General features: G+C 41.0%; 3 protein-coding genes across 3 annotated transcripts; all 3 read right to left on the reverse strand.

The window, feature by feature from the left end:
• Positions 1-720: 720 nt before the first annotated feature.
• On the reverse strand, positions 721-7174 carry LOC123484968 (up-regulator of cell proliferation-like). The gene is made up of 2 exons (XM_045215789.1): positions 7047-7174; positions 721-6010 (listed from the first exon to the last, which is right to left on the reverse strand). The coding sequence occupies exon 2, from the start codon at positions 5997-5999 to the stop codon at positions 1386-1388; it is 4614 nt and encodes a 1537-aa protein (XP_045071724.1). The 5' UTR covers positions 6000-6010; positions 7047-7174; the 3' UTR covers positions 721-1385.
• Positions 7175-13997: 6823 nt separating this feature from the next.
• On the reverse strand, positions 13998-74508 carry LOC121535903 (interferon-induced very large GTPase 1-like). Its single transcript, XM_045215790.1, is given in 12 exon segments — positions 13998-14023; positions 14122-14388; positions 14512-14781; positions 14980-15022; positions 18088-18325; positions 19158-19325; positions 53505-53633; positions 53814-54709; positions 55079-55464; positions 55467-57938; positions 58317-58460; positions 74238-74508. Coding segments are annotated over 12 exon segments (5310 nt in total).
• A 1483-nt stretch (positions 74509-75991) lies between these two features.
• On the reverse strand, positions 75992-84403 carry LOC123484967 (tripartite motif-containing protein 29-like). Its single transcript, XM_045215788.1, has 3 exons — positions 84298-84403; positions 83214-83514; positions 75992-76030 (listed from the first exon to the last, which is right to left on the reverse strand). The coding sequence occupies exons 1-3, from the start codon at positions 84345-84347 to the stop codon at positions 76007-76009; spliced, it is 375 nt and encodes a 124-aa protein (XP_045071723.1). The 5' UTR covers positions 84348-84403; the 3' UTR covers positions 75992-76006.
• Positions 84404-144179: the final 59776 nt, after the last annotated feature.

Raw genomic sequence — 144179 nt, forward strand, 5'->3', positions numbered from 1 at the left:
GTGAGTCTGGAAGGAGAGTTTACAGTCTAACCAGACACCTAGGTATTTGTAGTTGTCCACATACTCTAGGTCAGACCCGTCGAGAGTGGTGATTCTAGTCGGGTGGGCGGGTGCCAGCAGCGTTCGATTGAAGAGCATGCATTTAGTTTTAGTAGTGTTTAAGAGCAGTTGGAGGCTACTGAAGGAGTGTTGTATGGCATTGAAGCTCGTTTGGAGGTTTGTTAACACAGTGTCCAATGAAGGGCCAGATGTATACAAAATGGTTTCGTCTGCGTAGAGGTGGATCTGAGAGTCACCAGCAGCAAGAGCGACATCATTGATATACACGGAGAAAAGAGTCAGCCCAAGAATTGAACCCTGTGGCACCCCCATAGAGACTGCCATAGGTCCAGACAACAGGCCCTCCGATTTCACACATTGTGGAGAGGTTGGAGTCTGTTTGATTGAGTGTGTGGACAGGTGTCTTTTATACAGGTAACAAGTTCAAACAGGTGCAGTTAATACAGGTAATGAGTGGAGAACAGGAGGGCTTCTTAAAGAAAAACTAACAGGGCTGTGAGAGCCAGAATTCTTACTGGTTGGTAGGTGATCAAAAACGTATGTCATGCAATAAAATGCAAATGAATTACTTAAAAATCATACACTGTGATTTTCTGGATTTTTGTTTTAGATTCCGTCTCTCACAGTTGAAGTGTACCTATGATTTTTAAAAAAGACCTCTACATGCTTTGTAAGTAGGAAAACCTGCAAAATCAGCAGTGTATCATCTACTTGTTCTCCCCACTGTACATGGATATGCCAAGATAAAGGCTTTTCTTTCTGCAACTATCTGGTAAGAGTTCTGTGGTATCTTTTGGATGGTCAGTATCCTAGTTTAGTCTAAAATGTTTCTAGTTTTTTTATGATTGTGAAAGGTGGTACATTTTGATCAACAGTTTCTTCCTTCAACAAACCAATCAAGGTAAGTGAAAGATAAAACAAAGTTTCCGATCAGCTGCGATGGTGAAATTGTATTGGAATTGAGAGATGAGCCATTTTTACAAGTTCCTGGTTGAAGTGACTGGCTTCTGGCTTTAAAAATAAATAAATAATAATATTCATGCAATATATATATATTAGTCATTTCCATAGCCCCATCCATCAGCTGAAAACCAAAACAAGTGGTGGGCCCCTTTCTGTTGTTTTTCAAATCACAAATCGATTTGGAAGTGCAAGATTAGCAATTTATTAAAACATGTTATTGATTGAATTGACTGGATCCTGGCTTTGTATTGCTGTGTTGTCACATTCATGCTTGGTGAGTCATTTCTGGTTGCCATGTCTGACATCTTTGATTGGCCAATTCTATGTTTGGGTCAGGAAGAGTCATGCTATCGTTTTCCACTTTATTTCATGTTGAATGCGTTTTTCAAGCTCTTCAATGCATCATCACTTGTTAATGCCTTCCAGTCCTCTGGGATATCAGCAGGGAGTGCATTTGTGTCTCTAGCAATTCTCTCATTGAATGTGGCCATCACGTACTTCCAGTAGTCTGAAGCCTCCATACTGGAATCTCCAGTTATGATCCAGTCAGGGTAATATGTCTGGTAGTCCTTGTAGGGGTGAGGTTTGCCTTCAGTCAGGTTTGTGTTGAATTTTCTGTCACTAATCACAGAGGATGAACATATGTCAGTTCTTAACACCTTTGTCTTTAAATTCATCCAACCCGTGACTCCTTGTGGACAGTGAATGGAGGTAAAGTGTTTGGCATGCTCCTTACCTCCTGCTTCACAGGGTGCACAGCAGAAGGGACATTGCTCTCCACATCCAAACAGACTGGTGAACATCTTATCCTGAGGCTTGAATGGCAGAGATCTGAGTCTCTCTTTGATGTCTCCTCCCTTATCATACTCAGTTGCCAGTGACTGTTCCATTTTTCCCACAAACACTGTGAGGTCGTCAGCAAACTGTGCTATGTTAGCAGAGTAGTTCAGAGTCATGATGGAATCCAGAGCATCCTTTGGAAAAACAAGCTTTTCTTCAAGGGCACAGCAGATGTTCTGAATGAATGTCTTGATATCTTTTACAGTGCTGGTTGTGTTTCTAATCTTTGAAATTGCTTCAGTGATTATCTTGACTATCTCTGAAAGATGTTTCTTCTCCAATTTCTCCACTCTGCTGTCCTTTGAGAGTTGTTGGGCAATTCGGTCCAACAGCCAGTCCTTCACAAACCTTTGATAATGGTTTATGTATTCTCTGTATTTCTCATATTCTCCATCCATCAGGAGCTGTTGTAAAATGGAGAACTGGAAGGCCGTCCGTGTGCTGTAATCCTGTGATCCTTTACCTGTCTTCATTTTATCAACCACATCAGGACCAATCATTTTGGTCACATAGTCCTGTACAGCTGGCTGTACGAGCTTTGAAAACTCCTCAGCTTTCTTTTGGCACTGGTCTTTGTTATGAAACAAGTCTATGAAGTCAGTAAGGTACTTTTCCTTAGACTGTTCCAGACATTTTCGGGGGTCATTGTCTGCAATGAAATCATCATGCTTCTTTTGATATGTTATCGCTGCTATGCCACAGATGTGCAACTTCAGTTTAACCTCACATTCCTCACAAACTTTACGTTTCTTGTTTTGTTGCAATGTTTCATCAATGTTGTTCAGCAGCTCTTTGATGTAAGTGTCATGGTAATCTGTTTTGCTTCTCAACCTCTGGGTTATTAAGTCCTGACAATGTGTTATGATGTCATCACACAACTTTTGTAGTTTCTTCCTGTAATGGTCACTATCTCTATTCCGGTGCCTGACAAAGCCTTTAGTCTTCTTCCACCAATTACCTGACTCTACAACAAACGGTATCTTCCCACAATCAACCAAGCTGTTTCCAACCAACATACTATTGACATAACCTGGCCTTGTAGAGAAATGGTCATGTAAAATGTTGAAGGCATCCTGAGCAACATCTCTTCTTGTGAGTCCTCTGAATTTGATCTCAGACAGAGTTTCCTTCCACATTCTTTCAAACTCTTCTATGAGGTCCTGTTCTGATAAATCAGATTTGTTCTGTCTACAGGTTTGCAGCAAAGCCAGTACCTTCTTCTCCATTGTATTTGCCTGTGAACTTTTTATGTCATCCAGTTTGGCCATTCCCTCTTTGATTTCAACAGCTCCATGTAGAGTGTTATTCACTGTGTTTTCTGTCTCTCGTCTCAGTGTTTTAGCACTGGCCACAAAGCCTTCCCTGTATTTTTCCACCAGATTGACATGGCCATCTTGCTTTCTAAAGTATGTAATTAGATTGTTTTGGATTTCCTTTTCCCCCACTGACAGCTTCTCCGATGCTTCCCTCATCAGGTCATTAAGCATCTCTCTTATGGTGATCTGGTGATTAAGAACTGTCATGTCAAAATTAGAAATTTTGGTTTCAGCACCAATCATCCAGTTGTACATCTCTTTCTGGAAGGCCCATTCCCAATCACTGTACTCAGTGCATAATCTGGAGTATGCATCTGCAACCAAGCTGTTTCTGAAACTGAAGATGAAGTTCTCAAATTTAACAGACACCCACAAGCTTTGTATCCACTTCATGAAATGTGTCAAGACATAATTTTTTCGGCATTGTCTGAAATCCTCCATCAAGCTCTTCTTGAAGTCATACACAGCCTCACTATAGCCTGCATTGACTGGAGCCATCGGGGGAGTCCCATGCCAGAGTCCTGGGATATAGCAGCTGCTTGTGTCTGGATCATAGTCCATCACGTCAGTGAACTTGGTGATATTCTCCTTCTTCTCCATTCTGGCTGCTGCCAGGGTCATTTCATTCAACTGTTCCAACAACTTCTTCCTGTCCCTCATGTTGTTGTCATGAGCAGATATGTCAGCCACATTCTGGTGCACAAAATGACATACTGGCTTCTTCCCCACTTCCTTCATCCTGATAAAAGCATGAACCACAATCTGTAGAATGTCTTTCATCTCTGTGGAGTTCTCCATGGATATGTTGATGATAGTGACATCACTTAGTCCTATCACCAGTGTCGCCAATTCATTGTCATGTTCATAGCTATCAACTAGTTGAGCAAGCTCTGGTGATTTCAACCCCTCTGTGTCAATGATCATGATGAAGTCATATTTCAGCTCCTCCTTGAGTTCTTTGTTGACTTTAATCAGTAGCATGAAAGCCCCTCTGGTGCATCTTCCACTGCTGACAGCAAACTGGACCCCAAACATGGTGTTGAGGAGAGTGGACTTCCCAGTGCTTTGGACCCCTAAAACTGAGACAACCAGGATCTTGCTGTTAGAGTCCACAAGAGTATGAAGCTGAGTCAGTACAGCTGATATCCATTTTAGAGGGATATTTGATGCATCTCCATCCACAAGCTCAATGGGGAAACCATCCAACAGCATCTGAGCACACAATCCAGGGAGATGCTCCATCTGTCTCCTTTGAGGGCTGTCTTCAGGGAGGGAGCAGGAGGCTTCATACAGCTGGCCCAACTCACGAAGGAAGTGTTCAAGTCCCAGGGAACAGTTAGATATTTGCCTATCCAAATCTGCAATGTCTTTTTTATCTGCAGATTCTTTTCCCTGAAGCATTTTATACTTTTCTCGTAAACCAGACAGATTCTGCCGTGACAGATTGTCCAAATATATCCGCATCCATTTGAGGAAATAGAGTCGCTCCACTTCTGAACTTGACATGCCGATTATGAAATGTGTCATTGCATCTGTCATATGAAAGCTTTGTTGCTGCTCTCTCAGTTCTATTTCCCTTTTCTTCAGAGAGCTCTTGTAGTGTTCAATTTCTTGTTTGCCTGCATTTCTCAGTCTACATCTCTCCTTCTCCAACTGGGAAAGCTCTTTCCAGGCTTGCCCTTGTAAGGGTAGTTGCTTGTCTTTGAATTGTACTGTGTCTTTTATGTTGCTGGTGATTTGATCTGCCATCTTCCTGGCACTCTGACACTCTTTACGGTCTTCATCAACCAGAATCCCACTCTGACGAGCAATACCAGACATTTTTTCAATTGTCAATTTGTTTTGCCATTTTTCAATGATGTCACCCACAGATGACTGCAGGGTTTTGACAAATGCTGCTTCATTCCGCCCCTTCTTTTCTATTACATGTGTTACTTTGTCTCCTGTGAATGTTTTTCTCTGAGAGTTAACAACCAGAAATAACTCTGTGTTTATGTCTTTCAGAACCTCAGAACCTGCCTCTAATTCATCACTAAACATGTAAATTGCTGCTGATGTTTGACACAGAAAGGAAAACTGTGTCTTAAAGGACCTGATGTCTCCTCTGAGATTGGCAACAGCCACAGGCTTAGTGAACCTGTCTATGTTTCTTTTCCCACATGGGAGGTACCAGCTGATTTCAACTAGGCCATTTGAAATCTTCCGAGGCACATCACCACAGTCCATATCATGATGGACAAATGTGTCAGGATTACTTAGCAGTTTGTTCAACATATTAGACTTGGACAAGCTGCTCTCTCCAAGCCTAACAAAGGACACCATTGGGATATCAGAGAGTACAATTCTCTCCTCTATGAAGGACTTTGAGTCAGCTTGTGAAGGCAGCCTGAACTTCTTAACTATGTCCCTCAAGGCCCACAGCATCAACGTGCTTTGTTCTGTGTCACAGTTTGGCAGCAGGAGAGGGACAGCAAACTGACACATGGACATTTTCTGGACCATCTCCTGCTGCAGGAAACCATCTGAGCACAGAAACAGGGCTGTAATCAGGTCCAGTGGATTAATGACATTGCTGCTATCAGAGTCAGTGTCCAGGTTGTCTACACCATCATAGGGAACCTCCTGGTCAGTGGTCAGACATTTTACACTCCTAGCGTTCACATTTGCCATCATTAATTTCTTAAGGAAGGCCCCTGGAAGTGACTGCATAGTGGTAAGTGGTTCATCTGATGTAGTATTATCATTTATCTCAAGGACAGTACTTAACGTCAGCTTGTTTTCATAATGATCTTCTAGTCCATTCTTTGACAACAGCTCCATGAGACAGGGTTCTGTAAATAGAAAGGAAGATCAGGAAATAGGAAATATCCAGGGAATTCACCATCATATATTTCTCATTAGGGAAGATACTGTACCTTTACATCCCATGCAGACACATGCTTTATGATTAGTTTATAGTTATTTTGATAACTACCCACTGGGCAAACCACATCATTTCAACATGGACAATTGGATAGTATTTGGTTGAGACGTTGATCAATGAGATTATAACCTATATTCACCCACTCAAAAAGACTAAATGTAGTTGAATTCCCAATGTGTTATCACTATGCTTTCAACCATCTAAAAGCACAACCAAATTCCATTTGAACAACTGGCTTAATCCCATCCTTTAACGTTTGTTTTTGGTTGATTTAAAGAGTCAAGTTAATAGGCAATTTATTGTATTTCAAAAGGAATATTGAATTGTGTTTGGTTGTCAACGCAATCAAATATCAACATGTCAAGGTGATTTATCTTCTGCCTGGATAGTTCCATCTGTGCCACCGTCTGGCTTTAATTCCAGTTTGACTAGAAATTATTCATTGATATGTTGGATTCACGTCTCCATCTCAACCAAAAATCTAAGTTAAAAACCATGACTAAATCAAAAATTAAATGCACTTTAAATAGAGTTTGATTTAATTTATTCCTGTTTTTTTACTTAGATTTTTTGGTCAGTGACAAATATCATAGCTAAGAAGGTTAAAACACTGAGAGACAAAAGGGTAGATCAATTCTCCAGTCGGAGGTGCTGCCCAGACGATTATTTATTTATTCTGATAGTGGATATTACATTAAAGATACGACGTTGTTTTAAAAGGTAAAAATTCAACATATTTAAAAAAAGGTTTTTCTATGTTGAAATTTTGTTACCATGATGACAATCCTGTGGTATAATTTTTATCCTCAAAACAACAGATTGTTGATTACTTTTTTCAATTTCAATGTAATTCCATGTCACAATACATTGACAAATTATGTTTAAATATAGTTGATTAAACCAGTTTTTTGCCCAGACAATACTTAAGTAGGATACTTCCTTACTTATGGTGAGGGTTCTTGACACCAGTTGACTTTGCTTTCCATGAGAACCACCTTGCAGGTCAGAGAGAGTGATGCTGTGTGTAGATGTGGTAGTGATGTGTGGTTCTGTCCCTGGACAGTGGTAGGAGATCTGGTAATGATGTTGGGTTTGGTCCAATCCTGGTGGCTGGCTCCAACTAACAGCAGCTGATGTGGTGTCCACTGAGTCAACAGTCAGCTGGTCTGCAGCAGGAAGTACTAAAGGAAAATACATTATTGTTAGGGCTACAGTTTAACTCCAGAAATAAACTACAGGAGAAATAGTAGAATAGTAGTTGAAAAGTAGAAAAGGTTAGCTTGCAATTCCTTTTGATATGGGAATAAATAAGCTAAAAACAGAAGTCTCACAACAGAAGTTGTATTTGTAGTGTAACAAAAACGAAGGGTTTCTGCTATATTCATTTAGTAATAGTGTTTGCACCACTGCTAAATTGTTGCCACCACAACAAAAATAAATAATTATAAAACTGGTTTGGATCCTGGATGCTGATTGGTTGATAGCAGAGAGTAAAGCCACATTCACGTGCTAGTCGGAACTAGGAAACTAGGAACTATGAAACTCCAACTTGTTAACTCGTTGCAGAAAGATGAATCAACCAATAGGAAGCTCTACGTTAATTTTAACTCTGAGGTTCCTAGTTTCGACTAGCATGTGAATGCGGCATTATTACCAACAATCCCGGGTAATGCCTTTTAACAGTTCCATTTGAATGATACATTTGCAGCCACTGTCCAACATCCTGGCCAGTCAATTCATAAACGGTAATCTTCCCTGGAAAAAAGCATCTATAAACTATTATATTTCCATGCTACTGGGCTAGGATTTGGTTTGCAACAGTTGGGGTTTGTCTAAACCATTTTGTCTGCCTTTACGACCTGTGCAACAGTATCTACTTTTCCATGAACTTGTCCAGTGATTTTTTGACGACATTTAGAAAGTTTGCATAGAAAATAGTTGTGACAAGTGCCTGCTAGGGTGTGTTTCCATTGAACGACCCTGTCTTGATAAAACCAGCTTGACGTAATGACGTCATATATAAAACAAAATATTGTAGTAAAAAACGAATAATGCCATGTTCCCATGCTATCAGAGTTATTGGAAATTCCTAGTTTCGACTTGGAAGTTTTACTTGAATGACCCTCTATGTTGGAATTACAAGTGGGAAGCTGCCCGAGTTGCTGAGTTGTGACGTTTCACCACTGACCTTTTAACATTTCAACCAAAAGATGACAACAACAAAAAATATTTGACATCTACAACCTTGTCAATATGTATAATGTAGCTAGTTTGACCATATTGTCAATGTTAGGCATATAGCTGACTTTATTATTAGCAACGCTAGCTAGCTTATCAAGCTAGGTAAATTGTTATTGGTTGAAGAATTGTATGCCCTTTCGATATATCTGTTTCATGTCTCAGGTAGCCTGCTAAAGCCAGCATGGATAGAATGCAAGAATTGACTAATATTTTCTAATAATTATCACAGTCTATAAAATGGTGAAACCATAGAATAGCAATAGAAATAGTAATGATTTAATAGAATTTCTATCAGTGCAACTTGAACTCCTGTACCGTAGATCTGAAATAAACGGATGTTGAAACTTGCAACCAGCCAACCAGAAAAGCAAAGCGAAGCAATTCAGGCATTCTTGAAAGTTAAGACAATCCTTGTCCTGCAAAGTAACATTTTTATAGAAAGTAAGCATTTAGAATTAATTGTAGACGGTGCTTTTTAATTATGCGATGACATCACATGCCCCGCGTACCTTCAAATTTATTCTGCAATCATTATTCTTTCCCAAAAACACAGTTTCAATTAGAATGTTTTGCAATAAAGAAAGTTAGACAAAATAAAAATCCACCCGTCGAACGGATACAGAAGTTGTCGATCTTTAGAAAATTTTTCCTATAGCTGTTGCCATTACACATGTCGCTATGTTTTCATTTGCGACATTGCTTTTGTAGAATAAACACGGATCAACGCATTGTCTCATGTCAGATAGCGAGTTGATTCTACCTGCACTGATCGATTGAGGGACGACCGTCCCGTAGGAGTGACGCCATCTGACATAAGACAATGGTGTCAAAGCAAACCTGCCTACTGTTGTGATATCCACCGTGCCATAGTAGGCTAGCCTAGAGAATGAACATGCAACTAATAATTCACCTTGGAAACCTGTAAACACTCAGAATTCTATTAATTCATAGACCAGCGCAGTGCGGCTACTACAAACACAAACAAAACATGGAGGAGTTCATAATTCATTTTAACATTTGGGGAGACATGGATTTAAAAGTATGGTGGGAACAGGATATGGGAGGGGGAGGAAATCCCAAAATAACCAACCGGCACGCACAGGTGGAGATAAAGGGTTATGTATGTAACCACGGCTATGTTAGCCATTGGATCTCTCCAATATGGTATCCTTCCGCACGGCAGGATACATTCCGAGTAAGGATTTCAGATTAGTCCCGTGTACCGGGTAGTGCTGAGGCTGACCCTCCGCCGCACTACTTCCACCTCTTCCCTTTCTCTGCTCATTCCAGAGAGGATTCGCTTGGTAAGAGCTCTATGTTAGTGTTTATAAGCGCAGAAGTATACATGCAGCTATTCAATAGCTTGGAGCAGCTAGCTAGCTATCCTTACCATCTGGGTGTTCTGCCGACACACTCAAGTAGACAAACTGGGCTGAGATGTTTCATGGACTGGCTTAGTGAAAAGGAGACAACTTTCTCTTTTCAGACAACAGCAAAAGAAGGGTTGAATACTATTCTGTGGGAGTTTTATGGCACTGAGAGGAATAATAAGGGTTAAATGTACGGGCTGAGCAGCTACACGGGTCTCTGTGCCGAGTTAAACCGCTGCATAACGCCCCCCTCAGAGCCTTTCCTGGTGTCTAATGAAAGACTCAGAGTTCACGACATCCAACAACATCTTACTGGGCACCGTTAAGCAACTGCAGCGACAGAGGAAGGACAAGACAATGCACCGTGCAGCCATCAGTGAGCAGGACTACTAGAAGATAAAGAAGTCAACAGCAGTAGAACCACACACCTGGGGCTTGTAAAAAAAAGTGTGGTTCAACATACAACTTTACAAGAAGAGGCAAGGAGGGTAACTAACAACTGGCTTTTGCCCAGACTATATTTTCTAGAGTTATACATTGCATGCTGACAAATCCATTATGATTATTTAATGTACATTAGAGTGATTTGAAAAAATTTGACACTAGAAATAATACTTAAGTAGGGTATTTCCTTACTTGTGGTAAGGGTTGTTGACACCAGTTGACTTTGCTTTCCATTTTCCAACACAGTGCAGACAGTGACAGAGTACTGTGTACCACCTTGCAGGTCAGAGAGAGTGATGCTGTGTGAAGATGTGGTAGTGATGTGTGGTTCTGTCCCTGGACAGTGGTAGGAGATCTGGTAATGATGTTGGGTTTGGTCCAATCCTGGTGGCTGGCTCCAGCTAACAGCAGCTGATGTGGTGTCCATTGAGTCAACATAAATCTGGTCTGGAGCAGGCAGTACTAAGGGAAAATACATTAATGTCAGGGTTACAGTTTATCTCCAGAAATATGCTACCGGAGGAAAAAGTTTAATAGTAGTCGAAAAGTAAAAAAGGCCGGCTTGAAATTCCTTTTGATACGGGTAAGAAATATGCTAAAAACATAAGTCACACAACAAAAGTTGGATTTGTAATGTAACAAAAATGAAGAGTTTCCTCTGCGATGCGGGGGCTAAGTTTTTTGGGCATTCTTGCATTGGAATTATATTGAATTCTGCTTAAATAATCACGTTAACCACAATAAACATAAAGTTAAAATGTCGAGACTCTGCGATCAATGCATGCTTTTGAAATCTTTAGCCTATCTCTGCTGTTCTGTATCAGCACCATGGACAGCGCCCTACAGCAATGCTGTTTTGGTAAAGAATACAGGCTGCCAGATAGATAGGGTAATTCACCTATTACAAACAGCCTATGTGAATGCACTGTACACACAGCTGTTTTACCAAAATAATGCTAACTAAATGCTGAAAGTTGTAGCCTAGTTATTCATGCAGGCAAAGAAAAATAATGAAAAGTTTGGCTTAGAATACCAACACAACTGCAAATGTGAACGAATGATTGGGAACAGAACAAAACAGGGGTAACAAGTAGTAGGCCAAGTAACATTAATATCAGATCGATAAAGGCATGACACCATCTATATTCAGGCTAGTTAGATTAACAGTAAACAAACGCAGTAAACAACAGGTGAATGGAGATCCAAAGAGCCAAAACATAGCCTACAGCCTATTACAGTGAGATGCAGCCAAGCACAGCTGTTTAGCCAAATAAATAGGCCTATAGGCCCACTTCAACATGGACAATCATGCCGCTCATGAGTTCAGCAACACCTTGTGAAATGGCATAATACACAGCTGTCTTACCAAAATAATGCTAACAATTCACATTATATTTCATGAATTTGCTAGATGTACAGTATGTAACAAATTAGCAAAACGTACAATATATTTAATGAAAACATGTTGTTAATCTTTTTTTTATATGTTGGAAACTGTTTTATAAAAGCAATAAGACCCTCGAAACCGGAAATGATCATGAATAATACCCTCCTAAGAACAGCACTTAGTCAAGAGTTATTCACACTATAGTCCCCAGGTTATCATGCCTTATTACTTAAATATAAATGAAAAGAATGGTGTGATTAGAAATCCTCTACACAATAAGTGTTTTACACTGTACTACTGATAAAGTTTTAAGCAAGCAGAGGCAGATCAACTCCTTGACATAATGACTAACACGAATGGAGGAAAGCATGAATTCAAATATGATAAAAAATACATTTGATTGATTTCAGCACCTAACAGCACGATGAGATCTGGGAAATTCACCATCATGTATATCTCATCAGGGAAGATACTGTACATTTACATTGCATGCTGACAAATCCATTATGATTATTTAATGTACATTACAGTTATTTTGACAACTAGTCAGTTTGACAACAGACATACAGTGCCTTGAAAAAGTATTAATCTCCCTTGGCGTAATTCCTATTTTGTTGCATTACAACCTGTAATTTAAATGGATTTTTATTTGGATTTCATGTAATAGACATACACAAAATAGTCGAAATTGGTGAAGTGAAATGAAGAAAATAACTTGTTTAAAAAAAATCTTAGAAATAAATTACGGAAAATTGGTCCATGCATATGTATTCACCCCCTTTGCTATGAAGCCCCTAAATAAAGATCTGGTACAACCAATTACCTTCAGAAGTCACATAATTAGTTAAGTAAAGTCCTCCTGTGTGCAATCTAAGTGTCACATGATCTCAGTATATATACACACCTGTTCTGAAAGGCCCCAGAATCTGCAACACCCCTAAGCAAGGGGCACAACCAAGTAAGCGGCACCATGAAGACCAAGGAGCTCTCCAAACAGGTCAGGGACAAAATTGTGGAGAAGTACAGATCAGGGTTGGGTTATAAAAAAATATCCCAAACTTTGAACATCCCACGGAGCACCATTAAATCCATTATTAAAAATGGAAAGAATATGGCACTACAACAAACCTGCCAAGAGAGGGCCGCCCTCCAAAACTCACGGACCAGGCAAGGAGGGCATTCATCAGAGAGGCAACAGAGACCAAAGATAACCCTGAAGGAGCTGCGAAGCTCCACAGCGGAGATTAGAGTATCTGTCGATAGGACCACTTTAAGCCGTACACTCCACAGAGCTGGGCTTTACAGAAGAGTGGCCAGAAAAATGCCATTGCTTAAAGAAAAAAATAAGCAAACACGCTTGGTTTTCGCCAAAAGGCATGTGGGAGACTCCCCAAACATATGGAAGAAGGTACTCTGGTTTGCTGAGACTAAAATTGAGCTTTTTGGCCATCAAGGAAAATGTCTGGAGCAAACCCAACACCTCTCATCACCCCGAGAACACAATCCCCACAGTGAAGCATGGTGGTGGCAGCATCATGCTGTGGGGATGTTTTTCCATCGGCAGGGACTGGGAAACTGGTCAGAATTGAAGGAATGATGGATGGCGCTAAATACAGGGAAATTCTTGAGAGAAACCTGTTTCGGTCTTCCATAGATTTGAGACTGGGACAGAGGTTCACCTTCCAGCAGGACAATGACCCTAAGCATACTTCTAAAGCAACACTTGAGTGGTTTAAGGGGAAACATTTAAATGTCTTGGAATGGCCTGGTCAAAGCACAGACCTCAATCCAATTGAGAATATGTGGTATGACTTAAAGATTGCTGTACACCAGTGGAACCCATCCAACTTGAAGGAGCTGTAGCAGTTTTGCCTTGAAGAATGGGCAAAAATCCCAGTGGCTAGATGTGCCAAGCTTAAAATGTTTTGCATCTTCAAAGTGGTAGGCATGTTGTTTAAATCAAATGATACAAACCCCCCCAAAATCGATTTTAATTCCAGGTTGTAAGGCAACAAAATAGGAAAAATGCCAAGGGGGGTGAATACTTTCGCAAGCCAATGTAATACTTTAGTAGGGTACTTACCTGTGGTGAGGGTTGTAGACACCAGTTGACTTTGCTTTCCATTTTCCAGCACAGTGCAGACAGTGACAGAGTACTGAGTACCAGGTTTCAGGTCAGAGAGAGTGATACTGTGTGAAGATGTGGTAGTGATGTGTGGTTCTGTCCCTGGACAGTGGTAGGAGATCTGGTAATGATGTTGGGTTTGGTCCAATCCTGGTGGCTGGCTCCAGCTAACAGTAGCTGATGTGGTGTCCACTGAGTCAACATGAATCTGGTCTGGAGCAGGAAGTACTAAGGGAAAATACATTATTGTTAGGGCTAAAGTTTAACTCCAGAAATATATTACAGGAGAAAATGTAGAATAAGGCCAGGGAAAAACATGTCTTTGCAATCACTTATAATATGGGAAGAAATAAGCTAAAAACAGAAGTCACAATAGAAGTTGATTTGTAATATATCAAAATGTCTGTTCTGGTAGAGATGATGAACTGTAATAAGGTGAGGAGATCTCTTACTAGTGCAGATAGTTGTAGAGACAGGTTCACTCTGTTCCCCATTGGTCAGCACAGTTGAGACACTGATGGTGTACTCAGTACCAGGCTGCAGGTTTGAGAATGTTTTGTGGCAGTCTTTAGTATTCTCTGCATGGAGGTCTGTTCCTGGGCTGCAGTAGGATATGAGGAAGCGTTGTGGGACTTTTTCCATTCCTTCAGCCTTGGACCAGTGGAGAGTGAAGGAGGACTCTTCCAAATGGTCTACCTTTAAGTCTCTGGGTGGAACCACTGGAAAAAAAAATCAAGATTTGTTGTAAGAAGATCTTCCTTGACAGATGAGTCCATAACAATATCGCTCTTAAAACACAACAAAGTATGTCAGTAAAACATGACTAAAACCAAACTCTCTACCTGTGGATAGGGATGCTGAGACACATCTGCTTTGTCTGCCATCTTCTCCCTCTGTGGCCACACTGAACTGGTACTTTTCACCAGGTTGGAGACTACTTATTTTAAGATGATACCCGCCTTTCACTTTTGATGAGTCCGTTACCCCCAGGTCACACCCCCAGGTCACTCTGAACATGTGTGGTGCCTTCAGCCCCTCAGGAGAACCCCAGCTCAGAGACACGGAGTCTGATCTCACTAACAGGACCTGGATCTTCCCAGGAGGGGGCAGCACTGGAGAGAAAAAACGGACTTAATTGGAACCACAAATGCATACTAATTTACTTATATCAGAATAGGAGTAACAAATTATATCTGAAATACTTTTTTACAAACGTTATGTACATCATTGTTCACAAGTTATGAGCTATCACTAAAGATCTCAAAGAACAACTTTTGGGTTAATTAATTATTGATTGTACATGCACTTACCGTCGACTGACTCTGGCCTTTGGTGTTGCTCTCCATCAAAAGTCTTCAGCAGTGGAAACAGAGTAAGAAACAATCTTTTCATTGAAAAAACTAAATGTTTATGTTGCAAAACAAGCAATGACAAAGCTTGTAGCATGAACTTGAATTAACAGTATTATCAAATCTACATTGCCAATAGTACAGTTGAAGTCGGAAGTTTACATACGCCTTAGCCAAATACATTTAAACTCAGTTTTTCACAATTCCTGACATTTAATCCAAGTAAGAATTCCCTATTTTAGGTCAGTTAGGATCACCACTTTATTTCAAGAATGTGAAATGTCAGAATAATAGTAGAGAGAATTATTTATTTCAGCTTTTATTTATTTCATCACATTCCCAGTGGGTCAGAAGTTTACATACACTCAATTAGTATTTGGTAGCATTGCCTTTAAATTGTTTAACTTAGGTCAAACATTTTGGGTGGCCTTCCACAAGCTTTCCACAATAAGTTGGGTGAATTTTGGCCCATTCCTCCTGACAGAGCTGGTGTAACTGAGTCAGGTTTGTAGGCCTCCTTGCTTGCACACGCTTTTTCAGTTCTGCCCACAAATGTTCTATAGGATTGAGGTCAGGGCTTTGTGATGGCCACTCCAATACCTTGACTTTGTTGTCCTTAAGCCATTTTGCCACAACTTTGGAAGTATGCTTGGGGTCATTGTCCATTTGGAAGACCCATTTGCGACCAAGCTTTAACTTGCTGAATGATGTCTTAAAAGTGTTGCTTCAATATATCCACATAATTGTCCTTCCTCATGATGCCATCTATTTTGTGAAGTGCACCAGTCCCTCCTGCAGCAAAGCACCCCCACAACATGATGCTGCCACCCCTGTGCTTCACGGTTGGGATAGTGTTCTTCGGCTTGCAAGCACCCCCTTTTTCCTCCAAACATAACGATGGTCATTATGGCCAAACAGTTCTATTTTTGTTTCATCAGACCAGAGGACATTTCTCAAAAAAGTACGATCTTTGTCCCCATGTGCAGTTGCAAACCGTAGTCTGGCTTTTTAATGGCGGTTTTAGAGCAGTGGCTTCTTCCTTGCTGAGCGGCCTTTCAGGTTATGTCAATATAGGACTCGTTTTACTGTGGATATAGATACTTTTGTACCTGTTTCCTCCAGCATCTTCACAAGGTCCTTTGCTGTTGTTCTGGGATTGATTTGCACTTTTCGCACCAAAGTACGTTCATCTCTAGGAGACAGAACGTGTCTCCTTCCTGAGCGGTATGACAGCTGCGTGGTCCCATGGTGTTTTTACTTGCGTACTATTGTTTGTACAGATGAACGTGTTACGTTCAGGCGTTTGGAAATTGCTCCCAAGGATGATCCAGACTTGTGGAGGTCTACAATTTTTTTCTGAGGTCTTGGCTGATTTCTTTTGATTTTCCCATGATGTCAAGCAAAGAGGCACTGAGTTTGAAGGTAGGCCTTGAAATACATCCACAGGTACACCTCCAATTGAATCAAATGATGTCAATTAGCCTATCAGAAGCTTCTAAAGCCATGACATCATTTTCTGGAAATTTCCAAGCTGTTTAAAGGCACAGTCAACTTAGTGTATGTAGACTTCTGACCCACTGGAATTGTGATACAGTGAATTATAAGTGAAATAATCTGTCTGTAAACAATTGTTGGAAAGATTACTTGTGTCATGCACAAAGTAGATGTCCTAACCGATTTGCCAAAACTATAGTTTGTTAACAAGACATTTGTGGAGTGATTGAAAAAACGAGTTTTAATGACTCCAACCTAAGTGTATGTAAACTTCCGACTTCAACTGTATGTGGACACCTGCTCGTCGAACATCTCATTCCAAAATCATGTTAATAAATGTGAACGGGGGCATTGTCAAGCTGAAACAGGAAATGGCCTTCCCCAAACTGTTGCCACAAAGTTGGATGCACAGAATCGTCTAGAATGTCATTGTATGCTGTAGCGTTAAGATTTCCCTTCACTGGAACTAAGGGGCCTAGCCCAACCATGAAAAACAGCCCCAGACCATTATTCCTCCTCCACAAAACTTTACAGTTGGCACTATGCATTCGGGTAGTGTTCTCCTGGCATCCCCCAAACCCAGATTCATCTGTTGGACTGCAAGATGGTGAAGCGTGATTCATCACTCCAGAGAACGTGTTTCCACTGTTCCAGAGTCCAATGGCGGCGAGCTTTACACCACTCCAGCCGACGCTTGAAATTGCGTGTGGTGATCTTAGGCTGGTGTGCGGCTGCTCTGCCATGGAAACTCATTTCATGAAGCTCCCGACGAACAGTTCTTGTGCTGGCGTTGCTCCCAGAGTCAGTTTGGAACTCGGTAGTGAGTGTTGCAACTGAGGACAGACGACTTTTACGCTCTACGTGCTTCAGCACTCAGTGGTCCCGTTCTGTAAGCTTGTGTGGCCTACCGCTTCGCGGTTGAGCCATTGTTGCTCCTAGACGTTTCCACTTCACAATAACAGCACTTACAGTTGACCGGGGCAGCTCTAGAAAGGCCAAAATTTGACGAACTGACTTGTTGGAAAGGTGGCATCCTATGACGGTGTCACGTTGAAAGTCACTGAGCTCTTCAGTAAGGCCATTCTACTGTCAATGTTTGTCTATGGAGATTGCATGGCGGTGTGCTTGATTTTATACACCTGTCAGCAACGGGTGTGGCTGAAATAGCCGAATACACTAATTTGAAGGGATGTCCACATACTTTTGGCAATGTATATTCAGTGTATACACAGGTATAATGAGGGGGGGAATCAACGACCTGTCTTCCTGTTTGTTTTATCTCTTCAATGATCAGGTCATGACCTTTGTGCTTTGTCACTGAACACTCAGCAACATGTCTTCCATGAAATCATCAATGTGAAATAGTTTTCAGAACAAGTGGTATTTTATGGAGAAACAAACATTTTGTATAGTGGGATGCAAAAAAATTTGCACTACTTTGTATTGGACAATGATGACAACAGAGGAAAGTCAGCATGTTTTCTGATAAAGGGGAGAAGAAAGCATAAACTATACCTGTCTTCCTGCTTGTTTTATCTCTTCATAGACTACATCATGTCCTGTGTGTTCTGTTACTGCACACAGACTGCAGATCAGCTTCTGGTCTGTCCTGCAGAACACCTCCAGAGCTCTGTGGTGCTCCTGACAGAGTCTCTCCTCCAGGTCTCCAGTCACCTCCACCAGGGTGTGTCTCTGTAGTTTAGGTACTGTGTAGTGCTTCCTAACATGGGTCTCACAGTAGGACTGAGTGCAGGTCAGACAGAACTTCACAGCTTTGACCTCATCACAGACATCACAGGGTACCTCTCCTGGCCTGGTTGGGAATTGGAAAATAAGATTTATTAAATTTTAGTCATTTAGCAGACACTCTTATCCAGAGCGACTTACAGTTAGTGAGTGCATACATTTTCATACTGGCCCCCCGTGGGAAACGAACCCACAACCCTGGCGTTGCAAGCGCCATGCTCTACCAACTGAGCTACACGGGGCCAAATTTATCAAATACATTGATCAAAAGAACATGACCCATACAGGTTAACACATAATGGCCTGATAATATAACACATGGTAACCTACCTATAACTATCTGTTATCATGGTAACCTACCTATAACTATCTGTTATCATGGTAACCTACCTATAACTATCTGTTATCATGGTAACCTACCTATAACTATATGTTATCATGGTAACCTACCTATAACTATCTGTTATCATGGTAACCTACTCATCATTATGTGCATTTTTGTCTCACCTTCAGTCACAAATAATTAAGAAAATGTTCTTATTATGACATAGGCTCAAAGGAGTATGTAAAATATTACCCTTTGAAATGAAAAGGGAGTTCCATGGATTGGTCACTCTTCATTGATAAATAACCAGAGGAAACAGACTCAGCTATCTCTGGATGGACACTGCAAATAATACAAGACAGACATGCACCTTTAGTAAATACTCAAATCACATGCAGCATTACCTTTGGACTTGGTCTGTCCTCAGTCATTTACGCTTACCAAATCTTTTATATTTTATGTTAAATGTACTATGCAGTAACTCAGTATCCTTCTAAAAATGCATTACTTTTAAATAGGATACAGATCTAAAAGTCTTCAACGAGCAGTTGTGCGCGCGCACAAACACACACACCTCTTCATATCAGGGTCCATGGTCTCATCAAGATCCTTGTTTGGTGACCCATCCTTCTGTCTTTCTTTAAGGATGGCTCCACCCTCAGCCCCCTGATGATAACTCATTATAACTCTCAGAGAGGTGGTTTCACAATCCTGAAGAGGACTGGTCTGGTCCCATATCAATCTGTAAATAAAAAAGAGTGAAAAAAAAATACCATTACATTAAAACGTTTAAACAAAAAAGCAGAGTAGGCCTAGTGTTGGCCTGCTGTTTTGGGGATTTAAATTGACATTATAATGTCCTTCTGTGTGCCTAATTTAATTGTGAAAATACAACAGCCTAAACACGTAGTGATAAATGCATTGGTAAAAATCACAATACACTGTAAACTCGTCTTGTTGTATCATCGTATCCTCCTGAGACCCAGCAATTCATTTTTGTCCTTTCTAATGAACTTTGTTTTTTTGGTCGATATCTCAAAGACCATACATGGCATGCCACTGTGTATTTGTATTTATTACGGATCCCCATTAGCGGCTGCCAAGGCAGCATCTACTCTTCCCGGGGTCCACTCACAATTTACATACAATAAAACAATACATAACACAACACATTATTACACACTACTCTACCATAACATATTTACAATACAAAATCAATAATACAGCAAAATAACAACATTAAAATGTGTGTGTGTAGAGGGTGTGTGTTAGCATGTGTTTACGAATGCTGTGTGTGTGCCTGTGTGTGTGTGTGTGTGTGTGTGCCTGTGTGTCTCTTCACAGTCTGCGCTGTTCCATAAAGTGTAGGTCTATCTGTTTTTTTATCTGATTTTACTGCTTGACTGAGTTACATGATGTGGAATTGAGTTCCATGTGGTCATGGCTCTATGTAGTACTGTGTGTTTCCCGTAGCCTATTCTGGACTTGGGGACTGTGAAGAGTCCCCAAGTCTTGCGGGGTATGCATGGGTGTCCGAGCTGTGTGCCAGCATTCCAAACAGACAGCTCGGTACATTCAGCTTGTCTACACCTCTTAAAAAAACAAGCAGTGATGAAGTCAATCGCTCTTCCACTCTAAGCCAGGAGAGAATAACATGCATGTCATTAATGTTAGCTCTCCGTGTACTTTTAAGGGCCAGCCGTTCTGCCCTGTTCTGAGCCAACTGCAATTTTCCCAAGTCCCTCCTTGTGGCACCTGACCACACCACTGAACAGTAGTCTAGGTGCGACAAAACTAGGGCATGTAGGACCTGCCTTGTTGATAGTGTTGTTAAGAAGGCAGAGCAGCACATAATTATGGACATACTTCTCCCCATCTTAGCTACTGTTGTATCAATATGCTTTGACCATGACAGTTTACAATCCAGGGTTACTCCAAGCAGTTTAGTCACCCCAACTTGCTCAGTTTCCACATTATTCATTGTGTTAGGTCCTGTTGTACCTTTGAGAGACATTCTGGGCTCAGTGACCAATGTGGTGGTGTCACCGTGATACTTTATTCTTTCTGGTTCTTTCAAATGGCTATCATCACAATTATCATCACACTTAGGTCATTTTATGGTAAGTGTGCGTAATTGTGTCATTATAATTTTTCTAATTGTTTCTAATAGGTAAATATCTCAGGAATAGTTTGACGAGTTTTCAGAAAAGTGCAACCATTTTTTCACATTAAATAACAGCTAAATAGTCAGGATGTGCTAACTATGTTGTTTAGTGTCCCCATTTACTGTAATGTTTCATATTTACTACCAACCGAGTCCTAATGGCCACTACAGTGCACATACAATGAAAAATAAATACAAATATTTGTTCACATTTTGCTCTTTATAGGGTAACATGGGGTAAAAGGGATTATTAGATTGTAGGTCGGGTGTCTGATTTCGAAAGCATTGTGGAGATACATAGATAGCCTACATTGTTGTTCACTAGCCATGTAGCTCAACTAATGCAGGAGTAAAATATGGAATGGAATGGTGACTGCATCAGATAACAGTATAAAGAAACCATGGACTAGATTACAGTAATGTTCACTATTAGACTACACTACAGTAGTTATCAGTATAATGAAAACATGGACTGGACTACAGTAATGTTCACTAGTAGACTACACTACAGTAGTTAACAGTATAATGAAAACATGGACTGGACTACAGTAATGTTCACTACTAGACTACACTACAGTAGTTATCAGTATAATGAAACCATGGACTGGACTAACAGTAATGTCACTAGTAGACTAGTAGTTATCAGTATAATGAAACCATGGACTGGACTAGAGTAATGTTCACTAGTAGACTACACTACAGTAGTTATCAGTATAATGAAACCATGGACTGGCGTTACAGTAATGTTCACTAGTAGACTACACTACAGTAGTTATCAGTATAATGAAAACATGGACTGGACTAAAGTAATGTTCACTAGTAGACTATACTACAGTAGTTATCAGTATAATGAAACCATGGACTGGACTAAAGTAATGTTCACTAGTAGACTACACTACAGTAGTTATCAGTATATTGAAACCATGGACTGGACTATCAGTAATGTTCACTAGTAGACTACACTACAGTAGTTATCAGTATAATGAAACCATGGACTGGACTACAGTAATGTTCACTAGTAGACTACACTGCAGTAGTTATCAGTATAATGAAACCATGGACTGGACTAAAGTAATGTTCACTAGTAGACTACACTACAGTAGTTAACAGTATAATGAAAACATATACTGGACTAAAGTAATGTTCACTAGTAGACTACACTACAGTAGTTATCAGTATAATGAAACCATTGACTGGACTAACCTGGTGGCCAACTACAAGAAATGTCTGACCTCTGTGATTACCAACAAGGGTTTTGCCACCAAGTACTAAGTCATGTTTTGCAGAGGGGTGAAATACTTATTTCCCTCATTAAAATGCAAATCAATTTATAACATTTTTGACATGCGTTTTTCTGGATTTCTTTGTTGTTATTCTGTCTCTCACTGTTCAAATAAACCTACCATTAAAATTATAGACTGATCATGTCTTTGTCAGTGGGCAAACGTACATAATCAGCAGGGGATCAAATACTTTTTCCCTCACTGTATCAGTATAATGAAAACATGGACCAGTCTACAGTAATGTTCACTAGTAGATACACTACAGTAGTTATCAGTATAATGAAAACATGGACTGGACTAACAGTAATGTTCACTGGTAGACTACACTACAGTAGTTATCAGTATAATGAAACCATGGACTGGACTAAAGTAATGTTCACTAGTAGACTACACTACAGTAGTTATTAGTATAATGAAACCATTGACTGGACTAACAGTAATGTTCACTAGTAGACTACACTACAGTAGTTATCAGTATAATGAAACCATGGACTGGTCTACAGTAATGTTCACTAGTAGACTACACTACAGCAGTTATCAGTATAACGAAACCATGGACTGGACTAAAGTAATGTTCACTATTAGACTACACTACAGTAGTTATCAGTATAATGAAAACATAGACTGGACTAAAGTAATGTTCACTAGTAGACTACACTACAGTAGTTATCAGTATAATGAAACCATGGACTGGACTACAGTAATGTTCACTAGTAGACTACACTACAGTAGTTATCAGTATAATGAAACCATGGACAGGACTAAAGTAATGTTCACTAGTAGACTACACTACAGTAGTTATCAGTATAATGAAACCATGGACTGGACTATCAGTAATGTTCACTAGTAGACTACACTACAGTAGTTATCAGTATAATGAAAACATGGACTGGACTACAGTAATGTTCACTAGTAGACTACACTACAGTAGTTAACAGTATAATGAAAACATGGACTGGACTACAGTAATGTTCACTACTAGACTACACTACAGTAGTTATCAGTATAATGAAACCATGGACTGGACTAACAGTAATGTCACTAGTAGACTAGTAGTTATCAGTATAATGAAACCATGGACTGGACTAGAGTAATGTTCACTAGTAGACTACACTACAGTAGTTATCAGTATAATGAAACCATGGACTGGCGTTACAGTAATGTTCACTAGTAGACTACACTACAGTAGTTATCAGTATAATGAAAACATGGACTGGACTAAAGTAATGTTCACTAGTAGACTATACTACAGTAGTTATCAGTATAATGAAACCATGGACTGGACTAAAGTAATGTTCACTAGTAGACTACACTACAGTAGTTATCAGTATATTGAAACCATGGACTGGACTATCAGTAATGTTCACTAGTAGACTACACTACAGTAGTTATCAGTATAATGAAACCATGGACTGGACTACAGTAATGTTCACTAGTAGACTACACTGCAGTAGTTATCAGTATAATGAAACCATGGACTGGACTAAAGTAATGTTCACTAGTAGACTACACTACAGTAGTTATCAGTATAATGAAAACATAGACTGGACTAAAGTAATGTTCACTAGTAGACTACACTACAGTAGTTAACAGTATAATGAAAACATATACTGGACTAAAGTAATGTTCACTAGTAGACTACACTACAGTAGTTATCAGTATAATGAAACCATTGACTGGACTAACCTGGTGGCCAACTACAAGAAATGTCTGACCTCTGTGATTACCAACAAGGGTTTTGCCACCAAGTACTAAGTCATGTTTTGCAGAGGGGTGAAATACTTATTTCCCTCATTAAAATGCAAATCAATTTATAACATTTTTGACATGCGTTTTTCTGGATTTCTTTGTTGTTATTCTGTCTCTCACTGTTCAAATAAACCTACCATTAAAATTATAGACTGATCATGTCTTTGTCAGTGGGCAAACGTACATAATCAGCAGGGGGATCAAATACTTTTTCCCTCACTGTATCAGTATAATGAAAACATGGACCAGTCTACAGTAATGTTCACTAGTAGATACACTACAGTAGTTATCAGTATAATGAAAACATGGACTGGACTAACAGTAATGTTCACTGGTAGACTACACTACAGTAGTTATCAGTATAATGAAACCATGGACTGGACTAAAGTAATGTTCACTAGTAGACTACACTACAGTAGTTATTAGTATAATGAAACCATTGACTGGACTAACAGTAATGTTCACTAGTAGACTACACTACAGTAGTTATCAGTATAATGAAACCATGGACTGGTCTACAGTAATGTTCACTAGTAGACTACACTACAGCAGTTATCAGTATAACGAAACCATGGACTGGACTAAAGTAATGTTCACTATTAGACTACACTACAGTAGTTATCAGTATAATGAAAACATAGACTGGACTAAAGTAATGTTCACTAGTAGACTACACTACAGTAGTTATCAGTATAATGAAACCATGGACTGGACTACAGTAATGTTCACTAGTAGACTACACTACAGTAGTTATCAGTATAATGAAACCATGGACAGGACTAAAGTAATGTTCACTAGTAGACTACACTACAGTAGTTATCAGTATAATGAAACCATGGACTGGACTATCAGTAATGTTCACTAGTAGACTACACTACAGTAGTTATCAGTATAATGAAACCATGGACTGGACTAAAGTAATGTTCACTAGTAGACTACACTACAGTAGTTATCAGTATAATGAAACCATGGACTGGACTACAGTAATGTTCACTAGTAAACTACACTACAGTAGTTATCAGTATAATGAAACCATGGACTGGACTAAAGTAATGTTCACTAGTAGACTACACTTCAGTAGTTATCAGTATAATGAAACCATGGACTGGACTAAAGTAATGTTCACTAGTAGACTACACTACAGTAGTTATCAGTATAATGTAACCATGGACTGGACTAACAGTAATCTTCACTAGTAGACTACACTACAGTAGTTATCAGTATAATGAAACCATGGACTGGACTACAGTAATGTTCACTAGTAGACTACACTACAGTAGTTATCAGTATAATGAAACCATTGACTGGACTAACAGTAATGTCCACTAGTAGGCTACACTACAGTAGTTATCAGTATAATGAAACCATGGACTGGACTAAAGTAATGTTCACTAGTAGACTACACTTCAGTAGTTATCAGTATAATGAAACCATGGACTGGACTAACAGTAATGTTCACTAGTAAACTACACTACAGTAGTTATCAGTATAATGAAACCATGGACTGGACTAAAGTAATGTTCACTAGTAGACTACACTTCAGTAGTTATCAGTATAATGAAACCATGGACTGGACTAACAGTAATGTTCACTAGTAGACTACACTACAGTAGTTATCAGTATAATGAAACCATGGACTGGACTAACAGTAATGTTCACTAGTAGACTACACTACAGTAGTTATCAGTATGATGAAACCATGGACTGGACTACAGTAATGTTCACTAGTAGACTACACTACAGTAGTTATCAGTATAATGAAACCATTGACTGGACTAACAGTAATGTTCACTAGTAGGCTACACTACAGTAGTTATCAGTATAATGAAACCATGGACTGGACTAAAGTAATGTTCACTAGTAGACTACACTTCAGTAGTTATCAGTATAATGAAACCATGGACTGGACTAATAGTAATGTTCACTAGTAAACTACACTACAGTAGTTATCAGTATAATGAAACCATGGACTGGACTAACAGTAATGTTCACTAGTAAACTACACTACAGTAGTTATCAGTATAATGAAACCATGGACTGGACTACAGTAATGTTCACTAGTAGACTACACTACAGTAGTTATCAGTATAATGAAACCATTGACTGGACTAACAGTAATGTCCACTAGTAGGCTACACTACAGTAGTTATCAGTATAATGAAACCATGGACTGGACTAAAGTAATGTTCACTAGTAGACTACACTTCAGTAGTTATCAGTATAATGAAACCATGGACTGGACTAACAGTAATGTTCACTAGTAAACTACACTACAGTAGTTATCAGTATAATGAAACCATGGACTGGACTAAAGTAATGTTCACTAGTAGACTACACTTCAGTAGTTATCAGTATAATGAAACCATGGACTGGACTAACAGTAATGTTCACTAGTAGACTACACTACAGTAGTTATCAGTATAATGAAACCATGGACTGGACTAACAGTAATGTTCACTAGTAGACTACACTACAGTAGTTATCAGTATGATGAAACCATGGACTGGACTACAGTAATGTTCACTAGTAGACTACACTACAGTAGTTATCAGTATAATGAAACCATTGACTGGACTAACAGTAATGTTCACTAGTAGGCTACACTACAGTAGTTATCAGTATAATGAAACCATGGACTGGACTAAAGTAATGTTCACTAGTAGACTACACTTCAGTAGTTATCAGTATAATGAAACCATGGACTGGACTAATAGTAATGTTCACTAGTAAACTACACTACAGTAGTTATCAGTATAATGAAACCATGGACTGGACTAACAGTAATGTTCACTAGTAAACTACACTACAGTAGTTATCAGTATAATGAAACCATGGACTGGACTACAGTAATGTTCACTAGTAGACTACACTACAGTAGTTATCAGTATAATGAAACCATGGACTGGACTAACAGTAATCTTCACTAGTAGACTACACTACAGTAGTTATCAGTATAATGAAACCATGGACTGGACTACAGTAATGTTCACTAGTAGACTACACTACAGTAGTTATCAGTATAATGAAACCATTGACTGGACTAACAGTAATGTTCACTAGTAGGCTACACTACAGTAGTTATCAGTATAATGAAACCATGGACTAGACTAAAGTAATGTTCACTAGTAGACTACACTTCAGTAGTTATCAGTATAATGAAACCATGGACTGGACTAACAGTAATGTTCACTAGTAAACTACACTACAGTAGTTATCAGTATAATGAAACCATGGACTGGACTAAAGTAATGTTCACTAGTAGACTACACTTCAGTAGTTATCAGTTTAATGAAACCATGGACTGGACTAACAGTAATGTTCACTAGTAGACTACACTACAGTAGTTATCAGTATAATGAAACCATGGACTGGACTAAAGTAATGTTCACTAGTAGACTACACTTCAGTAGTTATCAGTTTAATGAAACCATGGACTGGACTAACAGTAATGTTCACTAGTAGACTACACTACAGTAGTTATCAGTATAATGAAACCATGGACTGGACTAACAGTAATGTCACTAGTAGACTAGTAGTTATCAGTATAATGAAACCATGGACTGGACTAGAGTAATGTTCACTAGTAGACTACACTACAGTAGTTATCAGTATAATGAAACCATGGACTGGCGTTACAGTAATGTTCACTAGTAGACTACACTACAGTAGTTATCAGTATAATGAAAACATGGACTGGACTAAAGTAATGTTCACTAGTAGACTATACTACAGTAGTTATCAGTATAATGAAACCATGGACTGGACTAAAGTAATGTTCACTAGTAGACTACACTACAGTAGTTATCAGTATATTGAAACCATGGACTGGACTATCAGTAATGTTCACTAGTAGACTACACTACAGTAGTTATCAGTATAATGAAAACATAGACTGGACTAAAGTAATGTTCACTAGTAGACTACACTACAGTAGTTAACAGTATAATGAAAACATATACTGGACTAAAGTAATGTTCACTAGTAGACTACACTACAGTAGTTATCAGTATAATGAAACCATTGACTGGACTAACCTGGTGGCCAACTACAAGAAATGTCTGACCTCTGTGATTACCAACAAGGGTTTTGCCACCAAGTACTAAGTCATGTTTTGCAGAGGGGTGAAATACTTATTTCCCTCATTAAAATGCAAATCAATTTATAACATTTTTGACATGCGTTTTTCTGGATTTCTTTGTTGTTATTCTGTCTCTCACTGTTCAAATAAACCTACCATTAAAATTATAGACTGATCATGTCTTTGTCAGTGGGCAAACGTACATAATCAGCAGGGGATCAAATACTTTTTCCCTCACTGTATCAGTATAATGAAAACATGGACCAGTCTACAGTAATGTTCACTAGTAGATACACTACAGTAGTTATCAGTATAATGAAAACATGGACTGGACTAACAGTAATGTTCACTGGTAGACTACACTACAGTAGTTATCAGTATAATGAAACCATGGACTGGACTAAAGTAATGTTCACTAGTAGACTACACTACAGTAGTTATTAGTATAATGAAACCATTGACTGGACTAACAGTAATGTTCACTAGTAGACTACACTACAGTAGTTATCAGTATAATGAAACCATGGACTGGTCTACAGTAATGTTCACTAGTAGACTACACTACAGCAGTTATCAGTATAACGAAACCATGGACTGGACTAAAGTAATGTTCACTATTAGACTACACTACAGTAGTTATCAGTATAATGAAAACATAGACTGGACTAAAGTAATGTTCACTAGTAGACTACACTACAGTAGTTATCAGTATAATGAAACCATGGACTGGACTACAGTAATGTTCACTAGTAGACTACACTACAGTAGTTATCAGTATAATGAAACCATGGACAGGACTAAAGTAATGTTCACTAGTAGACTACACTACAGTAGTTATCAGTATAATGAAACCATGGACTGGACTATCAGTAATGTTCACTAGTAGACTACACTACAGTAGTTATCAGTATAATGAAACCATGGACTGGACTAAAGTAATGTTCACTAGTAGACTACACTACAGTAGTTATCAGTATAATGAAACCATGGACTGGACTACAGTAATGTTCACTAGTAAACTACACTACAGTAGTTATCAGTATAATGAAACCATGGACTGGACTAAAGTAATGTTCACTAGTAGACTACACTACAGTAGTTATCAGTATAATGAAACCATGGACTGGACTAAAGTAATGTTCACTAGTAGACTACACTTCAGTAGTTATCAGTTTAATGAAACCATGGACTGGACTAAAGTAATGTTCACTAGTAGACTACACTTCAGTAGTTATCAGTTTAATGAAACCATGGACTGGACTAACAGTAATGTTCACTAGTAGACTACACTACAGTAGTTATCAGTATAATGAAACCATGGACTGGACTAACAGTAATGTCACTAGTAGACTAGTAGTTATCAGTATAATGAAACCATGGACTGGACTAGAGTAATGTTCACTAGTAGACTACACTACAGTAGTTATCAGTATAATGAAACCATGGACTGGCGTTACAGTAATGTTCACTAGTAGACTACACTACAGTAGTTATCAGTATAATGAAAACATGGACTGGACTAAAGTAATGTTCACTAGTAGACTATACTACAGTAGTTATCAGTATAATGAAACCATGGACTGGACTAAAGTAATGTTCACTAGTAGACTACACTACAGTAGTTATCAGTATATTGAAACCATGGACTGGACTATCAGTAATGTTCACTAGTAGACTACACTACAGTAGTTATCAGTATAATGAAACCATGGACTGGACTACAGTAATGTTCACTAGTAGACTACACTGCAGTAGTTATCAGTATAATGAAACCATGGACTGGACTAAAGTAATGTTCACTAGTAGACTACACTACAGTAGTTATCAGTATAATGAAAACATAGACTGGACTAAAGTAATGTTCACTAGTAGACTACACTACAGTAGTTAACAGTATAATGAAAACATATACTGGACTAAAGTAATGTTCACTAGTAGACTACACTACAGTAGTTATCAGTATAATGAAACCATTGACTGGACTAACCTGGTGGCCAACTACAAGAAATGTCTGACCTCTGTGATTACCAACAAGGGTTTTGCCACCAAGTACTAAGTCATGTTTTGCAGAGGGGTGAAATACTTATTTCCCTCATTAAAATGCAAATCAATTTATAACATTTTTGACATGCGTTTTTCTGGATTTCTTTGTTGTTATTCTGTCTCTCACTGTTCAAATAAACCTACCATTAAAATTATAGACTGATCATGTCTTTGTCAGTGGGCAAACGTACATAATCAGCAGGGGATCAAATACTTTTTCCCTCACTGTATCAGTATAATGAAAACATGGACCAGTCTACAGTAATGTTCACTAGTAGATACACTACAGTAGTTATCAGTATAATGAAAACATGGACTGGACTAACAGTAATGTTCACTGGTAGACTACACTACAGTAGTTATCAGTATAATGAAACCATGGACTGGACTAAAGTAATGTTCACTAGTAGACTACACTACAGTAGTTATTAGTATAATGAAACCATTGACTGGACTAACAGTAATGTTCACTAGTAGACTACACTACAGTAGTTATCAGTATAATGAAACCATGGACTGGTCTACAGTAATGTTCACTAGTAGACTACACTACAGCAGTTATCAGTATAACGAAACCATGGACTGGACTAAAGTAATGTTCACTATTAGACTACACTACAGTAGTTATCAGTATAATGAAAACATAGACTGGACTAAAGTAATGTTCACTAGTAGACTACACTACAGTAGTTATCAGTATAATGAAACCATGGACTGGACTACAGTAATGTTCACTAGTAGACTACACTACAGTAGTTATCAGTATAATGAAACCATGGACAGGACTAAAGTAATGTTCACTAGTAGACTACACTACAGTAGTTATCAGTATAATGAAACCATGGACTGGACTATCAGTAATGTTCACTAGTAGACTACACTACAGTAGTTATCAGTATAATGAAACCATGGACTGGACTAAAGTAATGTTCACTAGTAGACTACACTACAGTAGTTATCAGTATAATGAAACCATGGACTGGACTACAGTAATGTTCACTAGTAAACTACACTACAGTAGTTATCAGTATAATGAAACCATGGACTGGACTAAAGTAATGTTCACTAGTAGACTACACTACAGTAGTTATCAGTATAATGAAACCATGGACTGGACTAAAGTAATGTTCACTAGTAGACTACACTACAGTAGTTATCAGTATAATGTAACCATGGACTGGACTAACAGTAATCTTCACTAGTAGACTACACTACAGTAGTTATCAGTATAATGAAACCATGGACTGGACTACAGTAATGTTCACTAGTAGACTACTCTACAGTAGTTATCAGTATAATGAAACCATTGACTGGACTAACAGTAATGTCCACTAGTAGGCTACACTACAGTAGTTATCAGTATAATGAAACCATGGACTGGACTAAAGTAATGTTCACTAGTAGACTACACTTCAGTAGTTATCAGTATAATGAAACCATGGACTGGACTAACAGTAATGTTCACTAGTAAACTACACTACAGTAGTTATCAGTATAATGAAACCATGGACTGGACTAAAGTAATGTTCACTAGTAGACTACACTTCAGTAGTTATCAGTATAATGAAACCATGGACTGGACTAACAGTAATGTTCACTAGTAGACTACACTACAGTAGTTATCAGTATAATGAAACCATGGACTGGACTAACAGTAATGTTCACTAGTAGACTACACTACAGTAGTTATCAGTATGATGAAACCATGGACTGGACTACAGTAATGTTCACTAGTAGACTACACTACAGTAGTTATCAGTATAATGAAACCATTGACTGGACTAACAGTAATGTTCACTAGTAGGCTACACTACAGTAGTTATCAGTATAATGAAACCATGGACTGGACTAAAGTAATGTTCACTAGTAGACTACACTTCAGTAGTTATCAGTATAATGAAACCATGGACTGGACTAATAGTAATGTTCACTAGTAAACTACACTACAGTAGTTATCAGTATAATGAAACCATGGACTGGACTAACAGTAATGTTCACTAGTAAACTACACTACAGTAGTTATCAGTATAATGAAACCATGGACTGGACTACAGTAATGTTCACTAGTAGACTACACTACAGTAGTTATCAGTATAATGAAACCATGGACTGGACTAACAGTAATCTTCACTAGTAGACTACACTACAGTAGTTATCAGTATAATGAAACCATGGACTGGACTACAGTAATGTTCACTAGTAGACTACACTACAGTAGTTATCAGTATAATGAAACCATTGACTGGACTAACAGTAATGTTCACTAGTAGGCTACACTACAGTAGTTATCAGTATAATGAAACCATGGACTAGACTAAAGTAATGTTCACTAGTAGACTACACTTCAGTAGTTATCAGTATAATGAAACCATGGACTGGACTAACAGTAATGTTCACTAGTAAACTACACTACAGTAGTTATCAGTATAATGAAACCATGGACTGGACTAAAGTAATGTTCACTAGTAGACTACACTTCAGTAGTTATCAGTTTAATGAAACCATGGACTGGACTAACAGTAATGTTCACTAGTAGACTACACTACAGTAGTTATCAGTATAATGAAACCATGGACTGGACTAACAGTAATGTTCACTAGTAGACTACACTACAGTAGTTATCAGTATGATGAAACCATGGACTGGACTACAGTAATGTTCACTAGTAGACTACACTACAGTAGTTATCAGTATAATGAAACCATTGACTGGACTAACAGTAATGTTCACTAGTAGGCTACACTACAGTAGTTATCAGTATAATGAAACCATGGACTGGACTAAAGTAATGTTCACTAGTAGACTACACTTCAGTAGTTATCAGTATAATGAAACCATGGAGTGGACTAATAGTAATGTTCACTAGTAAACTACACTACAGTAGTTATCAGTATAATGAAACCATGGACTGGACTAACAGTAATGTTCACTAGTAAACTACACTACAGTAGTTATCAGTATAATGAAACCATGGACTGGACTACAGTAATGTTCACTAGTAGACTACACTACAGTAGTTATCAGTATAATGAAAACATGGACTGGACTAACAGTAATGTTCACTAGTAAACTACACTACAGTAGTTATCAGTATAATGAAACCATGGACTGGACTACAGTAATGTTCACTAGTAGGCTACACTACAGTAGTTATCAGTATAATGAAACCATGTACTGGACTACAGTAATGTTCACTAGTAGGCTACACTACAGTAGTTATCATTATAATGAAACCATGGACTGGACTAAAGTAATGTTCACTAGTAGACTACACTACACACATAAATAAGAGTGTCTTAACAAATCGTGGTATCTGTCCAGCACTGCCTCAATACTCTCATAATATAATGCTGATGGCTGCTGTATTAGGCTAGTATGATAAATCAGTTGATTTATAATAGACTACTTGTAAAGGTGCACCATCATCATGTGATTTAGTTGATCCTTTTCTTGTCAGTCATTTCTAATGAAATTATAGTCAACAATTGTAGAGTTGAATTTGTTTCACACAGTCTATAGACTGTAGTATACAGCACTGCACCATTTTAGACCATTTATCTGACGGAGAAAAGTGATTCATTAACCTCACAAGTAGCTAGTAACACCTGACCCATTTAATTGAGAGAAAGATGCCGTTCCAGGTTGTCTTTTTCTGCAGTTGCACTATGAATATTAGATCTCACAACCAATGTTCCCTCTAATTTTTTTGGTACTGAGCAATTTTCAGGTCTGCTGAGTGCAAACTTGAACGTTGTGAAAATTCTGTGTAACTTCCCGTGCGCGTTTACTGTGAACACTGAGGATGTACCCGCTTTAAGTTACAGTTTTAACAGTGGCCAAGTAGGCTACTGTGGCTATTTGATCATAATGTAGGCCTACCAGAGTGGCCTACCATCAAAAACAATGGAGAAAATGCATCCCATAACATTTGTAGTTTAATTTGTTTTAGACAGCCTACAGCGCCTTCAGAAAGTATACACACCCCTGAACTTTTTCCGCATTTCGTTGTGTTACAAAGTGGTATTAAAAATGATTCAATTTCCATTTTAGGTCAACGATCTACATAAACTACTCCGTAATGTCAAAGTGGTAGAAAAATTCTAACATCTATAAAAAATGTATGAAAAATAAAACACATATATCTTCATTAGATAAGTATTCACCCCCCTGAGTCAATACATGTTAGAAACACCTTTGGCAGCAATTACAGCTGTGAGTCTTTTGGGGATAGTCTCTAAGAGCTTTGCACACCTGAATTGTACAATATTTTATCATTATTATTTTGATTTGGTTGTTGATCATAATAATGGCCTGAATGGAGCAAATAGAATGGCATCAAACACATGAAAACCATGTGCTTGATGTATTTGATACCATTCCACCTATTCCGCTCCAGCCATTACCACGAGCCTGTTCTCCCCAATTAAGGTGCCACCAGCCTCCTGTGCTAGACAGACATTTTCAAGTCTTGCCATAGATTTGCAAGCCGATTTAAGTCAAAACTGTAACTAGCCCACTCAAGAACATTCAATGTCATCTTGGTAAGCAACTTCACTGTAGATTTGGCCTTGTGTTTTGGGTAATTGTCCTGCTGAAAGGTGAATTCGTCTCACAGTGTCTGTTGGAAACCAGACTGAAACAGGTTTTCTTCTAGGATTTTGCCTGTGCTTAGCTGTATTCCGTTTCTTTTTATCAAAAAAAAACTCCCTAGTCCTTGTCGATGACAACCATACCCATAACATGATGCAGCCACAACAATGTTTGAAAATTTGAAGAATGGTACTCGGTGATGTGTTGTGTTGGATTTGCCTCAAACATAACGCTTTGTATTCATAACAAAAAGTGTATTTCCTAGCAACATTTTTTGCAGTATTACTTAAGTGTCTTGTTGCAAACAGGATGCATGTTTAAAACAGGCCCTGTCATGTAAGAGCGGCAGACCAAGATGGCGGACTGAACACAGCGATGACGATCGCCTCAAGATAAAAACCTAATATTCAATATCTGTAACTTCGACTATACAGTACCAGTCAAAAGTTTGGACACAGCTACTCATTCAAAGGGTTTTCTTTATTTTTACTATTTTTTACATTGTAGAATAATAGTGAAGACATCAAAACTATGAAATAACACATATGGAATCATGTAGTAACCAAAAAAGTGTTAAACAAATGAAAATAAAATGTTATATTTGAGATTCTTCAAATAGTCATCCTTTGCCTTGATGACAGCTTTGCACACTCTTGGCATTCTCTCAACCAGCTTCCATTCCTTTGGGATTCATTTGGGACTTCCATTCCTGTGGCGGTCCTCATGAGAGCCAGTTTGATGGTTTTTGCGACTGCACTTGATATAACTTTCAAAGTTCATGACAATTTCCGTATTGACTGACCTTCATGTCTTAAAGTAATGATGGACTGTCGTTTCTCTTAGCTTAGCTTATTTGAGCTGTTCTTGGCATAATATGGACTTGGTATTTTACCAAATAGGGCTATCTTCTTTATACCCCCCCTCACCCCCCCTACCTTGTCACAACACAACTGATTGGCTCAAACGCATTAAGGAAAGAAACTCCACAAATTAACTTTTAAGAAAGCACACCTGTTCATTGAAATACATTTCAGGTGACTACTTAATGAAGCTGGTTGAGAGAATGCCTTGCCTTGATGCAAAGCTGTCATCAAGGCAAAGGGTGGCTATTTCAAGAATCTCAAATATAAAATATATTTTGATTTGTTTAACACTTTTTTGGTTACCACATGATTCCATACGTGTTATTTCATAGTTTTGATGTATTCACTATTATTCTACAAAGTAAAAAACAATGTCCAAGCTTTTGACTGGTACTGTATATTAGCACTTCATTCCACATACTCGGGGGTAATAACCTTCAATCTGGATAACTACACAAAGCAAATTATAAGACAAATGTATCGACTAATATTACCAAAACAAACAACAACCAAACATGACGGAGAGTAAACATGGAGAACCAATCCCCAAAAGAAAACGTGACTCCAGACGATTTATGTTTTTCACCACCCGGAATGGTAAGGGTGGAAACCGATTTGTTGAAGTCGATAAATGATAAACTTGAATTAGTCAGTAAAGATATAAAGGAGATGAAGGCGAGCCTCAAGATGAGTGACGAAAAAGTTACGACAATGGAGAAAGAAACAGACAAGCTAAAAGGTGCAGTCAATACGATCGAAACGGACGTTAATGAACTTGAAAAGGAGAACATGTTTCTGAGAGAAGCCTTAATTGATATACAGACTAGATCTATGAGAGAAAATCTGTTATCCAATAAAAAGAAGGAAAAAGTCCTGAAATCGTGGTGAAATAATTATTTCATACAGCGATAAAGATCCCAGGCGATGTTGTCAACAAAATCCAACTAGAACGTGTAATCTGTTTAGGACAGTGATATGAGTGCCCAATCGTTAGCACATTTGCATTATTTAAAGATAAAATAATGGTTAAAGGCCTGTGTGAAAGACTCGCTGGCACGAAAATAGGAATTCATGATCAGTTCCCGAAAGAAATTGCAGAACGGCACAAAGTTATGTACCCAACTTTAAGGAGAATAGATTAAAAGGGAAATGTGTAGCTCTCGACTGTATCTTGATAACCAAATGTTCCGAGACACCAAGACCACTCCATGGCTATTCTAAATATTACAAAGTTCTCATAGAGGAGTCGAATAATGGAACACCCAAACTGCCCATGGTAGGGATTGTAATGAAAAATATATATATAGGAAAACAATAAAATACTACAATTGATAAAGAAATAAACTACAACTACACTGTACCATTCAAGACAGGGAATGTTGTAAAATAATTAGTATTCAGCTTTCTTTTTATAGTATTTTATAAATAGATAAGAAAGCATTAGAAGAAAGGATAATTATCTTCAAATATAAGGAACTGGAACACAACAGTACTCAGAATCAACACAGTTAAAAACACAGCAAACTGTCATGAACCCTGCATCCTGAGTCGGTTCCTGCCTGTGTTGCCATTTTTCTGCTCGGAATCTCCAGTTTCCTGAGGGTTCGTGAACGCTCCCGGCCTGGTTGCCGGGCGACGTTGCTAGGCGGGAGATCTCCCGATTAACCGCACCTGCATCTCATCAGCGGTCTGCACACCTGGTCCTGATCATCACCCTTCTTAAGCCCTGACCTGACATCCATTCCCTGCCGGATCGTTAGCCATGAACAGTATGTTTGTCAGTGTATCAGCCTTGGAGTTTCTAGCGTTAGTTTTGTTGTTTTGCACCTTGTTGGCTTGCCGTGTACTTACCTCCGTTTTGTTTCTATCTGCAGTCAATCTCCCGGAACCTTCACCCAACCCTGCCTGGTTGTCGGCGGCTGCCGAGCCATTCTTGGATCTACCACTGCACCTCCACCAACTCATCTCCGCCGTCCGCTCTGTCCCCTGGATTATTCTACATCGTTTTTTTGAATCTGTGAAATAAATACTCACCTTCGTTTCAACTCACCTTGTCCTGGTCTGCTTCTGGGTTCTGGCTTAGTAAACCGTGACACAAACAGAGCACCTAGAAAGTACAGTATGTGCGGATGTATTGTGATGGAAGGTGGGGTGTGTGTTTTTGTGTTTTGAAAAGTGTGGAGTTAAGTGAGTGAAAAAGGAAATGGTTGCGAATACCAGAGCCCATTGGTGTCTGCGAGCAGGGGTTGTGTGAGAGAGCTTTCAATTTTGTGCAGATATGGGATTTACATTTTAAAATAAATGATATAGTTTAGTTATTTCTTGTCCTATCATGATTGAATGGTCCCCAACCATTTACCCTAGACACCCACCTGAGCGACACATACACTACGTCTGATGTGGTTTCAACATCTGCTAGCCCCGGCCCGCTAGCACGCACAATCAACAGCCGTGCCTCCTGCTCGCCTGTGCTTTAGCAGCCTACGATCTGCTCCCGGACTTACATAGTGCTGTTCACTGGACCTTATTGTCCTCTGTAGCTCAATTGGTAGAGCATGGTGCTTGTAACGCCAGGGTAGTGGGTTCGATCCCCCGGACCACCCATATGTAAAAATGTATGCACACATGACTGTAAGTCGCTTTGGATAAAAGCGTCTGCTAAATGGCATATTATTATTATTATTATTGGCTACACAGCTAATGCCTGCTGGACTGTTCCTTTACACGGCACCCCATCCTGTTTATCTGTTTAGCCTCAGCCCAAACTTTCGTCGCCATTACCAGTTGTTGTCTTAGCTCTCTCGAATAACACCTGTGATTGCGTTATGCCTCTCCCCATGTCAATATGCCTAGCCTATTGCTGTTTGGGTTCGTTCTTATTATACAATTTCACTGTAGAGCCCCAACTTCAGCTCAACCAGCCTCAGAGAGCTCCTTTGTCCCACCCCCCATACACGCGGAGACCGGCTCAATCTGTACCTCCAGTGATGCTATCTCTTTCATAGTTACCCAATGCTTAGGTGTACCTCCACTGTACTCATATCCTTTCATATCCTTGTCTGTCTACAACGCCCTGAATCTATTCTGCCCCCTTTCTCTGTACCCAACGCACTAGAAGACCAGTTCTTAAAGCCTTTAGCCATATCCTTATTCTATTCCTCCTCTGTTCCTCTGGTGATGTAGAGGTTAACCCAGGCCCTGTAGCCCCCAGTATCACTCCTATCCCCCAGGCGCTATCATTTGTTGACATCTGTAACCGTAAAAGCCTTGGTTTCTTGCATGTTAACATCAGAAGTCTCCTCCCCAAGTTTGAGTTATTCACTGCGTTAGCACACTCTGCCAACCCTGATGTTCTAGCAGTGTCTGAATCTTGGCTTAGGAAGGCCACCAAAAATTCAGAAATTTCCATTCCGAACTACAACATTTTCCGTCTAGATAGAACTGCCAAAGGAGGCGGAGTTGCAATCTACTGTAGAGATAGCCTGCAGAGCTCTATCATACTATCCAGGTCTGTGCCCAAACAGTTTGAGCTTCCACTTCTAAAAATCCACCTTTCCAGAAATAAGTCTCTCACTGTTGCCGCTTGCTACAGACCCCCCTCAGCCCCCAGTTGTGCCCTGGACACCATATGTGAATTGCTTGCCCTCCATCTATCCTCAGAGTTCGTACTGCTTGTTGGTGACCTAAACTGAGATATGCTTAACACCCCGGCCGTCCTACAATCTAAACTAGATGCCCTCAATCTCACACAAATTATCAAGGAACCTACCAGGTACAACCCTAAATCCAAAAACATGGGCACCCTCATAGATATCATCCTGACTAATTTAACCTCTAAATACACCTCCACTGTCTTCAACCAGGATCTCAGTGATCACTGCCTCATTGCCTACGTCCATAATGGGTCCCCGGTCAAACGACCACCCTCATCACTGTCAAACGCTCCCTAAAACACTTCAGCAAGCAGGCCTTTCTAATTGACCTGGCCCGGGTATCCTGGATGGATATTGACCTCATTCCGTCAGTAGAGGATGCTTGGATGTTCTTCAAAGTGCTTTCCTCTCCATCTTAAATAAGCATGCCCCATTCAAAAAATTGAGAACTAAGAACAGATATAGCCCCTGGTTCACCCCAGACTTGACTGCCCTTGACCAGCACAAAAACATCCTGTGGCGTACTGCATTAGCATCGAACAGCCCCCGCGATATGCAACTTTTCAGGGAAGTCAGGAACCAATATACACAATCAGTTAGGAAAGCAAAGGCTAGCTTTTTCAAACAGAAATGTGCATCCTGTAGCACTAACTCCAAAAAGTTTTGGGACACTGTAAAGTCCATGGAGAATAAGAGCACCTCCTCCCAGCTACCCACTGCACTGAGGCTAGGAAACACTTTCACCACCGATAAATCTACGAGAATCGAGAAATTCAATAAGCATTTCGCTACGGCTGGCCATGCTTTCCACCTGGCTACCCCTACCCCGGCCACCAGCTCTGCACCCTCCGCTGCAACTTGCCCATGCCCCCCCCCGCTTCTCCTTCACCCAAATTCAGATAGCTGATGTCCTGAAAGAGCTGCTAAATCTGGACCCCTACAAATCAGCTGGCCTAAACAATCTGGACCCTTTCTTTCTCAAATTAGCCGCCTAAATTGTCGCAACCCCATTACTAGCCTGTTCAACCTCTCTTTCCTATCGTCTGAGATCCCCAGAGATTGGAAAGCTGCCGCAGTCATCTCCCTCTTCAAAGGGGGTGACACTCTAGATCCAAAATGTTACAGACCTATATCCATCCTGCCCTGCCTTTCGAAAGTATTTGAAAGCCTAGTTAACAAACAGATCACCAACCATTTCGAATCCCACCGTACCTTCTCCGCTATGCAATCTGGTTTCCGAGCTGGTCATGGGTGCACATCAGCCACGCTCAAGGTCCTAAACAATATAATAACCGCAATCGATAAAAGACAGTACTGTGCAGCCGTCTTCATCGACCTGGCCAAGGCTTTTGACTCTGTCAATCACCGCATTCTTATTGGCAGACTAATTAGCCTTGGTTTCTCAAACGACTGCCTCGCCTGGTTCACCAACTACTTCTCAGATAGAGTTCAATGTGTCAAATCACAGGGCCTTTTGTCTGGACCTCTGGCAGTCTCTATGGGGGTGCCACAGGGTTCAATTCTCGGGCCGACTCTATTCTCTGTGTATATCAATGATGTCGCTCTTGCTGCTGGTGACTCTCAGATCCACCTCTACGCAGACGACACCATTTTGTATACATCTGGCCCTTCATTGGACACTGTGTTAACAAACCTCCAAACGAGCTTCAATGCCATACAACACTCCTTCCGTGGCCTCCAACTGCTCTTAAACGCTAGTAAAACTAAATGCATGCTCTTCAATCGAACGCTGCTTGCACCCGCCCGCCCGACTAGAATCACTACTCTCGGCGGGTCTGACTTAGAATATGTGGACAACTACAAATACCTAGGTGTCTGGTTAGACTGTAAACTCTCCTTCCAGACTCACATTAAGCATCTCCAATCCAAAGTTAGATCTAGAATCGGCGTCCTATTTCGCAACAAAGCCTCCTTCACTCATGCTGCTAAACATGCCCTCGTAGAACTGACTATCCTACCGATCCTTGACTTCGGCGATGTAATTTACAAAATAGCTTCCAACACTCTACTCAGCAAATTGGATGTAGTCTATCACAGTGCCATCCGTTTTGTCACCAAAGCCCCATATACTACCTACCATTGTGACCTGTACGCTCTCGTTGACTGGCCCTCACTACATATTCGTTGCCAAACCTACTGGCTCCAGGTAATCTATAAATCACTTCTAGGCAAATCCCCGCCTTATCTTAGATCATTGGTCACCATACACCCACCCGTAGTATGCATTCCAGCAGGTATATCTCACTGGTCATCCCCAAAGCCAACACCTCCTTTGTCCGCCATTCCTTCCAGTTCTCTGATGCCAATGACTGGAACCAACCTGCAAAATCTCTGAAGCTGGAGACTCTTATCTTCCTCACTAACTAAGCATCAGTTGTCAGAGCACCTTACCGATCACTGCACCTGTACACAGCCCATCTGAAATTAGCCCACCCAACTACCTCATCCCCATATTGTTATTTACATTGTTATTTATTTTGCTCATTTGCACCCCAGTATCTCTATTTGCACATCATCTTCTGCACATCTATCATTCCAGTGTTAATACAAAATTGTAATTATTTTGCACTATGGCCTACTTATTGCCTTACAGTGAGGGAAAAAAGTATTTGATCCCCTGCTGATTTTGTACGTTTGCCCACTGACAAAGAAATGATCAGTCTATAATTTTAATAGTAGGTTTATTTGAACAGTGATTTGAACGGCTGATTTGTAATGGAATATCTACATAGGCGTACAGAGGCCCATTATCAGCAACCATCAGTCCTGTGTTCCAATGGCACGTTGTGTTTGCTAATCCAAGTTTATCTTTTTAAAAGGCTAATTGATCATTAGAAAACCCTTTTGCAATTATGTTAGCACAGCTGAAAACTGTTGTGCTGATTAAAGAAGCAATACAACTGGCCTTCTTGAGACTAGTTGAGTATCTGGAGCATCAGCAATTGTGGGTTCGATTACAGGCTCAAAATGGCCAGAAACAAATAACTTTCTTCTGAAACTGGTCAGTCTATTCTTGTTCTGAGAAATGAAGGCTATTCCATGTGAGAAATTGCCAAGAAACTGAAGATCTCGTACAACGCTGTGTACCACTCCCTTGAAAAAGTGTCTGTCGGCAATGCATTAAAGACCAAAATTGGCTAAGGAAAATTGTGATAAATTAAAAAGTATACCAGTTTCATTGAAGGACCAAAAATGGACAGCTGTGCCATATAGATTGCAAAATAGTTAGGAAAAGATTGTCGATGTACCGATTCCATGGCACATGGTTTATGAACTGTTATGCAAAACAACGCCCGATCCAAAACTTCAATTTTTTTAATGTAAATTATTATACAAAATTCTTGCAACAAATATAATGTTATATATGGGTGATACAACCATTCCAGCTCTGCAGATTTTGCTACAAAGAGACAGAATCATTAGACCATTTGTTTTGTACTGTCCATGTTTTTGGTCGCAGGTCCAGGAATGGTTGAAGAAGTGCAACATTTACCTGGAGCCAACACTACTGCATATAGCACTACTGGGTGATCTGAAAAGTCATAGTCAATCGATATATAATATAATAATACTTTTAGCAAAAAATGTTATCTTTAATTTACAATTTGTAGAAACTATGAGAATAGAAAGGTTCAGAACTTCTGTGAAACATCACAACACAGTTGAAAAATGTATGGCAAATAGAATGGATGGTGTTCAGAGATAGATGGGAGGGGTTGAGTGGAGCTGAAGGACGGGATTAAAAACAAGCAAAGATAACTATTGTAAAATACATTGTGTCCGTACATTTATATAGTATGTATAAGCTGGAAGTAGAAGCCTAAGTGTTGTTGTCCATTAGTTTACTCCAATTAGGAGAGGGGTGGTAGGGTTAGGGGAAAAGAATGAAGGAAAATATATTTAAAACATATATTTATATCTATATATACAGTACCAGTCAAAAGTTTGGATACACCTGCTCATTCCAGGGTTTTTCATATTTTTTTTACTATTTTCTACATTGTAGAATAATAGTGAAGACATCAAAACTATGAAATAACACACATGGAATCATATAGTGCCCAAAAAAGTGTTAAACAGATCAAAATATATTTTATATTTGAGATTCTTCAAAGTAGCCACCCTTGATGCCTTGATGACAGCTTTGCACACTCTTGGCATTCTCTTAACCAGCTTCATGAGGTAGTCACCTGGAACGCATTTCAATTAACAGGTGTGCCTTGTTAAAAGTTAATTTGTGGAATTTTTTTCCTTCTTAATGCGAGCCAATCAGTTTGAGCCAATCAATTGTGTTGTGACAAGATAGAGTTGGTATACAGAAGATAGCCCTATTTGGTAAAATACCAAGTCTATATTATGGCAAGAACAGCTCAAATAAGCTAAGAGAAACGACAGTCCATCATTACTTTAAGACATGGAGGTCAGTCAATCCGGAAAATTTCAAGAACTTTGACATTTCTTCAAGTGCAGTTGCAAAAACTAACAAGCGCTATGATGAAACTGGCTCTCATGAGGACCGCCACAGGAAAGGAAGACCCAGAGTTACCTCTGCTGCAGAGGATAAGTTAATTAGAGTTACCAGCCTCAGATTGTAGCCCAAATAAATGCTTCACAGAGTTCAAGTAACAGACACATCTGTTCAGAAGAGACTGCGTGAATCAGGCCTTCATGGTCGAATTGCAGCAAAGAACCCACTACTAAAGGACACCAATAAGAAGAAGAGACTTACTTGGGCCAAGAAACACTAGCAATGGACATTAGACCGGTGGAAATCTGTCCTTTGCTCTGATGAGTCCAAATTTGAAAATGTTGGTTCCAACCGCCGTGCCTTTGTGAGACGCAGAGTAGGTGAACGGATGATCTCCGCATTTGTGGTTCCCACTGTGAAGCATGGAGGAGGAGGTGTGATGGTGTGTGGGTGCTTTTCTGGTGACACTGTCAGTGATTTCTTTAGAATTCAAGGCACGCTTAACCAGCATGGCTACCACAGCATTCTGCAGCGATACATCCCATCTGGTTTGCGCTTAGTGGGATTATTATTTGTTTTTCAACTGGACAATGACCCAACACACCTCCAGGCTGTGTAAGGGCTATTTGACCAATAAGGAGAGTGATGGAGTGCTGCATCAGATGACCTGGCCTCCACAATCACCCAACCTCAACCCAATTGAGATGGTTTAGGATGAGTTGGACCGCAGTGTCAAGGAAAAGCAGCCAACAAGTGATCAGTATATGTGGGAACTCCTTCAAGACTGTTGGAAAAGCATTCCAGGTGAAGCTGGTTGAGAGAATGCCAAGAGTGTGCAAAGCTGTCATCAAGGCAAAGGGTGGCTACTTTGAAGAATCTAAAATATAAAATATATTTTGATTTGTTTAACACTTTTTTGCTTACTACATGATTCCATATGTGTTATTTCATAGTTTGATGTCTTCACTATTATTCTACAATGTAGAAAATAGTAAAAAATAAGAAAAACCCTTGAATGAGTAGGTGTTCTAAAACTTTTGACTGGTACTGTGTATATATATATATATATATATATATATATATATATATATATACAAAAAAAATATGGGGGATTGGAAATGATGCAGACAATTACATTGATGGAATCTACAATCTATCTGAAATATATACAGTGAGGGAAAAAAGTATTTGATCCCCTGATTTTGTACGTTTGCCCACTGACAAAGAAATGATCAGTCTATAATTTTAAATGGTAGGTTTATTTGAACAGTGAGAGACAGAATAACAACAAAAAAATCCAGAAAAACGCATGTCAAAAATGTTAGAAATTGACTTGCATTTTAATGAGGAAAATAAGTATTTGACCCCCTCTCAATCAGAAAGATTTATGGCTCCCAGGTGTCTTTTATACAGGTAACGAGCTGAATTTAGGAGCACACTCTTAAAGGGAGTGTTCCTAATCTCAGCTTGTTACCTGTATAAAAGACACCTGTCCACAGAAGAAATCAATCAATCAGATTCCAAACTCTCCACCATGGCCAAGACCAAAGAGCTCTCCAAGGATGTCAGGGACAAGATTGTAGACCTACACAAGGCTGGAATGGGCTACAAGACCATCGCCAAGCAGCTTGGTGAGAAGGTGACAACAGTTGGTGCGATTATTCGCAAATGGAAGAAACACAAAAGAACTGTCAATCTCCCTCGGCCTGGGGCTCCATGCAAGATCTCAACTCGTGGAGTTGCAATGATCATGAGAACGGTGAGGAATCAGCCCAGAACTACACGGGAGGATCTGGTCAATGATCTCAAGGCAGCTGGGACCATAGTCACCAAGAAAACAATTGGTAACACACTACGCCGTGAAGGACTGAAATCCTGCAGCGCCCGCAAGGTCCCGCTGCTCAAGAAAGCACATATACAGGCCCGTCTGAAGTTTGCCAATGAACATCTGAATGATTCAGAGGAGAACTGGGTGAAAGTTTTGTGGTCAGATGAGACCAAAATGGAGCTCTTTGGCATCAACTCAACTCGCCGTGTTTGGAGGAGGAGGAATGCTGCCTATGACCCCAAGAACACCATCCCCACCGTCAAACATGGAGGTGGAAACATTATGCTTTGGGGGTGTTTTTCTGCTAAGGGGACAGGACAACTTCACCGCATCAAAGGGACGATGGACGGCGCCATGTACTGTCAAATCTTGGGTGAGAACCTCCTTCCCTCTGCCAGGGCATTGAAAATGGGTCGTGGATGGGTATTCCAGCATGACAATGACCCAAAACACACGGCCAAGGCAACAAAGGAGTGGCTCAAGAAGAAGCACATTAAGGTCCTGGAGTGGTCTAGCCAGTCTCCAGACCTTAATCCTATAGAAAATCTGTGGAGGGAGCTGAAGATTCGAGTTGCCAAACGTCAGGCTCGAAACCTTAATGACTTGGAGAAGATCTGCAAAGAGGAGTGGGACAAAATCCCTCCTGAGATGTGTGCAAACCTGGTGGCCAACTACAAGAAACGTCTGACCTCTGTGATTGCCAACAAGGGTTTTGCCACCAAGTACGAAGTCATGTTTTGCAGAGGGGTCAAATACTTATTTCCGTCATTAAAATGAAAATCAATTTATAACATTTTTGACATGTGTTTTTCTGGATTTCTTTGTTGTTATTCTGTCTCTCACTGTTCAAATAAACCTACCATTAAAATTATAGACTGATCATGTCTTTGTCAGTGGGCAAACGTACAAAATCAGCAGGGGATCAAATACTTTTTTCCCTCACTGTATATATATTTTTAAAGGATGTATGTTTTGGAATATTTATATTCTGTACAGATTCCTTCTTTTCCCTCTGTCATTTAGGTTAGTATTGTGGAGTAACTACAATGTTGTTGATCCATCCTCAGTTCTCTTTATCACAGCCATTAAACTCTGTAACTGTTTGTGTCGTGTTTCAAAACAGCCCTTAGCTGTGGTATATTGGCCATATACAGTACCTCGGGCCTTATTGCTTAAATATCACCACTCCGCCATTTTAGGCCATATTTATCTGATGGAGAACAGTGATTCATTAACCTAGGCTGGTAATTCATTAACACCTGACCCATTTACTCAACAGCAAGAGGGCGTTCCAGCTGTGTGAGTGGGGACAATTCAGGCTTGAGGAGTGAGTTTCACACAATCCCATGTGCTACATGGGCATAGTGCAAATATAAGCTATGGCATAATGTTAATTGTAATACCATTTTTGTGAACTTGAATGTGTAAAATCACCATGACAATGTCCTGCTGCATTTAGAGTCACGTGGAGGAAATGTAGGCTATTACACAGTTTAGACCATGTCATCCAGATCACCCTGGTGATCACAAGGTCTAAGAATGAGTCAGCACAGCATCAGTCTGTAAATATATAACAGACACTCCTATTACTGACATTACAATGTACAGTACCTGATAGTACCTGACCATATAATCATAAAGCCATCTGAAAGCAAGTACACTTTCAAGGTTACCTTGTTGTCAATGATTCTGATTAGTTAAAGCAATGATATGTCAAAGTATTTTAAGAACACATTAACAAATAATATTATTTCTAAATATAAGGCTCTGTCAACAACAGTTTGACATGATTGTCACAATCAGACTCAAGTCATATGTTGTCATAGTTTTGATGGACTGAAATACATTTGGTAAAAATGAAATTATGATCAACAATATAATAATTACCAGAGCATATCAATCTTCCTTGAATAGTTTCAAGTTGAATTGTCTACATGCACAGTATATTTTCCCTTTAACAATCTTTGCCATTTTCTCTGGAACCATTTTGATGGTAGACTGAGGGTCACTTTCAATGACACGTTAGTACAGTAACTGTTTGATCAACAACAGTAAAACGTTTCCTAATTACAATAGACATAGTAGAGACACAGAAACAATAAATAAGATGCAATACCTTTCATTAAGTTTTAGTGGTACATGTAACAATCACTTTAACAATCAACTACATATAGTTCATATTAATGTCAAATTATTGATCACATACATACCTGGAGAAGCCCACCCGGTGCCCCTTCCTCTTGACCGACTAGATGAACTTTCCACGCAAGTTCTCTGCTAACATTGACTGTAAACAGAGCTCTATAACTGTAGAGAATGAAATATGTTCCTTCAAAACAGGTCGGGTTCATGAGACTTTGTACTACCATAAATGTTATCTGTTAATAGTTGACTCATTCCTCTTCTCCTTCACTAATCCCTCTCTGCTTCCAGTTAATGGTATTTTCCCTCTAGGTGGCGGCAGAGTGACCTCTGTGGACTTTTTGGAGCTGATGGGTCAGACCTAAAATGTTGGCAGAGACAGCAGACATGATAGGAGTGAAGGGATGCTTTCAGATGTATGGCGTCAACATGACTGTTTAAATCTGTTGATGGTGTAGAATGACTTAATATCAAAACAGTTAACTTATTTACTCTCTCAACCTGCTCTTCCTCTCCTCCTCTCCCTCTCTCATTCTCTCCTCCTCTCCTCTCCTTCTCTCCTATTCTCCTTTCTTCCTCTCCTATTCTCCTTCTCTCCTCCTCTCCTCCTCTCCTCTCTTCCTCTCCTCCTCTCCTTCTCTCCTTCTCTCCTTCTTTCCTTCTCTCCTCCTCTCCTCCTCTCTTCCTCTCCTTCTCTCCTCCTCTCCTCCTCTCCTCCTCTCCTCCTCTCCTCTCTTCCTCTCCTTCTCTCCTCCTCTCCTCTCTTCCTCTCCTTCTCTCTTCCTCTCCCTCTCTCATTCTCTCCTCCTCTCCTCTCCTTCTCTCCTATTCTCCTCTCCTTCTCTCCTCCTCTCCTCCTCTCCTCTCTTCCTCTCCTCCTCTCCTTCTCTCCTTCTCTCCTTCTTTCCTTCCTTCCTCCTCTCCTCCTCTCTTCCTCTCTTCCTCTCCTTCTCTCCTCCTCTCTCTCCTCTCCTCTCTTCCTCTCCTTCTCTCTTCCTCTCCTCCTCTCCTTCTCTCTTCCTCTCCTTCTCTCCTCCTCTCCTTCTCTCTTCCTCTCTTCCTCTTCTCCTCTCCTTCTCTCTTCCTCTCCTCTCTTCCTCTTCTCCTCTCCTTCTCTCTTCCTCTCCTTCTCTCCTTCTCTCCTCCTCTCCTTCTCTCATTCTGTCCTTCTCTCCTTCTCTCCTTCTTTCCTCCTCTCCTCTCTTCCTCTCCTCCTCTCCTTCTCTCCTCCTCTCCTTCTCTCCTTCTCTCATTCTGTCCTTCTCTCATTCTCTCCTTCTCTCCTTCTTTCCTCCTCTCCTCCTCTCTTCCTCTCCTCTCCTTCTCTCATTCTGTCCTTCTCTCCTTCTTTCCTCCTCTCCTTCTCTCTTCCTCTCCTCCTCTCCTTCTCTAACTTATTGTCATTGCTATAGAAACAATCCCTAACAATAGTTATTGTATATTTTAATTGCATAAATTACATTCTAATAATAACTTTGTTTGTAAAGTACTTTTCATGCATTTTGTTGAAAGCGCTACGCTATATAGTCAATTAACAAATATTAATTAATTATTTAATTGTAAAATACTTTCGTAATAATTGAACAGAGTCTGTAAACAGAGAAAAGGTCAATGGTATGATTATATAATATAAGATAGATTGGGGGGGATTCATCCTACTGTATTATACAAATATTTCAAATATATACAGTGAGGGAAAAAAGTATTTGATCCCCTGCTGATTTTGTACGTTTGCCCACTGACAAAGACATGATCAGTCTATAATTTTAATGCTAGGTTTATTTGAACAGTGAGAGACAGAATAACAACAAAAAAATCCAGAAAAACGCATGTCAAAAATGTTATAAATTGATTTGCATTCTAATGAGGGAAATAAGTATTTGACCCCTCTGCAAAACATGACTTAGTACTTGGTGGCAAAACCCATGTTGGCAATCACAGAGATCAGACGTTTCTTGTAGTTGGCCACCAGGTTTGCACACATCTCAGGAGGGATTTTGTCCCACTCCTCTTTGCAGATCTTCTCCAAGTCATTAAGGTTTCAAGGCTGACGTTTGGCAACTCGAAACTTCAGCTCCCTCCTCAGATTTTCTATGGGATTAAGGTCTGGAGACTGGCTAGGCCACTCCAGGACCTTAATGTGCTTCTTCTTTTGCCACTCCTTTGTTGCCTTGGCCGTGTGTTTTGGGTCATTGTCATGCTGGAATACCCATAAATACATTTGATTGATTGAGTATATATGGTATAACTCCACCTTCCTTCCTATACTGCAGGTATCTGTTAGTCATTGATGTCATCTCAAACACTAGCCTTGCTGCAAGGCCCCGATGAAGGTTGTGTGAAACTGCTAAGTGTTGACTGATGCCGATTTGTTTTCCTTGTTTTAATTTTCCTACATGGATATGCCAATATAATAAAAGCTTTTTATCTGCAACTATCTGGTAAGAGAGCCTTAGTTTTTTGGGGGGGGATGGTCAATATCCTACAAGTTTAGCCTCCATTTTGTTGTGTGTTACTGCCACTAGCCTCACAGCCTTCTATGATTGTGACAGGTGTTATTTGATGAACTGCTAAGAACAGTTTCTTCCTTTAACCCTTCCCTTATGTTCGATTCGGCCTACACATTTATGTTCAGGGCCAATTTGACCCGTACAGTAAGAACAGTAAGTACAGTAAGCACAGTAAGAACAGTAAGTACAGTAACAACAGTAAGTACAGTAACAACAGTAAGTACAGTAAGCACAGTAAGTATAGTAAGAACAGTAAATACAGTAACAACAGTAAGTACAGTAACAACAGTAAGTACAGTAAGTACAGTAAGCACAGTAAGTATAGTAACAACAGTAAATACAGTAACAACAGTAAGTACAGTAACAACAGTAAATACAGTAAGTACAGTAACAACAGTATGTACAGTAAGAACAGTAACTACAGTAAGAACAGTAAGAACAGTAAGTACAGTAACAACAGTAAGTACAGTAACAACAGTAACAACAGTAAGTACAGTAACAACAGTAAGTACAGTAAGAACAGTAACTACAGTAAGAACAGTAAGCACAGTAAGTATAGTAACAACAGTAAATACAGTAACAACAGTATGTACAGTAACAACAGTAACATTTTACATTTACATTTTAGTCATTTAGCAGACGCTCTTATCCAGAGCGACTTACAGGAGCAATTAGGGTTAAGTGCCTTGCTCAAGGGCACATTGACAGATTTTTCACCTAGTCGGCTCGGGGATTAGAACCAGCGACCTTTCGGTTACTGGCACAACGCTCTTAACCACTAAGCTACCTGTACAGTAAGTACAGTAACAACAGTAAGTACAGTAACAACAGTAAGTACAGTAACAACAGTAAGCACAGTAACAACAGTAAGTACAGTAAGTACAGTAAGTACAGTAACAACAGTAACAACAGTAAGTACAGTAACAACAGTAAGTACAGTAAGTACAGTAAGTATAGTAACAACAGTAAATACAGTAACAACAGTAAGTACAGTAACAACAGTAAGAACAGTAAGTACAGTAAGTACAGTAACAAAAGTAACAACAGTAACAACAGTAAGTACAGTAAGTACAGTAAGAACAGTAAGAAGAGTAACTACAGTTAGAACAGTAAGTACAGTAAGTACAGTAAGTACAGTAAGAACAGTAAGTACAGTAACTACCGTAAGAACAGTAAGTACAGTAAGAACAGTAAGAACAGTAAGAACAGTAACTACAGTAAGAACAGTAACTACAGTAAGTACAGTAAGTACAGTAAGTACAGTAAGTACAGTAAGTACAGTAACTACAGTAAGAACAGTAACTACAGTAAGAACAGTAAGTACAGTAAGTACAGTAAGAACAGTAACTACAGTAAGTACAGTAAGTACAGTAACTACAGTAAGAACAGTAACTACAGTAAGTACAGTAAGTACAGTAAGTACAGTAAGAACAGTAAGTACAGTAACAACAGTAAGTACAGTAACAACAGTAAGTACAGTAAGTACAGTAAGTACAGTAACTACAGTAAGAACAGTAACTACAGTAAGAACAGTAAGTACAGTAGCTACAGTAAGAACAGTAGCTACAGTAAGTACAGTAAGTACAGTAACTACAGTAAGAACAGTAACTACAGTAAGAACAGTAACTACAGTAAGTACAGTAAGAACAGTAAGTACAGTAACAACAGTAAGTACAGTAAGTACAGTAACAACAGTAAGTACAGTAAGTACAGTAAGCACAGTAAGTACAGTAAGTACAGTAAGCACAGTAAGTACAGTAAGAACAGTAAGTACAGTAAGCACAGTAAGTACAGTAAGAACAGTAAGATCCTAAATATGATTTTCACCTTCCAATTACCTATTTCATATGCTTTTTTCCCAAGGTTGATAGACCCAACTGTTCAAAATGTATACCACATGTTTACTGTACCAAAGTTGTAAATCCATCAAATTATTTCATTTTATGACATTTCTGACATTTTTTGCTAAACGTCAGATCACTGTCCCTCTGCCCCTGAACATCACAGGGAAAACATACTTATATCAATAGGAATTAGAATACTAGAATAGACATGAACCGTCTTAGGATGGGATAAAGGTCAGACATTTTGGTCAGGAAGTTGGTCAACCAGTTTGCCAGTGATAAGATACAGTATTGTGTAAAATAATGAATTTGAAGAATTTATCTGCACTGTATGTTTGTTAGCTAGCTAGCAAGCCAGTTTGAGGAATGATTCCATAAACGTTTCAGATTAACTGCACATATGGCAACATTCCATTCAAACATTGCAGTCAATCCACAGCCATACACTGGCTGAAATCAGTTGATATGATTTAGACAAGTTGTACATTTACAAGTACTGATATTGTATCATATACTGTAATAGCACTCACAGCTTTCCAATAAAACATTTTTTTAAATGTATGGTCTGTTTTCATATATATTAGAGGCTATTTATACAGAAAATTGGTATTAAACCCATATAAACGATATTTATAATTCTATGACAATATTTAAGGTTGCCAATAATTCTATTACACAATGTCTGATATATCACATGCCTTACTTTTATTGTCCTGCAGAAGTCAAATCAGGATTATGCCTCTACTGCCATTCATTCCAATTAGCCTGGTTTGAGTTTCTCCCTGACCAATATGGCTGCCATTTTCACCCCATTCTGGAACTTCGAGGGTTTATGATATAGCCCCTCTAGTAATTTAACAGGATGTTTATGCTTATTATCTCATGATCATCATGGATAGATCTTTACTGCACAGAAGACCATTTGTCGCTAACACAAAGGTCAAGGTCAATTGACTAAAGATCAGTGTTGCTCAGCCTCTCAGAATCATAGGGATACCATTCCTGTGCAGAAAGCAGCTTGTTTCTAGGAAGAAAAAAGTTATATAGACCAAGGTCAAGGTCAAATTGCGGGGGTCAAATTGACCCAGAACATCATGGATGTCACTATTCCAGTACTGAGTCTAATTTTCTTAATGTATTTTTTATTAGGTGTTTACAAGTTAGGAAGGTAGATGAAGGTTCATGGTGGAAAAATTATGTAAAATATAATTTTAGTGATTTCAAACTGTTTCCGGGTCGCAGAACACAAAGGAAGGGTTAACAAACCAATCAAGGCATGTCAAAGGTAAAAGTGCCTGAGCATCAAACGTCACATTTTTCCCTGATGGGTTTTGGTTATTTGGTCATGGGGAAATCATTTTGGAATTCAGGTATTTGCAATTTATTAAAAAAGTTATTTGTAGAAGTGACTGGCTTGGCTTTTGACTTTTTGATTATGTTATGTCGTCATATTCATACTGTAGGTGAGTTATTTATGGTTGTCATGTCTGACATTTTTAATTGGCCAATTTTATGTTTGTCAAGAAGAGTGATATTATAGTCTTTCACTTTATCTCATGTTGAATGACATTTTTAAGCTCTTCAATGCATCATCAGGTGTTAATGTCTTCCAGTCCTCTGGGATATCAGCAGGAAATGCACCATCCTCTTTAGCAATTGTCTCATTGAATGTAGCCATCACATACTTCCAGTAGTCTGCAGCCTCCATGCTGCTATCTCCATCTATGTTCCAGTCAGGGTAATATGTCTGGTAGTCCTTATAGGGGTGATATTGCCGTCCTGCAGCTGTCTCCTGCACAAAGAAGCTTTGGCTGCTAACCACAAGAGATGAACATATGTCAATCATTAATTTCTGTGAAAACGTACTCCTCCAACCACGGATACCTTCTGAACGGTGAATGGAGGAAAAGTGTTTGTCGTGCTGCTTCCCCCCTGCTTCACAGGGTGCACCACAGAAAGGACATATTTTCCCACAGCCAAAAAGAGTAGTGAACATCTTGTCCTGAGGCTTGAATGGCAGAGATCTGAGTCTCTCTTTGATGTCTCCTCCCTTGTCGTACTCAGCTGCCAGTGACTGTTCCATTTCTCCCACAGAAATGGTGAGGTAGTCAGCAAACTGTGCTGTGTTAGCAGAGTAGTTCAGTGTCATGATGGAATTCAGAGCATCCTTTGGAAAGACAAGCTTCTCTCTAAGGGCACGGCATATGTTCTGAATGAACGTCTTCATGTCAGTTACAGTGTGAGTTGTATATCTGAGGTTTGAAATTGCTTCAGTGATTATCTTGACTATCTCTCGAAGATGTTTCTTCTCCAATTTCTCTCGTCTGCTTTCCTTTGAGAGTTGTTGGACAATCTGGTCAAACAGCCAGTCCTTCACAAAGCTTTCATAATTGCGTATGTACCCTTTATATTTCTCATATTTTCCATCTGTCAGGAGTTGTTTCAAAATGGAGAACTGGAAGGCCGTCCGTGTGCTGTAATCCTCTGACCCTTTACCGGTCTTCATGTAATCAACCACATCAGGACCAAGAAATTTGGTCACATATTCCTTTACAGCTGGCTGTATACACAGCTTTGTGAAATCCTCAGCTTTCTTTTGGCACTGGTCTCGGTCATGGAACAAAAGTATGAAGTCAGCTTGGTAGATGTACTTGGACAGCTCTAGACACTTCCTTGGGTCATTGACTTCAATGAAATCATCATGCATCTTCTGGAACTCTCTGGCTGCTCTGCCACAGATGTGTAGCTTCAGAGAAACATCACATTCCTCACTGACTTTAACATTCTCGTGTTGTTGCAATGTTTCATCAATCTTGTTCAGCAGCTCTTTGATGTAAGTATCATAGTAATCTGTTTTGTTTTCCACCTTCTGGGTTACAAAGTCCTGACACTGTGTTATGATGATGTCACAAAACTGTTGCATTTTTGTCATTTGATGGTCTGGAACCAAGTGCTTTATTAAACCTTTTTCCCACCAAACCCCTGACTCCACAACAAAGGGGTTTCTACCACAATCCACCAAACTGTTTTCAACCAACATACTATTGACATAACCCGGCCTTGCAGATAAATGATCTTGTAACTTGAGAAAGGCATCCTGAGCCACATCTCTTCTTGGGAGTCCTCTGAATTTGATCTCAGATAGAGTTTTCTTCCACATGCTTTCAAATTCTTCTCTGAGGGCCTGATCTGATAAATCTGTTTTTTTCTGTCTACAGTTTTGTAGCAAAGCCAGCACCTTCTTTTCTAGTGTATTTGCCTGTGAACTCTTGATTTCATCCAGTTTGGCCATTCCCTCTTTGATCTCAACAGCATCATGTAGAGTTTTACTAACTGTGTTTTCTGTCTCTCGTCTCAGTGTTTTGGCACTGGCCACAAAGCCTTCCCTGTAATTTTCCACCAGATTGACATGGCCATCTTGCTTTTCAAAGTATTTCACAAGATTGTGTTGAATTTCTTTTTCTTCTAATGCCAGCTTCTTTGATGCTTCCGTCATCTGGTTCGTCAGCACATCTCTTATGCTCATTTGGTCATTTTGATCTGTTATGCAGAAATTTGACATTTTAGTTTCAGCACCCACCATCCATGTATACATCTCCCTCTGGAAGGCCCATTCCCAACCATTGTACTCGAGCATAATCTGGAGTATGCATCTGCAACCAAGCTGTTTCTGAAACTGAAGATGAATTTCTCATATTTCACAGACTCCCACAAGCTTTGTATCCACTTCAGGAAATGTGTCATGTCATCATTACTCTGACATTGTCTTAAATCTTGCATCAAGCTCTTTTTGAAATCATACACAGCTTCACTGTAGCCTGCATTGACTGGAGCCATAGGGGGAGTCCCATGCCAGAGTCCTGGGATGTAGCAGTTGCTTGTGTCTGGATCATACTCCATCACATCAGTGAACTTGGTGATATTCTCCTTCTTCTCCATTCTGGCTGCTGCCTGGGTCATTTCATTCAACTGTTCCAACAACTTCTTCCTGTCCCTCATGTTGTTGTCATGAGCAGACATGTCTGACACATTCTGGTGCAGGAAATGATATACTGGCTTCTTCCCCACTTCCTTCATCCTGATAAAAGCATGAACAACAATCTGTAAAATGTCTTTCATCTCTGTGGCATTCTCCATGGCAATATTGATAATCGTAACATCACTGAGTCCTATCACCAGTGTGGCCAGTTCATTGTCATGTTCATAGCTATCATCTAGTTGAGCCAGCTCTGGTGATTTCAACCCCTCTGTGTCAATGATCATGATGAAGTCATATTTCAGCTCCTCCTTGAGTTCTTTGTTGACTTTAATCAGTAGCATGAAAGCCCCTCTGGTGCATCTTCCACTGCTGACAGCAAACTGGACCCCAAACATGGTGTTGAGGAGAGTGGACTTCCCAGTGCCTTGGACCCCTAAAACTGAGACAACCAGGATCTTGCTGTTAGAGTCCACAAGAGTATGAAGCTGAGTCAGTACAGCTGATATCCATTTCAGAGGGATATTTGATGCATCTCCATCCACAAGCTCAATGGGGAAACCATCCAACAGCATCTGAGCACACAATCCAGGGAGATGCTCCATCTGTCTCCTTTTAGGGCTGTCTTCAGGGAGGGAGCAGGAGGCTTCATACAGCTGGCCCAACTCACGAAGAAAGTGTTCAAGTCCCAGGGAACAGTCAGATATTTGCCTATCCAAATCTGCAATGTCTTTTTTATCTGCAGATTCTTTTCCCTGAAGCATTTTATACTTTTCTCGTAAACCAGACAGATTCTGCCGTGACAGATTGTCCAAATATATCCGCATCCATTTGAGGAAATAGAGTCGCTCCACTTCTGAACTTGACATGCCGATTATGAAATGTGTCATTGCATCTGTCATATGAAAGCTTTGTTGCTTCTCTCTCAGTTCTATTTTCCTTTTCTTCAGAGAGCTCTTGTAGTGTTCAATTTCTTGTTTGCCTGCATTTCTCAGTCTACATCTCTCCTTCTCCAACTGGGAAAGCTCTTTCCAGGCTTGCCCTTGTAAGGGTAGTTGCTTGTCTTTGAATTGTACTGTGTCTTTTATGTTGCTGGTGATTTTATCTGCCATCTTCCTGGCACTCTGACACTCTTTACGGTCTTCATCAACCAAAATCCCACTCTGACGAGCAATACCAGACATTTTTTCAATTGTCAATTGGTTTTGCCATATTTCAATGATGTCACCCACAGATGACTGCAGGGTTTTGACAAATGCTGCTTCATTCCGTCCCTTCTTTTCTATTACATGTGTTACTTTGTCTCCTGTGAATGTTTTTCTCTGAGAGTTAACAACCAGAAATAACTCTGTGTTTATGTCTTTCAGAACCTCAGAACCTGCCTCTAATTCATCACTAAACATGTAAATTGCTGCTGATGTTTGACACAGAAAGGAAAACTGTGTCTTAAAGGACCTGATGTCTCCTCTGAGATTAGCAAAAGCCACAGGCTTAGTGAACATGTCTATGTTTCTGTTCCCACATGGAAAGTACCAGCTGATTTCAACCAGACCATCTGAGATTCTGCGAGGGACATCGCCAAATTCCATATCATGATGGACAAATGTGTCAGGATTACTTAGCAGTTTGTTCAACATATTAGACTTGGACAAGCTGCTCACTCCAAGCCTAACAAAGGACACCATTGGGATATCAGAGAGAACTATTCTCTCCTCTATGAAGGACTTTGTGGCCGTTTGGGAAGAGGATCTAAACTTTTTCACTATGTCCCTCAAGGCCCACAGCATCAACGTGCTTTGTTCTGTGTCACAGTTTGGCAGCAGGAGAGGAACAGCAAACTGACACATGGACATTTTCAGGGCAATATCCTGCTGCAAGAAACTATCTGAACACAGAAACAGGGCAGTAATCAGGTCCAGTGGATTAATGACTTCCTGGACAGTGGACATACATTTGACACTCCTAACATTCACATTTACCATCATTAATTTCTTAAGGAAGGCCCCTGGAAGTGACTTCATAGTGTTAAGAGGTTCATCTGATGTAGTAGTAGCATTTATCTCAAGGACAGTCCTTAACGTCAGTTTGTTTTCATAATGATCTTCTAGTCCAGTCTTTGACAACAGCTCCATGAGACAGGTTTCTGTAAATAGAAAGGAAGATCAGGAAATAGGAAAGATCCAGGGAATTCACCATCATATATTTCTCATCAGGGAAGATACTGTACCTTTACATCCCATGCTGACACATGCTTTATGATTAGTTCATAGAGTCATTTTGATAACCACCAAATTCAACATATTTTACAAAAGGTTTTTCTATGTTGAAATTTGGTTACCATGATGACAATCCTGTGGTGTAATTTTTCTCCTCAAAACAACAGATTGTTGATTACTTTTTTCAAATCCAATGTATTTTCCATGTAGATTCCATGTCACAATACATTGACAAATTATGTTTAAATATAGTTGATTAAACCAGTATTTTGCCCAGACAATACTTAAGTAGTGTACTTCCTTACTTGTGGTGAGGGTTGTTGACACCAGTTTACTTTCCTTTCCATTTTCCAGCACAGTGCAGACAGTGACAGAGTACTGACTACCACCTTGCAGGTCAGAAAGACTGATGCTGTGTGAAGATGTGGTAGTGATGTGGGGTTCTGTCCCTGGACAGCGGTAGGAGATCTGGTAATGATGTTGGGTTTGGTCCAATCCTGGTGCCTGGCTCCAGCTAACAGCAGCTGATGTGGAGTCTAGTGATTTAACAGTCAGCTGGTCTGGAACAGGAAGTACTAAGAGGAAACACATTATTGTGAGTGATACAGTTTAAAGTTATTTAATATGCCCATTAGTTTTATTTTGTCCCTATGCTTGGATGCATTATTTGCGGTTGAATTGATAATATAATAATAATAATAATAATATAATAATAATATAGATGACATGTTGGCGGTAGCCTACCTGACTTTCTGCCTGTAATGTGTAAAGGCCCCCTAATCATGGACATCGGAAACCAAGTGGAATCTGTTTGGGAACATCAATATTAACATGTTTTTACAACTAAATATATTTAATTAATCTGTTGACAGCCCCTCTCTCTGCACGCTCGAGAAAGGAATGAAGGAGAGAGAGAAGAGGCGATGGAAACACTGTGGTGAGATATTCTGTAGCTAAAGGTAATATGTCAGCCTAGAGGTGTTCCGGCACCTCCCAATTTACAAATGAAGCACTGAATGTTGTGATAAGAAATGCTCTACACAATAAAAAGTGTTTTACACTGTACTACTGATAAAGTTAAAGCAAGCAAAGGCAGATCAACTCCTTGACATAATGACTCACAGGAATGGAAGAAAGCATGAACTCAGATATAATTAAAAGGTTTATTGATTTCAACACCAAACTGCATTATGAGATCTGTGGAATTCACCATCATATATTTCTGATCAGGAAAAAAAACTTTACACCCCATGCTGACACATCCATTATGATTACTTCATTTACATTATAGTCATTTGACAACTACTCAAAGTTATATAATATTTTGAACCAGAAATAATACTTAAATAGAGTACTTCCTTACTTGTGGTGAGGGTTGCAGAGACCAGTTGACTTTGCCTTCCATTTTCCAACACAGTGCAGACAGTGACAGAGTACTGAGTACCACCTTGCAGGTCAGAGAGAGTGATGCTGTGTGAATATGTGGTAGTGATGTGTGGTTCTGTCCCTGGACAGTGGTAGGAGATCTGGTAATGATGTTGGGTTTGGTCCAATCCTGGTGGCTGGCTCCAGCTAATAGTAGCTGATGTGGTGTCTACTGAGTTAACAGTCAGCTGGTCTGGAGCTGGGGGTACTAAGGGAACATACATTAATATCAGGGTTACAGTTTATCTCCAGAAATACACTACAGGAGGAAAAGTAAAAATGGCCGGCTTCCTTTTGATATGGGAAGAAATAAGCTAAAAAATAGAAGTCACACAACAACAAAAAATGGTTCTGTAGAAAATCCAAATAACAAGGTGTGGATACCAAAGGTTGTTTTCAATTTCAACTTATTTTAGAAGAAATAGGGAATTATTGTTAATGTTTCCGCTATATTAATGTATTATATATTACATATATAATTTAATAGTAATATTAATTTAGCAAAGGTGCTACCACCAGGACCAATAAAGTATAAATATACATATAAATAAATTATAAATATACAGTGCCTTGCATACATATTCTCCCCCCTTTTCATTTGATTTGTCAACAATCTGAAAAATATTCTGTAATGTCAGTGGAAGATATTGTTTAAGATTAATACAAATTTTATAACTACAATAAAGTTCATATATAGTTTCATAAGTATTCATCCCTTTTGTTTAGTCAAGTCTAAATTAGTTCAAGAGTAAAAGGTGGTTTAACAAATCACATAATAAGTTACATGGACTCACTCTGTGTGAAATAATAGGGGTTGACATGATTTTTGAATGATTTCCCCTTCCTCTGTCCCCAATACATACTACATCTGTAAGGTCCCTCAGTCAAGTATTGAATTTCAACCACAGATTCAACTACAAAGACCAGGGATATTTTCAAAAGCCTCATAAAGAAGGGAAGTAATTGTTAGATGGGTAACAATAACAAATCACACATTGAATATCTATTTAAGCATGTTCAAGTTAATAATTATACTGTGGATGATGTACTAAACCACCCAGACAGAAAGACACAGTCGTCCTTCTGAACGGTGCTGCAGGACAGGAATGAAACTGCTCAGGGATGTTACCCTGAGGACATTGGTGATTTTAAAACAGTTACAGAATTCAATGGCTGTGATGGGAGAAAACTGAGGATAAATCAACAACATTGTAGTGACTCACAATAATGACATAAATGACAGAGGGAAAAGAATAATACAAATATACAGTGCCTTGCAAAAGTTTTCATCCCTCTTGGCCTTTTTCCTATTTTGTTGCATTACAACCTGTAATTTAAATGGATTGTTAGTTGGATTTAATGTAATGTACATACACAAAATAGTCCAAATTGGTGAAGTGAAATGAAAAAAATAACTTGTTTCAAAAAATTCTAACAAATAAATAACGGAAAAGTAGTGTGTGCATATGTATTCAACCCCTTTGCTATGAAGCCCCTAAATATGATCTGGTGCAACCAATTACCTTCAGAAGTCACATAATTAGTTAAATAAAGTCCACCTGTGTGCAATCTAAGTGTCACATGATCTGTCACATGATCTCAGTATATATACACACCTGTTCTGAAAGGCCCCAGAGTCTGCAACACCACTAAGCAAGGGGCACCACCAAGCAAGCGACACCATGAAGACCAAGGAGCACTCCAAACAGGTCAGGGACAAAGTTGTGGAGAAGTACTGATCAGGGATGGGTTATAAAAAAAATATCCGAAACTTTGAACATCCAACGGAGCACCAATTAATCAATTTCTGTGTATGGGTGGTCCTCTGTAGCTCAGCTGGTAGAGCACGGCGCTTGTAACGCCAAGGTAGTGGGTTCAATCCCCGGGACCACCCATACACAAAAATTTATGCACGCATGACTGTAAGTCGCTTTGGATAACAGCGTCTGCTAAATGGCATATTATTTTTATATTTTATTTTTAAAAAATTTAAAGAATATGGCACCACAACAAACCTGCCAAGAGAGGGCCGGCCACCAAAACTCACGGACCAGGCAAGGAGGGCATTAATCAGAGAGGCAACAAAGAGACCAAAGATAACCCTGACGGAGCTGCAAAGCTCCACAGAGGAGATTGGAGTATCTGTCCATAGGACCACTTTAAGCCGTACACTCCACAGAGCTGGGCTTTACGGAAGTGGCCAGAAAAATGCCTTTGCTTAAAGAAAAAAAATAAGCAAACACGTTTGGTGTTCGCTAAAAGCCATGTGGGAGACTCCCAAAACATATGTAAGAAGGTACTCTGGTCAGATGAGACTAAAATTGAGCTTTTTGGCCATCAAGGAAAACGCTATGTCTGGCGCAAACCCAACACCTCTCATCACCCCGAGAACACCATCCATGTTTTTCATCGGCAGGGACTGGGAAACTGGTCAGAATTGAAGGAATGATGGATGGCGCTAAATAAAGAGATATTCTTGAGGGAAACCTGTTTCAGTCTTCCAGAGATTTGAGACTGGGATGGAGGTTCACCTTCCAGCAGGACAATGACCCTAAGCATAGTGCTAAAGCAACATTTAAGTAGTTTAAGGGGAAACATTTAAATGTCTTGGAATGGCCTAGTCAAAGCCCAGACCACCTCAATCCAATTGAGAATCTGTGGTATGACTTAAAGATTGCTGTACACCAGCAGAACCCATCCAACTTGAAGGAGCTGGAGCAGTTTTACCTTGAAGAATGGGCAAAAATCCAAGTGGCCAAGCTTATAGAGACACCCCAAGAGACTTGCAGCTGTAATTGCTGCAAAAGGTGGCTCTACAAAGAATTGACTTTGGTGGGGGGGTGAATAGTTATGCACGCTCAGGTTCTGTTTTTTGTCTTATTTCTTGTTTGTTTCACAATAAAAAACATTTTGCATCTTCAAAGTGGTAGGCATGTGGTATAAATCAAATGATACAATCCCCCCCAAAAACTCAATTTAAATTCCAGGTTGTAAGGCAACAAAAATAGAAAAATGCCAAGGGGGTGTATACTTTCGCAAGCCACTGTACATAATACAAATAATCCAAAACATGCATCTTGTATGCAACGAGGCACAAAAGTCATACTGTAAAAAAACACGGCAAAGGAATATACTTTTTGGTCTAAATGCAAAGCCTTATCTTTGGGGCAAATCCAACACAACACATCACTGAGTAACTGCCTCCTTATTTTCAAGCATGGTGGTGGCTGCATCATGGAATGGAGTGGCTGCATCATGGAATGGGTATGCTTGACATCAACAAAGACTGGGGAGTTATTCAGGATGAAATGAAACAGGATGGAGCTAAGCACAGGCAAACTCCTAGAGGAAAACCTGCTTCAGTCTGCATTGCAACAGACACTGGGAGACGAATGTCGATGAATAGCCATGAATAATTTTAAAAAGAATAATGGGCAAATATTGCACAATACAGGTGTGCAAAGCTCTTGTGAGACATAACCAAGATGACTCACATCTCTAATCCCTGCCAAATGTATTTCTAACATGTATTTACTCAGGGGGGGTGACTACTTATGTAATCAATGTATAATAGTGTTTTATTTTTCATTCATCTTAATTACATTTACATTTTAGTCATTTAGCAGACGCTCTTATCCAGAGCGACTTACAGTTAGTGCATACATTATTATTTGTTCATACCCCATGTGGGAAACGAACCCACAACCCTGGCGTTGCAAACGCCATGCTCTTTGATCAACTGAGCTACATCCCTGCCGGCCATTCCCTCCCCTACCCTGGACGACGCTGGGCCAATTGCACGCCGCCCCATGGGTCTCCCGGTCGCGGCCGGCTACGACAGAGCCTAAATATATATAATATTTCTTCAACTTTTACATAGGTGTATTTTGAGTAGATTGTTGATAAAAGCTATGACAATTAAATACATTTGAATTCCAGGTTGTAACACAATAAAATGTGGAAAAGGGGGGTGAATACTTATGCAAGGCACTTTAAATGAAAACAATGCAGTCATTACAAATTATCTCCATAATAAAAAGTGTTTTAAACTGTACATTGGATAAAGTTAAATCAAGCAGAATCCTTTTTATAACTAGTCGAAGTTATATCAACTTTGACACCACAAATAATACTTAATAAGTAGAGTACTTCCTTACCTGTGGTGAGGGTTGTTGACACCAATTGACTTTTCTTTCCATTTTCCATCACAGTGCAGACAGTGACAGAGTACTGAGTACCATGTTGCAGGTCAGAGAGAGTGATGCTGGGTGAGGATGTGGTAGTGATGTGTGGTTCTGTTCCTGGACAGTGGTAGGAGATCTGGTAATGATGTTGGGTTTGGTCCAGTCCTGGTGGCTGGCTCCAGCTAACAGCAGCTGATGTGGTGTCCACTGAGTCAACAGTCAGCTGGTCTGGAGCAAGGATAACTAGTGGAAACACATTATTGTTCCTTGGGTTAGTTCTTATTATACAATTTCAATGTAGAACCCCAAGTCCCTCTCAAACTGCCTCATACAGTTCCTTTGTTCCCCCCCCCATACACGCCGAGACCGGCTCAATCGATGCCTCCAATGACGCTATCTCTTTCATTGTTACACAACGCTTAGGGTTACCTGAACTGTACTCATATCCTTCCATATCCTTTTCTGTACATAATGCCCTGAATCTTTTCTACAACGCCCGGAGAACTGCCCCCTTTATTCTATGTACCCAACGCACTAGAAGACCAGTTCTTAAAGCCTTTAGTCGTATCCTTATTCTAGTCCTCCTCTGTTCCTCTGGTGATGTAGAGGCTAACCCAGGCCCTGCAGCCCCCAGTATCACTCCTACTCCCCAGTAGCTATCATTTGTTGACTTCTGTAACCGTAAAAGTCTTGGTTTTCTGCACATAAATATCAGAAGCCTCCTTCCTAAGTTTGAGTTATTCACTGCGTTAGCACACTCCGCCAACCCTGATGTTCTAGCAGTGTCTGAATCCTGGCTTAGGAAGGCCACCAAAAATTCTGAAATGTCCATCCCCAACTATAACATTTTCCGTCTAGATAGAACTGCCAAAGGGGGTGGAGTTGCAATCTACTGTAGAGATAGCCTGCAGAGCTCCATCATACTATCCAGGTCTGTGCCCAAACAGTTTGAGCTTCTACTTCTAAAAATCCACCTTTCCAGAAATAAATCTCTCACTGTTGCCGCTTGCTACAGACCCCCTCAGCCCCCAGCTGTGCCCTGGACACCATATGTGAATTGATCGCCCCCATCTATCCTCAGAGTTCGTACTGCTTGGTGACCTAAATTGGGATATGCTTAACACCCCGGCCATCCTACAATCTAAACTAGATGCCCTCAATCTCACACAAATTATCAACGAACCTACCAGGTACAACCCTAAATCCGTAAACATGGGTACCCTCATAGATATCATCCTGACTAACTTACCCTCTAAATACACCTCCGCTGTCTTCAACCAGGATCTCAGCGATCACTGCCTTATTGCCTGCGTCCCGTAACGGGTCCGCGGTCAAACGACCACCCTCATCACTGTCAAACGCTCCCAAAAACACTTCAGCGAGCAGGCCTTCCTAATTGACCTGGCCCAGGTATCCTGGATGGATATAGATCTCATTCCGTCAGTAGAGGATGCCTGGTTGTTCTTTAAAAGTAATTTCCTCTCAATCTTAAATAGACATGCCCCCATTCAAGAAATACAGAACTAAGAACAGATATAGCCCCTGGTTCTCCTCAGACTTGACTGCCCTTGACCAGCACAAAAACATCCTGTGGCGTACTGCATTAGCATCAAATAGCCCCCGCGATATGCAACTTTTCAGGGAAGTTAGGAACCGATATACACAAGCAGTTAGGAAAGCAAAGGCTAACTTTTTCAAACAGAAATTTGCATCCTGTAGCACTAACTCCAAAGTTTTGGGACACTGTAAAGTCCATGGAAAATAAGAGCACTTCCTCCCAGCTGCCCACTGCACTGAGGCTAGAAACACTATCACCACCGATAAATCTACAATAATCGAGAATTTCAACAAGCATTTTGCTACGGCTGGCCATGCTTTCCACCTGGCTACCACTACCCCGGCCACCAGCTCTGCACCCTCCGCTGCAACTTACCCATGCCCCCCGCTTCTCCTTCACACAAATCCAGACAGCTGATGTTCTAAAAGAGCTGCAAAATCTGGACCCCTACAAATCATCTGGGCTAGACAATCTGGACCCTTTCTTTTCTAAAACTAGCCGCCGAAATTGTCGCAACCCCTATTACTAGCCTGTTCAACCTCTCTTTCGTAACGTCTGAGATCCCCAGAGATTGGAAAGCTGCCGCGGTCATCCCCTCTTCAAAGGGGGTGACACTCTAGATCCAAACTGTTACAGACCCATATCCATCCTGCCCTGCCTTTCAAAAAGTTTTTGAAAGCCAAGTCAACAAACAGATCACCGACCATTTCAATCCCACCGTACCTTCTCCGCTATGCAATCCGGTTTCCGAGCTGGTCATGGGTGCACTTCAGCCACGCTCAAGGTCCTAAACGATATTATAACCGCGATCGATAATAGACAGTACTGTGCAGCCGTCTTCATTGACCTGGCCAAGGCTTTCGACTCTGTCAACCACCGCATTCTTATTGGCAGACTAAATAGCCTTGGTTTCTCAAATGACTGCCTCGCCTGGTTCACCAACTACTTCTCAGATAGAGTTCAATGTGTCAAATCGGAGGGCCTGTTGTCTGGACCTATGGCAGTCTCTATGGGGGGTGCCACAGGGTTCAATTCTTGGGCCAACTCTTTTCTCTGTGTATATCAATGACGCGCTCTTGCTGCTGGTGACTCTCAGATCCACCTCTACGCAGACGACACCATTTTGTATACATCTGGCCCTTCATTGGACACTGTGTTAACAAACCTCCAAACGAGCTTCAATTCCATACAACACTCCTTCAGTAGCCTCCAACTGCTCTTAAACACTAGTAAAACTAAATGCATGCTCTTCAACCGAACGCTGCTTGCACCCGCCCACCCGACTAGAATCACTACTCTAGACGGGTCTGACCTAGAGTATGTGGACAACTACAAATATCTAGGTGTCTGGTTAGACTGTAAACTCTCCTTCCAGACTCACATTAAGAATCTCCAATCCAAAGTTAAATCTAGAATCGGTTTCCTATTTCGCAACAAAGCCTCCTTCACTCATGCTGCCAAACATGCCCTCGTAAAACTGACTATCCTACCGATCCCTTGACTTCGGCGATGTCATTTACAAAATAGCCTCCAACACTCTACTCAGCAAATTGGATGTTGTCTATCACAGTGCCATCCGTTTTGTCTCCAAAGCCCCATATAATACCCACCACTGTGACCTGTACGCTCTTGTTGGCTGGTCCTCACTACATATTCGTCGCCAAACCCACTGGCTCCAGGCCATCTATAAATCACTGCTAGGCAAATCCCGCCTTATCTTAGCTCATTGGTCACCATAGCAACACCCACCCGTAGTCTGCGCTCCAGCGGGTATATCTCACTGGTCATCCCCAAAGCCAACACCTCCTTTGGCCGCAATTCCTTCCAGTTCTCTGCTGCCAATGACTGGAACAAATTGCAAAAATCTCTGAAGCTGGAGACACTTATCTCCTCACTAACTTTAAGCATCAGTTGTCAGAGCACCTTACCGATCACTGCACCTGTACACAGCCCATCTGAAATTAGCCCGCCCCAACTACCTCATCCCTATATTGTTATTTATTTTGCTCATTTGTACCCCAGTATCTCTATTTGCACATCATCTCTTGCACATCATTCCAGTGTTAATACTAAATTGTAATTATTTTGCACTATAGCCTATTTTATTGCCTTACCTCCATAACTTGCTAAATTTGCACACACTGTATATATATGTATTTCTGTTTCTGTATTTTTGACTTTGTTTTGTTTTACCCCATATGTAACTCTGTGTTGTTGTTTTTTATCGCACTGCTTTGCTTTATCTTGGCCAGGTCGCAGTTGTAAATGAGAACTTGTTCTCAACTGGTTTACCTGGTTAAATAAAGGTGAAATAAAAAAATAAAAAAAAAAAATTGTCAGTGCTACAGTTTAAATCCAATTGCAATTCCTTTTGATATGGTAAGAAATATCCTAAAGCAGAAGTTGCATAACAGAGGTTAGATTTGTAACGTAACAAACATTACAAGTTTCTGTTATATTCATTAAGCTAAACTGTTGCCGCCACGCAAAAAAAGAAGAATGTTAATGACAAGAAAACTGTGACAAACAATAAAGACTTTCCAAAATGCTATATCTATTTTCAGAAATGTTGGTGAATGAGATTTTATTGTTTAAATAATCTATTAAAGAGAGTGTGTTTTTTCAAAATAAATGATGGCTTGTTGTATAATTAAGGTTGTTTAATGACAGACATATATTTGTTTAAAATCACTTCATGGTTTAATTTCAGAAAAACAAATATTAATGTTCTTTTTTTTGCAAAATTCTATTTATTCACCTCACTCTCAGAGAAATAAGTAGTACTGCTTGGTTTTGCAATGTCAAATGTAACAAATAACTACATTTTTAATAAAGAACTGTATAAACACACAGCATATACCGTACCAGTCAAAAGTTTGAACACACCTACTCATTCCAGGGTTTTTCTTTAGTTTTACTATTTTCTACATTGTAGACATCAAAACTATGAAATAACACATATGGAATCATCTAGTAAGCAAACAAAATGTTAAACATATCAAAATATATTTTATATTTGAGATTCTTCAAATAGCCATGCTTTGCCTTGATGACAGCTTTGCACACTCTTGGCATTCTCTCAACCAGCTTCATGAGGTAGTCACCTGGAAAACATTTCAATTAACAGGTGTGCCTTCTTAAAAAGTTAATTTGTGGAACTTCTTTCCTTCTTCCTTCAAAATTAATTTGAGCCAATCAGTTGTGTTGTGACAAGGTAGAGGGGGTGTACAGAAGATAGCCCTATTTGGTAAAAGACCAAGTCCATATTATGGCAAGAACAGTTTATATAAGCAAAGAGAAATGACAGTCCATCATTACTTTAAGACATGAATGTCAGTCAATCCGGAAAATGTCAAGAACTTTGAAAGTTTCTTCAAGTGCAGTCGCAAAAACCATCAAGCGCTATGATGAAACTGGCTCTCTTGAGGACCGCCACAGGAAAGGAAGACTGCTGCAGAGGAAAAGTACATTAGATTTACCAGCCTTAGAAATCGGCAATTAACTGCACCATCCGCCGTGTCTTTGTGAGACGCAGAGTAGGTGAATGGATAATCTCAGCATGTGTGGTTCCCACCGTGAAGCATGGAGGATGAGGTGTGATGGTGTGGGGGTGCTTTGCTGGTGACACTCTCAGTGATTTATTTAGAATTCAAGCACACTTAACCAGCATGGCTACCACAGCATTCTGCAGCAATACGCCATCCCATCTGTTTTGGGCTTAGTGGGACTATCATTTGTTTTTCAACAGGACAATGACCCAATACACCTCCAGGCTGTGTAAATGCTATTTTACCAAGAAGGAGAGTGATGGAGTGCTGCATCAGATGACCTGGCCTCCACAATCCCCTGACCTCATCCCAACTGAGATGGTTTGGAATGAGTAGAAAATAGTAAAAATAAAGAAAGACCCTGGAATGAGTAGGTGTGTCCAAACTTTTGACTGGAACTGTATTTCTCATCAAGGAAGATACTGTACATTTACGTCCCATTCTGACACATCCATTATGTTTAGTTTATATACATTAGTCATTTTGATAACTACTCAATGTTCAATAAACTTTGAAACAAGACATACAGTAATACTTAAGTAGGGTACGTCCTTACCTGTGGTGAGGGTTGTTGACACCTGTTGACTTTGCATTCCATTTTCCAACACAGTGCAGACAGTGACAGAGTACTGAGTGCCACATTGCAGGTCAGAGAGAGTGATGCTGTGTGAATTTGTGGTATATTTGTGTGGTTCTGTCCCTGAACAGTGGTAGGAGATCTGGTAATGATGTTGGGTTTGGTCGAATCCTGGTGGCTGGCTCCAACTGACAACAGCTGATGTGGTGTCCACTGAGTCAACAGTCAGCTGGTCTGGAGCAGGGACTACTAAGAGAAAATACATTATTGTTAAGAGCCATTTTGATAACTATTCAACTTTTGTCTGTAGCGTCCAAACGGTTTGGGTGTTTACATGTCGGTTGTTGTGCTCTAGGACTACCACAAGCTTCACAAGAACTGTCTGAAGGTAACCTGGTACCAAAAATAAATAAAAAGGAAGTATGGAAGTAGTTTTATCGCTAAAAAAGGGGTTAAATATCGGTTAAAACATTATTATTATTAATGTTTTGCAATTTCCTGAGCTTTCTTATATCTCTCAGATATACAGTAGGTCAGACACTTCAAAACATACTTCCACAATGCTTAGACTCTAGTTAATTCAGATATTATTATTTTTTAAACGTTAATTGATTTCAGTACCAAACTGCATTATATGATCTGGGAAATTCACCATCATACAAAAAATGAATGTACTGTGTGTACAGTCACCTCCAAAATTACTGGAACCCTTGATAAAGATGAGCAAAATATGAAATGCCAAGCTATATTGTATGCTAAAGAAATTGGGGAAATTGTATTATTTTATGCAAAAACAATAGGGTAGAATGTCAACACCACCCCCACGTACCTTCGCAAGAAAACACTAGCAGGGCCATCCGGATCCAGTCTAACTTAAAGGTAAACAAACCACAATGCAAACAGTTGCTAGCTAGCGATATCATCAGTCACCACTACACAAAAACTGTGTATACTGTTCCTCAATGTATTTCTTATTTGTGTAGTTTCCTCTTGAAAATCCACATGATTTCAGGGAAGTGCAAAACTCCGTAAGCTTCCACACATTCCAAACATTAGAAGAAGCTGCATTTGCTAGCTAAGTGAAAGTTTCTTTTTAAAAAATACAACCAAATACAGCTAGCTCTCTCTCGCTCTCTCGCTTCTCCTTAATTTTGGAAGAAATGAATTTGTCCATAACTGCTCAACTATTGTCTTTCTTTCTCTTTGAGTCAACTACTCACCACATTTTATGCACTGAAGTGCTAGCTAGCTGTAGCTTATTTTTTCAGTACTAGATTCATTCTCTGTTCCTTTGATTGGGTCGACAACATGTCAGTTCATGCTGTAAGAGCTCTGATAAGTTGGAGGACATCCTCCGGAAGTTGTCATAACATTTACATTTACGTCATTTAGCAGACGCTCTTAACCAGAGCGACTTACAAATTGGTGCATTCACCCTATAGCCAGTGAGATAACCACTTTACATTTTTATTTTTATTTTTTATTTATTAATTTTTTTTTTGGGGGGGTAGAAGGATTACTTTATCCTATCCCAGGTATTCCTTAAAGAGGTGGGGGTTTCAAATGTCTCCGGAAGGTGGTGAGTGACTCCGCTGTCCTGGCGTCGTGAGGGAGCTTGTTCCACCATTGGGGTGCCAGAGCAGCGAACAGTTTTGACTGGGCTGAGCGGGAACTATGCTTCCGCAGAGGAAGGGGAGCCAGCAGGCCAGAGGTGGATGAACGCAATGCCCTCGTTTGGGTGTAGGGACTGATCAGAGCCTGAAGGTACGGAGGTGCCGTTCCCCTCACTGCTCCATAGGCAAGCACCATGGTCTTGTAACGGATGCGAGCTTCAACTGGAAGCCAGTGGAGTGTGCGGAGGAGGGGGGTGACGTGAGAGAACTTGGGAAGGTTGAACACCAGACGGGCTGCGGCATTCTGGATGAGTTGTAGGGGTTTAATGGCACAGGCAGGGAGCCCAGCCAACAGCGAGTTGCAGTAATCCAGACGGGAGATGACAAGTGCCTGGATTAGGACCTGTGTAAGGCAGGGTCGTACTCTCCGAATGTTGTAGAGCATGAACCTGCAGGATCGGGTCACCGCCTTGATGTTAGCGGAGAACGACAGGGTGTTGTCCAGGGTCACGCCAAGGCTCTTCGCACTCTGGGTGGAGGACACAATGGAGTTGTCAACCGTGATGGCGAGATCATGGAACGGGCAGTCCTTCCCCGGGAGGAAGAGCAGCTCCGTCTTGCCAGGGTTCAGCTTGAGGTGGTGATCCGTCATCCATACTGATATGTCTGCCAGACATGCAGAGATGCGATTCACCACCTGGTTATCAGAAGGGGGAAAGGAGAAGATTAGTTGTGTATCGTCAGCGTAGCAATGATAGGAGAGTCCATGTAAGGATATGACAGAGCCAAGTGACTTGGTGTATAGGGAGAAAAGGAGAGGGCCTAGAACTGAGCCCTGGAGGACACCAGTGGTGAGAGCACGTGGTGCGGAGACAGCTTCTCGCCACGCCACTTGGTAGGAGCGACCGGTCAGGTAGGACGCAATCCAGGAGTGAGCCGCGCCGGAGATGCCCAGCTCGGAGAGGGTGGAGAGGGAGGATCTGATGGTTCACAGTATCAAAGGCAGCAGACAGGTCTAGAAGGACAAGAGCAGAGGAGAGAGAGAGTTAGCTTTAGCAGTGCGGAGAGCCTCCGTGACACAGAGAAGAGCAGTCTCAGTTGAATGACCAGTCCTGAAACCTGACTGGTTTGGATCAAGAAGGTCATTCTGAGAGAGATAGCAAGAGAGTTGGCTAAAGACGGCACGCTCAATAGTTTTGGAAAGAAAAGAAAGAAGGGATACTGGTCTGTAGTTGTTGACATCAGTGGGATCGAGTGTTGGTTTTTTGAGAAGGGGTGCAACTCTCGCTCTCTTGAAGACGGAAGGGACATAGCCAGCGGTCAAGGATGAGTTGATCAGCGAGGTGAGGTAGGGGAGAAGGTCACCGGAGATGGTCTGGAGAAGAGAGGAGGGGATGGGGTCAAGCGGGCAGGTTGTTGGGCGGCCTGCAGTCACTAGTCGCAAGATTTTATCTGGAGAGAGAGGGGAGAAAGAAGTCAAAGCATAGGGTAGGGCAGTGTGAGCAGGACCAGCAGTGTCATTAGACTTAACAAACGAGGATCGGATGTCGTCAACCTTCTTTTCAAAGTGGTTGACGAAGTGAGGAGAATGTGGCAAAGAGCTTCCTAGGGTTAGAGGCAGATGCTTGGAATTTAGAGTGGTAGAAAGTGGCCTTAGCAGCAGAAACAGATGAAGAAAATGTAGAGAGGAGGGAGTGAAAAGATACCAGGTCGGCAGGGAGTTTAGTTTTCTTCCATTTCCGCTCAGCTGCCCGGAGCTCTGTTCTGTGAGCTCGCAATGAGTCATCAAGCCACGGAGCTGGAGGGGAGGACCGAGCCGGCCGGGAGGATAGGGGACACAGGGAGTCAAAGGATGCAGAAAGGGAGGAGAGGAGGGTTGAGGAGGCAGAATCAGGAGATAGGAGGGAGAAGGATTGAGCAGAGGGAAGGGGCAGAGTGAGTAGTGTTGGAGGAGAGCGAGAGAGAAAAGGATACAAAGTAGTGGTCGGAGACATGGAGGGGAGTTGCAGTGAGATTAGTAGAAGAGCAACATCTAGTAAAGATGAAGTCAAGCGTATTGCCTGCCTTGTGAGTAGGGGGGGGGACGGTGAGAGGGTGAGGTCAAAAGAGGAGAGGAGTGGAAAGAAGGAGGCAGAGAGAAATGAGTCAAATGTAGACGTAGGGAGGTTGAAATCCCCCAAAACTGTGAAGAGTGAGCCATCCTCAGGAAAGGAACTTATCAAGGCGTCAAGCTCATTGATGAACTCTCCAAGGGAACCTGGAGGGCGATAGAGGACAAGGATATTAAGCTTAAATGGGATAGTGACTGTGACAGCGTGGAATTCAAATGAGGAGATAGACAGATGGGTTAGGGGAAAAATTGAGAATGACCACTTGGGAGAGATGAGGATTCCTGTGCCACCACCCCTCTGACCAGATGCTCTCGGGGTATGCGAGAACACATGGTCAGACGAGGAGAGAGCAGTAGGAGTAGCAGTGTTTTCAGTGGTAATCCATGTTTCCGTCAGCGCCAGGAAGTCGAGGGACTGGAGGGTAGCATAGGCTGGGATGAAGTCAGCCTTGTTGGCAGCAGAACGGCAGTTCCAGAGGCTGCCTGAGACCTGGAACTCCAGGTGTGTGGTGCGTGCAGGGACCACCAGGTTAGAGAGGCAGCAGCCACGCGGTGTGAGGCGTTTGTGTAGCCTGTGCAGAGAGGAGAGAACAGGGATAGGCAGAGGCATAGTTGACAGGCTGTAGCAGATGGCTACAATAATGCAGAGGAGATCGGAATGAAATGAACTAAACATCTGGGAAAGGAGAGAGCAGGGCCTCCCTTACCAAAAAAATATAACTCTCCCAACTTCCACCTCAGAAACTATAATTGTTTCACTGAACCACCCGAATAAAACTCTCCCAACTTCCACTTAAGAAATTAGAATTGTTGTAAACTACAGCGGTTCAATGTAGTTTACTGTGTAAGTCTATGGAAGGGGATGAGAACATGAGCCTCCTAGGTTTTGTATTGAAGTCAATGTACCAAGAGGAGGACAGAAGCTAGCTGTCATCCAGCTACACCATGGTGCTACCCTACAGAGGGCTGCTGAGGATACTGTAGACCTTCATTGCAAAACAATGTGTTTTAATCAATTATTTGGTGACGGATAACTAAATTTAATGTTTAACAATTTTTCTTTTTTTTATGAAATTCACTGAGGAGGATGGTCCTCCCCTTCCTTCTCTGAAGAGCCTCCACTGGTGTAACAAGATTTATCAGTCAACATCAATGATGAATGAACATGAATGAAAATACTCCAGCCCTGTTATTAGCATCTGGCCTTGTACCTGCCAGTAGTAGAAGTGCTGTGGCTTTAGCTCCAGATTGCCACACTGGAGCGTCAGGTAGAGGCAGTAAACATAACTCTTGCAGTTTGGTCACTTGATCCAGTCGGCCAAATGGTGGGCTCTCAATGGGGTCGTAGACCAGCCCGTCAGATGAAGACCCCAGCCAAAGGGCGTCAGGGTGGATTACAAACCCACATTGCATGTAGTTCACGTTCTTGATGTGGCAGTACTCACGGACAGCAGCAGGCTCCACGGCCAGACCCCTCCTCATCGCTGCCGTCTGAGGGGTTCCTTATTCATTCAGTCTTCCAGGTTCTCCGCTGAGCTCTGCTCTCGGACGTGGCAGACTTCCCTAAAGCAGAAGGAGGTTAGGCGTGGCCTTCTTAGTTTATGCCAGTCCAGTGAGGTGCTCTGCTCCTTGGTAGCGCCTTCACTGGTGTGAGCCATATCCCAGGTGGTCTCCAACTATCTGACATACAGCTGCTCCTTCTCACTGCTCACTAACATGCAGTGTGATGGCTCCAGTCTGTAGTATCACTGCTCACTAACATGCAGTGTGATGGCTCCAGTCTGTAGTATCACTGCTCACTAACATGCAGTGGATTGGCTCCAGTCTGTAGTATCACTACATGCAGGGTGATGGATCCAGTCTGTAGTATCACTGCTCACTAACATGCAGTGTGATGGCTCCAGTCTGTAGTATCACTGCTCACTAACATGCAGTGTGATGGCTCCAGTCTGTAGTAGTATTGACTGTATCTACTACTAGGGGGCTGAAACTTCCCTGCAAATGGATCTTCCAGCAAGACAATGAACCCAAGCACACATCAAAATCAAAATGGTAATTGCCCTCAAAATCCACATTTTGCAATGGCCATCTCTTTCTCCGGACTTACTTGAACCTCATTGAAAACCTGTGGTTTGAATTGAAGAGGGCAGTCCATAATCGCAGAATGAATGTGAAAAAAAATTATATATGGAGGAATGGTCTAAGATCCTTCGCAATGTGTTCTTCAATCTCATTAAACATAATAGAAAAAGGCTAATTTTTTATTACCTTTATTTAACTAGGCAAGTCAGTTAAGAACAAATTCTTATTTATTATTGTTTGGCCGGCCTACACCGGCCAAACCCGGACGATGCTGGGCCAATTGTGCGCCGCTCTATGGGACTCCAAATCACGTCCGGTTGTGATACAGCCTGGAATCGAACCAGGGGGTCTGTAGTGAAGCCTCAAGCACTGAGATGCAGTGCCTTAGACCGCTGCGCCACTGTTATCCTCACAAGGAGAGGGTGCACAAAGTATTGAAAACAGGCGTGCAGATAATTTTTGCACTTATCTTTTAAAAAAATCTAATTGTTGGTAAGATACTGTACCTTTACATCCCATGCTGACACATCCATTATGATTAGTTCATTTACATTAGAGTAATTTTGATAACTAGTCAACGTTTAATAAAGTACAATAATATATTAATGTTCTACACAAAACCTAATACTTTACTACAGTACTTCCTTACTTGTTGTTGTGAGGGTTGTTAACACCAGTTGACTTTGCTTTCCATTTTCCAGCACAGTGCAGACAGTGACAGAGTATTCAGTACCAGGTTTCAGGTCAGAGAGAGTGATGCTGTGTGAAGATGTGGTAGTGATGTGTGGTTCTGTCCCTGGACAGCGGTAGGAGATCTGGTAATGATGTTGGGTTTGGTCCAATCCTGGTGGCTGGCTCCAGCTAACAGCAGCTGATGTGGTGTCCACTGAGTCAACATTCAGCTGGTCTGGAGCAGGAAGTACTAAGGGAAAATACATTATTGTCAGTGCTATAGTTTAACTCCAGAAATATATTACAGGAGGAAAAGTAGAATAAAGCCAGAGATAAACATGTCTGCAATTCCTTTTGAAAGAAATAAATAAATTAAACGCAGAAGTCACAACAGAAGTAGTATTTGTAATGTAACAAAAATGAAGTGTTTCCGCTATATTCATTTAGCAACATCGCTTTGCCGTTGTTCAATTGTTTCGTCACGCGGCGCAAAAATATATAAATTAAACGTTTCTTTGGATTATAAATACTCCACAATAATAAGCGTTTTACACTGTACTTTGGATAAGGTTAAAGCAAGCAGAGGCAGTTCAACTCCTTTCCATACTGTAATGCAGGGGTTCCCAAACCTTTTTGGCCCACGACCACATTTTGATATCAAACAATTCTCGGGACCCCAACTATAGTAACTTGACAAGGAATGCCCACACGCATTTCAATATTACTTTCCTTTAGTTTCAACCTAAGAAATAAAAGGTGTACAGCCATGTACAAACAGTACAAATACAGCAAAACGATACAGCCCACTCAACATGTGGTAGAGTCGCATTGTACAGATCTGACTCTGGGTGATGACATCATCAAAGGGGAAAGGTCACGGTCAATGCCAATAATAACCATGCCAGAGCATGTGAGCGGAGTGGAGCGGTGAGAATCTCAGCTCCTCGCTCACGGAGCTGTTCACCCCCCCCGCTCCCCCCGCTCAAAGCCACATCAGGCCAGTCCGCTCATTATCGCTCAGCGCTCATCGCAGTTTGCATCGCGCTCCACTCAAATCGCCCCCCGCTCACTCCAAAAAAGGAACAAAATCTGCATATATTTCACTTTTAGCTTAAACCACAGCCTTACTTTATCTCCCCGAATTTGTTGCATACAGACTCATCTCGGATTATCCATTCTGTCTTGAAACGGGGATCTAACACTGACGCTAAAATGAGATGTTAATCAGTATAGTATATTCCATAGCGAATTTACACGTTGTTTGCCAATGTTTCTGCAAAAGCAGCGATGCCCATTGGAAGTGCAGCGTGAGTGTAATCGGTGAGCAGGGATTTGATTTCTGTGACAGCAGGGAGGATCATCCCCAGGTTCCCCAGCTCCTTCTGCATTTTGTCTGTGAGATCTGCTAGTGGTGTCAGCACACTGACAAGGTGCGTCAGCTGCCGTACTTGATTCAGGGTGATGTTAGCAACATTAGACTTGACTTTGTTTTGCCATAACGGGTCTTTTTGGAACAACCGGATGAACGACTGAATCATCCGCAGCTGGCTGCTCCATCGAATGGCGCAGGCATTTGTGGGGCGGACACCTAATTGGTCGGTTTCCTCTGTGCTCTTGCGTACACTTTTCACCAGGTGCCCGACTTTCACTAACAGCCTATTCATGTTGTCGTGCTCGTTAAAGGCGTTTTTGATCGCCAGCTGAAGCATGTGAATGGGGCATCTCAGGTGTAAATTTGACAAAGTAAAGTACTGATTTATCATAGTTTCTTGGGGGGGTGTAGCCCGGTTGAGCTGCGCTGGCGAAGTGTTGCATCCCTTCGCGTTCTCCTTTACTCAGCGGTTCATAGTCCATGAAAATCATTTTTAAAAATGCTACATCCAGCTCTCTTTTTCTCTCCCTTGTTATGGTTGGGCCTTTGCGTGCAGTGAATAAACTTTTGAATTCCTCAACCCTTTTCTCTTGTTGCTGCTGCTGCTCCTCTCGCTCTATAAAATACAAATTCATGGATGACACAAATTAAATTAAACAGATGGATTCTGGGTCAGGCTTGAGCATGCTTCAGACTCGTGGTGTGAGCGAGCGAAATTGGAGCGGGACATAGGGCGACGCTCCGTCCTTTTAAAAATGCCGCTCTGCGCTCTGTTCAAAATCCGTCCGCTCACGCTCCACGCTCGCTCCCGCTCCACTCCGCTCATATGCTCTGAACCATGCACACATGAATAGTAATCATACTATACTGCAGGTAAGTACAACACATATTCAATGTAATTATTTATATCAACCATTAACAAAAATATAGTTCATTAATGCTTACTTTTTTATTTGAGGCTGTCGCAGTCAATTGCAAAACATTCTGCAAAAGTATTCACCCCCCTTGGTGTTTTTCCTATTTTGTTGCATTACAACCTGTAATCTAAATAGATTTTTATTTGGATTTCATGTATTAAAATAGCCCAAATCGGTGAAGTGAAATGAAAAAAATTACTTGTTTCAAACAATTCTAAAAAATAAATAACGGAAAAGTGGTGCGTGCATAAGCTTTCACCCCCTTTGCTATGAAGCCGCTAAATAAGATCTGGTGCAACCAATTACCTTCAGAAGTCACATATTTAGTTAAATTAGGTCCACCTGTGTGCAATGATCTGTCACTTGATTTCAGTATATATACACACACCTGTTCTGAAAGGCCCCAAAGTCTGCAAGACCACTAAGCAAGGGGCACCACCAAGCAAGCGGTACCATGAACACCAAGGAGCTCTCCAAACAGGTCAGGGACAAAGTTGTGGAGAATTACAGATCAGGGTTGGGTTATAAAAAAAATACCAGAAACTTTGAACATCCCACGGAGCACCTTTAAAACCATTATTAAAAAATGGAAAGAATATGGCAACGCTAGAAACCTGCCAAGAGAGGGCCGCCCACCAAAACTCACGGACCGGGCAAGGAGGGCATTAATCAGAGAGGCAACAAAGAGACCAAAGATAACCCTGAAGGAGCTGCAAAGCTCCACAGCGGAGATTGGAGTATCTGTTCATAGGACCACTTTAAGCCGTACACTCCACAGAGCTGGGCTTTACGGAAGAGTGGCCAGAAAAAAGCCATTGCTTTAAGAAAAAGCACGTTTGGTGTTCGCAAAAAGGCATGTGGGAGACTCCCCAAACATATGGAAGAAGGTACTCTGGTCAGATGAGACTAAAATTGAGCTTTTTGGACATCAAGGAAAACACTATGTCTGGCGCAAACCCAACACGTCATCACCCCGAGAACACCATCCCCACAGTGAATCATGGTGATGCCAGCATCATGCTGTGGGGATGTTTTTCATCGGCATGGACTGGGAAACTGGTCAGAATTGAAGGAATGATGGATGGTGCTAAATACAGGGAAATTCTTGAGGAAAACCTGTTTCAGTCTTCCAGAGATTTGAGACTGGCACGGTGGTTCACCATCCAGCAGGACAATGACCCTAAGCATACTTCTAAAGCAACACTTGAGTGGTTTAAGGGGAAACATTTAAATGTCTTGGAATGGCCTAGTCAAAGCCCAAACCTCAATCCAATTGAGAATCTGTGGTATGACTTAAAGATTGCTGTACACCAGCGGAACCCATCCAACTTGAAGGAGCTGGAGCAGTTTTGCATTGAAGAATGGGCAAAAATCCCAGTGGCTAGATGTGCCAAGCTTATAGAGACATACCCCAAGAGACTTGCAGCTGTAATTGCTGCAAAAGGTGGCTCTAAAAAGTATTGACTTTGGGGGGGTGAATAGTTATGCATGCTCAAGTTCTGTTTTTTTGTCTTATTTCTTATTTGTTTCACAATAAAAAATATTTTGCATCTTCAAAGTGGTAGGCATGTTGTGTAAATCAAATGATACAAACAACCCAAAAAACTATTTTAATTCCAGATTGCAACAAAACAGGAAAAATGCCAAGGGGGGTGAATACTTTCACAAGCCAATGTAAGCTGGGGAGTTTTTGAGTCGTTCAGTCAGAGTTTCCTCTTGATTGCTAGATATAGCATAAATTATTTGTTTCACAGTGTTATCTGACAAAGGTATTGATGTGAGTTTCTGTGCCTCTGCCTCCCCTTACCATACAGTATGTTTCCACCATATCAATTGCGTCCGGTAATATCAAACTCTGCAGTAGTGTGTGGTGTCATAGTGTAGAGGGCCTAGTCATTCACTGTGGGATTGAAGTGCAGCCTTTTTCCCACAAAGGGCTCTCTGGTTGAATTTGATCTTTTAGATTTGAATAATTTTCATTTATATTTTTAAGGTTAACCACATTACAATGCTTGAGATACAAAGATGGCATTATAAAATATATATACCGTAAATATAATATATACAGTACAAGTCAAAAGTTTGGACACACCTACTCACCTACTCAATCCAGGGTTTTTCTTTATTTTTACTATTTTCTACATTGTATAATAATAGTGAAGATGTCAAAAGTATGAAATAACACATATGGAATCATGTAGTAACCAAAAAAAGTGTTAAACAAATCAAAGTATATTTTATATTTGAGATTCTTCAAATAGCCACCCTTTGCCTTGATGACAGCTTTGAAAATTCTTGGCACTTTTTCAACCAGCTTCACCTGGAATGCTTTTCTAACAGTCTTGAAGGAGTTCCCACATACAGTGGGGGGAAAAAGTATTTAGTCAGCCACCAATTGTGCAAGTTCTCCCACTTAAAAAGATGAGAGAGGCCTGTAATTTTCATCATAGGTACACGTCAACTATGACAGACAACATGAGAAATGTTTTTCCAGAAAATCACATTGTAGGATTTTTTATGAATTTATTTGCAAATTATGGTGGAAAATAAGTATTTGGTCAATAACAAAAGTTTCTCAATACTTTGTTATATACCCTTTGCTGGCAATGACACAGGTCAAACACTTTCTGTAAGTCTTCACAAGGTTTTCACACACTGTTGCTGTTATTTTGGCCCATTCCTCCATGCAGATCTCCTCTAGAGCAGTGATGTTTTGGGGCTGTCGCTGGGCAACACGGACTTTCAATTCGCTCCAAAGATTTTCTATGGGGTTGAGATCTGGAGACTGGCTAGGCCACTCCAGGACCTTGAAATGCTTCTTACGAAGCCACTCCTTCGTTGCCCGGGCGGTGTGTTTGGGATCATTGTCATGCTGAAAGACCCAGCCACGTTTCGTCTTCAATGCCCTTGCTGATGGAAGGAGGTTTTCACTCAAAATCTCACAATACATGGCCCCATTCATTCTTTCCTTTACACGGATCAGTCGTCCTGGTCCCTTTGCAGAAAAACAGCCCAAAAGCATGATGTTTACACGCCCATGCTACACAGTAGGTATGGTGTTCTTTGGATGCAACTCAGCATTCTTTGTCCTCCATATTACATTCTCCCAATCCTCTTCTGGATCATCCAAATGCACTCTAGCAAACTTTAGACGGGCCTGGACATGTACTGGCTTAAGCAGGGGGACACGTCTGGCACTGCAGGATTTGAGTCCCTGGCGGCGTAGTGTGTTACTGATGGTAGGCTTTGTTACTTTGGTCCCAGCTCTCTGCAGGTCATTCACTAGGTCCCCCCGTGTGGTTCTGGGATTTTTGCTCACCGTTCTTGTGATCATTTTGACCCCACAGGGTGAGATATTGCGTGGAGCCCCAGATCAAGGGAAATTATCAGTGGTCTTGTATGTCTTCCATTTCCTAATAATTGCTCCCACAGTTGATTTCTTCAAACCAAGCTGCTTACCTATTGCAGATTCAGTCTTCCCAGCCTGGTGCAGGTCTACAATTTTGTTTCTGGTGTCCTTTGACAGCTCTTTGGTCTTGGCCATAGTGGAGTTTGGAGTGTGACTGTTTGAGGTTGTGGACAGGTGTCTTTTATACTGATAACAAGTTCAAACAGGTGCCATTAATACAGGTAACGAGTGGAGGACAGAGGAGCCTCTTAAAGAAGAAGTTACAGGTCTGTGAGAGCCAGAAATCTTGCTTGTTTGTAGGTGACCAAATACTTATTTTCCACCATAATTTGCAAATAAATTCATTAAAAATCCTACAATGTGATTTTCTGGAGAAAAAAAAATCTCATTTTGTCTGTCATAGTTGACATGTACCTATGATGAAAATTACAGGCCTCTCTCATCTTTTTAAGAGGGAGAACTTGCACAATTGTTGTCTGACTAAATACTTTTTTCCCCCACTGTATTCTGAGCACTGCTTTTCCTTCACTCTGCAGTCCAACTCATCCCAAACCATCTCAAATGGGTTGAGGTCGGGGGATTGTGAAGACCAGGTCATCTGATGCAGCACTCCATCATGCTCCTTCTTGGTGAAATAGCCCTTACACAGCCTCCATATCTGTTATTTCATACTTTTGATGTCTTCACTATTATTCTACAATGTAGAAAATAGTGAAAAATAAATTAAAACCCTTGAAAGAGTAGGTGTGTCCAAACTTTTGACTGGTACTGTCTAACAAAACCGTTTGACATAGAAACACCGGATTTTCGGTGGGTTTTATGAAATAATGTTGATTAATTATAATATTATGTAAAATATTAATAACAGTCCACCCATGAGGCCACTAGGTTATTTGACTACAAACTAAACATTTAAATATATCCCATTGAAGTCTATGGAGCTTTGATGCAAATGTAAAACAGTTATAGTTCAAAAAGTATACATAGTATCAAAAAGGTGTATTTAAGCAATCAATTGTGAGTCATTCTGCACATTTTAAAGTTGTTTTGGTGTTTTGGCTTTTAAGGTTTTGGCGCTACAGGTGGCAGCGGATAATAATAACTAGAAAAGTACATGTCCTAAACCAAATGTATGCACTTCTTAGCTTGTCTTGAATTCTTAAATGGTTGATAGGATAGGATAGCCTGAACATCTGAAAGTTGGTTTTTGTTAATCTAGTTTGGTTCAAGAGTTACTATTAATGTTGGTGGCCTCTTTTATGCTATATCATGCTAATTTAAATAGTTACAATTTATAACGTTTTTTTAAATGTTAATTGTTTTAATGTTTGTAGCTGAAATGGTTAAAGAACAGTAGCATGTAAAATATATACAGCCTGTATGTTTTGTTTCAACCCATTAACACAGGGGAGAAAGTACCAGTGAATTGAGCATTAAAAGTTTGAACACATACCTTCATTTAAAACCTGGTTTTGATGTTGCTCTTCACCTTGAGTCTTTTATATCAAAAAGGACAACAGAAGAAAAAAAATGTGAGGATCACGAAGGAGCAACATGTCTTCCATGACATCATCAATATGAAATAGTTTTCAGAACAAGTGGGATTTTATGGAGAAACAAACATTTTGTATAGTTGGATGCAAAAAATGTGTACTACTTTGTATTGGACAATGATGACAACAGAGGAAAGTCAGCATGTTTTCTGATAAAGGGGAGAAGAAAGCATAAACTATACCTGTCTTCCTGCTTGTTTTCTCTCTTCATAGACTACATCATGTCCTTTGTGTTCTGTTACTACACACAGACTGCAGATCAGCTTCTGGTCTGTCCTGCAGAACACCTCCAGAGCTCTGTGGTGCTCCTGACAGAGTCTCTCCTCCAGGTCTCCAGTCACCTCCACCAGGGTGTGTCTCTGTAGTTTAGGTACTGTGTAGTGCTTCCTAACGTGGGTCTCACAGTAGGACTGAGTGCAGGTCAGACAGAACTTCACAGCTTGGACCTCACAGACTTCACAGACCACCTCCCCTGTCATGATGCTAAGTGGAAGACAGCACAATATATATTTATTTTTTATTTTTATATTTTTCTTTACACTACATTATGTTGTTAGATTTATTGAATATTTTTGCATTTCCATTTACAGCCCTAATTCTTTCCTTACAGGCATCACAAGTTTAGGCCCTCTTTGTCTCTGTCATACATCCTTACAATTGTTGTCAAATATAGTGCAATATTCTGACATTAATTGTTAACTAAATTCATCAAAGGAAGATATAATCTCACTTCTCTTTTTGAGTAGAGGCCTCCTCCTTATTAATATGGACAACCATTGATTGGTCGCTCTTTATTGATAGACAACTCGGGGTTGGTCACGCTGCTCTCTCCAAATTTGGTGGTGACTGGAAACGCCAACCACATGCTTTACATTTATACATCCGGTGAAACATCTGGCCCATTGTTTTATCTGTGGCTATACGTCAACTTTGTATGCTAGCAGACGTTTAAAATGTTATATACACACTCCGAGAACATTAAACTATTAATTTGTGGGGCAGGGTGACTTGCTTAGCTAGCCTACACAAGTCACCTCATAACTAGGCGAGTGCGGACCTCTAGCGGTGGTTACAATGCACAACACATTTTCTTGAATAAATATAGGAATAGAATAGACTTGCATAAATTAGTGACAAAATTACTGATTACTCTGCTATTCTCCACTGCACATAATCAAATATAATATACTACAACGATCAAAAGTAAACAAATTATTAGTGACATCAAATTGGATAAAATAACATAAATAAAATGTATTATCTTACTCCTCTTCTTTAGTTAAGTCTCCCTCCTTGAATACAGAAGGGTTAGCCATAGATAACTCTTCATGAATAGATAACTGGGGGCTGGTGACACTGGTCTCTCCAGATGGATCCTGCAAGCCGTAAAAGACAGTCCCACAATTAAATCGAACATACCAGAAACATGTGTCATGTTATACCGTGCATTCGGAAAGTATTCAGACCGCTTGACTTTTTCCACATTTTGTTACGTTACAGCCTTATTCTAAAAATGATTAAATAAATAAAAATCCTCATCAATCTACACACAATACCCCATAATGACAAAGCAAAACCTTTTTTTTATGTTTGCAAATGTATTAAACCAAATAAACAGAAATGCCTTATTTACATAATGATATAACGTCTTTTGATAAAGTATTTGTTAATGTCTTTAAACTCATGAGAGCTGTATGTGGGAGAGAGGGCAAGGATACGCCATATGTTATTGATGTCACTGGTGGGTGACAAAAGGTCGGCGTGCCAAGATAGATTGGGGGTCACTGGTGCTAATCTTAGAAGGAGTACGTGATGGAATGGCCTGGCTAGGGTGCCACACGATACCATGTAGGGGGATCCTATTGTAGGAGATGAGTGACACTCAATAATCGTTGGCAACTGTTGGATGGAAGTAGCTTGGAAAGCATGATATAAACTAAGAGACTTCTATGTAAGTCATTCGGATGACAAGAGGCTACGCCGTACCGCTTGTCACACGAATCCAGTACTGTAACCATTAAATAACTATGAATCAACTGTCTATCTAAGTGTTCGACTACTCTCTTGCGTCCTGAACTTCTTGATACCAGAAAACTCATCATAACACATAAGTATTCAGACCCTTTGCTATGAGACTCAAAATGTATCTCAGGTGCATCCTGTTTCCATTGATCATCACTGAGATGTGTCTTCAACTTGACTGCAATTGGAAAGTATTCAGACCCCTTGACTTTTTCCACATTTTGTTATGTTACAGCCTTAGTCTGAAATGTATGAAATCGTTTTTTACCCCCTCACCAATCTACACACGATACCCGATAATGACAAAGCAAAAACTGGTTTTTAGAAAATGTTGCACATTTATTAAAAATAAAGAGTGAAATATCACATTTACATAAGTATTCAGACCATTTACTCAGTACTTTGTTGAAGCGCCTTTGGCAGCGATTACAGCTTTGAGTCTTCTTGGGTATGACGCTATAAGCTTGGCACACCTGTATTTGAGGAGTTTCTCCCATTCTTCTCTGCAGATCCTCTCAAGGTCTGTCAGGTTGGATGGGGAGTGTCGCTGCACAGCTATTTTCAGGTTTCTCCAGAGATGTTCGATCAGGTTCAAGTCCGGGCTCTGGCTGGGCCACTCAAGGACATTTAGAGACTTGTCCCGAAGCCACTTGTGCGTTGTCTTGGCTGTGTGCTTAGGGTCGTTGTCCTGTTGGAAGGTGAACCGTCACCCCAGTGTGAGGTCCTGAGCGCTCCGGAGCAGGTTTTCATCAAGGGTCTCCCTGTACTTTGCTCCGTTCATCTTTCCTTCAATTCTGACTAGTCTCCCAGTCCCTGTGGCTGAAAAACATTCTAACAGCATGATGCGACCACCATACTTCACCATAGGGATGGTGCCAGGTTTCCTCCAGACGTGACGCTTGGCATTCAGGCCAAATAATTAAATCTTGGTTTCATCAGACCAGAGAATCTTGCTTGTCATGGTCTGAGAGCCTTTCGATGCCTTTTGACAAACTCCAAGCGGGCTGTCATGTGACTTTTACTGAGGAGTGGCTTCCGTCTGGCCACTCTACCATAAAGCCCTGATTGGTGGAGTGCTGCAGAGATGGTTGTCCTTCTGGAAGGTTCTCCCATCTCCACAGAGGAACTCTGGAGCTCTGTCAGAGTGACCATTGGGTTCTTGGTCACCTCCCTGACCAAGGCCCTTCTCCCCCGATTGCTCAGTTTGGCCGGGCGGCAAGCCCTAGGAACAGTCTTGGTGGTTCCAAACTTCTTCCATTTAAAAATGATGGAGGCCACTGTGTTCTTGGGGACCTTCAATGCATCAGAAATGTTTTGGAACCCTTCCCCAGGTCTGTGCGTCAACATAATCCTGTCTCGAAGCTCTATGGACAATTCCTTCAACCTCATGGCTTGGTTTTTGCTCTGACTTGCAGTGTCAACTGTGGGACCTTAAACAGGTGTGTGCCTTTCCAAATCATGTCCAATCAACTTAATTTACCACAGGTGGACTCCATTCAAGTTGTAGAAACATCTCAAGGACTTACGAACAATGTTCTACTCCGATACGCTTTGTGGATACGGGCCCAGTTTAAGCCACCTTAACACTAATTGGCAGTGGTATTTAGAATAGATTAAAAAAATTATATTCATGACCTACAAAGCATTGCAAGGCTTTGCCTCTAAATATTTAGCAGAACTTTGAGTATATTAAAAACCAGGTTTGTTTACAGGATTCCCTTGACAGGATTCCCTTGACATATCCAATACAATAGGTGAGAGAGCGTTTAGTGCAGGCTCCAAACTTGTTGAATTCATTGCCAGACAGCATTAGAAGTGCAGAATGTGTTTTAAATATTTAAAGGGGAATGGAAACACTTTAGGAAGTAAAGCTAAGCCAAAGAGATGTATTCAATTCACTACGGTAATACTAAACGTACATTTAACATAAAAACATCTCTATATTTAGTATTTTGAGCATTGACAAGGTTTAGGCTATTTGAGCTATGGCCAGCACCATCTTAAATTGCCATAGTAACGACTGACGGCAGAGCATCAGTGGCAGGAATCAGAAAATTGTCTGTGGTGTGGTATTGCGTTTTAGCGTGAATCGAAGAGAGTGAGGTTACATGCGGACAAGGAAGATGGCAACAACAAGTAGTAAATCAAACATGAACTGTATAGCGTAAGGCTGTACGAATTGGCACAAAAACAAAATCCCTTGGTAAGCTACCATTGGCTACCCAAGGACCAACAACTGTGGCACCATGTCCTAAAGAGGAAGGACGTGCCAGCTCGAGCTAGCAGGATCTGCAGCCAGCATTTCGTGGACGAAGACTTTGCAATGAAGGGCACTTTCGATGCGGCAACCGGGAGTTTCCGAATGGAAGGTAGTCATTGACCAACTAACAGATTGTAGTGGTAATATGAAAAGGGATACATTTTTTTGTGCCATTTAGGCAAAATGGAATTCTAATCATCATTCCAGTCCAAATAAGCTCTGCGAACGTTCGATTCAATTCATTTGCTATGGGCTCGCGCTAGTGTTCCAGTTTAGCCAACGTTCCATTGCCTTTTTTCAGCCTTCGGTGAATTTTGACTCGTTCAATTGTCCAGCCTATCTATAGCCTAATAGATGCCTTAATCTTTTACAGGAAAGAATGGTTAGTACAGCCAAACTGACCGCTGGGTGCCAGTGTTCCTCTGCTGCGGTGGAGAAGAGGTCCACTGGGACCATCACTAAAGAGCTCAAGGCCCAGCTAGATTAAGCGCACGACCATCAGTATAGGACCGAGTCCTGCCCATAACCACCATAGATTAAATACAATTGATTGATTGTTTGCTGTGCTGCATGCTGTGTATTCACTAACGGTCTGATGTGACATTTCTATAGTATCTGTAACATATTTAGGTGTGTATTTAATCTGCAGCTTAACTTCTTAAAGCAGCAATCAGCAGTAGAAACAATAACAAAGGGACTCCCCACCCCTTGTTCGGTAAAAAGCTAAGGGATGGGGTTGGAGATATGTTTAACCACTCTCAAATCCATAAACAGAGCTATGGATGTAAGGACTGACTATCCATGGTATCAAAATGATTGTTTTAACCGTGTTATGAGGCTATATAGTGTTTGTTTACATACACTACCAGTCAAACGTTTTAGAACACCTACTATTGTCTTTATTTTTACTATTTTCTACATTGTAGAATAATAGTGAAGACATCAAAACTATGAAATAACACATATGGAATCATGTAGTAACCAAAAAAGTGTTAAACACATCAAAATATATTTTATATTTGAGATTCTTCAAATAGCCACCCTTTGCCTTGATGACAGCTTTGCACACTCTTGGCATTCTCTCAACCAGCTTCACCTGGAATACTTTTCCAACAGTCTTGAAGGAGTTTCCACATATGCTGAGCACTTGTTGGCTGCTTTTCCTTCAATCTGCGGTCCGACTCATCCCAAATCATCTCAATTTGGTTGAGGTCGGGGGATTGTGGAGGCTAGGTCATCTGATGCAGCACCCCATCACTCTCCTTCTTGGTAAAATAGCCCTTACACAGCCTGGAGGTGTGTTGGGTCATTGTCCTGTTGAAAAACAAATGATAGTCCCACTAAGCCCAAACCAGATGGGATGGCATATCGCTGCAGAATGTTGTGGTAGCCATGCTGGTTAAGTGTGCCTTGAATTCTAAATAAATCACAGACAGTGTCACCATCAAAAGCACCCCCACACCATAACACCTCCTCCATGCTTTACGGTGGGAAATACACATGCAGAGATCATCCGTTCACCCACACAGCGTCTCACAAAGACACGGCGGTTGGAACCAAAAATCTCCAATTTGGACTCCAGAACAAAGGAGACATTTCCACCGTTCTAATGTCCATTGCTCGTGTTTCTTGGCCCAAGCAAGTCTCTTCTTCTTATTGGTGTCCTTTAGTAGTGGTTTCTTTGCAGCAATTCGACCATGAAGGCCTGATACACACAGTCTCCTCTGAACAGTTGATGTTGAGATGTGTCTGTTTCTTGAACTCTGTGAAGCATTTATTTGGGCTGCAATTTCTGAGGCTGGTAACTCTAATGAACTTATCCTCTGCAGCAGAGGTAACTCTGGGTCTTCCATTCCTGTGGCGGTCCTCATGAGAGCCAGTTTCCTCATAGTGCTTGATGGTTTTTGCGACTGCACTTGAAGAAACTTTCAAAGTTCTTGAAATGTTCCGTATTGAAAAGAAAGATGGACTGTCGTTTCTCTTTGCTTATTTGAGCTGTTCTTGCCATAATATGGACTTGGTCTTTTACCAAATAGGGCTATCTTCTGTATACCCCCCTACCTTGTCACAACACAACTGACTGTCTCAAACGCATTAAGAAGGAACATTAAGAAGGAAAGAAATTCCACAAATTAACTTTTAAAAAGGCACTCCTGTTAATTGAAATGCATTCCAGGTGACTACCTCATGAAGCTGGTTGAGAGAATGCCAAGAGTGTGCAAAGCTGACATCAAGGCAAAGGGTGGCTATGTGTTATTTCATAGTTTTGATGTCTTCACTATTATTATACAATGTAGAATATAGTAAAAATAAAGAAAAACCCTTGAATGAGTAGGTGTTCTAAAACTTTTGAACGGTACTGTATATATATTTTTTTATAATCGGCGTAAAACAAGCTTATATTTTGGCTTCTGATGGGGTACGACAGTTGAACTAAGCTCATGAGGCATTTATTTATAAGTTATATTCTTCAATAATCAATGGATACACATCATTAATTTATAAGTGCAAAAATGGATGTAGCAACTGCTGATTGCCCCCTTTAAGATAAGCTATCTTTGTATTGATCTTGTGAATCAAGCCTTTCATGTTAATCCTCTTCTTGTTTCATTGGAACTTGTTAAAACACATTAATAACCCTGTAATTTACTAGCTAGCTATGTATTTTTTGTAATCCTGTTTTTGTGATCTCTTTCAACTACCATGTACCCAGTTCGCTTTGGATAAAAGGGCCTGCTAAATGGCATATATTATATAATTGAAGTCTGTTGATGCTGCCAACTTGCTGCCTGGTGTAGTTACCATTCCTTTCCAATAGGTGGTAGCCAAAGCTTGTTTAAGTCACTATAGCAACAGGGACAGGGGGTTAGTGCGCGTTGAAAGTAGTTTCATCTTCAAAGCAAGTTTATCTGGTTACATTTGACTTTAACCTGTTGTTATAGCGGACAAGCTAACTACTACTATTTTTACATTAGGCATTAGGCCTATATCTTGAAAAAATTAAAGCAGGATAGATTCACTAAATGGACTGGTTTTATTCAATCTCAAACCCTATGTAGATGCCACTTGCTTCTGGGTATGCGCGCCTTATGCCACACATGCAGAGATGACGCGACCTACACCTCGTCCAATCTTCCCTTGTGCGGATAGGGTGAACTGGCGATAACAGGCGATAAGCAACCTACTGTCTTTGCTAATACTCCCTGGACATGATCTATCACCCTAGCCATTATCTGTCAGAATCCACACTGACACCAGTTTGTGTTATTAATTGGCGGTTTGACACTTTATTCGGAATAATGAAATGAGATAGGCAAATCCTAGAAACAGTGGGCAGGTTGGAAGCAGGAATTGATCCCTGTTCTCAGGTGGAAAGTTGTATGTGACACGTACTGGGGAGTGTTACCACTACACCAAAGCTCTGCACAGGAATTACTCATATTAATGGTTGATGGCAGTGGGTAACCAAATCATAGATTGCAGTCTCCTTGTCCATCGACTGCTTTCAAGGTAAGGACACAAACATTTTGTATTTTGTAATTTGGGTGAACTCTCTCTTTAAAATATGTCTGGAAGAAAATCCTTCTTGCTCTTCAGGAGGGTTGGCCACCCCTGATCTATGTTTCCCAAGTACTGGGTGTTTGAAAATGTTTTTGTAAAAAAAAAAATCAAAAATCAAAATCACCCAACCTTCAAGACAAATCGAATGAATATTAATTTCAGGTGGTTTATGTCTGCTAGTTGAATATCCTTGCCATCATCTTACTCTACATAGACAAAATATGATGCGTTTATGAGTTGTGAATCCCCCTACCATCTCTGCCTAGCATGCGCACAAAACTAAAATGTCAAAAAGTATATTTAATTCCTGGAGCATTTAATATCCAATGCTTATTTGTATGACTTCTTCAAAACTGTCCGTGAATGGCTGCAAAAATAGCCTCATATAATTCATTTTCAAAGACACAAGTAGGCATATAAGATTTGAAATATGTGATTACACTGGCAGAACTGGGAAGAAGTGGAATAATAAAGTGTGGGGAATAACAGCAGTGTTCTTGCTGATAAGCACAGTAATTACCCTATAGTTTAGCCTGTTGTTAACAATGCGAATTGTTCCACTGATCAGACTAAATAAAGTAAAGAGATAATCAAATCTACTGAAGACAAGATTACATGAATCTGCCCCACACCCTAACCAAATTATTTTTCTATTTATTGTCCCCCCTCTAACATCAAACGTACACTTTTGGGTTCACAATCTGACAAAATGATTTTCATAGTTACAAATCAGGTCACCCTACCAACCTTCTCTACTAAAACATACTGTAGGTAAGTTTGCTGCCTTTTCGTTGTCACAGCCTAAATGCCCATCACCAAACGAGGAGACTAATGCAAGTGTGGATTAAATCGACTTTAGTACATGCCTTCAAAAGGCTGCATTCTGCAATAGGGACGGGAGTAACAACAACCTAATTTTGTTGACAACATTGTACATAAAACAGCGCTACCGTGCTACTCTTTTTACAGTTTTATTAACTCAGCGGAGAACTTTCTCTCTCCATTCAGCTCCACTCTAATCTTGAGGGACGTTTCTTTAAAATATGCATCCAATCCCCTTTAACCCTTTACATAACTAGACCAATCATATGCTTCAATGTGCCCCGGTTCACAGTGCTGTGGCAAGACAGGACAATGATAGAGGTTCTGCTCATCTTAAATTGCAGGCGCAGATGCTCCGATTTCAAAATGATTTGGAGCACAGTTGAAAAGTTAACGCGCTGACTATACAATGGACTAATTAGAAAAATAAAAGCAGTCATTTTCATTGCGTGAGATATAAGAGGTGTGCCTTGAGAGCGTGAGAAGAGGGTCAAATGCGTGTTTACGGCCAATGGGTGAGAGTTGGCAGCTCTGAAAACTTTCTCTCCTGCCAGTGATGCAACACCGTCAATATGGCGATTCACAGTTAGCTGGCGTTCTAAAGCCTGGTGTTTCCATTCTCCTTTAAGTCCATAATAGTCCCGTTTTAGGAATGTGCTTAATGCTTTTATCATAATGCCTTTATTTACAAATGACATGTTTCCATTAGTCACTCTAGGGTGCGTTCGTAAATTCACTCTGGCTATCTACTGCAATTTCAGAGCACTCTCATCTGAGTGTGCCAGAGTGCAGAATAACTGATGCGCAACACCCATTGAATATGACCGGTGTCAGTAAACGTCAGCAAAAAAACGTAATTAAATTGTTGCCAGCAGCACAGTTAGTCACCAACGCTCCAGATAATTAATATGCCATTTATCAGACGCTTTTATCCAAAGTGACTTACAGTCATGCGTGCATACATTTTTACGTATGGGTGGTCCCATACTGGCCCCCCATGGGAAACGAACCCACAACCCTGGCGTTGCAAACGCCATGCTCTACCAACTGAGCTACACGGGGCCACCATGTTCTCTCATTTATTTCTCTCAACTTTAGCCAGTTAGCTTGGATGCTTGACCGCTGTTGTGAGGTCCGAACGCTCGGATCAACCCTACTCCTCGGGCCAGAGCATCCAGTGTGCGCTCTGAACGCTACGAGAGCGAAACAATCTGAATTTACGAATGGACAATCTGAAAACTCTCTGAATTTACAAACGCCCAGAGCCACTCTGGCACTCCGGAGTGAATTTACGAACACACCCCTAGTCACAATAGTCCGCCACAGTGGACATGTCATAATACCCATAAAAACACTAAAATGGTTCCAATTGTTTTTCCTCCATTTTTCACATTGTGAATTTTACAAAATATTTGAATTAATTGTGTGTTTGGTGTAGACTTACCTTGGCGTGATGTTTTAATAGCCGTGTAATCAGTGGCTCTGCCCCACCTGCCCTGAATGACAGGTCGCCACTGCATGTAATTCTCTCTTGGACAAGGTGAGTTTTATCAATATATTCGCCTCAATTTACTATTTAAAAAAATCGCAATGCTACTTATTTATAAAAGTTACCTTGTCTGAGAGAGATTTGCGCGGTTATCAAAATGTCACGTGAGGGTAGTAATCCTACACGAAACACAGACCTTATATGAAGTAGTTCTAAAATCCCAGTTGGAAGAAAGTATGGCGATAAAACGATTGGAACCATTATGACTCATAATGTGGTACTCAATAAACGTATTACAGAAGGCTTTGTATAAAATAAAATTGCATATACAGTCTTTACAGAAGTCATACTTCATTTTTTTATGTCAATTTGGAAAGACCAAAAACGTTTTGTTGTATCAAAAAATGAAACAAGAATGTGGTTTAGGCTTGTCTCTTGAAATAGTAACTTTAAAGAAGTCCTTACCTGTTGAGTTGGTACCCAGAGTCATATATGTCTACAAATGGAGATGAAGCTTTATAGCTATGTGGGGTGTAGGCTTAGTTGTACTTCGTGATGTGATAGGTCACCCTTATCTTGAAGGTTTTCCCTTTCTAGTCTGTCAGGTGATTTCTTGTAAATCATGGAGGTTGTTCTAGTCTGTTTAGTTCAGCTGCAGCAGCATTGCCCCTTCCTCGCATGCCGCCTGCCTCGCCTGGCACAACTTTAGAGATTCCTGTTTATCTAAGGTCAAAATACTACAACAATCACAAGGCTGTTGACAACCAAGGCAACCATGACTGCAGTTGTTTAACATATCAGTTAAAACCACCGGTTAACATAAGTTCTGTTAACGTCATAAGATTAATAATGTAATAATAAAGTTATGACGTTATCCGGTAGTAATTATGTTATCAGATGAGTAACAATGTTTTTGATGAATAATGTAATAACGTCAACTGATCATGTAATAACATACCAAAGTCAATGTTTTCATGCACTATTTCCCTCATTTTGATGCACATACCACCCTGCACCAATTGGAAGCACACACACACATGCACATGTACGCATATACAAACACACATTCACAACCACACATTGAACTGTACACACATGCAGTCACACACACACACTTTATATGAAGGGGTATACATCTTAATGAAACCAGTGATAACACCATTATGGGTGTTTCAGTATCATTCATAACACTAGAAGTCTTCAAGGGTCCACCCGAACCTGGGTCAGAAATTCTGTAGTTTACCCTTGGATCCGGGTCGGATCTGATTTGATTGTCATTGGTCTCGGGTATATGAGTAATTATAATTATAGACCCGAAAGTAACTGCTCAGTGGTGTAAAGTACTTAAGTAAAAATACTTTAAAGTACTGCTTATGTCGTTTTTTTGTGTATCTGTCATTTACTTTACTATTTATATTTTGGACAACTTTTACTTTTACTTCACTACATTCCTAAAGAAAATAATGTACTTTTTACTCCATACATTTTCCCTGACACCCAAAAGTACTCATTACATTTTGAATTCTTAGAAGGATAGGAAAAATTGTCATCAAGAGAACATATCTGGTCATCCCTACTGCCTCTGATCATGCAACTCACTAAACACAAATGCTTTGTTTGTACATTATGTCTGAGTGTTGGAGTGTGCCTCTGGCTAACCATGAATAAATAAAAAACAAGACGATGTTGCCGTCTATTTTGGTTAATTTAAGGAATTTGAAATGGTTTTCCCTTTCTAGTCAGACAGGTGATTTCTTGTAAATCATGGAGATTGTTCTAGTCTGTTTAGTTCAGCTGCGGCCGCAGTTGCCCATTCCTTGCAGGCCGCCTGCCTCACCTGGGACAACTTTAGGGATTCCTGTTTTTCTAAGGTGAAAAGACTACAACAGTCACGAGGCTGTTGACAACATAGGCAACCATGACTACTGTTGTTCAACATATCAGTCAACCTATTTCCTGTATTCTCAAAATGATTAAACATTTTGTTTAATGTAGTAAAGTTTATTTTCAATTTCTACTTCAAATGGAGCACACTTTATTAATATCATGTATTAAATCATATTAAATAATGTAATTCAAATAAGTTGACTCACCCACATACAGTGGGGACATAACTATTGCCCTTGATGAAGACTGTGTGAAATAACTAATACAAATATTGAGCTATATTTTATGCTCAACATTTGTTATAATAATACAATTTCTCAGAGAAAGAGATTTAGTTTAACAATTAATGAAACAAATCTAAAAAAGAGAAGGGTCAACATTATTGGATCCTCTGTTTTCAATACCTTAGTACCCTCCCCTTGCGAGGATAATGACACAGCCTTTTTCTAAAATGTTTTATGAGTTTGGAAAACACATATTGGGAGGGATCTTAGACCATTCCTCCATAAAAAATATTTCCTTTACCTTGGTATCCTTCATCTGCTCTTATGGACTGCCCTCTTCAATTCAAAGCACAGGTTTTCTATGGGGTTACAAACTAATACAAACCCATCGAAAGCTGAGACTCATGAACACGTACATACATGTCTGTTGTTTTGGTTTACAACGCCAACAAGCCTCAAGACTCGTCTGAATGTAACCCATTTAAAAAATGAATGGAAGTACTTTACTGCCCAGAAAATGGTTAAATGTGGGTAATATATATATATATATATATATATATATATATATATATATATAATTTCCTGAGCTGTCTTATATCTCTCAGATGTAGAACAGACACGTCTAAGCATATTTACGTTTGATGAATCTGTTATCCAATGTGTTTCTATTGGCTAATAGCAGGAAGGCCAAATTGTATGTTTCATCAAATACTTTATTTTATATTTTTGATGCCTACAGAGGTCCTAAAATTCCAACTCAAATAACAAAATGATCCTTTGTATGATCATCTTAAAACAATTCCATATGTTAACTTAGTAGAAACCCAGCCCCGGACAGACTCTAAGGTTAAAACCACCGGTTAACATAAGTTACGTTAATGTAATAAGATTAATAATGTCATAATAAAGTTATTACATTATCTGGTGGTAATTATGTTATCAGGTGAGTAACAATGTTTTTAATGAATAATGTAATAATGTCAACTGATCATGTAATAACATACCAAAGTCAATGTTTTGATGCACTATTTCCCTCATTTTGATGCACAAACCACCCTACACCAATTGGAAGCACACACACACATGCACATGTAAGCATATACAAACACACACTCACAACCACACATTGAACTGTACACGCATGCGGTCACACACACACCCTTTATATGAAGGGGTATACATCTTAAAGAAACCAGTGATAACACCATTATGAGTGTTTCAGTATCATTCATAACAACTAGAAGTCTTCAAGGGTCCACCCGAACCCGGGTCAGAAATTCTGTAGTTCACCCTCGGATCCGGGTACATTCTAATTTGATTGTCATGAGTCTCGCGTATGTGTAATTATAATTATAGACCCGAAAGCAACTGCTCAGTGGTGTAAAGTACTTAAGTAAAAATACTTTAAAGTAATACTTAAGTCGTTTTTTTGTGTACATTTAATTTACTTTACTATTTATATATTTGACAATTTTTACTTTTACTTCTCTACATTCCTAAAGAAAATAATGTACTTTTTACTCCATACAGTTTCCCTGACACCCAAAAGTACTCTTTACATTTTGAATTCTTAGAAGGATAGGAAAAATGGTCATCAAGAGAACATATCTGGTCATCCCTACTGCCTCTGATCATGCAACTCACTAAACACAAAAGATTTGTTTGTAAATTATGTCTGAGTGTTGGAATGTGCCTCTGGCTATCCATAAATAAATAAAAACAAGACAATGGTGCCATCTATTTTGGTTAATATAAGGAATTTGAAATGGTTTTCCCTTTCTAGTCAGTCAGGTGATTTCTTGTAAATCATGGAGGTTGTTCCAGTCTATTTAGTTCAGCTGCAGCAGCATTGCCCTTTCCTCATATTCCGCCTGCCTCACCTGGGACAACTTTAGGGATTCCTGTTTTTCTAAGGTGAAAAGACTTCAACGTCCAGAAGGCTGTTGACAACCAAGTCAACCATGACTACTGTTGTTCAACATATCAGTCAACCTATTTCCTGTATTCTCAAAATGATTAAACATTTTGTTTAATGTAGTAAAGTTTATTTTCTATTTCTACTTCAAATGGAGCACACTTTATTAATATCATGTATTAAATCATATTAAATAATGTAATTCAAATAAGTTGACTCACCCACATACAGTGGGGACATAACTATTGCCCTTGATAAAGACTGTGCGAAACAACTAATACAAATATTGAGCTATATTATATGCTCAACATTTGTTATACTAATACAATTTCTCAGAGAAAGAGATTTTGTTTAACAAGTAATAAAACAAATCTAAAAAAGAGAAGGGTCAACATTATTGGATCCTCTGTTTTCAATACCTTAGTACCCTCCCCTTGCAAGGATAATGACACAGACTTGTTCTAAAATGTTTTATGAAATTGGAAAACACATATTGGGAGGGATCTTAGATCATTCCTCCATAAAAAATATTTCCTTTATCTTGGTATCCTTCATCTGCTCTTATGGACTGCCGTCTTCAATTCAAACCACAGGTTTTCTATTGGGTTACAAACGAATACAAACCCATCGAAAGCTGAGACTCATGAACACGTACATGCATGTCTGTTGTTTTACCCACAAGCCTCAAGACTCGTCTGAATGTAACCCATTTAAAAAAATGAATGGAAGTACTTAGTGCCCAGAAAATTGTTAAATATGGGTAATATATATATATATATATATACATACAGTGGGGAGAACAAGTATTTGATGCACTGGCGATTTTGCAGGTTTTCCTACTTACAAAGCATGTAGAGGTCTGTAATTTTTATCATAGGTACACTTCAACTGTGAGAGACGGAATCTAAAACAAAAATCCAGAAAATCACATTATATGATTTTTAAGTAATACATTTGCATTTTATTGCATGACATAAGTATTTGATCACCTACTAACCAGTAAGAATTCCGGCTCTCACAGACCTGTTAGTTTTTCTTGAAGAAGCCCTCCTGTTCTCCACTCATTACCTGTATTAACTGCACCTGTTTGAACTCGTTACCTGTGTAAAAGATACCTGTCCACACACTCAATCAAACAGACTCCAACCACTCCACAATGGCCAAGACCAGAGAGCTGTGTAAGGACATCAGGGATACAATTGTAGATCAGCACAAGGCTGGGATGGGCTACAGGACAATAGGCAAGCAGCTTGGTGAGAAGGCAACAACTGTTGGCGCAATTATTAGAAAATGGAAGAAGTTCAAGATGACGGTCAATCACCCTCGGTCTGGGGCTCCATGCAAGATCTCACCTCGTGGGGCATTAATGATCATGAGGAAGGTAAGGGATCAGCCCAGAACTACACGGCAGGACCTGGTCAATGACCTGAAGAGAGCTGGGACCACAGTCTCAAAGAAAACCATTAGTAACACACTACGCCGTCATGGATTAAAATCCTGCAGCGCACGCAAGGCCCCCCTGCTCAAGCCAGCGCATGTCCAGGCCCGTCTGAAGTTTGCCAATGACCATCTGGATGATCCAGAGGAGGAATGGGAGAAGGTCATGTGGTCTGATGAGACAAAAATAGAGCTTTTTGGTCTAAACTCCACTCGCCGTGTTTGGAGGAAGAAGAAGGATGAGTACAACCCCAAGAACACCATCCCAACCGTGAAGCATGGAGGTGGAAACATCATTCTTTGGGGATGCTTTTCTGCAAAGGGGACAGAACGACTGCACCGTATTGAGGGGAGGATGGATGGGGCCATGTATCGCGAGATCTTGGCCAACAACCTCCTTCCCTCAGTAAGAGCATTGAAGATGGGTCGTGGCTGGGTCTTCCAGCATGACAACGACCCGAAACACACAGCCAGGGCAACTAAGGAGTGGCTCCGTAAGAAGCATCTCAAGGTCCTGGAGTGGCCTAGCCAGTCTCCAGACCTGATTCCAATAGAAAATCTTTGGTGTAATTATAATTATAGACCCGAAAGCAACTGCTCAGTGGTGTAAAGTACTTAAGTAAAAATACTTTAAAGTAATACTTAAGTCTTTTTTTTGTGTATCTGTAATTTACTTTACTATTTATATATTTGACAATTTTTACTTTTAATTCACTACATTCCTAGAGAAAATAATGTACTTTTTACATGGCTATCCATGAATAAATAAAAAACAAGACGATGTTGCCGTCTATTTTGGTTAATTTAAGGAATTTGAAATGGTTTTCCCTTTCTAGTCAGACAGGTGATTTCTTGTAAATCATGGAGGTTGTCCTAGTCTGTTTAGTTCAGCTGCGTCCGCAGTTGCCCCTTCCTTGCAGGCCGCCTGCCTCACCTGGGACAACTTTAGGGATTCCTGTTTTTCTAAGGTGAAAAGACTACAACAGTCACGAGGCTGTTGACAACCAAGGCAACCATGACTACTGTTGTTCAACATATCAGTCAACCTATTTCCTATATTCTCAAAATGATTAAACATTTTGTTTAATGTAGTAAAGTTTATTTTCAATTTCTACTTCAAATGGAGCACACTTTATTAATATCATGTATTAAATCATATTAAATAATGTCATTCAAATAAGTTGACTCACCCACATACAGTGGGGACAGAATTATTGCCCTTGATAAAGACTGTGTGAAACAACTAATACAAATATTGAGCTATATTGTATGCTCAACATTTGTTATACTAATACAATTACTCAGAGAAAAATGTTTTGTTTAACAAGTATTAAAACAAATCTAAAAAAGATAAGGGTCAGCATTGTCGGATCCTCTGTTTTCAATAACTTAGTACCCTCCCTTTGCAAGGATAATGACATAGACTTTTTCTAAAATGTTTTATGAGTTTGGAAAACACATATTGGGAGGGATGTTAGACCATTCCTCCAAAAGAAATCGTTACTTAACCTTGGTATTCTTCATCTGCTCTTATGGACTGCCCTCTTCAATTCCAACCACAGGTTTTCTATGGGGTTAAAAACTAATACAAACCCATCGAAAGCTGAGACTCATGAACACGTACATACATGTCTGTTGTTTTGCTCTACAACACCCACAAGCCTCAAGACCCGTCTGAATGTAACCCATTTAAAAAATGAATGGAAGTACTTTAGTGTCCAGAAAATGGTTGAATGTGGGTAATATATATATATATAATTTCCTGAGCTGTCTTATATCTCTCAGATATAGAACAGACACTTCAAAGCATATTTACGTTTGATGAATCTTTGATGAATCTGTTCTCCAATGTGTTTCTATTGGCTAATAGCAGGAAGGCCAAATTGTATGTTTCATCAAATACTTTATTTTATATTTTTGATGCCTACAGGGGTCCTAAAAATCCAACTCAAATAACAAAATGATCCTTTGTATGATCATCTTAAAACAATTCCATATGTTAACTTAGTAGAAACCAAGCCCCGGGCAGACTCTAAGGTTAAAACCACCGGTTAACATAAGTTACGTTAATGTAATAAGATTAATAATGTCATAATAAAGTTATTACGTTATCCGGTGGTAATTATGTTATCAGGTGAGTAACAATATATTTGATGAATAATGTAATAACGTCAACTGATCATGTAATAACATACCAAAGTCAATGTTTGATTTATTACTTCCCTCATTTTGATGCACATACCACCCTCCACCAATTGGAAACACACACACACATGCACATGTACGCATATACAAACACACATTCACAACCACACATTGAACTGTACACACATGCAGTAACACACACACAAACATGCAGTCACACAAACACACACTTTATATGAAGGGGTATACATCTTAATGAAACCAGTGATAACACCATTATGAGTGATTCAGTATCATTCATAACAACTAGAAGTCTTCAAGGGTCCACCCGAACCCGGGTCAGAAATTCTGTAGTTTACCCTCGGATCCGGGTCGGATCTAATTTGATTTTCATGAGTCTCGCGTATATGTGTAATTATAATTATAGACCTGAAAGCAACTGCTCAGTGGAATAAAGTACTTAAGATAAAATACTTTAAAGTAATACTTAAGTCTTTCTTTTGTGTATCTGTAATTGAATTTACTATTTCTATTTTTGACATCTTTTACTTTTACTTCACTACATTCCTATAGAAAATAATGTACTTTTTACAACATACATTTTCCCTGACACCCAAAAGTACTCTTTACATTTTTAATTCTTAGAAGGACAGGAAAAATTGTCATCAAGAGAATATCTCTGGTCATCCCTACTGCCTCTGATCATGCAACTCAATAAACACAAATGCTTTGTTTATAAATTATGTCTGAGTGTTGGAGTGTGCCTCTGGCTATCCATAAATAAATAAAAACAAGACAATGGTGCCATCTATTTTGGTTAATATAAGGAATTTGAAATGGTTTTCCCTTTCTAGTCAGTCAGGTGATTTCTTGTAAATCATGGAGGTTGTTCCAGTCTATTTAGTTCAGCTGCAGCAGCATTGCCCTTTCCTCGTATTCCGCCTGCCTCACCTGTGACAACTTTAGAGATTCCTGTTTTTCTAAGGTGAAAAGACTACAACAGCCACGAGGCTGTTGACAACCAAGGCAAACATTACTGCTGTTGTTCAACATATCAGTCAACCTATTTCCTATATTCTCAAAATGATTAAACATTTTGTTTAATGTAGTAAAGTTTATTTTCTATTTCTACTTCAAATGGAGCACACTTTATTAATATCATGTATTAAATCATATTAAATAATTTCATTCAAATAAGTTGACTCACCCACATACAGTGGGGACATAACTATTGCCCTTGATAAAGACTGTGTGAAACAACTAATACAAATATTGAGCTATATTATATGCTCAACATTTGTTATACTAATACAATTGCTCAGAGAAAAATATTTTGTTTAACAAGTAATAAAAAAAAATAAAAAAAAGATAAGGGTCAGCATTATTGAATCCTCTGTTTTCAATACCTTAGTACCCTCCCCTTGCAAGGATAATGACACAGACTTTTTCTAAAATGTTTTATGAGATTGGAAAACACATATTGGGAAGGATCTTAGACCATTCCTCAATAAAAAATTGTTCCTTAACCTTGGTATCCTTCATCTGCTCTTATGGACTGCCCTCTTCAATTCAAAGCACAGGTTTTCTATTGGGTTGCAAACTAATACAAACCCATCGAAAGCTGAGACTCATGAACACGTACATACATGTCTGTTGTTTTGCTCTACAACACCCACAAGCCTCAAGACTCGTCTGAATGTAACCCATTTAAAAAATGAATGGAAGTACTTTAGTGTCCAGAAAATGGTTAAATGTGGGTAATATATATATATATAATTTCCTGAGCTGTCTAATATCTCTCAGATATAGGACGGACACTTCAAAACCTTATTCATTATGGTTTATTTTTTGACTTATGTTTCTAAGGGCTTTAGTAGTGAAGGCCAATTTCAATACTTTATCCCAAAAAAAGTACATAATAGTTTTGATACCTAAAGGTACCCCCCCCTAAAGAGGATCATATATTTAATTCATCAAAACCAATCGTGCTGAAATGTGATTAAAGGGTCAGCTGTTTGAACTGAAAGTGTTCTTAGACTACAGGTCTGGGATGTGACATGTCATAGTTTTATGCATCTATTGCTCTCTGGGGGTGATGAAATCACAATCACTTTATTAGTCAAGTACATTAACACATACTCAGAATTTTACTTAGTGACTTGGTGCTGCCAACAACAGACATGTGCAGACAGAATACAGACACACAGTCAACATCGTCAACATACAGCATACACAATATAAATACAGAAAACAGAAAACTCTGGAGAGGGAAACTGCTGATATAAAAAGGGATTTATAATTACATTTTGATTGATTAGTTTATTGAAAGACAACTGCTCTCAAGAACACACACACACAGGCAATTTCCACCAAAATGATTTTATAGAATTAACTCTTTCTTTGTAAAGTGCCACATCATTTTGTTATCATATTAATATTCTATAAACGGTCACAAAATATCTCATTTAAGTTAAACAGAAACGTAGATGTAGTAACATACAGTACAGGAAGGCCTCCTGGAGGCACAACAAGAGAGACCATTCCTTTCGTCTTCAGTTGATGTCAACAAGTAACGCATTCACGTTCATAGTATGTAGTTAGTTCAGAGTGTCCTCTCCTTGTTCCGGGTCTCCACACCTGGCTTTGAAGTTGTGGTTGACGAAGGCAGAGGAGGGGAGATGGTCTACCTGGAGATGCGGAGACCCCGGAGTCCCCAGACAGTTTGGTGACGACGGTGAGTTCACCCCCATTCTCCTCCTCCCCTTCCTGATACTCAACTCCAGCACCCCCTCCCCTGCTCCCCCCATCCCTCCCTCCTCAACCAGTCCCTCCATCAGCTCCCCCAGACTCTGTCTGATCCGGACGCAGAAGTTGGGACAGCTGAACACGTACAGCACCGGGTTTAACACCGGGTTCAGGAAGGCAAAGGTTGTCGCCATGGGCAACCCCACCTCCACCAACGCGACCTGGAGCTGCCAGTACTGGGCGGCGACCTCGATGAGGCAGAACACATGATAGGGCGCCCAGCAGAGGGCGAATGCCGCGATGACCGACGTCACCATTTTGGTGAAGCCACGGGATAGGCCGGGCTCGGTCCGTCTGGAAGACAATTGGACAGAGGGGGAAGTAGGGGTGGAACATTTTGGATTGGGGGTGGAGCTTTTGGTGTTTGTGTTGGGTTTTGACTCTCTACGTTCCACGTTGGTAACAATCAACGCCCCGGTGAGTCTACTACCGCTGTCCTTCCTCCTCCTCTTCCTCCTCTGGCTCAGACTGATGCCGAAGAGGGCGTAGCTCCCTGCAATCACCACTAGGGGGAGTAGGAACGCCAGGAACGTTTTGGACACAGCGGTCGCCGCCTGCCGTACCCTACAGTCCCTCTGCAGGGTCCCTGGCGATAAGTACAATTCAAAACTCCTGTGACACTACTATCTATCTATCTATCTATCTATCTATCTATCTACAGTGAGGGAAAAAAGTATTTGATCCCCTGATGATTTTGTACGTTTGCCCACTGACAAAGACATGATTAGTCTATAATTTTAATGGTAGGTTTATTTGAACAGTGAGAGACAGAATAACAACAAAACAATCCAGAAAAACGCATGTCAAAAATGTTATACATTGATTTGCATTTGAATGAGGGAAAAAATTATTTGACCCCTCTGCAAAACATGACTTAGTACTTGGTGGCAAAACCCTTGTTGGCAATCACAGAGGTCAGGCGTTTCTTGTAGTTGGCCACCAGGTTTGCACACATCTCAGGAGGGATTGTGTTCCACTCCTCTTTGCAGATCTTCTCCAAGTCATTACGTTTTTGAAGCTGACGTTTGGCAACTCGAACCTTCAGCTCCCTCCACAGATTTTCTATGGGATTAAGGTCTGGAGACTGGCTAGGCCACTCCAGGACCTTAATGTGCTTCTTCTTGAGCCACTCCTTTGTTGCCCTGGCTGTGTGTTTTGGGTCATTGTCATGCTGGAATACCCATCCACGACCCATTTTCAATGCCCTGGCTGAGGGAAGGAGGTTCTCACCCAAGATTTGACGGTACATGGCCCCGTCCATCGTCCCTTTGATGCGGTGAAGTTGTCCTGTCCCCTTAGCAGAAAAACACCCCCAAAGCAATAATGTTTCCACCTCCATGTTTGACGGTGGGGATAGTGTTCTTGGGGTCATAGGCAGCATTCCTCCTCCTCCAAACACGGCGAGTTGTGTTGATGCCAAAGAGCTCGATTTTGGTCTCATCTGACCACAACACTTTCACCCAGTTCTCCTCTGAATCATTCAGATGTTCATTGGCTAACTTCAGACAGGCCTGTATATGTGCTTTCTTGAGCAGGGGGACCTTGCGGGCGCTGCAGGATTTCAGTCCTTCACGGCGTAGTGTGTTACCAATTGTTTTCTTGGTGACTATGGTCCCAACTGCCTTGAGATCTTTGACAAGATCCTCCCATAATAATAAATAATAATATGCCATTTAGCAGACGCTTTTATCCAACGCGTGCATACATTTTTGTAGTTCTGGGCTGATTCCTCACCGTTCTCATGATCATTGCAACTCCACGTGGTGAGATCTTGCATGGAGCCCCAGGCCGAGGGAGATTGACAGTTCTTTTGTGTTTCTTCCATTTGCGAATAATCGCACCAACTGTTGTCACCTTCTCACCAAGCTGCTTGGCGATGGTCTTGTAGCCCATTACAGCCTTGTGTAGGTCTACAATCTTGTCCCTGACATCCTTGGAGAGCTCTTTGGTCTTGTCCATGATGGAGAGTTTGGAATCTGATTTATTGATTGCTTCTGTGGACAGGTGTCTTTTATACAGGTAAGAAACTGAGATTAGGAGCACTCCCTTTAAGAGTGTGCTCCTAATCTCAGCTCGTTACCTGTATAAAAGACACCTGGGAGCCAGAAATCTTTCTGATTGAGAGGGGGTCAAATACTTATTTCCCTCATTAAAATGCAAATCAATTTATAACATTTTTGACATGCGTTTTTCTGGATTTTTTGTTGTTGTTATTCTGTCTCTCACTGTTCAAATAAACCTACCATTAAAATTATAGACTGATCATGTCTTTGTCAGTGGGCAAACGTACAAAATCAGCAGGGGATCAAATACTTTTTTCCCTCACTGTATCTATCTATCTATCTATACACTACATGACCAACGGTATGTGGACACCTGCTCATCAAACATCTAATTTCAAAATCATGGGCATTAATATGGAGTTGGTGCCCTCTTTGCTGATATAACAGCCTTCGCTCTTCTGGGAAGACTTTCCACTAGATGTTGGAACATTGCTGCGGGGACTTGCTTCCATTCAGCCACAAGAGCATTAGTGAGGTCCGGCACTGATGTTGGGCGATTAGGCCTGGCTCGCAGATGGCGTTCCAATTCATCCCAAAGATGTTCAATGGGGTTGAGGTCAGGGCTCTGTGCAGGCCAGTCAAGTTTTCCAGATCGATCTCGACAAACCATTTCTGTATGGAACTCGCTTTGTGCACGGGGGCATTGTCATGCTGAAACAGGAAAGGGCCTTCCCCAAACTGTTGCCACAAAGTTGGAAGCACAGAATCATCTAGAATGTCATTGTATGCTGTAGCGTTAAGATTTCCCTTCACTGGAACTAAGGAGCCTTAACCACGAAAAACAGCCCCAGACCATTATTCCTCCGCCACCAAACTTTACAGTTGGCACTATGCATTGGGGCAGGTAATGTTCTCCCGGCATCTGCCAAACCCAGATTCGTCCATCGGACTGTCTGATGGTGATTCTTGATTCATCACTCCAGAGAACGCATTTCCACTGCTCCAGAGTCCAATGGTGGCGAGCTTAACACCACTCCGCCGACGCATAGCATTGCACATGGTGATCTTAGGCTTGTGTGCAGCTGCTCGTCCATGGAAACCCTTTTCATGAAGCTCCTGACGAATAGTTATTGCGCTGACGTGGCTTCCAGGGATGGTCCCGTTTATGTGCTACGCGGTTCAGCACTCAGCGGTCCTGTTCTGTGAACTTGTGTGGCCTACCACTTCGTGGCTGAGCCGTTGTTGCTCCTAGACGTTTCCACTTCACATTAACAGCACATACAGTGGACCGGGGCAGCTCTAGCAGGGCAGAAATTTGACAAACTGACTTGTTGGAAAGGTGGCATCCTATGACGGTGCCACGGTGAAAGTCACTGAGCTCTTCAGTAAGGCCATTCTACTGCAAATGTCTATGGAGATTGCATAGCTGTGTGCTCATTTTTATACAGTTGTCAGCAATGTGTGTGGCTGAAATAGCCGAATCGACTAATTTGAAAGGGTGTCCACATACTTTTGTATATATAGTGTACATTGCCAATACCCATGTCATACACATCTTGTACATACAGTATACATATATTTAATGCACACTGTCAGTGGCTTACTAGTTTAGCTCCTATGTATTGTGGTCCTCTGTAGCTCAGCTGGTAGAGCACGGCGCTTGTAACGCCAGGGTAGTGGGTTCAATCCCCGGGACCACCCATACACAAAACATTTATGCACACATGACTGTAAGTCGCTTTGGATAAAAGCATCTGCTAAATGGCATATTATTATTATGTATTTCAATGTAGGCGTAACCATAGACACAACAATGGAGAGGCTGATGTCATCAGAACGGCAGAATTTGTCAGCCATTTTAGCTGGGGACCCGCTATTACTAGGACGTCACATAGAAGTAGAATTCACATCTACCTAACTTAGCGGGAGTAAAAGAAAATACCTGAGCGGAGTTACCACCTCTGGATTTCAGTGGAAAAGGAAGCTAGGTTGACTTAGCCATATCCTGGAAAACCGGATGCATCTGGTTGTTGGCAACCCTGCTAATGGTGACTGATATAATGGTCTATTGGCGTACCTCCCAGCTCCCAACTGTGAGAGGAGTGCAGGTAGTGTGTAAAGAGAGGGAGGGTCAGCGTAGCCAGGAAGTCTGACAGGGCCAGGTTGAGAACCCAGACAGAGGCCACGGTGCTGTGAAGAAAAGAGAAGGAAATTCATATTTTTACTGTCTTGTTCCAAACGTTATTCCCCATGTTATTCCACCACACACACTTTGTAAGCAGAAAACACTAGACTGAGACAACCTGTGAACCAGGATCGAATTGAAAGCAGCCAATTCAGGAAATAAACTAAAATGACTTTTCAATAATAACGTCCTCACGCTCAGAGACAGATCCTCATCATTGATGTGGGGTGGACTAAGTCTCTTCCTGTTCATGTGCTTTGGATACCTTGAAACCCTTATTTTCCTGGTTGCAAAACCTCGCTGGGAAGAACACTGCACTCATAAACAATGGTCAGTATTGTAGTCCTTCATGGGAATGACTGTTCCAACTGATTGCTCACACCTGTTACTGTGGAAGACAGAGAGGAGCAAGTTTGAACTGATGTTTCTTAAGCTTAAGCCTACAGTGTAGTGCGGGCGGGCGGACGGACGGACGAGTGGTCCTACACTATGATAGATATATGGTGGTGGTGGTGAGTGGAGTGGTCCTACACTATCAGATAATTGAATTTCCAAGGGGAAATCAACATGTTCCATGATCTCACGATGCATTTGGGACAGAGTTTTTTTAAACGCTCCGGAGTTGAGAATTTTATCAGCCCCCAAAGACCTAATAGCTTGGGAGAGTTAACAGCACACATTTAATTTGCAGTGGGTGTTACTGTCGGTCCTCAAAGATTAAATGACTCTACTGTTTGAGATTGTTTGACATTTTCATCATGTTATGTCATTAATGTCAAAACAAAACACCCACAGTCAGTGGATGATCTAATCTCTGTCAAAACATTTGTTTTATTCTGTCTTTGAAAACGTTTGATTCTCTCTCATAAACTATTTGACTAATTGATTATATCTACACATCTCACACACTCTAATCTACTATTTATAAAGCCTTTCATTGAGATTGGGTGTGTGGGGGACGGAGGCAGGGGTGCGCACCTCTTTGGGTCCCCGGGACCAAGATTGAGAAGCACTGCTTTTGTACAACGTAAAAATGTCCATGACCTTGAGTGTACCTGACCCATCTAACTGTCTGCAACTGTACCAAGTAACCTGAATATGTAAATCATGTAATAACCTGAAAATATATCTACACAGACAAAGACATGAACAGCAGTGTGGCAGTAAAAGGTGATTAAAGTATTTTTCTTCCTCTGTATCTCTCTGACGTGACTTCTTACTGCAGGCTACCGAGGCAGGAGGGAAGGAGTGTGTGTCCTGTTTTGACATGTTGTTGTCACAGGAGGGAAAAACCAAAACATTTATGTTTTGACAGAGATCAGATCATCCACTGATGAAGAAGTAGAGATGAGGAGTGTGTGAACATGAATCTCACTACATATAGCCTCTTACTACTGTTGAAGCTCCACTTCCTGTCAATATACACACATCCTTCTCATGTTTTCTCTACAATTCCATCAAAGTAAAACATTAGTGGATGATCTAATGTCTGTCAAAACATTTGGTTTCCCCCCCTGTGACAACAACATGTCATAACATGTTGCTACGGTATATCTCCTAGCTGCATACCAGACCAGGTCTTAGTATGACTGAGCAGTTATGCAATTCTGACAGACAGGGCGTGTTACAAACACAGAGGCATGCCAAAGCCAAAGTCAGGGTGTGAGAGCCAGTGGTTATAAGACACCCAATTAAAGTTTTAAATACACTATGAAATCAACATAACAAAAGTAGAACAGTGTCATGGGATGGGGGGAGTGCGCACACGGTTAGAGGTTAGAGGTTAGAGGGTAGAGGTTAGAGGTTAGATTCAGCCAATCAGCATTGAAGGCAGCAATAATATTACAAAAATCTCATTTAGATTAAAACATATAAACAGTCATTCTGACACACAACTCTTTCATCTCTCTAGCGCACACACACACACACACACACACACACACACACACCTCACTCCTGTCCAATTGTAGTAAAAGTACCTAGACTAAATAAATACTAGTATCTAAGAGATGCCATGCCTGTAAATGAACAGCTAGACATCCTGGTTAGTTGACTTATATAAATCCACCCACTATGGAACAACATCCCATCACCACTATGGAAAAACATCCTATCACCACTATGGAACAATATCTCATCACCACTATGGAACAACATCCCATCACCACTATGGAACAACATCCCATCACCACTATGGAACAACATCCCATCAACACTATGGAACAACATCCCATCACCATTCTGGAACAACATCCCATCACCACTATGGAACAACATCCCATCACCACTCCTCTGGAACAACATCCCATCACCACTATGGAACAACATCCCATCACCACTATGGAACAACATCCCATCACCACTCCTCTGGAACAACATCCCATCACCACTATGGAACAACATCCCATCACCACTATTGAACAACATCCCATCACCACTATGGAACAACATCCCATCACCACTATGGAACAACATCCTATCACCACTATGGAACAACATCCCATCACCACTATGGAACAACATCCCATCACCACTATGGAACAACATCCCATCACCACTCCTCTAGAACAACATCCCACCACCACTATGGAACAACATCCCATCACCACTATGGAACAACATCCCATCACCACTATGGAACAACATCCCATCACCATTCTGGAACAACATCCCATCACCACTCCTCTAGAACAACATCCCATCACCACTATGGAACAACATCCCATCACCACTATGGAACAACATCCCATCACCATTCTGGAACAACATCCCATCACCACTCCTCTAGAACAACATCCCATCACCACTATGGAACAACATCCCATCACCACTATGGAACAACATCCCATCACCACTATGGAACAACATCCCATCACCACTCCTCTAGAACAACATCCCATCACCACTATGGAACAACATCCCATCACCACTATGGAACAACATCGCATCACGGGCCTGGACATGTACTGGCTTAAGCAGGGGGACACGTCTTGCACTGCAGGATTTGAGTGCCTGGTGGCGTAGTGTGTTACTGATGGTAGGCTTTGTTACTTTGGTCCCAGCTCTCTGCAGGTCATTCACTAGGTCCCCCCATGTGGTTCTGGGATTTTTGCTCACCGTTCTTGTGAACATTTTGACCCCACGGGGTGAGATCTTGCGTGGAGCCCCAGATCGAGGGAGATTATCAGTGGTCTTGTATGTCTTCCATTTCCTAATAATTGCTCCCACAGTTGATTTCTTCAAACCAAGCTGCTTACCTATTGCAGATTCAGTCTTCCCTGCCTGGTGCAGGTCTACAATTTTGTTTCTGGTGTCCTTTGACAGCTCTTTGGTCTTGGCCATAGTGGAGTTTGGAGTGTGACTGTTTGAGGTTGTGGACAGGTGTTTTTTATACTGATAACAAGTTCAAACAGGTGCCATTAATACAGGTAACGAGTGGAGGACAGAGGAGCCTCTTAAAGAAGAAGTTACAGGTCTGTGAGAGCCAGAAATCTTGTTTGTTTGTAGGTGACCAAATACTTATTTTCCACCATAATTTGCAAATAAATTCATTAAAAATCCTACAATGTGATTTTCTGGAGAAAAAAAAATCTCAATTTGTCTGTCATAGTTGACGTGTACCTATGATGAAAATTACAGGCCTCTCTCATCTTTTTAAGTGGGAGAACTTGCACAATTGGTGGCTGACTAAATACTTTTTCCCCCCACTGTATAGCAGGGGATGTAAAGCCATATCACATATGTTTTTCCAGCAGCAGATTATGATCGATAATGTCAAAAGCTGCACTGAAGCGTAACAAAACAGCCCCCACAAATCTTATTATTATCAATTTCTCTCAGCCAATCATCAGTAATTTGTGTAAGTGATGTACATGTTGAATGCCCTTCCCTGTAGGCGTGCTGAGAGTTTGTAGTTAATTTGTTTACTGTGAAATGGCATTGTATCTGGTCAAACAACATTTTTTACAAAACTTTGCTGAGGGTTGAAAACAGGCTTATAGGTAAGCTGTTTGGGCCAGTAAAGGGTACTTTGCTATTCTTGGGTAGCAGAATGACTTTTGCTTCCTTCCAGGCCTGAGGGCACAACCTTTCCTGTAGGCTTAGATTGATGGCAAATAGGAGTGGCAATATAGTCCGCTATCATCCTCAGTAATTTTCCATCCAAGTTGTCAGTCCCAGGTGCTTGTCATTGTTGATAGACAACAATATTTTGTTTACCTCTTCCACACTCACTTTACAGAATTAAAAACTACAAGGCTTGATTTTCATAATATGGTCAGTTATTTGTTGTTGTCATGGCAAGCCTAACTTTGCTAATCTTGCCAATGAAAAAATCATTAAAGTATTTGGCAGTATCAGTGACTTTTGTGATGAATGAGCCATCTGATTCAATGAAGGATGGAGCAGAGTTCACCTTTTTACCCAAAATGTAATGTAAGGTGCTCCAAAGCTTTTTTACTGTGTGTTTTACTAGTGTATCAAATACTTGGTCTCCCCACTGTATATATATATAATCATTTCCTGAGCTGTCTTATATCTCTCAGATGTAGAACAGACACTTCAAAGCATATTTACTTTTGATGAATCTGTTCTCCAATGTGTTTCTATCGGCTAACAGCAGAAAGGCCAAATTGTATGTTTCATCAAATACTTTATTTTATATTTTTGATGCCTACAGGGGTCCTAAAATTCCAACTCAAATAACAAAATGATCCTTTGTTAGATCATCTTAAAACAATTCCATATGTTAACTTAGTAGAAACCCAGCCCCGGGCAGACTCTAAGGTTACAACCACAGGTTAACATAAGTAATGTTAACATAATAAGATTAATAATGTCATAATAAAGTTATTACGTTATCCGGTGGTAATTATGTTATCAGGTGAGTAACAATGTTTTTGATGAATAATGTAATAACGTCAACTGATTATGTAATAACATACCAAGGTCAATGTTTTGATGCATTACTTCCCTCATTTTGATGCACATACCACCCTCCACCAATTGGAAGCACACTCACACATGCACCTGTACGCATATACAAACACACACTCACAACCACACATCGAACTGAACTGTACACACATACAGTCACACACACACACATATGAAGGGGTATACATCTTAATGAAACCAGTGATAACACCATTATGAGTGTTTCAGTATCATTCATAACAACTAGAAGACCTCAAGGGTCCACCCGAACCTGGGTCAGAAATTCTGTAGTTCACCCTCGGATCCGGGTCGGATCTGTTTGATTTTCATGAGTCTCGCGTATATGAGTAATTATAATTATAGACCCGAAAGCAACTGCTCAGTGGAATAAAGTACTTAACCCTCCCGTTGTCCTAGGGTCAAAATGACCCGCCACTGTGTTGAACCAACTTTATTTAATTTTTATATTTTTGGGATCATTTGTGAGAAGGAGGCAGTGAGACTTTAAAGAACGTATCACTGCCTCCTTCTCACAAATGATCCAAAAAATATAAAAATTAAATAAAGTTGGTTCAACACAGTGGCGGGTCATTTTGACCCTAGGACAACGGGAGGGTTAAGAAAAAATACTTTAAAGTACTACTTAAGTCGTTTTTTTGTGTATCTGTAATTTACTTTACTATTTATATATTTGACAATTTTTACTTTTACTTCACTACATTCCTAAAGAAAATAATGTACTTTTTACACCATACATTTTCCCTGACACCCAAAAGTACTCTTTACATTTTGAATTCTTAGAAGGACAGGAAAAATGGTCATCAAGAGAATATCTCTGGTCATCCCTATTGCCTCTGATCTGGTGGACTCATTAAACACAAATGCTTTGTTTGTAAATTATTTCTGAGTGTTGGAGAGTGCCTCTGGCTATCCGTAAATAAATATAAACAAGACAATGGTGCCGTCTGTTTTGCTTAATATAAGGAATTTGAAATTACTTACTTTTTTTACTTCTTTTTTTATACTTAAGTATATTTTAGCAATGCCATTTATCTTTGATACTTAAGTATATTTAAACCAAAACACTTTTAGACTTTTACTCAAGTGTGACAATTGAGTACTTTTTCCACCAATGCAACTGCTGCAGTAGAGAGAATGAGAAAATGGTCTAATTTATGCTGCTGCTGAGGCTTTTCACGAGAGTGGGTCGTGTAGCTTGTTGTTGTCGACCAATCACAAGTCATCAAAGCTGCACTCGCCTCTGGCTGTGTGCCATGTCAAACAAGTGAGGAGATCAATGGAAGATGGAATTAAAATGACAGTATTACATATTAAATGAGAAGGTTAGGATACAACGACCAAGAGCCAACAGGTAGGCTTTTACTTAATACTTTGAATGGAGTTGTTGTTGTTTTAATTGTGTAGGAAGGGAGAAATCTCAGCCTATATCCTCAATACGCCAACCCAGCTTCTCGGTTTGGTGCAGTCAAAACAGGTACTATGTAATCAGATTGGGTGATAGATAACCTAGATTTGGCAGCTAAAAGTTAGTAACTAGCGTGTCAGTTTGGTTGTTGCTGTCTCTCCCCCTCCTCGCCCCACTCAGCCACTAAACAAGGCTCTTCTTAGTGAATTTAGGGAACCGAATCGCATCGGTGAAAGAGACGTTAATTTGCCTCCCTGATTTACATACAGCTACTACTGCTTTTTTAGATCAAAACAAAGATTACCAGCAGATACGTTACAACAACCTTATCTAAAGAGGGTGAATCCTCACTGCAGAACCAATAAATAGTGTGGAGAGCACATAATTCTGGTCCACCCTCATTTTTGCAGTGCGTCAAAAATAACCATTTTTGTCCAGGTAAAAATGTATTTCAACGCCCATTTCACGATCTGACATAATGGTGGCCAACTTTTGGGGCTTTACATTAGAGATGTGCAATTTTTCCTTGGTTCTAGATCGTTTTTTAAAAACATTTTGAACGAAGACCCATTTGTGAGCCAAATGAGACGGCTCTTTTACTTGAATGGGGCGAAATGAGCCGGTTCACAGAAAAGACTCAGAATGCCCATTCCCATCAGCCACATACACACATCGCAAGCGCAGGCTCCCAGCTCCTTCGCTATTCTCTCTCGCTCGGTGCCTCACAGGTAACTCTGGGTCTTCCTTTCCTGTGGCGGTCCTCATCAGAGTCAGTTTCATCGTAGCACTTGATGGTTTTTGCGACTGCACTTGAAGAAACTTTCAAAGTTCTTGACATTTTCCATATTGACATACCTTCATGTCTTAAAGTAAGGATGGACTGTCGTTTCTCTTTGCTTATTTAAGCTGTTTTTGCCATAATATGGACTTGGTCTTTTACCAAATAGGGTTATCTTCTGTATACCCCTCCCCTACATTGTAACAACCCAACTGATTGGCTCAAACGCATTAAGAAGGAAATAAATTCCACAAATTAACTTTTAAGAAGGCACACCTGTTAATTGAAATGCATTCCAGGTGACTACCCCATGAAGCTGGTTGAGAGAATTCCAAGAGTGTGCAAAGCTGTCATCAAGGCAAAGGGTGGCTATTTGAAGAAACTCAAATATAAAATATATTTTGATTTGTTTAACACTCTTTTGGTTACTACATGATTCCATATGTGTTATTTCATAGTTTTGATGTCTTCACTATTATTCTACAATGTAAAAAATAGTATAAAGAAAGAAAAACCCTACAATGAGTAGGTGTGTCCAAACTTTTGACTGTTAGTGTATAAAAACCTGTTTTTGCTTTGTCATTATGGGGTATTGTGTGTAGATTGATGACGATTTTTTTATTTAATCAATTTTAGAGTAAGGCTGTAACGTAACAAAATATGGGAAAAGTCAAGGGGTCTGAATACTTTCTGAATGCACTGTGTACTTCCATTTTTTTTTTTTACTGGTACCGGGGGACATTCAGAAGAGTCTTGTAAAGTCTGTGTCCTAGAGCAAAACAAGAACAGTTTGTAGGCCAAACCGGATGCTACAGACGATTTTGTGAGAAGACAGATTATCGGGATGTCTCATTGTCTGAAAAACACCACTCTAGCGCTGTCACCTTTCACCACAGATGTGCAATATAGGTGGATGTAGTGGATTGAGACAATGCAAAAACATTGACCTTAAGGGGTTTTTAAAGACACGTAACTGTGGATCATTCAGCCAATATCGCTTGTTTATTGATGCCACTGAGGTTTCTTTCTCTCTCTCTTTCTACTGAACCAACCATCACGGGTCTGTTTTGTTTGGGTCTGTTTTTCCACAGACTTTTCCGGGAACGGGTCTGACTGTCCTCGGGTCCGTTCTGAACGGATCTCTTTAAAAAAAATAATTCATGCATATCGTGTCGGATGGGAAAGCCACAGATTCATTTTCAGAACAGGTCCAAAAGTCCAAAAGTAGGAAAGATGACCACGTACTGGATTATTTTGTCATTTGTTTTTACTTTATTTTCACGAAATGTATCCGCTATTATATCTTTCAACCAACAAGAACTTTTGAACATCAGATCGGAAGTTTTTATTAAATGTTTTATTTAACCTTTATTTAACTAGGCAAGTCAGTTAAGAACAAATTCTTATTTACAATGATGGCCTACCCCGGCCAAACCCTCCCCTAACCCGGACGACGCTGGGCCAAATGTGCACCGCCCTATGGGACTCCAGATCACGGGATCGAACCCTCTAGCACTGTGATGCAGTGCCTTAGACCACTGCGCCACTCGGTCCCCAAAGTAAGTAACTTCGGTCCCCAAATGTACTTACCCTTATTCCGGCTTCAACTTCGACTCATCTGCCCTGGGCTCTCAGTAATTCCGACCCAATTTTTTGGCCTACCCAAGAGGAAACGCTGGTGCTGCAGAGGCGAGGGGGAGGGAGGGGGTGATTAAGGGAAAACCGGCCACCCCTCCATTCTACTGGCCAATGTACAGTCACGTGATAATAAGCTGGATCGCGGATTTGCGGCCAACGGGACTCTTGAAACTGCAGTGGTCTTTGCTTTTCTGAAACATGACTCTCGGACAAGATACCCCCCACAGCTATCCAAATTGATGGATTATCCATTCACCGGACGGACAGGACAGTGGAGTCAGAGAAATTGAGGGGGGAGGTGTTTGCCTCTTCATCAACACCAACTGGTGTGCTAACTCCAGCGCGGTGGAGGTGTCGACCCACTGTTCACCCGTCTTGGTGGTTGTTACGGATACAGGTATCCTGTGTTTTTGTGTGTTTCTACTCCTTCTGCCCTAATCACAGGTGTCCTGTATGTTCCTGATTGGTGGTCGTTGAGGTGTCTGCTGATTGCTAAGGTGGACCAATCAGTGAACATTCCTGTGCATTGCACCACCTGTTACTCGTTTTGTCAATCACACATCCCATTATATAAAAACCAGTCAGTTATGTTTGTTGATAGAGAGAGACTATTTCCGTATGTGAGTATGGACACTGTGGTGTCCTGTTTTTGTTTACTCACTAAGTTGCTGGTTACTCTGGTTGGTAATTTTGTTAGACTACTTTTTTGTTGTATGTGAGTAATGGATACTGTGATGTCCTGTGTTTAGAGTACTCATTAATTTGCTGGTTACTCTGTTTGGTAACTATTGTGTGTTTCTGGGAAAAGGGGAGTTTGAGCTAGCTGCCCTTGGGCATACATTTCCCGTAGAAAGAACTGTCTATAAACACTAGTTCGACCTGAGCGGACCACCCACTGTATTTTTGTATGGTAGCAGTAGCCTAGCGGTTCTTGAGGCAGGCAAGATCAGATTAGGGGTGTTTTACACTATTGTTTAATTTCTTGGGTCCTGCTCAGCCCTTTTTCCCAAACCTTTACCGTGTGTTCAGAAATAAACCATTTGTGTTTGACGGTAGTTCATGGTTGTTGTGTCATTTTTGTTCTCACTGTTCCATGTCACACTCCTAATTTGCATGATTTATGTTACGGGTCTCATGTCCATCCACCCTAGATGTTTAGAGCCACGGGGTTCGTAACAGTGGTCAAATGCCGACCCTTCTACCTCCGGAGGGAGTTTTCAGCTGTTATCGTGACTGTTGTATACATTCCACCTCAGGACAAGAAAAATTACAAGCTGGCACTTAACGAACTGTACAAGGCTAGAAACAAGCAGGAAAACCTACATCAGAGGCTGCTTTTCTGGTTGCTGGCGATTTTAATTCTGCGTCACTAAGACACGTGATGCCCAACTTCCATCAACATGTCTCCAACGCCACTAGGGGTGATAAAGTCCTAGATCACTGTATTCTACTCAGAAACAAGCAGACAAGGCCCTCCCTCGTTCACAAAATCAGATCATGACTCCGTACTCCTGCTTCCTATTTACAAGCAGAAGCTCAAGCAGGAAATACCCGCCACTCGAGCAATTGAGAATTGGTCACCAGAATCAGAGATTATGCTACATGACTGCTTTGCTAGCACTGATTGGAATATAATAATATAATAATAATAATAAATATGTTTAGAGACTCCACCACCTCTGTCACCAGCTTCATTAGAAAATGGATCAGCGACTTTGTCCCCACGGTGAGGGTTCACTGCTTCCCCCCATAAAAGCCTTTGATCAACACAGAGGTTGGCGCTAAACTAAAGGACATGGCTACCACACACAGAGCTATCGTAGACAACCATGAGGCTATTGCCAAGGACAGGAATAAGTACAAGAAGTCCCGCTATGACCTCTGGAGAGTCATCAAACCAGCAAAAGGACAATATAGGAATAAGGTGGAATCATATTACACAGGCTCCGACGCCCGCCGCAATGTGGCAGGGGCTACAGTCCATTACGGATTACAAAGACCCAACCATGATCTGCCCAACGATCCCTCTCTACCAGACAAACTCAATACATTTAATCATGCTTTGACAACAACAACATCGTGCCGGGTGTGAGGTGCTGTGGCTAATAATTTAATCAATAATGAGGAGAGACAAGGTCAATCACCAATCAGGATATTAACTTTATTAAAAACGTATCGATAATGGAGCTGGTCACAATACCCACGCCAAATTGAGTAGAGTGAGAGTCCACTGAGTGGAGTGAGCCTCTGGGTTATATACTATCTCAGGATAGGAGTCCACTGAGTGGAGTGAGCCTCTGGGTTATATACTATCTCAGGATAGGAGTCCACTGAGTGGAGTGAGCCTCTGGGTTATATACTATCTCAGGATAGGAGTCCACTGAGTGGAGTGAGCCTCTGGGTTATATAATATCTCAGGATAGGAGTCCACTGAGTGGAGTGAGCCTCTGGGTTATATACTATCTCAGGATAGGAGTCCACTGAGTGGAGTGAGCCTCTGGGTTATATACTATCTCAGGATAGGAGCAACATCAGAGATGACGTACAATGGCTCCAGACACCAACCCCACACATCCTGTGCCAGACCTTAGCCCCAAATACAAAGAACTGTTTTGTTCAGTACTAAGAATTTAGAAGGACATTTGTTGTTACTTAGTTTCCACCTTGCTAGAAAGGGAACCTGGGTAGAGAACAATCTCCCAAGGCCCAAGAAGGGGGTGACTGACACACAGACATTGTGAGACAAGTGATTGGTTCCCATTCCTCATGCCATCCCTTCACATGGTTTGGAATTGGTAAAGACACATATTCACATAAGGAAACAATTTTTCCTTCTGACCTCCTTTGGCCTATTCTCTTTCTGATATTCTGCATAGCAACAGGGACATGTGATAGACAAGCCTGACCACTCTCAGGTGACTGAGGCCCATATGAGGGAGGAAGTGCAGCTGCCAACACCAGAGTCCGAAAGGAGACATTCTAATATCAAGAGTTCAACAGTTCACTCATATAAGCATATTCTGCAGATAAGAAATCTTAATTATCTATGTTACCTAGCTAATTCTGATTTCTCCACTACATGATAAGTCTACAGCTGTAAGGCACTATCTTCGGACAGTCTACAGGGATGACCTAAGGACCTCTGGGGAGAAACTGGTGAGTACTGTAGCTGTTGTCAAAGGCCTCAAGGTACATTTTCAAGGCTGGTATTTTGCTCGGACCCTTAAGTGACCCTAGCATAAATCCTCATTAAATTTGGCAAATCTGACCATAACTCTATCCTCCTGATTCCTGCTTATAAGTAAAAACTGAAGCAGGAAGCACCAGTGATTCGGTTAATAAAAAAGTGGTCAGATGACGCAGATGCTAAGCTACAGGACTGTTTTGCTAGCACAGACTGGAACATGTTCCGGGATTCTTCAGACAGCATTGAGGAGTACACCACATCAGTCACTGGCTTCATCAATAAGTGCATCGATGATGTCGTCCCCACAGTGACCGTACGTACATACCCCAACCAGAAGCCATGGATTACAGGAAACATCCGCACTGAGCTAAAGGGTAGAGCTGCCGCTTTGAAGGAACGGGACTCTAACCCGGACGCTTATAAGAAATCCCGCTATGACCTCCGACGAACCATCAAACTGGCAAAGAGTCAATACAGGTCTAAGATTGAATCATACTCCACTGGCTCTGACGCTCGTCGGATGTGGCAGGGCTTGAAAACTATTACAGACTACAAAGGGAAGCACAGCCGCGAGCTGCCCAGTGACACAAGCCTACCAGACGAGCTAAACCACTTCTATGCTCGCTCGAGGCAAGCAACACTGAAGCATGCATGAGAGCACCAGCTGTTCCGGATGACTATGTGATCACGCTCTCCGTAGCCGATGTGAGTAAGACTTTTAAGCAGGTCAACATTCACAAGGCCGCAGGGCCAGACGGATTACCAGGATGTGTACTCCGAGCATGTGCTGACCAACTGGCAAGTGTCTTCACTGACATTTTCAACATGTCCCTGACTGAGTCTGTAATACCAACATGTTTCAAGCAGACCACCATAGTCCCCGTGCCCAAGAACTCTAAGGTAACCTGCCTAAATGACTACCGACCCGTAGCACTGACGTCTGTAGCCATGAAGTGCTTTGAAAGACTGGTCATGGCTCACATCAACAGCATAATCCCAGAAACCCTAGACCCACTCCAATTTGCATACCGCCCCAACAGATCCACAGATGATGCAATCTCTATCGCACTCCACACTGCCCTTTCCCACCTGGACAAGAGGAACACCTACGTGAGAATGCTATTCATTGACTACAGCTCAGCATTCAACACCATAGTGCCCTCTAAGCTCATCACTAAGCTAAGGATCCTGGGACTAAACACCTCCCTCTGCAACTGGATCCTGGACTTCCTGACGGGCCGCCCCCAGGTGGTAAGGGTAGGTAACAACACATCTGCCACACTGATCCTCAACACGGGGGGCCCCTCAGGGGTGCGTGCTCAGTCCCCTCCTGTACTCTCTGTTCACCCATGACTGCATGGCCAGGCACGACTCCAACACCATCATTAAGTTTGCCGACGACACAACAGTGGTAGGCCTGATCACCGACAACGATGAGACAGCCTATAGGGAGGAGGTCAGAGATCTGGCCGTGTGGTGCCAGGACAACAACCTCTCCCTCAACGTGACCAAGACAAAGGAGATGATTGTGGACTACAGGAAAAAAAAGAGGACTGAGCACGCCCCCATTCTCATCGACGGGGCTGTAGTGGAACAGGTTGAGAGCTTCAAGTTCCTTGGTGTCCACATCACCAACGAACTATCATGGTCCAAACACACCAAGACAGTCGTGAAGAGGGCATGACAAAGCCTATTCCCCCTCAGGAGACTAAAAGATTTGGCATGGGTCCTCAGATCCTCAAAAAATTCTACAGCTGCACCATCGAGAGCATCCTGACTGGTTGCATCACCGCCTGGTATGGCAACTGCTTGGCCTCTGACCGCAAGGCACTACAGAGGGTAGTGCGTACGGCCCAGTACATCACTGGGGCAAAGCTCCCTGCCATCCAGGACCTCTATACCAGGCGGTGTCAGAGGAAGGCCCTCAAAATTGTCAAAGACTCCAGCCACCCTAGTCATAGACTGTTCTCTCTGCTACCGCACGGCAAGCGGTACCGGAGTGCCAAGTCTAGGTCCAAAAGACTTCTCAACAGCTTCTACCCCCAAGCCATAAGACTCCTGAACAGCTAATCATGGCTACCCGGACTATTTGCACTGCCCCCCCACCCCATCCTTTTTACGCTGCTGCTACTCTGTTAAGTATTTATGCATAGTCACTTTAACTCTACCCACATGTACAGTGGTGAAAAAAAGTATTTAGTCAGCCATCAATTGTGCAAGTTTTCCCACTTAAAAAGATGAGAGAGGCCTGTAATTTTCATCATAGTTACACGTCAACTATGACAGACAAATTGAGAAAAAAATATCCAGAAGATCACATTATAGGATTTTTTATGAATTTATTTGCAAATTATGGTGGAAAATAAGTATTTGGTCACCTACATACAAGCAAGATTTCTGGCTCTCACAGACCTGTAACTTCTTCTTTAAGAGGCTCCTCTGTCCTCCACTCGTTACCTGTATTGATGGCACCTGTTTGAACTTGTTATCAGTATAAAACACACCTGTCCACAACCTCAAACAGTCACACTCCAAACTCCACTATGGCCAAGACCAAAGAGCTGTCAAAGGACACCAGAAACAAAATTGTAGACCTGCACCAGGCTGGGAAGACTGAATCTGCAATAGGTAAGCAGCTTGGTTTGAAGAAATCAACTGTGGGAGCAATTATTAGGAAATGGAAGACATACAAGACCACTGATAATCTCCCTCGATCTGGGGCTACATGCAAGATCTCACCCCGTGGGGTCAAAATGATCACAAGAACGGTGAGCAAAAATCCCAGAACCACACGGGGGGACCTAGTGAATGACCTGCAGAGAGCTGGGACCAAAGTAACAAAGCCTACCATCAGTAACACACTACGCCGCCAGGGACTCAAATCCTGCAGTGCAAGACGTGTCCCCCTGCTTAAGCCAGTACATGTCCAGGCCCGTCTGAAGTTTGCTAGAGTGCATTTGGATGATCCAGAAGAGGATTGGGAGAATGTCATATGGTCAGATGAAACCAAAATATAACTTTTTGGTAAAAACTCAACTCGTCGTGTTTGGAGGACAAAGAATGCTGAGTTGCATCCAAAGAACACCATACCTACTATGAAGCATGGGGGTGGAAACATCATGCTTTGGGGCTGTTTTTCTGCAAAGGGACCAGGACGACTGATCCGTGTAAAGAAAAGAATGAATGGGGCCATGTATCGTGAGATTTTGAGTGAAAACCTCCTTCCATTAGCAAGGGCATTGAAGATGAAACGTGGCTGGGTCTTTCAGCATGACAATTGTAGTGTATTAAAATTATGTCTTTGTTAAAGGTTTTTCAGGAAGAAATGGAAGGTTGATTATTGCTATCAAGAGGGAAGGTTTTAGCGTGACGTCACATATGACAGACAGGAAGTGGGTGGTAAGATACGGGGATTGAACAGTAGAGGGAGCTATTCAACTCTTGGAAGGCTATATAAAGGGGGGAGCAGCGACGAAGAGTTAGAATACAGCAAGATTTATTTGGGTCTGGTTCTCCGGACATTGTGTCTGTACTTACGCTGGAACCTCGTGGTTTGAATAAAGGCCTTTGAACACGATCCAGCCTAAGCAGACTCCTTGATTGACGGTAACACCTACGAATAACCTACACTACAAATGGAGGCTCCGCTGAGATATTGATTGCATCGTTGTTGGTCCCTTTCCTGGATTCGCGAGTTGACTACTGTCCAAGCCGGCTTTAAAGGTGAGAGATTACTCACAAAGAAATTTGGCCATTGGTTATCCCGCTGATTCATGAGAGGGCTTTGACGGTGTACAGTTAAAAGTACTTGGGTTATGGTTGATGTGGGGTGTTGCTGTCGATTAGGAGTCTGATAATAAATATTCTAAATTTGGTTGATGGTTAAACAGGGAATAATAGCATGTTTAGGACAATGGATTGGTAGAGAATAAATGTTGGAAGACGTCTGCATAGTTAGGGCACCGTGAATACGGAAAAGACCTCTTGATCGAGGCGATTCTTTAGGAATGGGTCATAAAATCCTTGCAACGCGTTATGTGGTGTAAGGTTAATTCTGGGAATTATTAAGCTGGACGAATTATATGCATGTTATATACTCATCGTATGGTTGACGAACTATAATGCTTGGGGTAACCTCTCTATGATTATCCAGAACTTACGGCAACAAAAAGTTAGAAGGAGATATTACTGATAGACAATGATTTGGCCACGGTGCGGGGTGTTCATTTGTATAGCTAGTAGGCTGCAGTTAGCTAGAGGTTGGCGTTAATGCTGGATTGTTTCAGGCCACGTGGTACATCGTGGCTAAATGCTAATGTTAATGCTTAAGGCTAAATGCTAACTGTGTTTTGTGTCGCAGTGTACCTTGGGCTAAGCTAAATGCTAATGCTACATGCTAATTGTGTGGTGTGCTACATGCTAACGGATATCCTTAGAGATTCCATTGCGATGGATTAAAGTCTCTTAAACTTGTCACTGTCTGTAAGTCAGGTTGTATGTTTTGTGAGCGCTGTTAAATGTTGTTTGACTAGGAGGGGAACGAAAGGTACAGCTGGACTGGTATCCGTTTAGTGGAGGTGAAAATGTGTTTTTGATTGGATGTGCGCATGCGTGTGATTTTACAGGGCTAGAGCTACGACATGCGGTCGTGCTGAGCCTACGAAACAAAATGGTGGCGTAAGGTCATATGTTGTTTGGGGTTTCCTTTTCAGGGGTTTAATGGCTACCGGAAAAGAAAGGTGAACACGACTCTTTTAAAATCGTTAAAGTAACTGTTATGTGAACGTTAAACTAGTTGTAGAGATGTAGTAAATTTATAAATTGAATATATGTTGACGAAGTATAATGCATTGATTTGAATGACGGATTAAAATAAAATTAAAATGGTTTGAGCGATCTATTTATTCTTGGGGTCAGGTTTTAAAATGTTTTGAGTGATTTATTTCTTCCTGGGTTCCGTTTGGTAGCAAATATGAGTGGGGAATACCTTGGTTAAGTGTAAACTTTAAATGCTTGGCTGTATTGTTTTCTTCCCTTGTTATGTGAGGCTATAGAACGGAGCAAAGGAGAGAGAGAGAGGCTAACGTGTGCGTGACGTGACGTGACGTGACAAGGTGTGACGCAGGCAGAGGATCATTCAAAATCAGGCTAGTGCTTTTTTGTCTACAAAATCTTTCCCTAGGATGTTGGATGCAATGATACTCTCTTAGACGCTTGGCAACGGACTGATCAGTGAATAAAAGTTGCAGTTTTGGGTCTCTGTGCATTACTGGGCCTGACTGGGGGATTCGGTTGGAAAGCAGGTACTGACATTATTCTGTGATATTGAAATATTTGGCTTCATATTAAACAATGGTTTATATTGGTGTGGTATTGTTGTAGATTGGAAGTCTTTTATTCTGTGATATTAAAATACTTGGGTGCATATTGTTTTATTCTGTGATAGTAAAATACTTGGGTGCATATTAAACAATGGAATTTATTGGGGTGATGGTGTTGTAGATTAGAATTCCATGTTGTTTGGATTGCTGTGGAAGTTGACTACTGGTATTCACTTTCCGGAGGGGTTAAGGTAAGTGGGTCCTAAATTGGTAAAATAGGTGTAGAAATAAAAATTGGTCTTAATTATTCATAATTATTCATGGTTGTTAATTAAAATTTTAATTGAATAATTTAATGGATTTTTTTAGGGGGGGTTATTTTTGATTAAAATTGTAATATTCATATTTTAATTTGTTTAATTATTCATATTTTTCAAAAAATTTAATATTCATATTTTTTTGGAAAAATTTTAAATTCAGATTTTTTGAATTTTTTTTTATATTCATATTTTTTAATTTTTAATATTCAGATTTTTAAAATTTTTATTATTCATATTTTTTTTTTTTTACTATTCATATTTAAAAATAAAAATAAAAATCTTTTTTTTTTCTCTCGGGTTGTTTAGGTTATATTAATAATTAAAGGGGGGGAAGCCATAGGCTATATAGGCTAAAATAAATAGTTCACAATAAAGAAAGATAAAAGAGGACTTACAATGGGGAGAAAGGATAGCAAGGCTATGAAAGTTATTACACCGGTTAATATAGTCGAACATAGTAATCCTTTAGTTAAGGGTATTGCGAGATTATCCGGCAAATGGAACAAACGTTGGCCGGACATTGAACAACCCTGGCCAGAGGAAGGGACTCTTAATCCGGATGTTATCAACATCATGAAAGTACTTCTGTCAATTTACAAGGCAGATCAGAAGAAGGGAAAACAAAAAGAACGACGTAAAGAGAAGAGACAAAGGGAGCTGGGTGTTCTTAAATTGTTTGAAGATGAAGGACAAAAACTGAGGAAAGATACCAAAGACAAGGGAAGCAAAGGTATGGAGAAAAAGCTAAAGGAAGAGACGTCGACAGAGAAACTGAGGGTAGAGGTCGGTATACCTTTCTCACATACGGATTCGGCGAGAAGACCCCCATCGTATGAGAAGGAAGTTGAGCTTAGGGATGCTTATCCTCAGCTTCCAGTAATCCTCCAGCAGGGGGGATTATTACATCAGAGATGAAGATGAACAAATTATAGAGAGAGGACAAGCAGAAACGACCGTAAAAATGCATCCAAGCACCAAAGGTGGAAAGAAAACGAGAAGTCTGAAAACTAAGGGTGGTATGAGGTTAAGTAGGATGGAATTGGAGAAGGACGATGATGATCAGAGTGATTTAGAGGGGATCATGGGTGGATATGATCCGGTCATCAAACGGAGGTTGGCAAGAACGGAGAGAAGGGGTAAGGAAGGTTTGAAGAAGAAGGATACAAGATATTACAGTGCTGAGGAAGGTTTGAAGAAGAAGGATACAAGATATTACAGTGCTGAGGAAGATTCGAAGAAGAAGGATACAATATATTCGAGTGCTGAGGGAAGCAAAGATGAAGACAGCGATAAAGAGAAGACTGAAGGTGCTGCGTATTCGAAAGGAGTTTGTCCTGCAAAGACTGTCGCAGAAGAAATAGACGGAGATATAGACCAATGCTTATCAGAACTGAAGAGTGCAAGGACTGCAGGAGAAGTAAGAGAGTTACAGGAAGAACTTCAGACGCTGACCATACGGAAGGAGAGACAGCTGAGAAGAGAGTCTGAAAAAGATGAGACAAAATATGCATTAAGGTCAAGGAAAGATACTCCGAGCAAAATGGTACCAGTTATCATTCGAGGTCAAAACTTTGAATATAAGCCGTTGCAAAATACCGATATGTCAAACATACTTGAGAAGTTGCCTATTCTTCAGAATGGGGCCTATCCTTGGATTTCGAAATTGGAAGAAATTACGGTGGGAACACAGTCTGCCATAGGAGACGTTAAGAGACTGTTGGCTAATCTCATTGGGATTCCAGATATGGAAGAAGTCTTCCAGAGGGCTGGACTCATGAGATATGTTGGGACGGCAGTGAACGATCCTGAATTGTTGGCTGCAAGTAGGAATCGTCTGTGGAGAGCATTGAAAGATACATTTCCAACAAATGTGCATCCTGATAATATTCTGATTGACCCACTAGGACAACAAGAAAATCCGAGAGCCTATGTGTCAAGAGTTCATCAAGTGTGGAGAAATATTACTGGAAATGATCCAGATGTGAGTCAAATTGAGCAGTCAATTTTGAGAGCTAAACTGCAAATGGGACTGCCCGCACCAGTAAGAAACAAACTGGCAGAAGTGGTTGGACTTGGAAGCATGACAAAAGGTGTCTATACAGATCACATAGCGCATCAAGTGGATCTGTACAGGAAGAAGGAACTCAACCAGAAAGAGCAGGACGAGGAAACTCTCCGGAAACTTAATCTAATACAACTGGGAGAGAATAAAAAGGATAAGAAACAAGCTTTGGTTATGCAGAGTCCGTGTGCACCGAACCAACAAGCACTGCCACAGCTTCCACCAGAACAGTTCCAACCGCAATTGTACCAGCCACCAATGGCGGCACCAGTTAATTCATACCCACAGCCAATTTCTGGACAAACACAGAATTGGAGAGGAAGAGGACGAGAAGGAGTAGAAAGGGGAGGAAGATTTCCATACCTCCCGCCGTCTCCAGAGGTGTGTTATAGTTGTGGACAGGTTGGTCACTTTTCCCGTGAGTGCAATTGGTCAGGAGGAAACATCAGAGGGAATTTCGGAGGAAGATACAGGGGCCAGTCAAAATCATCTGGAGGACCGGTGAACCCCTACAGGGGTCCGGAGCCAGGATTCTAGAGGTGCCTAGATGATTCGAAAGGGGGGTGTCAGCTGGTAGCGTCAGGATCGGAGAAAGATCCAACAATTGAGGTGAAAATAAACAACCGACCGTTGGAAGTAATGGCGGATAGCGGAGCAGCGTTCACCTGTGTTCGACCTGAAGATGCTACACATCTCCCTATGTCCAATCAACTCGTTAGGACAATCGGATTTGAGGGAGTAAAACAGCTGATTCCTCTTACGGAACCAATTGAGCTCTGCTATAAAGATCACAAAATTAGAATACCCATACTGGTATCAGAACATACACCTGTTGCATTATTGGGAAGAGATGCCTTGTGTAAGTTGAACTGTACAATCAGATGTACACCAGACGGCTGTCTGATAGAAATGCCAAAGGAAAGGGTTTACCAATTGTCGATGATGACGGAGATGGATTCGTCTTCAGTATTCTGGATTGGAAATCTCAGTGAAGATTTTATGAAGCAGGCTAAGATATGGGAAAGATTTATTGTTGCAAATATGCCGGATGCGAAGCTTCCGGAATATCCATTCCATTGTACGCTTAAGTATTTCAAGAAGGCTGCTCAACCACAATCAGAGGAATGGTTGAGTCATCAACCGAAGAATGTTCAACTTAGCTCAAGTTGCATTATTTTAGGACCACAAGGAGCAGCTATGAAGATAAACACAGATGATTATCTGAATAGAGAATTTGAGATTGAGAAGAGTGTGCCACATGTTACCTTGTTGGTTTCAGAAGGCTATGAGCAAAAGCAAATAGGAGAAATGATGACAGAAGCAGAGAAACTTACTTTCAGACCAACGAAAGAAAATTTGGCGATCTGGAGAAGTGAAGATCAACGATTTCTTAAAATAATGATTTCGGCTCAAGGACAAGGAGAGCCACAGGCTGTAGGAATGACACATGAATCTATTTGCAATATGAAGATTGATTCAGATCCTATGAAAGAGGAGATGTTGCAACAAGTTCCAGAAGGGTTGTGGTCTCAACATAGTACTGATATTGGACTTGTAAAATCAGCCCAACCTGTGAAGGTTGAACTTCGACCAGGAGCCAAACCTCCATGGAAAAATCAATATCCATTGACAGAGGAAGCAATCAAAGGGATTGAACCACAAATTGATGGACTTTCGACAGTAGGGGTTTTAAGGACAACAAAACACCCTCGGAGTAACACGCCTTTGTGGCCTGTAAAAAAACCAGATGGAAGTTATCGTGTAGCTCATGATTTGAGAGCAGTGAATGAAATAGTGATTGACTTTCCAGCAGAAGTGCCAGATCCTCATACCTTGTTAGCTCAAGTTCCTCCAGATGCGACACATTTTACAGTACTGGACTTATGTGGAGCATTTTTCAGTGTTCCACTTAGTGTAGAGAGTCAGGATTTATTTGGGTTCACCTATAAGGGACAGTTCTATGAGTACAATAGAATGCCACAGGGGTACCGGCATTCGCCGCATATCTTCAATAAAGTACTGAAGGAAGATTTGGTAGGGATAGATCAGATATTGCAGAGCACTGTCATTCAGTACGTGGATGATATAATGGTTTGCTCACAAAATAAGGAAACATGTCATAGGGACTCAATTAAATTACTACAGGTATTGGCAGAAAAGGGACACAAGGTGTCACAGAAAAAGTTGCAATATTGTCAGGAGAAAGTTGTATATTTAGGTCAAAACATAACTCATGGCCACAGAAACATTTCGGACAAGCAGGTGGAAACTATTCGTAAGGCTCCAAAACCTAGAACAGTCAGAGAAATGATGACATTTCTGGGTATTGCTGGTTATTCCTCAGCTTGGGTAGAGGATTATACTAGTTTGATGGCTCCATTGAGGGCTATGGTGAGGGGTACTGAGAGTGGTCAACTCCATAGCAATCTTTCCTGGACACAGGAAGGCCATGTGGCATTTGAAACTATCAAACGGAGGTTGCAGGAGGCACCTGCACTTGCACTACCAGATTATTCAAAGAACTTTTTGCTATATGTGTCTACTTCTACTGGAGGTAGATATGCATGCGCGGTTCTTTGTCAACCGACAGGCATGGGGACGAATCCTCAGCCTATTTCCTACTACTCTACTGCTTATTCAGAGGTAGAACTAGGGTTACCACTATGCTACAGAGCAATGGTGGGGGTGTATTCCATGTATGACAAAGCATCATCGGTCACGATGGGCTACCCCGTGACAATTCTTACCCATCATAGTCTCAGAAATCTTTTGAACTATGGGAAGTATACATTGACAATGCCTAGGCTCAGAGACTATCATAGACTCTTAGAGCAGGAGGATGTCACCCTTGTGAGATGTGATACAGTAAATCCAGCCGAGAGTTTACCAACTTCCGAGGATGGTGAGCCACATGATTGTGTCCAAGAGGCAGAGAGATATTCGAGGCTTCGATCAGATTTACAAGCCTTTCCATTACGTGAGGCAGACCTGGAGTATTGGACTGATGGGTCTTGCTATCGGGTAGGAGATAAGTTATGTGCTGGTTATGCAGTAGTTAGAGGCAGAGGGACGGGATTTGTTGTTGAAAAGGCTGAAGTAATACCACAGCCTGCATCTGCACAACTTGCTGAACTTGTGGGGCTAACAGAAGCATGTTTGTTAGCGGAAGGAAAGCGAGTAACCATATACACTGATTCAGCATATGCACATAGTGTATGTCATTTGTTTGGGGCGGTATGGAAAGGTCGAGGGTTCAAGAAATCGGATGGTTCTCCGATACAACATCATGCACAAATCATGAAATTGTTGCATGCTATGATGAAGCCTACAGAGATAGCGATAGCTAAGTGTGCAGCTCACAAGACAGATATGTCAAGAGTGACACAAGGGAACAAAGCTGCTGATGAAGCTGCAAAAGCCGTCGCAGGAGCGGATAAATTGGGGAAAGTTTTTCTGGTCACTCATGTAGTGGACTTGGAAGACAAAATTACGCTTCGAGATGTAATTTTGATGCAAGAAGCCGCTTCTATGATCGACAAACAGCTATGGCTAGACCGAGGAGCGGTCAAAGATGCTACTGGTCTGTGGAGAAACCATGAGGGGTTGATAGTAGCGCCTCTAGACCTTCTAGGTCTGATGATTCAAGAAGCACATGGCTTAGCTCATGTTGCGAGGGGGGAGGTTCACAGAAAGATCACAAAGGAATATGGTGTTTGGGCTCCATATTTGTTTGAACAAATTGATTATTTGATAGGAAGATGCAACATCTGTCTTAAAAATAATGTTCGAAGAGGGATACCTGTTCATCCAGGTTACATTCCTACACCAAGGGGTCCTATGCGTGAGTTGGTCATTGACTTTGTTGATATGATACAACCAGTTGATGGGAAAAGATACATGTTGGTGGTTGTAGATAGATTTTCACGATGGACGGAAGCTTGTCCAACCAAGCGTAAGGATGCTCAGTCGGTTGCCAAGTTCTTATGTAAAGAGGTCATAAGCAGGTGGGGATTACCCGATCGAATATCCTCAGACAATGGAAGAGAATTTGTGGATAAATCAGTAAAATTGATGTTGCAAAAATTGGGAATTAAGCAACGTCTTGGAGCAGTTTATCACCCACAAAGTCAGGGGATGTGTGAAAGAATGAACGGTGTCTTGAAAAATCGCATTGTGAAGATTTGTCAACATACAGGTCTAAACTGGATAGCGGCGCTTCCTTTAGCACTAATGGTGTGTCGCTCAAGTGAGTTACGTGATCTACGTATGACACCCCATGAGTTGGTAACAGGAAGAAGGATGCCAACGCCTTGTTTGCGAACAAGCGGAAAGGGTCCAAGCTTGGCCCTGTTGGAAGATGAAATGAGAGCGTACGTTACATATATGGCCAATTTTCATAAAAAGTTGTCCACATATGTTTCTGACAGGCAAAGACAATAAGAGGTGCAGAAGGCGCCTGAGGAGGATAAGAGGAATACAGTACAACCGGGAGACAAAGTGTTCGTAAAGGTATTCAGGAGGAAGTGGTATAACGAACGTCGTGAAGGACCATTTGAAGTGGTTCGTAGTACTGGAACAGCTGTCCAGGTTAAGGGGTCTCCTACGTGGTATCATTTGTCACATTGTGTTAAAGCGCCTACAGAAGAGGTGCCACGCGTAGAGAGAGAAGATGGAGATAGGGGAGAACAGGAAGAGGGAGAGATTGTCAATGTTGGGGTTAATATTGATAATGATGACACTTCTGATTATGCCAGAGATGACTATGCAGGGGATGGAAAGGAAGGAGGATTTGGAGAAATTGATTTCCAATACGTCCCAGAAGCAACAGGGAATATTTCAGTGGGATGTGAAGCAGCAGAGGCCACCAAGGGCAACTCTGGTAAAGGAGAAGCTAGTGATTCGGTTGGACAAAATAGGCCTAGACCAGTTAGGAGAAAAGTCAGACCAAAACGTTACGAAAACTAGGAATGAAGTAACAACAATAACACCAACACGTCAGTCTGTTAGAACAACAATGGGAAGCAATTTAACTCTTTCAACATTGACAGTTGGTAAAGCCATAGATATATCGCATTCGATTACAAGGGATCCAATAGTGTCAGCACCAATGTTAGAACAAAAGACATTAACTAAAGCAACTACTTTAATGGTAACTTTGGAAGGATTTGGGGGTACGACGGCAATAACAAATGTAGGAGGTATGATACCGACACCAACAACAACTTTTCTAAAAGTAAACGATGTAACAGAAATGACTCAGCAAATAGTGGTAGAGAACAACATAGGTTCATCTGAAATAGTACAGGATAATATCATGGAAGAACAGGATGGGTTTTTTGGGTTCAACTTAACATCAGAAGATACATCTGATCAATCCCGCTCGGTAGGGAAAAGAGACGCTAAATGGAAAGCATATGGATTTGATTCGGCGGTTTTGAAAATTAAAGATCAATGGGCAGGGAGAAATCTTTGGTTTCAGCAATTAACTCATGCTGTAAGATCAGTGAGGAATCTTGAGGGTCCATGTCTGTTGAGAATTCCAGCACCAGAGACGTGGGGTTCAATTTTACAGACGGTCGCTCAACCATTGGCGGGTGGGTGTCAGGCCTATGCGTTGAGATGGCTGTTGTATCATCAACGAGTATTGACAGACAAAGACATGTCGTTGTCACACCATTTGTATAAGCCTAGTTATAAGTGTTCTTGGTTAAATGAATTTCCCTATGTGAATATGGTGGGTGGTAAAGAAAGTCAGGTGACAGTGATCCCTGAAGCATTTGAGGTGAGAGCAGTGAGAGCTAAAACTTGTATTTGTTCTAGTAATACAGATGAGGTAAATGGTATGTTCATGGGAATATCAGATTGTGATGGGTATATGTTGACTTTGGGTAAACACGGACGAAAGGGTAAAGGTGACAAATATAATGTAACTTTTTATGCACCAGGTAGTAAGAAGGGCAGGACTTTGATGGTGATGGATCAATTTTTCCCTATCAATGCAACTATTGGGAATTTTAGAGATATTTGGTGGGTTTGTGGTGATAAAGCATATATATTTTTACCCTATGGATGGAAAGGGTGTTGTTACATGTCCACGTTGAAGCTTCCATATGAGGTTTTTACAATAAGAAGAGGAGTAGCACCGACCCCAGATCAATCTGGAACTACTGTTGAAAATAGGGTTAAAAGAGACATGGCTAAATTTACTAATCTTGAAGCCTACCATTGGAGAATAAGTCTGGGAGAGAAGTGGGGACTTGGTCTTTTTCCATGGTATGGTGTAACATTCTTAGCAGATCATATTGATAATATTACATATACGTTGCAGGGCTTTGCAAATGAAACAATAAGAGGGTTTCACCTTCTGTCAAATGCTCAAAGAAGTCACAGACTGACGTTGTTGAAACATGACATGGCTCTTGATTATATTTTGGCAAGACAAGGTGGCTTATGTTTGGCTATGAATCTGACGGGGGATGATTGTTATACTTTGATCCCAGATAGTTCAGATAATATCACGAGTGTTATCGATGCCTTGAAGAATATCAGGGATGCATTTGGAAGATCTGAGAAAGCTGGATGGTCAGCGAAGTCTTGGTTGCAAGATCAGTTAGGTCCAATAGGGGCAGTGATGGTTCAGATTTTAGTTGCAGCTCTGATAGCGTTGTGTGTCATGTTTTGCTTTTGTACTTTGTTACTGACCTTTGCAAAAGCTATGATATTAAGATGGGTTGGTGTTGTGATGCCTGGAGACAACACTCGGATGCCGTTGTTGATTGTTCCTGATCTGGATGAAGATGGACGAGGGGGTCTAGATGGACTACTGATGGATAAATATCCTTTTTAATTATTTGATCATTTTTCAATTTTTTTTCAATATTAGTGTGATTTTTAGTATGATTTATGAATCAAGGGGGGAATGGGTTTATGTGATTCATGCATCATTTATATATCAGTTTTATAGTCTTAGTGGATATTGATGTTTAATTTGAAAGTGTTTTTTGGAAAAGATACTGTTTGGTCTTTTTCTTTTTCTTCCAGAAGCATTTGGATGACATGTGGAGATTGAAATACTCAAACAAAGACAATATGAAACGACAATATGACTGGAGGAGATGAAACAAGGAGGGTGTGGCCGATTCCATCAACAAATCCATTGGAAGTCGGGACTACAGGGAGATGAAGTGTAGTGGTCTACATTCCAGTGTCTGCAATGAAATATAGACATGTGTAATACATAATTGTGTCATATTTTTAGGTATTAATTTTTGTAGAATGATGTTTGATGTTATTGACTACATGTAAGGATCTTAGATGTTTTTGTTTATTTCGGTGAATGTTTAGGGACAGAGAGGCTAGGAAGGGAGAGTTTCATTGTCCGGTCCAATGGGTTGACCAGCCGTACAATGGATGTTTATGGATAGGATTTTGTTTACAGGGGCTTACATGTGTAGTTAATTGTATTATAGTTTCAAATGTATTTACATGGTTTATGAGGTTATCTGGAGTACCGAGGTGGTTGCCTGGGGCAGAGGGACCGTAAGAGAATTTTACTGTCTTGATTGATGGATGGATATCTGAAAAGATGGCTGCCAGACAGTTTTTCGCTCTTACACTCCATAGAGATTTCTTCATATGTCATAGTAATGTATTCATACTGCATAAACAGTTGTTCATATTTCATAGTAATGTATTTACACTCCATAAACAGTTATTTCATAGAAAGGTATTTACACTCTAGAGAAGAATGTTTTTGGTTTAAAGGTTAAAGATACTCAATAAGATAAATTGTTACTGGTCATAATCCTATTGTTGTCGAGACTTTTTAGTTTTGTCTCGAAGGGGGGAATATGTAGTGTATTAAAATTATGTCTTTGTTAAAGGTTTTTCAGGAAGAAATGGAAGGTTGATTATTGCTATCAAGAGGGAAGGTTTTAGCGTGACGTCACATATGACAGACAGGAAGTGGGTGGTAAGATACGGGGATTGAACAGTAGAGGGAGCTATTCAACTCTTGGAAGGCTATATAAAGGGGGGAGCAGCGACGAAGAGTTAGAATACAGCAAGATTTATTTGGGTCTGGTTCTCCGGACATTGTGTCTGTACTTACGCTGGAACCTCGTGGTTTGAATAAAGGCCTTTGAACACGATCCAGCCTAAGCAGACTCCTTGATTGACGGTAACACCTACGAATAACCTACACTACACAATGATCCCAAACACACCGACCGGGCAACGAAGGAGTGGCTTCGTAAGAAGCATTTCATGGTCCTGGAGTGGCCTAGCCAGTCTCCAGATCTCAACCCCATAGAAAATCTTTGGAGGGAGTTGAAAGTCTGTGTTGCCCAGCGACAGCCCCAAAACATCACTGCTCTAGAGGAGAACTGCATGGAGGAATGGGCCAAAATACCAGCAACAGTGTGTGAAAACCTTGTGAAGACTTACAGAAAACGTTTGACCTGTGTCATTGCCAACAAAGGGTATATAACAAAGTATTGAGAAACTTTTGTTATTGACAAAAAACTTATTTTCCACCATAATTTGCAAATAAATTCATTAAAAATCCTACAATGTGATTTTCTGGATAGTTTTTTCTCATTTTGTCTGTCATAGTTGACGTGTACCTATGATGAAAATTACAGGCCTCTCTCATCTTTTTAAGTGGGAGAACTTGCACAATTGGTGGCTGACTAAATACTTTTTTTCCCCACTGTACATATTACCTCAACTACCTCAACTAGCCGGTGCCCCCGCACATTGACTCTGCAACGGTACCCCCCTGTATATATAGCCTCCCTACTGTCACTTTATTTTACTGTATATATAGCCTCCCTACTGTCACTTTATTTTACTTCTGCTCTTTTTTTCTCAACACTTTTTTTGTTGTTGTTTTATTCTTACTTTTTTTGTTTAAAATAAATGCACTGTTGGTTAAGGGCTGTAAGTAAGCATTTCACTGCAATGTCTGCACCTGTTGTATTCGGCGCATGTGACCAATAAAATTTTATTTTATTTTATTTTATTTGAAATGTTCCGTTGTACATGTGCGTTTATGCTTACATCAGCGCACATATCAAGGGAAAGAAAACCAAGTATCCTGGTAGGCTGCAACCTGTTCAGAATGAGTCTGACGTCATCAGATAATTTCCATGTCAATGACTGGAGGTCAGTGCCGACCTCAAGCTATATGCCTAGGGGACCTCTAGTGGTTTTACTACAAGTCAACGTGTCTTACACCATTGTAGTGGCGATAGGTATGAAGGAATCTATTTCGTAGCCATGTTATCCACGGAGGAGTTAACCTCACAATGGAAGTACTCTATAAGCACTGAACCAGTCGTACACGGTGTGATCATGGTTCATGACTTCTAATAACTTTCCTCCTGAATGGAGGGTTCTATTTATTAGTGGCATGTGTTAACCATCAGAAGAGTGTTTTGGGAGATTCCCTTCCACGTGTTGCAATCTGAGTGACTACTAACTCCTCTGTCGCTGTTATCAAGGGCAATTGGACTTGTTAGGTCTCTACCCTTCTTACTGAGTGTGGCTGGACTGCCTGTTGCTGTCATTGGTACTGGTACCCAAGGGGACCAGCTATCCTACCGATGGCAAGGAATGATTCTTGTTGCCATTTGTTTTGGAGGTGGAAAGTCCACTGGAATTATTTTATGACCAGTGTGGTACACCTCAGTGATATCTCAGATGTGTTCAAAGGTTATCCCCGTCGAGGGGCTTGTCCGCTCCTCTCTGTTCTCGTGAGGAAGTTTACAACTAGATTTGTTTCCTGATCGTGAGGAAGTTTACAACTAGATTTGTATCATCGGAAGCAGAGTCCACTCTGCACGTTGATGTATTAATTACTGAGACGGCCGCAGTGCTTGCAGAAGTGTCAGAAGGACAAGAGAAGTTAATCTCAGCTAAAGTATCGCATGACTCCAAGGAGGAGGGAAGTTGCTCACTCACAGAGACTGCTGGCTCGAAATCATGAAAAGAACGGTTAATCAGGTTTGCTGATTGAATGTGACGAGATATCGTAATATCTGCTTGAGTCAGATTCTGCACCAAGAGGTGTCGAAACGTCTTTTTCCCAAGGGGTTCTTTCGACAGATACCCCTCGTGGATGACTGTGTTGCAGCTAGCGTTCGTAGAAGACAGTGTGGTCAGTGGAGACGGCACGGTTGCCTGTGACCATACTTGGTTGGTTTTCCAATCCATTAGTGGGATCAAACGATCCATGAAGTCTGCTCCGAGTAGCAGGGGTTCACTTTCGAGGCTGGTAACATACACAGGGTGAACAAGCGATACGTCTTGGAAGTGTAGTTTCAGCATGAGTCTCAATGTGAGAGGCGAGGTAGTCTGAGGGAAGCCTCGAAGTGTCGTGTCGCATCGTTCCCTTTTTAACCAACGTTTAGCTGGTTTCAAAGCCCTTTTGAGATCATTGAACAACGTTTGAGAGATGAGTGATATTGTCGAGCACGAATCAATTAGCACATCACAGGTATGGGTTTTTGGAGTTGCCATTTGTTGTCATATTCCCCACAAAGTGGAGTGGTTGTTTGCAATTACGTGATGTGTCATTTGTGTTCATGGTGAAGACAGATCGACTTATCGGGTTTTGAGTGGAATTGACTCTTGCGATGTTTCTGACCTTTTTCTTCACAACCTTTGTATCAGAGTCTATAGACAAAGCCTGTGGGCTTGTTTCTTGATCGAGCGGTCCCTGGATAGGGTCTCGAGTGAGAGCGGGAGTAATTTGATTGTTTACGTCCTTGCTAAGGGTGTTAATTCTGGCGGAACTGTTGTCCGGCAATTCCACGTCTAGTCATAGTGACTTATCTATTTTTCTCGCTTTAGTACTTCTCTTAGCAGAGCTTCTAGAGAGCGTTGGTCTACGTTTTGATCGTTATTGAACCCTTTGTTACCCTTGTGCTCTGACTCGCTATATTTATAATTTATTTTAAAATGTATATCCCATATCTGCACAAAATTGAAAACTCTCTGTCACATCTCCTGCTCGCAGACACACATGGGCTCTGGCATTGGCAACCATTTTCCTTTTACACTCACTTAACTCACCACACTTTTCTCTACCATCTGAGCTACATTGGACTAGCATTAGTCATTCATTGCTGAATTAAAAATATGACTTGCTTTTGTAGGATTTACACTTTTATATTGACTCAGGTTGATTGTAGCGGTAGTCGTTTCACTGGTGACGCACCTTACGTTTTTTTCGAATGCGGTAGGTATTGGTATCGTGGTAGAAACCGTTGTTGTGCGTCATCACTCCACGCTCCTATACCTGATAACGCACCCTCTAACTCAGGGTTGCCCAACCCTGTTCCTGGAGAGCTACCCTCCTGTAGGTTTTCGCTCCAACCCCATGTGTTACTAACCTGATTAATCTTATCAACCTGCTAATTATTAGAATCAGGTGTGCTAGATCAGGGTTGGAGCAAAAACCTACAGGACGGTAGCTCTCCAGGAACAGGGTTGGGCAGTCCTGCTCTAACTGGAGTGAGTGCTCCTGTTCAATCTTCAAACCCGAGATTACAGGGCTCTTAGCGTTGCGCACTTTTGATGCCTCAAAAGCTGTGCTCGCAAGCTCTCTGATGTCTGAGATTGGCAAACCAACGTGGGCTGTATGACCCAAGTAGGTAATGAAGGTGGGATACATGTTCGACAGAAACATTTGTTTGAATGGTAATACACTTCCATTCCTGTTTCAGTGAGTAGGCCAAAGTAAGCTGAACGAAGCCTATGATAGTAAGCTGGTGGGTGTTCATTATGAGCTTGTTTGACAGTGTTAGCCAGCGAGCTGTCGTGTTTGCGAGTCGCAGAACCACAGAATTCTAAGCCGTGGCAAGTTTAGCGTAGTCGTTTTGCACGTGTTGCTGTTGTAGACGAATGAACCTTGTCACGTGTCTATTCGACGTTCGCTTCAACAGGTAAAGCCTCTCAGTATCCGTAGCGTTCGGGTAGCCATCCATGGCGTCCTCTATGTGTGCTAAGAACGTCTCAGTGTCATTTGGCTTACCTGAAACGGGGTCAAAGGTGCGGAAGTTTTGGTGAGATTGTCAAGGTGTTCCATGCAAAGTGCGCGGAGAGGGTTGGCTTTATCCTGTGGGGAAATTTGGGCCGAAAAGCCAAGAGGAGAAACCAATCTTTGGCTTTGTTGGCGAGGAGGTGCCCTATTACTCTGTGCCAAATGGCCAACAGGAGAAGACTGAGGGACACCTGAGAGAGGCAAAGTCTGAAACCTTCTGTCGTCTTCACTCCTTTGTGTACCGAGCTCCGGTTGCGAGCTTGGTTGCTTGACTGGGTAGTCACGCTGTAGCGCGTGACTGTTCTGGAATTCCTCCAGATGGTGCCTAAGGGTGGTATTCTGCTGCATAGCGGAGTCCACTTGAGCGCTTAGAGTACTTATTTTAGACACGTGAGTGTTGCACTTGCTCCGTTCGGCCTCATACTTATCTGTCATGGTTTGCAGGTAGAGGTCTTGAGTGCAGAGCGAGAGATTCAGTGATGAGATTTCCTCCGCTTGCTTAGAGATACATTTTTCTATCTTCATCACCTGGGTTCTCTCATCATTTACTTGGTCAGTGACTTCAATGAGTTCCTGATTTGTCATCCAACTTGGTCATTGTGTTCATTAACTGATCGTCTTTGGTCTGCAGCATTTGGACTAGAACATTATTGCTTTGAGTAACGTTCATCAAAACTGCATGCATGTTATCAAGTTGCGCGCTCCTGTTTGTATATAACTTGTCCGATTTATCTGGTTTGGCGTGGACCTCATCATACTTAGCTTTGGCTAAATCGAGTTGTTCCTGTAGAAGACGATTTTGTTGAAGAGTTTGTGCCCGTTCATCGTCATAAGTGTTTGCAATTACTTTTAATTGTTCCGTTTTCAAACGCAGTTCCTCGGCTAGCAGAATATTTTCCTCTTCTGCTTTTGCCATTAGTTTCCTAGTTCTCTCCACCTGTCCCTTCATATCAACCATTTCTTGCTCGTGCTTCTGCTGTACACTGCGGTACCGATGCCAATCAATGCTGGCGGCCATACATCAGGGCTAAACTGGAGAGAACCTTTACCTGCGCCTGATGGTTTATTCTGGAGGGTGTTTGTCACGATTGCTGCTGTTTTTTAACTAATGGCATAGTTAGGGTTTATATTGCCGCTGAGGTCAGCGATCAATCCTTCTATGGGTGAGGGTTCACTAATTAGCGGGGGAATGGGGACCACCCCCTCTGATAGCTTGCACACTTGTATATTTGTAAACAACCGCTGGTGCACAAAATCAAATACTAAGGAAGTCTCGAGGTTTTGCTCGCCTGAGGTAGAGTATCTTATGATAAGCTGTAGACCACACTATTTACCAAGAGAGTTTTCATCTATATTTTTCATAGCAGTCTATTTACCACCACAAACCAATGCTGGCACTAAGATTGCACTCATCGAGCTGTATAAGGCCATAAGCAGACAGGAAAACGCTCATCCAGAGGCAGCGCTCCTAGTGGCCGGGGACTTTAATGCAGGTACAATTAAATCCGTTCTACCTAATTTCTACCAGCATGTTAAATGTGCAACCAGAGTAAAAAAAAACTCTAGACCACCTTTACTCCACACACAGAGACACATACAAAGCTCTCCCTCGCCCTCCATTTGGCAAATCTGACCATAACTCTATCCTCCTGATTCCTGCTTATAAGCAAAAACTAAAGCAGGAAGCACCAGTGACTCGGTTAATAAAAAAGTGGTCAGATGACGCAGATGCTAAGCTACAGGACTGTTTTGCTAGCACAGACTGGAACATGTTCCGAGATTCTTCAGATAGCATTGAGGAGTACACCACATCAGTCACTGGCTTCATCAATAAGTGCATTGATGACGTCGTCCCCACAATGACCGTACGTACCCCAACCAGAAGCCATGGATTACAGCCAACCTCCGCACTGAGCTAAAGGGTAGAGCTGCCGCTTTCAAGGAGCGGGACTCTAACCCGGACGCTTATAAGAAATCCTGCTATGCCCTCCGACGAACCATCAAACAGGCAAAGAGTAAATACAGGACTAAGATTGAATCGTACTACACCGGCTCTGACGCTCGTCGGATGTGGCAGGGCTTGAAAACTATTACAGACTACAAAGGGGAAGCACAGCCGTGAGCTGCCCCAAGCCTACCAGACGAGCTAAACCACTTCTATGCTCGCTTCGAGGCAAGCAACACTGAAGCATGTATGAGAGCACCAGCTGTTCCGGATGACTATGTGATCACGCTCTCCGTAGCTGATGTGAGTGAGACTTTTAAGGAGGTCAACATTCACAAGGCCGCAGGGCCAGACGGATTACCAGGACGTGTACTCCGAGCATGTACTGACCAACTGGCAAGTGTCTTCACTGACATTTTCAGCATGTCCTAGACTGAGTCTGTAATACAAACATGTTTCAAGCAGACCACCATAGTCCCCGTGCCCAAGGACACTAAGATAACCTGCCTAAATGACTACCGACCCGTAGCACTGATGTCTGTAGCCATGAAGTGCTTTGAAAGACTGGTCATGGCTCACATCAACACCATTATCCTAGAAACCCTAGACCCACTCCAATTTGCATACCGCCCCAACAGATCCACAGATTATGCAATCTCTATTGCACTCCACACTGCCCTTTCCCACCTGGACAAGAGGAACACCTACAGTGAGGGAAAAAAGTATTTGATCCCCTGCTGATTTTGTACGTTTGCCCACTGACAAAGAAATTATATGTCTATAATTTTAATGGTAGATTTATTTGAACAGTGAGAAACAGAATAACAACAAGCTCTCCCTACAGCTCTTAATGGTGTATAACCTAATCTGCTACACAATTCAAATAGACTGAATTCAACAGTAAGGCCTAATTCTGTCTTAGATTCCTCGCACATGGCTCCAATATGTCGTGACGTGACTTACATTAATGTGATGACTGTAATTTATCGAATCAACTATGTTTAATTGTTACCCGATTTCAATGAATCATGTAACAATTAACTCATTAGGAATTTGGGGCACCACGGAATAAGTTGTTTATAGAGTTACCATCTCCCGAATGTAACTCTAAAATATATATATGTTATTTATCGATAACAGTCACTTATTAATCATTACCTCATATCGGTCTCATTCTGAACATCGCAAACTCCTTGGATCCGCAAGAACCCTAACCTTACTTATGAGTCAGCAATATAAAAAAAATTGGCTTAATTATTTATTTACTAGCTAACTAAATAATAACACAGAATACATACATAATACATGAGAAAAGTCCCTAGTGGACTAACAACAGCATGACTGCTTGGTTATCAAAAGGGAGGGGTCAGGAATAGAAGGGAGAGAGAGACAAAGAGAGTCAAACTTACCGTAGGTAAATTTGGAAACTACGCTCACAGTAATCAGAATACTTAGCACCCTAACCACCGCCCATTTCAAACGTCTCATGTTTTCTGGTCTGATGTGAATTTCGTTACCAAGGCTTTTTATCCTCAGGTAAAAAGGGGGTGTTCCATCATGCCAACACGATGTCTGCTCACTTGGGGTGTGGCTACTGACTGTGCATAGTTTATATGAAAAACAATGACCTCCTTAGAAAACTAAAATCACATTCCTATCTCAACAAAAATACTTTCTTCAGGTTTCATTTCTTATATTTTATTTATTTTTATTCAACCTTTATTTAACTAGGCAAGTCAGTTAAGAACAAATTCTTATTATACACAACGGCTTGACACATACAATGTGTACACTTTCCAAATTACAGTATTTTCATTATACATTTTTTTATGACATCACAAAATCCTAAACAATATGACATGATTAGTCTTTTTGTCACGATCGTCTAATGAGGGAGACCAAGGCGCAGCGTTGCGAGCGAACATATTTACTTTAATAGTAAAGCACCACACTCAAAATACAAAACAATAAACAACGAATGCGTGACGTCTATGGTACAACACAAAACCACACGAACAAAATCCCACAACCCGAAAGAAAAACAGACAGATTAAATATGGCTCCCAATCAGAGACAAACAGCCGACAGCTGACACTCGTTTGCCTCTGATTGGGAGTCACACCGGCAAACATAGAAAATAAACAACCTAGAACACCCACCAGAGAAACAGAAAACATAGAATGAACACACCCTGGCTCAACATATTGAGTCCCCGAGCCAGGGTGTGACAGTACCCCCCCCTAAAGGCGCGGACTGCGACCGCGCCTAAATACGAGCGAAAACAGGGGAGGGCTGGGTGGGCATTCCTCGGCGGCGGCTCCGGCTCTGGGCTAGATCCCCACTTCCTCTCCAACCCCCCAAAGTACTCCTGGTCCTGTCTAGCCCCGCTGGCCGGAGCCGGACTGCCGACACGCGCCCCTGGCCTGGTGCGTGGAACAGGAACGGATCGGACCGGGCTGACGATACACACCCCTGGCTTGGTGCGTGGAGCAGGAATGGACCGGAATGGGCTGGCGACGCGCACCACAGACTTGGTGCGGAGAGCAGGAACGAGCCGGACAGGGCTGACGACTCGCATCCCTGGCTTGGTGCGAGTAGCAGGAACGGGCTGGACCAGGCTGACGACTCGTACCCCTGGCTTGGTGCGAGTGGCAGGAACAGGCTGGACCAGGCTGGCGACTCGCACTCCTGGCTTGGTGCGAGTGGCAGGAACAGGCTGGACCAGGCTGGCGACT

Source organism: Coregonus clupeaformis, unplaced genomic scaffold (assembly GCF_020615455.1).
Source record: "Coregonus clupeaformis isolate EN_2021a unplaced genomic scaffold, ASM2061545v1 scaf0515, whole genome shotgun sequence".
NCBI lineage: Eukaryota > Metazoa > Chordata > Actinopteri > Salmoniformes > Salmonidae > Coregonus > Coregonus clupeaformis.

What these genes read in the sequence shown, in the direction of transcription:
- LOC123484968 (XM_045215789.1), bottom strand. Translation starts at nt 5,999, where the DNA reads ATGGAGCTGTTGTCAAAGAATGGACTAGAAGATCATTATGAAAACAAG.
- LOC123484967 (XM_045215788.1), bottom strand. Translation starts at nt 84,347, where the DNA reads ATGGCTAACCCTTCTGTATTCAAGGAGGGAGACTTAACTAAAGAAGAG. An exon ending in GACTTAACTAAAGAAGAGGA is followed by an intron (nt 83,515 to 84,297) that starts GTAAGATAATAC and finishes TCTTCCACTTAG; the next exon opens with CATCATGACAGGGGAGGTGG. An exon ending in GAAAACAAGCAGGAAGACAG is followed by an intron (nt 76,031 to 83,213) that starts GTATAGTTTATG and finishes ATTTTCCCTTAG; the next exon opens with TACTTCCTGCTCCAGACCAG.